The sequence below is a fragment of the Pleurodeles waltl genome, chromosome 1_2 (genome assembly GCF_031143425.1).
Source record: "Pleurodeles waltl isolate 20211129_DDA chromosome 1_2, aPleWal1.hap1.20221129, whole genome shotgun sequence".
In the NCBI taxonomy this organism is placed as follows: domain Eukaryota; kingdom Metazoa; phylum Chordata; class Amphibia; order Caudata; family Salamandridae; genus Pleurodeles; species Pleurodeles waltl.
This window is the reverse complement of record NC_090437.1, coordinates 731,622,754-731,766,932: the sequence shown is the minus strand read 5'-3', so window position 1 is coordinate 731,766,932 and position 144,179 is coordinate 731,622,754. Positions and strand designations below refer to the sequence as shown.

The 144,179-nt window shown below is 45.9% G+C and overlaps 1 protein-coding gene across 2 annotated transcripts; it reads left to right on the top strand.

Moving 5' to 3' along the window:
- The first annotated feature begins 48,020 nt into the window (after window positions 1–48,020).
- On the top strand, window positions 48,021–142,850 carry CTSO (cathepsin O). 2 transcript variants are annotated; one of them, XM_069243140.1, is made up of 8 exons: window positions 48,021–48,482; window positions 59,757–59,871; window positions 96,109–96,245; window positions 113,802–113,969; window positions 116,347–116,468; window positions 130,761–130,924; window positions 131,629–131,721; window positions 137,335–142,850. In XM_069243140.1, the coding sequence occupies exons 1-8, from the start codon at window positions 48,231–48,233 to the stop codon at window positions 137,367–137,369; spliced, it is 1,086 nt and encodes a 361-aa protein (XP_069099241.1). In that variant the 5' UTR covers window positions 48,021–48,230; the 3' UTR covers window positions 137,370–142,850. The 2 variants fall into 2 exon arrangements, with proteins under 2 accessions (XP_069099241.1, XP_069099248.1); XM_069243147.1 differs by lacking the exon at window positions 137,335–142,850 and adding an exon at window positions 133,374–133,525 and having other exon boundaries at window positions 48,084–48,482.
- Window positions 142,851–144,179: the final 1,329 nt, after the last annotated feature.

Genomic DNA, 144,179 nt, shown 5'->3' with positions numbered 1-144,179 from the left:
GCTACTCCCCAGATCCCTTTGTGTCACTGTCTAGTGTGAGGTGCAACCAGCCCAACTTTCAAACTGACCCAGACAGGGAATCCACATAGAGGCAGAGTCACAGAAATGGTATAAGCAAGAAAATGCTCACTTTCTAAAAGGGGCATTTTCAAACACACAATCTTAAAATCTACTTTACTAAAATATGTATTTTTAAATTGTGAGCTCAGAGACCCCAATCTCCACATGTCCATCCGCTCCCAAAGGGAAACTACACTTTAATCAGATTTAAAGGTAGCCCCCATGTTAACCTATGAGAGGGACAGGCCTTGCAACAGTGAAAAACAAATTTAGCAATATTTCACTGTCAGGACATATAAAACACATTACTATGGTGGTCATTCTGACCCTGGCGGTCTTTGACCGCCAGGGCGGAGGACCGCGGGAGCACCGCCGACAGGCCGGCGGTGCTCCAATGGGGATTCCGACCGCGGCGGTAAAGCCGCGGTCGGACCGGCACCACTGGCGGGGTCCCGCCAGTGTACCGCGGCCCCATTGAATCCTCCGCGGCGGCGCAGCTTGCTGCACCGCCGCGGGGATTCCGACCCCCCCTACCGCCATCCAGATCCCGGCGGTCGGACCGCCGAGATCCGGATGGCGGTAGGGGGGGTCGCGGGGCCCCTGCAGTGCCCATGCCACTGGCATGGGCATTGCAGGGGCCCCCGTAAGAGGGCCCCTACATGTATTTCACTGTCTGCTGCGCAGACAGTGAAATACGCGACGGGTGCAACTGCACCCGTCGCACAGCTTCCACTCCGCCGGCTCGATTCCGAGCCGGCTTCATCGTGGAAGCCTCTTTCCCGCTGGGCTGGCTGGCGGTCTGAAGGCGACCGCCCGCCAGCCCAGCGGGAAAGTCAGAATTACCGCCGCGGTCTTTCGACCGCGGAACGGTAACCTGACGGCGGGACTTTGGCGGGCGGCCTCCGCCGCCCGCCAAGGTCAGAATGAGGGCCTATATGTCCTACCTTAACCATACACTGCACCCTGCCCTTGGGGCTACCTAGGGCTTACCTTAGGGGTATCTGACATGTAAGAAAAGGGAAGGTTTAGGCCTGACAAGTGGGTACACTTGCCAAGTCGAATTTACACTTAAAACTGCACACACAGACACTGCAATGGCAGGTCTGAGACATGATTACAGAGCTACTTATGTGGGTGGCACAACCAGTGCTGCAGGCCCACTTGTAGCATTTGATTTACAGGCCCTGGCACCTCTAGTGCACTTTACTAGGGACTTACTAGTAAACCAAATATGCCAATCATGGATAAACCAATTACATACACATTTTGTAAAGCAGCACTTGCACTTTAGCACTGGTTAGCAGTGGTAAAGTGCCCAGAGTAACAAAAACTGAAAAATCAGAGTCCAGCACACATCAACAACCTGGGGAACAGAGGCAAAAAGTAAAGGGAGACCACGCCAAGGATGAAAAGTCTAACAGGGCCCCAGTTGCACATTTTAAAGCCAACTTGTAGCTGTGGGCCCCTGGTTTGGCTACTGTCTTCAGAAGCGCAATAAGGACTGCCCCGCCCGCTGCTTGGTCTAGGGTCACCATTGTCCCAATCTTCAAAAAAGTGACAGAAGTGATCCTCATTGTTATCCCCCTATATCGTTAATTAATGCCACCACTAAGATCTTGGGTCAAGTCCTTTTAGGCCATTTGGAGGTTTGTAAAATGATAACAGTATCTTGACAACTGCCCAATATAGTTTCAGACAGGGCCTACAAACATCTGACCAATGCCTAAACCTGCACGTCTTGTTGGATAAGTATGTGAGCGACAAGGAGAGTTGTCTCTGCTTGGCATTCCTGGACTTAAGTGCAACCTTTGACAAAGTTATCAGGAGCATGTTGTGGAGCATGCTATTAAAGAGGGGGCCAAAACCAACACTGTACATCTTCTTGCGCAACTGCATGCCGACGTAGAAGGAAGGATCAGATATGGGCCCAATGGGCAGTGTACCCCTTATAAAAAGGTAGGAAAGGAGTTAGGCAAGGGTGCGTTCTTGCACCCCTCCTATTCAGTTTCTATACTAATGGCTTGAAGGGCTTTTTGATTAAAGCTGAAGCAGATCCTCCAAGGATTGAGACACAACACCTACCTGTTCCTATGTACGTAGATGATTGCATGCTTATGGCTTTGACTGGCAGGGGCCTTCAGAAATTATAGATAACTTTGTGTACTTTATGTGTATTCTGGGCCTCACTTCTAAAAAACAAACTCTTATGACACGTGGCCGTCCAAGAAGTATGATAACTTCCTTTCACATAGGTGATACCCAACTTAAATATGTTTCAACCTTTTCTTATTTAGGGCTGCTGTTGATATCAAAGGTAGTTGGGGTCATCTTAAGACTGTTAGGGTCATGCAGTATGAGCAGGCAGTAGGATCTTTATGCAAGTTCGCCTCAAGATTAGGCTCTATGCCTTTGGCTGCAGCCATTACTATTTATAAAGCCAGGCCTATGTCAATTGCTGCCTACGGAGCTGGAGTCTGGAGGTACACTGATCCTTCATCCCTTCAGATTAGCTAGAATAAAGTCCTGAGAGGACTTCTGTCACGACCCGGAATTATTCCTGCCATAATTGCCCACAAAGAACGGAAACTGCAGTTTTGGGGCGATATAGTGAGGGTACCTCCAATACGTCTTTGACTTTCAGTGCGGTCTAGTCCAGAAGCAGTGTAAACACAGACTCTGATTTCTGACTGCTTAAGTCTTGAGGGGGCACGCAAGAGTAAGTGTCTCACATATGTTAAAAAAAACTTGGTACTATTAGCACGTCCAAGCTTTTTACTAACCTGGTGTTTATAAATACTCACTCCAGCGCATCAATTGAAGGGGAACTTATAAGCCTGATGGTTGAAGAAAGGTGGAAAATTGACCTAGCTAAAGAAGTGGAGGAAGCATATTTTCTCCTATGTACAACCCCTAACATTGAGTTGTAACTATTGAAGGTGACAAGGCACTACAGATTTTATCTGATAAGGTTTAGGCTTGGCCTTGCACACTTTTTGGAGGCCTATCCTTACAACATTTTTACTGCTAAAGAACTGGCACCATCTCCATGTGACTCCATTACACCACAATCCCATTTACAGATGAAGTTCTTTTGCGGCCTGTATTATGAGCTGAGATCCCGGACATTAATCCCTCTCCTGAAGGTTCTCAACATCAGACAGTGAAAGGAAGCCTTGCTGTACTTGCAACTGCTCCAAACTGACCAAACGTGTTACACTGTATCATTATATTTCTTCTGTTGTGAAGGCCAGGAGTACCGTGGAGAAGTTATCACCTTTTAAATGGATTTTGTGCTTACTATGCAACCAAGATAAGTGTCGCTCTAAGGCTTTTTCTTTTCTCCTCATTAAAACAAATAGTGACCTTTATAACTATGTTTGTGCATTTCAGGATTAGGGTTAACATGGAAAACATCTAGTGAATTGATGTGTGATGTAGATGGAGATAGTACCCACGTTGATATTGTAACTCAGTCAAACTTCTGCTTTTTGTAGTCAAGATGTTAGAGGTTTCTTGAATTAAGTATACCCCTTCGAGAATAATTAATTTAATGGTAGAAATACACCATGGACCCAGTTGTGAGTGCTTATTTCCTCTTTTTTTTAAGTGCTTACCCTCATGAGTTGGTTGTTTGTATTTAAGTATGTTCCAGATTCTTATTTGGAGTCATGTTACTAATTATTTATCTGTGTGCTATTTGTGGGCACCTGGGATGTATTTGCATTTATGTAATCTTTGTGTCTATAAAGTGTACTAAGAAATGATTTTATACATTTTAACTGTATGTATTTTCACATATCTTGACTTTTATGGACTTTGGCCAAAATAAAGTTTATTTGATGATGATGATGAATGTAAATAAATTTACTTGTGACTTCTAAGGCAAGATTTTCTTACATTTTGTGTTGTGGTCGCACCATATTTTTTGTTTTGGGCAGCCATGGTGCAAAATGTTAGTCAGGATTTACAAAGCCACGCAAATCTTGATTTGAACTGCTTTATGTCACATTTCCCCGAAAAGTAACAAAAGGCAGCACTGAGGAAGTATTGTATTGGTAGAGCATGGGTGTTCCCCTGCATCTATCAATGTTTTTGATGCAAACTCAGATTTGCTATGGTCAGTAAACCTGGGTATGCTCCAAAATGGTCTCCTCATAATTTCCTCTTTGCATGTTTGCTGCATGAGTTGTTTTGTGCAGGAAGGTGTCCCTTCCTGCACAAAAACAATCCTGACCACAGTGCATCCTTGGCCATGGCAAAAAGATACCTGCATTGGCGCTAGGCTGCCACAATTGCACAAGCACAGTGAGAGAGCAGAGGTACATCATATTTTAGTAAACATACCACAATTCTGCTCTCTCCCTTTCATGCAATGCAGCAAGTTCCCTTGCTGCATTGCATGAAAGTTTAGTAAATCTGGTCTCAAGGTCACTATACTTGAAAATTGACAGCCTGATGGTTTGCAAAACAATATAATAACAATACAGAATAACTTTTAATAACCACCTCTATCCATTAAATTGCTCAGTACTCATTCAACAATGGCCTCTCCCAGCACAGCCTATACCACACACATTTACTTTAGAAGGCTTGAATACACATTCTCCTACACATAACTAAACATCCAAGATCAGTTATAATAAAGCACCAAAGAAGGCTAGTTCCTAGGTATAGAAGAATGTCATCATTGACTGTGCAAAAAATGAAATAAGTTAGACATCTGTAATTTTTAATTATGAGAAAATGTCTTTGACAACTTAATTTATCCAAGGAAAAAGAAGCACAAATCATTCAAATAGCAAAAGTGTGCATTCAGATATATATGTTAAAGCCACACACCCTCAGCAGTTTGGTGGAGGTCTTCTGAAGCAGTTAACAGTTGCAGCTGATGGGGTAACAGGGAGCAGGGCGGCGCACACAGGGGGGTAATTTTATAAAATAAAAAAATAAAAATTAAAAACCCTCACCTTCGGTCCACTTCTCCCGTTCTGCCGCTCCTCAGTCTTGCAGTGCAGGCACAGGCTCCCAGCCTGCCCTGCTGCCAATCCTGATGCTGGGTGCTCCCAGGCAGTCTGGGAGGCTGTGCAGGCTCTCTCCAGCCCAGCAACACAGTGCTGGGCTGGAGAGAGCACACTGCACATGTGTGTTTGGCCGGCCCGAGACGGCTGGCCAAACACACATGCACTCTGAGGGGAGTGCACAGAGCACTCCCCTCGGTGCTCGTCACCTCATGGCCCCGCTCCTTTCACAACCAAGGGATAATAAACATAATAAACATAGTTTATTATCCATTCGTTGTGAAAGCTTTGCAGCTTCTGCTGATTGGGGGGTGGGGAGGGTGGTGGGACGCTCCTCGCCATAGCAGAGGAGCCTCTCCGTATGCTGCTAACCTATTTTATGAGGTTTCCTGTATTTTGCCTAACAATTCTTTATATAAAGTCTTGAAACGTCTGCCTGTATCTGTCATTTTTATTGAGAATGTCACAGTTCTAGTACTTACCAAGCCTTATCAAGTAGTAGTGACAGGTCCAATTGGGAAGCATCAAATTCCGTACCATCCCCAGAAGGTGGCGTGCATAAGGTAAGTCAAGAAGTATACAGATTTGTGCGTGGACACAACAGGTATGCATAAATGTATCTAGAAAATATAAATGAAGCAAATCTACGGTTGGATATCTTCAAAACCTCCTCCTTTCAATAAAAATCAGGCCCTCGATATAGCAAGCAGTGGGTTGACATTAGTAAAATTCACATTTTACTTGTATTTTGTGCACTGTATTGGGCAAACATTATTTTTCCTCATAAACCACACAGGTAGATTTTCTTAATCCATTCCTTTCAGCCCAGGAATTGCTTTCTTGTTTCAGTTTGTGAATGAATTTGGAAGCATGAATTTGACTATGGTGCTTTGCTGCATTCAAGTGGTTCTAAAAAACACTGCATCTATTGCTAACCACGAATTCTAGTCCCTCTACCGGATGAAAATGAAAGGATGTGAAACCCAAAGTGCACAGATTCAGCACAACTTGAATGACTAGTGCTCATATTTCACTAGGAAAATCAAAATAGAAAATGTTAATTACACAGTGACAGTGCTGCTGGTACCACGGAAACAGTGAAAGGACGAAGATCTTATTGTGAGGTAAAGCATCCCGAACTGCGAACTTGTTGGTTTACAATTTACCATAAGCACAAACATAGCTAATTGTATGCAGACATGTGATATCTAAATTAAATGCATTCATAAAGAGTGGAAAGGGCCACAAAAATCGCACTTTTTAAATGTTTTAATCAAGTTCCTGATTAGAACTTGCAGTGTACTTTATACCATGGAAACAGCATAAGAACGAAACAGATCATATGTTTTACCAGAGGAGGAATACATGTGCATGCATACCACCATTTTCAAAGTGGGAGATTTTGAAAAAAAAATGGGGAAATGTATTTTCTCCATTAGCTTTTATTGAGGCAGAGGCAATTTTAGGCGGGATGTAGCTAAAATGAAGCCATTTTGTGCTTCGAAAATCGGGAGCCTCCCGCATTAATCCAGTCTGTTGACAAGCTTGTGCTACGTCTAAGGGTGACCGCCCAGTTGTGAATTTCACGGACCGTCCGTTATTTATGTCTTAAGTCCGTTGTCTGTCAACATCCCTTTTACAGATGCCCTTTGTTAGTAATTCTTTAGATTGCAGTGAACAGCGGCAGACCTGGGACCAATCAGACGTTTAAACAGTCATGCAGTGCAAGGCTCATCTGCAGCTGCTGCCCTGCTAGCTAAGAGCATCCGAGCTCTGCAGCTCGCAAACAGCTTTTCCACAGTAAGAACTGTGCTCATGATTTCAATGAGCGTGTGGCTCAGTGTTGTGGCTACAAATGACTATGTATATTATTTTACCGAAATACAATACACATACCTCAAATGATCAGTATTACACCTGATAGCCTAAGGGTTGTATTTTCCCAAATTTTTACCTGCCTCTCTCTGTTCTGCTGACCCTGTTTTTGCTGGTTTTAGTACTCTGCACACTTTACCACTGCTGACTAGTGCTAAAGTGCATGTGCTCTCTCCCCTAAACATGGTAACATTGGCTCCTACCCTACTGGCCTATTTAATTTACCTGTAAGTCCCTAGTAAAGTTCACTAGAGGTGGCCAGGGCTTGTAAATGAAATGCTACTAGAGGGCACTGATTGTGCCACCCACATAAGTAGCCCCTTAACCATGTCTAAGGCCTGGGATTGCAAGGCCTGGGTGTGTAGTTTCACTGCCACTTCAACTTGGCATTTAAAACTAATTGCCAAGCCTTAAACTCCCATTTTTCTACTAATAACCCACCCTAAAGATAGGCCCTAGGTAACCCATAGGGCAGGGTGCTATGTAAGGAAAAGGCAGGACATGTACGTATGTGTTTTACATGTCCTGGTAGTGACAAACTCACAAATTTGTTTTCCACTACTGCGAGGCCTGCACCTCTCATAGGTCAGCATTAGAACTGCCTTTATATGCTTTTAAGTAATAGATTCTGATCTGAAATGAGTAGCCCTGTCATGCTTAGTATGGCCAGAATGGTAATAGAAACTCCTGCTTACTAGTGAAGTTGGATTTAATATTACTATTTTAGAAATGCCACTTTGAGAAAGTGGACATTTCTCTGCACTTACTGCCACCTGTGCCTTACAGCCTGTCTCCAATCCACATCTGATATGTGCTGGTTGACAGCTCCCCTTGTGCATTCCACCCAGACAGCCATAAACACAGGACACTTTGTCACATGTGCATTCACCTGAATACTGAATGGGTCTCCCTGGGCAGGAAGGGTGGAAGTGCTCTCTCTTACACTTTAAAGGCCAGTGGCCTGCCCTCACACCAAGGACTGATAACACCCCACAGGGATTCTGGCAGACAGGGATTGGTTGAAAGGGAAACTAGTGCACTTCAAATCCACTCTTTGAAGTTTCTCCCACTTCAAAGGCAAATTTGGATATGTATAATGGGTCTCAGACCCTGCCAAATCAAACACTTCTAGACCTGCAACTGGACTCTGTCAAAGGGACTGACTGGCTGCCCAAAGAACTCATCTGGGCTGCTTTGCTGAGAAGGACTGCTGCCGTGCTTGTTGCCCTGCTGCCTGCTGGCCCGTGACTCTGCTGGAAGGACTCTGCCTTTCCCACAAGTGCTCTCCAAGGGCTTGGATTGAACTTGCCTGCTGTTCTGAAGTTTCAGTGCCTGAAAGACTTCATCAAAGGGAAGAAAATGTCTGGTTGTCAGAAAATCAACGCAATGCCTGCCGGAATTGACACAGTGCCTGTCGCGTGGCTGAAAAATCACTTTATCGCCTACCCGATTGATGCAGCACCTGCTCCTTCTTACCAGGGCGTCAAGGATTTTCAACGCATTGTCCCTGGGCATCAAAATATCCCTGCCTCGCAGTGAGGAACTAAGGCTGCACTCCTGAAAATCGATGCATTACCTTGAAGCGTGGAAAGAAACAATGCTTCATCTGTGCCATGTCGGAAAATCCAACTCAGTGCTTTATTTTTCAATGCATCTCCTCCTCTGTAGCCCTCGTGCATTGTTATTTTTGACGCATCCCAGGCACTGTGTGTCAAATGAATACATCCACTGATAAGAATTGAGACTCATTTAAGCCTTTAAAAAGTGATATCTTGACTTGTGCATATTGGAATTTAGTCTTTTTGATATTATTTTATTCAGATAAATATTATCTATTTTCCTAATCTGGTGTGGCATACTTTTTGTTGAGTTTTCACTGTGTTATTGTATGAGTTATTGCATAAATACTTTACACATTGGCTTCTAAGTTAAGGCTTCCTGCTCTGTGCCAAAGTACCAGAGGGTGAGCACAGGATAATTTGGATTGTGTTGTTACTTACCCTGACTAGGACTGTCATCCCTACTTGGACAAGGGTGTATACCTCTGCCAAATAGAGGCCCAATTTCTAACATAACTGTACATGCAAGCTAAAATTATCTGTAGGAAATGCATTATTCAAGTAGGAAACCTCAGTTAATGCAATCACTACAGATTTTTGTGCCTATCCGGACGGTCATCGATTTGAACCCTGCTTGGTGCAGTAAGAAATAATGACATTAGTAAAGTGCTATGAAGTTGCAGCCCATGACAGAAAGCATTGTGAATATGCCAGTCAATAATTTTTAAAAAATACACACAGTATAAGATGGTCAGCTGCCGCTTAAAACCAAAAATAGCAACGCTCCGGCATTTGGGACCTATTGAAATTGCCAATTTCTTTTGGCAATGCTCTATAACATCAGGCTTTTTCCCTGACTCTGTGCAGCATTGTCATATAAATGTAAAAAGTACGTGATGAAGCAATTGCTGCTGTTAGTCACATTATTCCACTGGCAACACATGCCTGATGATATATGTGCATGCATGCGTCATAAATATTGCACGCACCAGTTGAATGACACAGGATCAACTCGCTTTAATTTTCCGATTTTCTTAGCATGAAAGTGCAAATTAAAAAACAAAAAAAGTATTGCAGTGGGTTGTGGGTTACAGAAGAGCACATGAAGCAGCAGGTGGGGGCTGAAATACGAAAAAAGAAGCATCAATAGAGGGAAGAGAAGCACATCTGGGGTGAAGACTACAGTGGAATGGAGAGAGATGAACATGAAGCATGGGAGCAGAGAGGAGCAGCATGCAGGAGAGGGAGAAGCACCCTAAAGCGAAAGCACTACGGTGAAGAAGCACACAAGTGTGAGAACAACACAGAGCATGAGGAAGGATGGGGTAGAAGTACACAAAACAAACACAGAATGCGGGGGATGTTTTAGGGGGAGCACACATGGGATAGAACAAGAGAACTGGAAAAAACATGCATTGTAATGGTGTACCAAACAAAAAGAAAAAAAAGGTCCCACGGAGTTACCACAATGAAATCGCTGGTGGAGAAGGGGGTCGTAATTCCCAGGGCAGCGCTGCTTCCATTACTGCCCTGGCAGATTAGGACCGATATGACCTTCAGATCGCCAGGACGATGATTCCTTGTATCACTGGTGGCCCAACCGTGGCCAACAGAGACGCAACCGCCACGGTCACATTGTGCCGCTTGGACCGATGCATTGGCGGCATTCTGACCGCCACCTCGTAGACTTTTATGCACTTGTATTCAATGTACAGGTTTTGGATAATACTAAAATAATTGTTTGATGTATATAAAATTTGCTGTTGAAGATTTAGACTCAGAGTAAGTATTTGGCCTCTGAAAGGATTTAGAAATTCATAGTGCAGGGGTACTCCACATCACAGCTTCACAAATCCGCAGAACCAACTCATCACTCTGGCTGTACAACACATTTTTGACGCAGATCCTCACAACACTCTTCAAACCAGGAATTAAGCTTACTTTGTTCAGGAGGCCTCACTTGGGGCCAGATGTAGGTAGCATTTTGCATGGCGCAAACTGCAAAAAATCGCAGTTTGCGCCATGCAAAACGCGCATCGCGATGCTCATTCCCATTTTGCGAGTCGGTACCAATTCTCAAAATGGGAATGCGACTCGCAAATAGGAAGGGGTGTTCCCTTCCTATTTGTGACTCGCACCGTGATGCAGAATTGCTTGGTGACCGCGAACGCGGTCGCAAAGCAATTCGCAGTTACCACCAGTGTCACACTGGTGGTAACCCATTCGCAAAAGGGAAGGGGTCCCCATGGGACCCCTTCCCCTTTGTGAATGTCGCTGGTAATGTTTTTTCAGAGCAGGCAGTGGTCCAATGGACCACTGCCTACTCTGAAAAACCGAAACCAAATGGTTTCGTTATTTTTTTGTATTGCAACTCGTTTTCCTTTAAGGAAAACGGGCTGCAATACAAAAAAAAAAACTGCTTTATTTAAAAAGCAGTCACAGACATGGAGGGCTGCTGTCTCCAGCAGGCCAACATCCCTGTGAGTGCAGGGAATCTCAAAGGGGTCGCAAAACGCGACCCACCTCATTAATATTAATGAGGTGGGTCTTTGCGACCCCATTGAGATTCGCAGACAGTGTCTGAGACACCGTTCTGCATCCGATTTTGCGAATCGGAAATTGCGAGTCGCACCGACTCGCAATTTCCGATTCGCAAAATCAGATTTTGCTACATCTGGCCCTAGGTCCCTGTAGCTGGCCTGCACTCCATTGCAGTCAGCCTGAACTTATGACTTTGTAACGGTCCACCGTGACTGGACAACCACAGTTGAAGCTTTATGGTTTTTGGAGTTATTTTTCACTACAATCCTTAAAATTATATATCTTCGGCTCTAATGATAGGAATTTTGTCATTTTGGTTTTGTTTTATTTATTAAAAACAACTCTATTTTACTAATTTGTTGTTGGAGGATTTTTCTGTGTGGTGTTTTTCGATGTATTGCTATTTGAAGTGCTGCACAATTACTTTACACCTTGTCTGCAGGTTAAGACTGACTGCTCTGTGCCAAGTTACCAGAGGGTTGAGCACAGGCTAATTTAGGGCTGGCTTGTGTTTCACCCTGACAAGAATTATGGTTGCTGCTTAACCAGGGCTTATACCCCAGTCAACCAACAACCCATTTTCTTATACTCATTATTTCCCACCTGCCAAGATGGTGAACCTCATGATTGTTTGATAAGTACTGTTGATCTCACTAAGCACAGTTTTAGCCTCACAATATTCCAACAATAAACTATGATACCCTGCCCTGCCACATTTCTCAGGTCCATGTGTGATGTGCTGCTGTAGTCCAGGACTTTTATTGTAATTCTGGGACTTGTAGTCCTGTTTATGCCATTATACAACATGACTTCAAGTCCCAGAATTCAAAGGAAAAAAACTGGACTGGACTAGCAAATCACCCATGGACCTGGGAAACTTGGCAGCTATGGATACCATGAAAATGTGAATACACTCCCACCTGAAAAGATAGAGGAATTCTGAAACCCCTGTTCACTCACAAAGCAACTATAAGCACAACTTGTAAAGTTCCTATCCTCATTCAAAAACTTTGTTTATTTGGTCATCAACCTGTTTAGCTTATATATCTCCACTCTAGGTAGTCCATCCTACCTCTGTAGATACCTGGGTACTATCTTTTGACTCTATACAGCTCTCCGGGTTAAAAATCACTGAATACTGCATATAACATTTACCTATTATCCTCTCCTAAACTTCATATCCAGGAAGTATTCTGCACTTGTGCATTTATCCCTCTATTTCCCTATGCAGTTTATGATTACCCATTATAATTTCAGAAACAGTGACTTTGCATCCTACTTCTCTTTTGAAATACTGACCAAGAGTAAAACTCTCAACACATTTTTGAATGCCTTATACTCATGTCCTGTGCAGTTTAACTCCCCCCCACCCCCGCTGAAATGGTCAGCATACTAAACTAAGTTACCCTATCTGGTGCCACATCTGACCCATTCACTTCCCAACAGATCAAACCATAGTTCTCTCTCCCAGTGTTTTGCATGTCTCTCTAGTCTCTTAAAACATTTATTAATCATTGACACCTACCTTGAATGCTTTTAAAATGCAGTAATTTTGCCTGTGTAAAAAGGAATTCCTTCACCTCCATCCAAGTATCTTTACTTCATTTGTTTTCCAAAACTCTTGAATGATTGGTATTCAGATGACTTGCTTCCTACCGTTCCTTTTTCAAATTTACCCACATTTAACTTCTGCTGACCTCATTCAACTGAGACAACACTTGTCTAGTCCCTAGACAATAAAACACCAAAATAAGGTTTCATAGTGAGTGGCATCACTTTAATGGCTGAGACAGCCTGACTACAGCTTTTGACACTGACAGCCATCCTCCTATGCTGGTAAATATTGCCCACTTGGGCATCACATTTAAGCCACTGGAATGGTTCTCCTTCATCTCCTGTTCCTCCTCCATTTTACCAGTGACCTTCACTACCAGATAGTGTCCACAAGCTCCCTTCATTTTCACTTTCTTTACACTATTGGTTTTGGTGATATTGTTTACCACTTTGGCTTCTCCTATGATATGTACAGATATGACACACATTTTTCTTGTCATTTGATTATTGCCACACATCCTAAAACATGAATTTCTGAATGTCTTACTGCCATAAACCTATATGCTTGTTGTTCACTGTACTTTGTTCATCGGATCTAACTGCGTCCCTGTAGTGGGCCAAAGTTCCATGCGGTCAGGCTGAACTTGTGATTTTGTCCCGGTCCAGTGCAACCAGCTGTCAACAGTTGGTGCTTTGTGCTTTTCAAATGCTACTTTGTGCTTTTAAAAAGCTGCTTTGTACAACACTTTTCCTAAGAGTGTTTCAAATCTTTCAATTGCATGGAATATCAAATGGATATGGCCAAACTAGTGGGCGTGTTTGTTTCGAGTGCTGTCACAAGTTTTGTTTCTCTAGGGTATGATAGTGAAATCAAATAGTGTCATTATCCATTGTAGGAAGCTGGCTCTTTATATAGTGGACCAAAAAAGGTACACTGTGCAAAGAGTCCAGACAAACCCCATAGGTATCACAGAGGCACAAATGGCATCCCAAGTGCTCTCTTTTGGGTAGTGTGGGTGAGCTGTTAGGCATATCAAAGGGTAGTGCTAAGTATGTAAGGCACACACATAGTCAGTACGTTAGACACTCAATAAAGAAATCAGACACAAATTTATGGAAGTAAAATGTATTTTTATGTCAAATTAGATACCAAGATCACCAGAATCAGGTGAGTTATGTATTTTTAAAGTTTGCAAAACTCAACACAGTGCATTTTTCTGTAGCTGCAATGTTACTCTATGGGAGAGAAAACATACACGGCAAACAGGTACTTCACAGCAACTTACAGGACCAATTTTCTGGGCTTAAGGTGTGTACAGGGCAGGGTCCTAGGCCACACCAACAGGTCACTTCGGGCAGCACTAGAGTGGCCGGGTGCAGTGGAGCAGTTCAGCATTGGGTGATCCGTGTATCTTAACGGGGATCGGTCAGGTCGAAAAAGAGGCTGCATGGGTGGACTGAAAGTACAGTCTGGGTGAAACACCAAGAAGGTTCAGTTCTCCTGATGCTCAGGGACATAGGGACACCAGTGATCCTGTAATCCTGTAAGGTCGTGGTAGATGGAGCCTGCAGACATAGAAGGGTCCTGCAGAAACAGACTGCAGACATCGAATGGGGGTCCAGTCCAACAGAAAAAACAAGTGGGCTCAGGACTCATGAGCCTGGGAGATGTAAGGACACCAGTGGTCCTCTTCTCTTCGGTCAAGGGCTTCCAGGTGCAGAGGTGTTTAGGACTGTCGGGGTCTCCGTCACTGGGGGTGGTCAAGGTGAAGGGGGGTCTGCAGAAAGAGGCAGCAGAGAGAGTTGGGTAGTCCATAGTGGGCGAACTCAAGGTGGGTTTTGTCTTTGGAGGGCCTGAGGACAGAATTGACACCATTGGCCACTTGAGCGCGGGCTAGGCCGCTCGGTGCAGTGGTAATGTCCGGCAGCTGGTTTTTTGCGGTCCCAATCCTCACAGTTCTTTCTTGAGTTGCCTGCAGATGCAGGGAAGCAGCTCCTCTGCTCCAAGGGAGTTCTTCTTAGCAATTTGGGAGCACTGGCAGCTCTCCCGGTTTCTTGGAGGCTGCAACGGCAGGACAGGTCAGTTGCTCCTCGAGGGTTGGGTGCAGCAGGCAGGTTAGCAGGGTTGCCGCTAAGTCCGTCATGCTCCTCGGTTCACAGATTCAGCAGACTTCTTGTCCATCCCTTCTTTTGTATTCAGCAAAGATCTGTTCTTCTGGTATCAGGGGTTCCCCTAAACACTCAATTTAGGGATTGTTAAGGGGAGTGAAGAGTAGTAGCTAATGGGCTGCTTACCCATGGGGTCACTACGCCCCCAGATGACCACTTCCTTTAAAGAGTGGGCATCACCCTGTCCCAGAATACCTAATTCAACCACACACAAAATGGTGGAATTCTTAAGGCTGTAATCATTTCAGGCTGGTCATCTAAGAGGTGTGTCCAGCCTGTAAATGCAACACACCCCATGCATAGTTAATTTTCCCACCTGTCCAGGTGCCAAATGGGCCCTGGGGGAAAGGGGTCAGCATCTCCTTCTGAGGAGAACCAGATCTGCATCCCAAAGGTGATGGGCTCCTTTGAAGCTTCCTGTCTTGGAATGCCGATTTGCATGTCATCCTGTTGGGAGGGATGTGTAACAACCCTGCCAGTGCAGACTTTTGTTCCTGACCTCAATAAACCAAAGGCTCTCACTCCTGAGAGTCAGAAATGTATCTTTTGGTGGCAGGCTGGCTAGAACTAGTCAGTTAGCCCACCAGCAGTTGGTGGGTTTTTAAGAGGGCACCTCTAAGGTGCCCTCTGGTTGCATGTATTAATATATCTGCTAGACTTGGCATTCTTGGCGTGGTCTCCCCTAACTTTTTGCCTCTGTTTCCCAGGTTGTTGATGTGCGCTGGACTCTGTTTTTGCTGTTTTTGTTACTCTGGGCACTTTACCACTGCTATCCAGTGCTAAAGTGCAAGTGCTCCTATGTAAAATGTATGTGTAATTGGATTTCCATGATTGGCATATTTGATTCATTGGTAAGTTCATAGTCCTGTGCACCAGGGCCTGTAAATCAAATGCTACTAGTGGGCCGGCAGCACTGGTTGTGCCACCCACATTAGTGGCCCTGTAAACATGGCTCAGATCTGCCACTGCAGTGTCTGTGTGTGCAGTTTTAAACTGCCAATTCGACTTGGCAAGTGTACCCACTTGCCAGGCCTAAACCTTCCCTTTTCCTACACGTAAGACACCCCTAAGGAAGGCCCTAGGTAGCCCCTGGGCAGGATGCAGTGTATGTTTTAAGATAGGACATATACTAATGTGCTTTATATGTCCCTACAGTGAAATACTACCAAATTCTGTTTTCACTGTGCATGGCCTATCTCTCCCACAGGTTAACACAGGGGCTACCTTTAAATGTGATGAAAGTGTAGATTCCCTTTGGGACCAAATGGGCATGTGGAGTTTGGGGTCTCTGAACTCACAATTTAGAAATACGCCTTTTAGTAAAGTTGATTTTGAGATTGTGTGTTTGAAAACGCCACTTTTAGAAAGTAGGCATTTTCTTGCTTAAACCATTCTGTGACTCTGCCTGTTTGTGGATTCCCTGTCTGGGTTAGTTTGATAGTTGGGCTTTTTGCACCTTTCTCTAGACAGAGACACAAAGGGAGCCGGGGTGTAGCCTGCATAAGCTGATGAGCCATTTGTGTTAGGAGGGAGGGGGGGAGTGGTCACTCACACCTGAAAGGGCTGTGTTTGACCTCACACAATATAGTCTCCAACCCCCTGGTGTGTGTTTGGGGCCTGGCCTGGGCAAGACAGGATCTCACAAACAAGAGACTTTCCTTTGAAGTAGGCCTACTTCAAAGGCTGAAAGGGGTATAAGAAGGGCGCCCAAACCCCTGAAAGATTAGATCACTTCTGGAACCAAGAGGAACCTCTGCCAAGGAGAGGAGCTTTAGAGCTGAGGAGAAGTGCTGCCTTGCCCGTAACTGTGCTTTGCAGAGCTATCCTGCAGTTGCTGCTTCTGCCTGTGAAAGGGGACAAAGACTGGACTTTGTTGTGCATTCCGGCTTGTGAAGAAATATCCAAGAGCTTGACCTGAGCTTGCCTCCTGATGTTGAAGTCTCAGGGCCATCATAGACTTACCCTGCCAGCACCTGGACTCTCTGCTGAGACTCCTGCCTTGCCAAGTGGTGCCCTATCCAGTTTCTTGGCCCTCAAAAGGTGAAGCTGGTAGACAAAGACTGAAAATCCACGCACAGGCCGCCGTGCAGGGAAATTTTCGATGCGGCTGTGAAACGACGTGCTGCCGGCTTCGCAGCTGAACTCAATGCTGCACCTGCATCACCGGCTGGAAGATTGAAACACGCGGCTGGAGAAACGATGCGCAACACCCGCTAATGGAGGCTGATACCGTCGCAACCCCACGCAGCATGGTTTTGGGGTACTGTGCGACCAGATTTTCAACGCAACATCGCTGGGCGTAGAAAAACAACACAACGGCTGCCTGGACCCGAGGTGCCTGTCCGGATTGACGCATCACTCTCCTGCGGAGAGGAAAAACAATGCACGCCGACCCGACCGGAGGAGGAAAGATGTACGGTCTCGCTTGCGAGTGAGAAATCGACACATCGCTGCCCTTTTCCGATGCACACTCACCCGTGCGGTGTTATTTGGATGCAACCCAGGTACTTTTTCCTGCTAGCAATGTTCTCACTGTTTTCTAAGGATTTAAGACTCTTAGGCCCTCATTATGACATTGGCGGTAAATCCCACTTACTGCCACGCTGACAGACGGCAATTTCCTGCTGCGGCGGCAGAAATCCGTTCACCATATTATGAAACACACACACAAATCCGACAGAATACAGCCACACACACATATCCGCCAGCCCAAAGGTCAGTGACAAAGTGGCAGTATCAAAACCCACACCGTTATGCCAACAGAACAACACCCTCCAAATTATGACCCACGAATCACTACAGTGGACATTCAATGGCGGTAAACTATTGGCTGTACTTACCGCTGTGCTCAAAATGGACACCCACAAACAAAATGACACAACATTGGACAATTCGAACAACACACACCTGACACTCATATACACACCACACCACTATAAAACACACACACACATTACCCACAACCCTTTACGACTACAAACCATTGCCACCAGAGAGACACCAAGATCACTGACACAACTAGAGCCACACACTACTCACACCTTTACACCACTCACGCACTCCACATCACACACCCTAACACATTAGCCAACACACCCTCACCAACACATCTCACAGAACACCCATGGCACCACAAAGACACGCCAGTTTCACAGAGGAGCAGCTAAGAGTCATGGTGGAGGAAATCATCAGGGTAGAGCCACAGCTATTTCGAGCACAGGTGTAGCAGATATCAATAGCCAGGAAGATGGAGCTATGGTGGAGAATCATGGACAGGGTCAACACAGTTGTACAGAACCCTAGAACCAGAGATGACATCAGGAAGAGGTGGAATGACCTACGGGGAAGGTACGTTCCATAGCAGCAAGACACCAGCTCGCTATCCAGAGGACTGGCGGTGGACCCCCACCTCCTACCACCACAACTCACAGCATGGGAGGAGCAAGTCTTAGCAATACTGCTTCCTGAGGGCCTGGCCGGAGTCAGAGGCGGACTGGACTCTGGTAAGTCAACTCTCTACTACTATCTCCCCCCTACCTGCATGCCATCACTCACCCTCACCCTCACTCCCATCACTCCACTACATCGCATACACCCCAGCATCACATCTCACTCATCTCAACGCCAAGCTCTGCATGCTGTACCAATGCATGGACACCCCTCACAGCCCTGCATGGACACTCATCACTAACCATAGAGGGGAAGCCACGAATGTACACTATGCCAGACACATAAACCATAACACATCATTTACATCCCCACAGGTACCCCAGCCAATGTCACCGGAGAGGAGGTGCCAGCACTATCCAGTCCCCCTCCTAAAGAGGCCCACAGTGATGACAGCAACTCTGGTTTTCAGGATCTGGATGACATACCTGGCCCATCAGGGACCACGGGACAGCCGGTTACCCAGTCCAAGTCACACAGCACCACAGATCCTCCCCCATCAGGAAACACCACCACAGCACTGACCCAGCATACCCACACCTCTGTCCCCAGGACACGTTACTCAGCAGTGTGTCCACCTCTACAGGGACCCCAGGCCACACCTCGCACACAAGACAATCAGGGACCTGGGGTCAGTGGCAGTGGGCACATGGTTCAGGGGACAGGGGGACAGGCCACCAGGGGCACTGGGAGGACTGCTGTGCATCAGGAGGAGGACAGGCCCAGGGAACCGACTCTCCAGGAGGCACTCGCCAAGATCCTGGCAGCCTATCAACATTCCCAGGACACGATGGGCCAGATCCTGGACAACATGCAGGAGATCAGGCGGCTGCAGGAGGGACAGTACCAGAGGATCAGGTAGGACTTGCAGGCCATCAACAACACCCTGATCTCCATTGCAGGGGTGCTGGCAGACATGGTCAACATTATGAGGGAGGCAACAGCTCACCAGCGGGCCCCTGTCACTATCCAGACATCTGAACAGCCTTCCACCTCCGCTGCCGTTAGTGGCCAGGAGACCCCGCCACAGGACTCACAGGCCACCAGCACCCTCCCCCCTGCAGAAGGTGAACCACCACACAAACGTTCCCTGTGATCCAGGCAGAAGCCAGAGGCACTTGCCAAGACCCCCGCCAGGAAATAAGGCTCTCCTGATTGTCACCCTTGTGTCCCACTCAGTCACCCTGAACTGCCATTGCTCTCCTTCCTATGTCCCCATGGACACTGCATCTGTGCTACAAACAGACTGGAACAATACCCTGGACTTTCCTCAATCATAACCCTATCCCATTTCAGTTTCCCCCTATATGTTAGCACTTCAATAAACATCCTTTGAAAAAAATCAATTTTGGGTATGTCATGTATTTCAAATATGTATTCATTGAAACAGGTATACACATTGCAAATTAACTGTACATAGAATGAACATAGGTTAAGGACCTGTAGCTGGCTGTAGTGTATGTGCCAGGTCACCAACATCAGCAAAATGAATTGCCAGAGGGAACAGTAAGTGGCCATAGAAGTGGTAAATATCAGCATGCCATTGCCACACAGATTACAACCAAAGTCGTTGAAATGTAAAGTTACACTGTCCTACCTGTGTGTCATTGGAAGTATTGACGGATCACAGATGTTCTGTTGTCCTCATCCTCATCCTCGGCCTCTTCATCCTGACTGTCCACAGGGTCTACTGCTGGCACAAGGGCATCGCCAGTCGCCTCCTCCTGCAGAAAAGGGACATGGCATCTGAGGGCTAGGTTATGCAACATGCAGCATGCCACTACTATCTGGCAGACTTTCTTGGGTGATTAGCACAGGGATCCACCTGTTAGATGGAGGCACCGGAACCTGGCCTTCAGGAGGCCAGAGGTCCTTTCAATGATCCTTCTGGTTCATCCATGTGCCTCATTATAACGTTCTTCTGTCCTTGTCCTGGCATTCCTCACAGAGGTCAGCAGCCATGATAGGTTTGGGTAACCAGAGTAACCTGCAAATATTGAGGGACAACATTTAGCCACACACTATCCCATATGGCCCACACCATACCCATACACCAACATATACTGGCTGGGAACCAGGGCTCACCTATTAGCCACACCCTGTGCCTCTGTAGTTAGGCCATCACATTTAGGATGCTGCTATTTCTCAGGATAAAGGCATCATGCACCGACCCTGGATGCTTAGCATTGACATGGGAGATGTACTGATCCGCCAAGCACACCATCTGAACATTCATGGTTTGGAAACTGTTACGATTCCTGAACACCTGTTCATTCTGCCTGGGGGGGTGGACAAATGCAATATGTATTCCATCAATCGCCCCAATTATGTTGGGGATAGGTCCCATTGCATACAACTGGTCCTTCACTGTGGCCAAATCCTGAACCTGGGGAAAAAACAATGTAGCTGCACATGTGTTTTATCAGGACAGACAACACTCTTGTCAGCACGTTTGAGAACATTGGCTGTGACATTCCTGCTGCGAAGCCCACTGTCACTTGGAAAGAACCAGTTGCCAGGAAATGGAGTACTGATAGCACTTGCACAAGAGGGGGGATCCCAGTGGGGTGACAGATAGCAGATATCCGGTCAAGCTCCATTTGGGCACACAGCTCTGTGATTGTAGCCCAGTCAAATCTATAGGTGAGGATAATGTGCCTTTTCTCCAGTGTTTCCAAGTCCACCAGAGGTCTGTACACAGGGCTAAGTCTCCATCTCCTATTCATCCGCAGCGGTAGGAATCTAAAGAACAAAAGAGTAAGGAGCCGGTCACAACCTGAACAATGTAGCTACAACAGTAGTTTGCATTCTGTAAACAGGTAATGGGTCAGTTTGATTTGTCCAGTATGTGCTAATATCTCTTGTAATGAAGCATTATTCCAGAAGCCTGCCCCCCCACTGAAATGGCATCTGCCTGTCCTGTGTGGAGGGACAGGTGGAAGTGAGGTAATTCCTCTGTCGTGCGGCGTTGCGGGAGGCGGCCGAGAACCGCAATGCAACTCCTCATTGGTTAACCTTGGTCCCTATGGGGTACCTTGGCCAAAGGTGATCTACACCGGCGGTGACGGTATGCACCGCCATGGACGTGACCGCCAATTCTATCATATTCCTCAGTTGCTACCTGACCTTCCATAGGAGAGGACCTACACTGCATGTGCTGCTGTGACCTGTGTCTGGAGCCCGTCTGGCTGGGGAAAGGGCCCCAGCCTTCACTTCGGAGGAGTTGGAGAGACTGGTGGATGGGGTCCTACCCCAGTACAGACTGCTGTGTGGGCCTCCAGACCAACAGGTGAGTATACTGTGGGTACAATGCATGTGGGAAGGATGCATGGAGTGGTGTGTGTGTGAAGGCTTCGTGTAAGGGGGGGTGGGTGGATGTCCTATTGGCGGCATACAGGTTGTGTGTTGGGCTATGTGTGTGCCAATGGTGATGGAAAATGGTATGGTGGGCCATATGTGTATCAGGCTGGACTCGTTGTCTAATGGTATTTCCCTGTGTGTACTGCCTCTGCAGGTCAGCGCCCATCAAAAGAAGGGTATATGGTGTGCCATCGCCAAGGAAGTGCAGACCCTGGGGGTCTATGGCAGGCGGAGCACCCACTGTCGCAAACGGTAGGAGGACCTGAGATGCTGGGCATGGAAGATGGCGGAGGCCCAGCTGGGGATGGCTTCCCAACAAGGAAGGGGTGCCCGTCGAACCCTGATCCCCCTGATGGCCCGCATACTGGCGGTGGCCTAGCCAGAGCTGGATGGGTGCTTGAGGGTATCACAGTAGCCACAAGGGGGTGAGTACAGTGCTCAGCATTACAACTTACGCATGGTAGGGTGGTATCCGGGTGGTGGATGTGTGTCAGTGGGTGCCCCTAGGCCAGTCCTGACATGGCAGCATACGTCCCCTGGTGGCTAGGGTCCTGAAGGGATAATACTGCTACCTAGCTCGTAGGCATCCACTACTGGTCAGGGATGCGTGGGTCCCAGGTGTGTTGCATTTGCCGGGGTGTGCCCCTCCCCATGCCTTGGTGGCTAGCAATGTCATAGGTAGTGCAATGCATAGTGTGTAGGCCTGTTCCCTGTGTGTGAGGGTGCTGTGTATGCCAATGGTGGTGTTGATGCAGCCATTGACCCAGTGTATCCTTTGTCTCTTTCCCCCTTTCTTGTTTTGTCATCCTGTCCTCATATGCATTAGCATCATCTGGCGGAGGAGCAAAGGCACCGGCTACGGAGGGAGCTGCATCCCACAGGACCCAGGAGGCAAATTCCACCGAAGCTGAAGGCACCAGTAGGACGGAGGGTGAGGGGAGCACCACCGCAGAGACTGGAGGGGACACTTCAGACACAAATACGTCCTCCGTTGGAAGTTCCCTGGTGGTGGCAGGCATTTCTGTGACCACCCCAACTACAGGTACAACCGCCACCCCCGCAACAGCACTGTCCTCCCAGCAGCCCCTCATCGAGTTGCCCATGCAGGCTCACCCAGGAGGGTGGCATCTCCTTCCCCCCAGGCACCTCAGGCCCTGCCGCAGTAAGCCCTGCTGCCCTGAGTGAGGAGGCTATTGACCTCCTGAGATCCACCTCTGTAGGGCAGTCAACCATTGTGAATGCCATCCAGGGGCTGGCAGTCCAGATGCAACAATCTAATGCATTCCTGGAGGGTATTCACGCTGGATTGGCGGCCCAACAGAGATCGATTCAGGCTCTGGCCTCCTCTCTGATGGCAGCCATTGTCCCAGTTTACACTGTCCCCCCTCCAACTACAACTGCCAAGTCCCATTCTCCTCAACTGGAGGAAAGTACCATCTTGACTGGCATGTTACCCCCATTTTTCCTTAAGTGTCGGTTTGTTTTTGCCTGTCTCACTGGGATCCTGCTAGCCAGGACCCCAGTGCTCATAGTTGTGGCCTGAATGTGTGTTCCCTGTGTAGTGTCTAACTGTGTCACTGAGGCTCTGCTAATCAGAACCTCAGTGCTTATGCTCTCTCTGCCTTTAAAATTGCCACTGTAGGCTAAGGACCATTTTTACCAATTCTAATTGGTACACTGGAACATCCTTATAATTCCCTAGTACATGGTACCTAGGTACCCAGGGTTTTGGGGTTCCAGGAGATTCCTATGGGCTGCAGCATTTCTTTTGCCTCCGACAGGGAGCTTAGACAATTCTTACACAGTACTGCCACTGCAGCCTGAGTGAAATAACACCCACGTTATTTCACAGCCATTTTTCACTGCACTTAAGTAACTTATAAGTCACCTATATGTCTAACCCTCACGTAGTGAAGTTTAGGTGCAAAGTTACTAAGTGTGAGGGCACCCTGGCTCTAGCCAAGGTGCCCCCACATTGTTCAGGGCAATTTCCCCGGACTTTGTAAGTGCGGGGACAGCATTACACGTGCGAACTACGTGTAGGTCAATACCTATATGTAGCGTCACAATGGTAACTCCGAACATGGCCATGTAACATGTCTAGGATCATGTAATTGTCCCCCTAATACCTTTGCTGGTATTGGGGGGACAATTCCATGCATCCCAGGAGCTCCAGCATAGAGCCCAGGTACTGCCAAACTAACTCTCTGGGGTTTTCTCTGCAGCTACCGCTGCTGCCAACCCTGAGACAGGTTTCTGCCCCCCTGGTGCCGTTCAAAGCATTTCCAGAGGCTGGGGTAGGCTACTCCTCCCCAGTCCTTAAAACCTATTTCCAAAGGGAGAGGGTGTAACACCCTCTCTCAGAGGAAATCCTTTGTTCTGCCTTCCTGGAACTTGGCTGTCCAGACCCCAGGGGGGCAGAACCCTATCCGTGAGGTGGCAGCAGCTGTAGCTGCAGTGCAACCCTCAGAGAGCTGGTTTGGCAGTACTGGGGCTCTGTGGTAGAGCCCCCAGGATGCATGGAATTGGCTCCCCAATAACAGATTTGGAATGGGTGGACAATTCCATGATCTTACACATGTTACATGGCCATATTTGGGGTTACCATTGTGAAGCTACATATGAGTATTGAACTATATGTAGTGCACACGTGTAATGGTGTCCCCGCACTCACAAAATCTGGGGAAATTGCCATTAACTATGTGGGGGCACCTTGGCTAGTGTCAGGGTGCCCTCACACTTAGTAACTTTGCACCTAACCTTCACTGAGGGTTAGACATATAGGTGACTTATAAGTTGCTTAAGTGCAGTGGTAAATGGCTGTGAAATAACGTGGACGTTATTTCACTCAGGCTGCAGTGGCAGTCCTGTGTAAGAATGGTCTGAGCTCCCTATGGGTGGCAAAAGAAATGCTGCAGCCCATAGGGATCTCCTGGAACCCCAATACCCTGGGTACCTAGGTACCATATACTAGGGAATTATAAGGGTGTTCCAGTGTGCCAATGAGAATTGGTAAAAATGGACACTAGCCTGCAGTGACAATTTTAAAGACCGAGAGAGCATAAGCACTGAGGTTCTGGTTAGCAGAGCCTCAGTGACATAGTTAGGAACCACACAGGGAACACATTCAGGCCACAAACTATGAGCACTGGTGTCCTGGCGAGCAGGATCCCAGTGAGACAGGCAAAAACTAACTGACACATAAGTAAAAATGGGGGTAACATGCCAGACAAGATGGTACTTTCCTACACCCCTTCCTTTACAGGTCCTCAGGTCCAGGAATCTGTCTTCAGTGCTCTGCAGTCTGTTGTGGTCTTTGCAGAAACTCCTATCACGACTTTAGTGTGTTTCTGGGGAAGTAGGGTAACTTTACTCCTACTTTTCAGGGTCTTGGGGTGGGGTATATTGGACACCTGTAGTGTTTTCTTACACTCCCAGCGACCCTCTACACATTACACTAGGCCTGGGGTCCCTAAGTGGTTCGCATTCCAGTTTCTTAGTATATGGTTTGTGTTGCCCCTAGGCCTATTGCATCCTATTGAATTCTACAGTGTTTGCACTACTTTTCTAACTGTTTACTTACCTGATTTTGATTTGTGTGTATATTTTGTCTATTTTACTTACCTCCTAAGGGAGTATATCCTCTGAGATAGTTTTGGCACATTGTCACTAAAATAAAAGTACCTTTATTTTTAGTAACTCTGAATATTGTGAGTCTTATGATATAGTGCTATATGATATAAGTGGTATAGTAGGAGCTTTGCATGTCTCCTAATTCAGCCTAAGCTGCTCTGCTATAGCTACCTCTATCAGCCTAAGCTGCTAGAACACTACTAATCTACTAATAAGGGATACCTAGGACCTGGCACAAGGTGTAAGTACCATCAGGTACCCCCTATAAGCCAGGCCAGCCTCCTACATTGGTGGCAGTGGTGGGATAAGTACTTGTAACTGCTTTACCACTTTGTCATTGGTGCTTTTCATAAGAAAAACATATTCCAAATACTTAAAAATATACACAGTTAACCTAAACAGTTAAACTCTTTTTCTAAAAAGTTTCTAAAAAGATTTCAAAAGTTTTGAAAAAGTTTGAAAAGTTTTTCTCTTTTCTATAAAAGTTCTAAAAACTTTTGTCTCTCTGTCCTAAACCCTTTCTTACAACTATGTCTGCAGTAGAGCTCACTCACACAGTTGTTCAGGCAACCTATGGTAGTTTAAACTTTAAAAGTTTGAGGGGTCTCTGCATAGAAAGAGGTTTAAGCATTGTTAAGAACCCTACCAAGAAAGTGACCAGAACCAGTCTGGCCCATCCCAGGATCAGGAGGTAGAGGAGGGGGTACCTAGCAAGAATCAGGGGAGGGCCCTGAGGACTCTGGGGAGGGTTCATCCAAAGACCTGTCAGCTAACAGGCCACCTAGTGACACTGGTATTGGGAGGGGGTCACACACTAGTATGGCACCTTTCACTCCAAAAGGCCAGGTAACTAGAGTCCAGCCAGATAGAGACAGGTCCACTTCTGCCAATTCCCACATTTCCTCTGTGTCTCAGAATGCCCAAGCCCCCCACCCTGAGAATGACACCTTAGATAGGGAACTCAGAAAGCTGAGGTTGGAAGAGGCCAGACTGAAGCTAAGACAGCAACAGCTGGCCTTAGAGGTTGGGGTTAGTTCCCCATGGTGGCAGCAGCAGTGTTCTTGATAGTAATCCTGCAAGAGAACAAGATTCTAGTAACCTGCATAAGATAGTCCCCCTTACTAGGAGGGGGTGACATTAACAAGTGGTTTGCTGAACTTGAGAGGGCCTGTATGGTACAGTTGGTCCCTCAAAGGCAGTGGGCTGCTATATTGTGGCTATCTTTCACTGGTAAGGGTAGGGATAGGCTCCTTACTGTCAGAGAAAGTAATGCCAATAACTACAAAGTTTTGAAGGATGCACTCTTAGATGGATTTGGCTTAACCACTGAAAAATACAGGATAAAGTTAAGAGATACCAGAAAAGAGTTCTCTCAAGACTGGACAGACTTTGTAGACTGTTCAGTGAAGGCCTTGGAGGGATGGTTACATGGCAGTAAGGTGAGTAAGTATGAAAGCCTGTATAATCTAATCCTGAGAGAGCATATTTTGAATAATTCTTTGTCTGGCTTGTTGCATCAGTACTTGGTAGACTCAGATCTGACCTCTCCCCAAGAATTGGGAAAGAAGGCAGACAAATGGGTCAGAAAAAGAGTGAACAGAAAAGTTCATACAGGTGGTGACAAGGATGGCAAGAAGAAAGATGGTAAGTCTTCTGACAAGGGTGGGGACAAAGATAAAAAACACCCTGAGTCTTCATCAGGCCCACAAAAATCCTCTGGGGGTGATGGGTCCAAATCCTCTTCCCACAATCAAAAGAAGCCATGGTGTAATTTATGTAAGATTAAAGGCCATTGGGCAAGTGATTCCACTTGTCCAAAGAAAAACACCAAGGCTCCCACTACCACAACCCCAACTGCGTCCTCTAGTACCCCTACTAATAGCAGTGGTGGTAAGAAGTCTACTAAAAATAGCCAATCAAAGGGTGTAGCTGGGCTCACCATTGGTAGTGTAGTTGGGATTGGTCTTGTTAGGGAGACCACAGAGGCTGTTTTAGTCTCTGATGGTGATATTGACTTTGCCACCTTGGTTGCTTGTCCCCTTAATATGGGTAAGTACAAGCAACTTCCCCTAATACATGGTATTGAGGTTGAGGCCTACAGGGATACAGGAGCCAGTGTCACTATGGTGATTGAGGAACTGGTTCTCCCTGATCAACAACTACTTGGCCAGCAGTACCAAGTGACTGATGCTCAAAACAACACTCTTAGCCACCCCATGGTTGTTGTGAATCTCAACTGAGGATGTAGGGGGGGTTACTAGTTCAAAGAAAGTTGTGGTAGCTACTGATTTACCTGTAGACTGCTTACTAGGCAATGATTTGGAAACATCAGCTTGGGCGGAAGGGGAGTTGGAGGCTCATGCAGCAATGCTGGGAATTCCAGGGCATATCTTTGCTTTGACAAGGGCTCAGGCCAAGAAGCAAAGAGGACAGGGAAGCTTGGATCCTGGAACAATGGACCAAGTACTCCCAAAAGCTAGGGGTAGAAGGGGTAAATCATTGCCTACTATCCCTCCCTCTCAAGAAGATTCCCCTTCTGAGGAAGAGGAATCCTCTCCCTGTGCATACCCTACACCAGATGAGCTGGCAGCAGACACTGCTGAGCTTTTGGGTGCAGGGGCGCCTGCTAGGGAAGAGCTGAGTGTGGCACAGCAGACCTGTCCAACACTAGAGGGTTTGAGACAGCAAGCTGTCAAACTGCAGAATGGGGATATCACTGATAGCCATAAGGTCTATTGGGAAAATAACCTCATTTATACTGAGTCAAGGGACCCTAAACCTGGAGCTGCCAGGAGATTGGTTATCCCTTTGCAGTATAGGGCATTTCTTCTGACCTTGGCACATGATATTCCTTTGGCTGGGCATTTGGGCCAGAGCAAAACTTGGGACAGACTTCTTCCATTGTTTCACTGGCCTCATATGTCAGAGGACACTAAGGAGTTTTGTCGCTCCTGTGTGACCTCCCAAGCCAGTGGCAAGACTGGTGGCACACCTAAGGCCCCCTTAATTTCACTCCCAGTGGTTGGGGTGCCCTTTGAAAGGGTAGGGGGTTGACATAGTTGGCCCCCATGAACCTCCAACAGCTTCAGGCAATAGGTTTATCCTTGTGGTAGTGGAACATGCCAATAGGTATCCGGAAGCCATACCCTTAAGGACCACGACAGCTCCTGCAGTGGCAAAGGCCCTCCTGGGAATGTTTTTCCTGGTGGGTTCCCCTAAGGAAGTGGTGTCAGACAGAGGTAGAAACTTCATGTCTGCATACCTCAAAGCTATGTGGAAGGAGTGTGGTGTAACTTATAAGTTCACTGCTCCTTATCATCCACAGACAAATGGTCTGGTTGAGAGGTTTAAAACAACTCTCAAAGCTATGATTATGGGACTCCCTGGAAAACTCAGAAGGAGATGGGATGTCCTGTTGCCATGCCTCCTTTTTGCTTACAGGGAACTACCCCAAAATAGAGTGGGATTTAGCACCTTTGAACTCCTCTTTGGGCACCATGTGAGAGGTCCCCTTGCACTTGTGAAGGAGGGTTGGGAACAACCTTTAAAATCTCCAAAGCAACACATTGTGGTCTATGTACTTGGCCTAAGATCCAGAATGGCTGAGTACATGAAAAAGGGCAGTAAAAACCTTCAGGCCAGCCAAGAGCTCCAAAAGCAATGGCATGACCAGAAGGCTGTCTTGACCCAGTACCACCCAGGACAGAAGGTGTGTGTATTGGAGCCTGTGGCCCAAAAGAGCACTCCAGGACAAATGGAGTGGACCCCATCTCATTGTTGAAAGGAAGGGTGAGGTCACCTATTTGGTTGACCTAGGCACTGCCAGAAGTCCCCTTAGGGTGCTCCATGTCAATCGCCTGAAACCTTACTATGACAGGGCTGACTTAACCCTGCACATGGCAACTGATGAGGGGCAGGAAGAAGAGAGTGACCCTCCCCCTGACCTCTTCTCCACCACTGAAGCTGATGGCTTAGTGGAAGAAGTGGTGTTTGCAGATTGCCTTACTGCTGAGCAGAAGGACAACTGTATAAATCTCCTAGGCCAATTCTCCAACCTCTTCTAACTGATACCTGGTACAACTACCTGGTGTGAGCATACAATCAACACTCAAGACAGTTTACTTGTCAAAAGTAAGATTTATAGGCAGTCTGACCATGTCAGGGACTGCATAAAACAAGAGGTACAGAAAATGTTGGACTTAGGAGAGATTGAGCCTTCAGAAAGCCCATGGGCTAGTCCAGTGGTGCTTGTCCCAAAACCTCACAGTAAAGATGGTAAAAGAGAAATGAGGTTTTGTGTTGACTACAGAGGTCTCAATCAAGTAACCAAAACTGATGCTCACCCTATACGCAGGGCAGACAAGCTAATAGATACACTGGCTTCTGCCAAGTATCTAAACACTTTTGATTTAACTGCAGGGTATTGGCACATTAAATTATCAGAAGATGCTAAACCTAAAACTGCATTTTCCACCATTAGAGGGCACTATGAGTTCACTGTTATGCCCTTTGGTTTGAAGAATGCACCTGCCACTTTTCAGAGGTTGGTGAACATAGTTCTGCAAGGTTTGGAAGCTTTTAGTGTAGCATATCTAGAAGATATAACTGTCTTTAGCTCCACCTGGGATGAGCAACTGGTCCACATATGGAACGTTTTGGAGGCCCTGCAAAAGGCAGGCCTCACTCTCAAGGCTTTAAAGTGCCAGATAGGGCAGGGGAAAGTGGTTTATCTGGGCTACCTTATTAAGTGGGGAACAGATTGCACCACTGCAGAGGAAGATCCACACCATTATGGAATGGGCTCCCCCTACAACTCAAACACAGGTGACAGCTTTCTTAGGCCTCACAGGGTACTATAGCAGGTTCATTAAGAACTATGGCTCCATTACAACTCCTCTTAATATCTTCACTAGTAGGAAGATGCCTAAAAAGGTATTGTGGACAGCTAGCTGTTAAAAGGCTTTTGATGAGCTAAAACAGGCCATGTGCTCTGCACCTGTTCTAAAACGCCTTTGTAACTCCAAGAAATTCATAGTCCAGACTGATGCTTCTGAATTAGGGGTAGGGACAGTTCTATCACAGCTTAACACTGAGGGCCAGGATCAACCTGTTGCTTTTATCAGCAGGAGGTTGACCCCTAGAGAAAAGTGTTGGTGTGCCACTGTAAAAGTTGAGACCATATCGGTTTGGTACTCTCGTTATTGTTCAGACAGACAACAAACCTCTATTATGGCTTAAACAAATGAAAGGTGAAAACCCTAAATTGTTGAGGTGGTCCATCTCCCTACAGGGAATAGACCTGGGCGAACCCACTCCAATGCAGATGGACTCTCAAGATATTTCCACTTAGACAATGAAGACTCATCTGGGCAAGGTTAGCCATACTGTCCCTCGTTTGGAGGTGGGGGTGTAGGAAAGTACCATTTTGCCTGGGATGTTACCCCCATTTTTACTTGTGTGCCAGGTTGTTTTTGCCTGTCTCACTGGGATCCTGCTAGTCAGGACCACAGTGCTCATAGTTGTGGCCTGAATGTGTGTTCCCTGTGGAGTGCCTAACTGTGTCACCGAGGCTCTGCTAATCAGAATCTCAGTGCTTATGCTCTCGCTGTCTTTAAAATTGTCACTGCAGGCTAGTGACCATTTTTACCAATTCTAATTGGCACACTGGAACACCCTTATAATTTCTTAGTACATGGTACCCAGGGTATTGGGGTTCCAGGAGATCTCTATGGGCTGCAGCATTTCTTTTGCCACCCATAGGGAGCTCAGACAATTCTTACACAGGACTGCCACTGCAGCCTGAGTGAAATAACGTCCACGTTATTTCACAGCCATTTTACATCGCACTTAAGTAACTTATAAGTCATCTATTTGTCTAACCCTCACTTAGTGAAGGTAAGGTGCAAAGTTGCTAAGTGTGAGAGCACCCTGTCACTAGCCAAGGTGCCCCCACATAGTTCAGGTCAATTTCCCCAGACTTTGCGAGTGCAGGGACACCATTACATGCGTGCACTACATATAGATCAATACCTATATGTAGCTTCACAAGGGTAACTTCGAAATTGGCCATGTAAGCATGTCTAAGATCATGGCATTGTCCCTCCATGCCAAATATGGTATTGGGGTGCCAATCCCATGCATATCCGGGGCTCCAGCAGGGACCCCGGGTACTGCCAAACCAGCTCTCTGGGGTTTTAACTGCAGCAACTGCTGCTGCCAACCCACAGACAGGTTTCTGCCCTCCTGGGCTCTGGGCAGCCCAGTCCCAGGAAGGCAGAACAAAGGATTTCCTCTGAGAGAGGGTGTTACACCCTCTCCCTTTGGAAATAGGTGTTAAGGGCCTGAGAGGACTACCCTCTCCTGGCCTCTGGGAATGCTCTGAAGGGCACAGATGGTGCCCTCCTTGCATAAACCAGTCCACACCGGTTCAGGGTCCCCCAGCCCCTGCTCTGGCACGAAACTGGACGAAGGAAAGGGGAGTGACCACGCCCCTGTCCATTACCACCCCAGGGGAGGTGCCCAGAGTTCCTCTAGTGTGTCCCAGACCTCTGCCATCTTGAATGCAGAGGTGTTAGTGCACAATGGATGCCTCTGAGTGGCCAGTACCAGCAGGTGACGTCAGAGACCCCTCCTGATAGGTGCTTACCTGACTAGGTGGCCAATCCTCCTCTGAGGGCTATTTAGGGTCTCTCCTGTGGGCTTCTCTTCAGATAACGAATGCAAGAGCTCACCAGAGTTCCTCTGCATCTCCCTCTTCGACTTCTGCCAAGGATCGACCGCTAACTGTTCCAGGACACCTGCAAAACTGCAACAAAGTAGCAAGAAGACTACCAGCGACATTGTAGCACCTAATCCTGCCAGCTTTCTTGACTGTTTCCTGGTGGTGCATGCTCTGGGGGTTGTCTGTCTTCACCCAGCACTGGAAGCCAAGAAGAAATCTCCTGTGGGTCGACTGAATCTTCCCCCTGCTACTGCAGGCATCAAACTTCTGCTTCACCAGTCCTCTGGGCCCCCTCTCATTGTGACAAGCGTGGTCCCTGGAACACAGGAGCTAGATCCAAGTGACCCGGGTAGTCCAGTGGTCCATCTGTCCAAATTTGGAGGAGGTAAGTCCTTGTCTCCCCACGCCAGACAGTAATCCTGTGTACTGTGTGAACTGCAGCTTCTAGGGCTTCTGTGCACTTTTGCAAGGAATCCTTCGTGCACAGCACAGCCCCGGTCCCCAGCACTCCGTTCTGCATTGCTCTATTCGCTGAGTTGACCACCAGCTTCGTAGGACCCTCCTTTGTAGTGTTGAGATGACCGCCATGCTCAGTTTTCTTGAACCCATGTTCAAGTATTTCTGTGGGTCCTGCCTGCTTCTGCATGGGCTCTCTGTGTTGCTGGTCGCCCCCTCCGTCTCCTCTTCCAAGTGGCGACCTCCTGGTCCTTCCTGGGCCCGGGCAGCACCCTTTTTCTTCAACAGCAACCTTTGCAGCTAGCAAGGCTTGTTTGCAGTCTTTCTGTGTAGAAACAACTCTGCATCCTCCTGCACGCTGTGGAACATCTTCTGTGCAAAGGAGAAGTTCCTGGCACCTTCTGTTGTTGCAGAATCTTCAGCTTTTTCTACCCGGAGGCAGCCATTTTGCACCATCATCCGGTGTTTAGTGGGCTCCTGCCCCCCCAACTTTCTTGATTTTTGGACTTGGTCCCCTTCCTTTCCAGGTCCTCAGGTCCAGGAATCCGTCTTCAGTGCTCTGCAGTCTGTTGTGGTTTTTGCAGAATCTCCTATCACGACTTTAGTGTGTTTCTGGGGAAGTAGGGTGACTTTACTCCTACTTTTCAGGGTCTTGGGTGGGGTATCTTGGACACCCTTAGTGTTTTCTTACACTCCCAGCGACCCTCTACACGCTATACTAGGCCTGGGGTCCCTAAGTGGTTTGCATTCCACTTTCTTAGTATATGGTTTGTGTTGCCCCTTGGCCTACCTCAGAACAGCATACAGCCCATGCACCTGCACCCAAATCCAGCAGACAGACACCTACAACAACCACTCCCTCATCCTCCACTTCCATTCCTTATTCCTCTTCCTGCCCCAGTGTTCCTAAAAAACTGTTCCTATCCACCATTGACCTCTTCCCTACCCCTCCCACCCCCCATCCTGAACGTATGGATAGTGTATCACAAACCCAGCCAAGCACCTCAGCCACACAGTCCATGGGCCAAGTTCCATCCGCACCCACTCGTGGTGGAAAGGAATCCAGGCCACATGTTATGAAGGGGAAGGAGCCTGCACCAGCAAGCCTAAAGGGGAAGGAGCCTGTACCAGCAGGCAAGAAGGGCAAGGAGCCTGCACCTGCCACCTGAACAGCCAAAGAGCCTGTACCAGCAGGCAGGAAGGCCAAGGAACCTGCACCAGCAGGCAAGAAGGGCAAGGAGCCTGCACCAGCAGGCAGGAAGGCCAAGGAGCCTGTACCAGTAGGCAGGAAGGGAAAGGAGCCCGGGCCAGCAGCTGTGATGGAGTCCCCACCACAAAGCAGGGTTGGGCATCCATCCAAGGGTGCAGGGGCTGTGCAGGAGCCTCCCACCAGCAGCAGCACCACCACAGTGCATCCGTCTGAGGGTGCATGGGATGTGCAGGAGCCTCCCACCACCAGCAGCACCACCCCAGTGCATCCGTCCGAGGGTGCAGGGGATGTGCCTGAGCCTCCCACCACCACTAACACAGTGCAACCATTGCGCCAGTGGACGCAATGTCATCCTGCATCCATGGGTTGCTGTGCGGCCTGGCCACTCAAGAACAAGTGGGCAAGTCACCCACTCGAGAGACTGTGGCCCATCACTCCCCAGGACCAAGCGCAGGGCATGTTGCCCCCTCCAGAACCAGTGGGCAAGACACTGCTCAAGAGGCTGTGGCCCATCACTCCCCAGGACCAAGCATAGGGCATGTTGCCCCCTCCAGAACCAGTGGGCAAGTCGCCCGCTCGAGAGACTGTGGCCCATCACTCTCCAGGACCAAGCACAGGGCATGTTGCCCCCTCCAGAACCAGTGGTCTTGTTTCAGCTCCCGGCTGAGGTGCCCCCTGAGGTGCCTCCCTATTTACCAACTAATGCCCCTGCAGTGTTCTCTCCGTGTTGATGCAGGTGACAAGTGTAGCCTTGGATTTTGGCATGTGGCCATGTCGCCCACGCAAAATGAGGTCAGGGCTGTGTCCCTTGTTCTGTACATTTGTATATATCTGTTACATTGACTAAATTATCATTCATACTGTGTTGATCTTATTGCATTAACTTTGGTCAATTATTTTTGTCCTTGCATTATTCAGCCAATTTAGGGGGATTAACTTGTTTTCTTGGGCAGCTGGTTGTGTGTATGGTGTGTGTCCGGGGTGAGTATGGTGCGTGTGTGTGTCACTGTTTTTCCCCCCCTCACTTGTGTGCTAAGCAGCTGTACTCACCGTCGTCGTCTTCACCGACGTTGATGTTCGTGGTGGAGCAGAACGTAGGATATCATCGGGAAAACATGCAGTTCGGGTTCCATAGCGGTGTGGTTTTTCCCTGTGTCTCCAAAGGTAAGTCCTTTCACTTCAGAGGTATTTTTCTGACAGCCTTTTGATGTTGTTGGTACCGCCCTGGAGAAGGTGGCGGATTGTGTTGTTGTAATATGGTGGGCGGAACTTTGACTTCCCCCTGGCTGTAGGAGGCTACCACCGTGGTGGCTGTTGTTTCCGCCCTGGCGGTCGGTGTGGTACATTGACTGTCTTTCTGAGATCTTTCCGCCATGGTCATAATTTGGCAGTAGTTACCGCCAGCCTGTTGGCGGTATTACCGCCAATTTATCACCGACCGCCAGGGTCATAATGTGGGCCTTATTCTTTAAAAATTCATAACATGACTTGTGTATGTTGGATTTTTGTTGTTTTGGTCTTGTTTGTTTAGATAAATATTACTTATTTTTCTAAACCTGTGTTGTGTCATTTTGTAGTGTTTTCACTGAGTTTCTGTGTGTGTTGGTCAAATACTTTACATCTAGACTCTGAAGTTAAGCCTGCCTGCTCGTGCCAAGCTACCAAGGGGGTGAGCAGGGGTTAGCTAAGGGTGATTCTCCTTTACCCTGACTACATTGAGAGTATTTGATTGGACAGGGGGTAACCTGACTGACAACCAAAGACCCCATTTCTAACACTGGTGATTAACGGTTGGGATTGGAATTGTATTTGTATTTGACATACAGTGATTAAGTGTACACCACTGTTTTCAATGCAGACCACTATGCCACCACATACTAATTGTCTTGTGATTTTAGGTTTTTCTCTTTTGGGACTCTTTTTGTTCTACTTCCATATTTTTCTGATCCCCTGATTGACTTTTTTTTAACTGTATTTGGGAACCTTTTTCTGGCTTTGGAACTTTTCACTTTTAACTTCTCATCATGCATCAGTCTGGAGATGCATGAACTGGACCTGCTTTTGATTTAGAGAAACTGGAGAGCTATACAGTTGCCTAGTTAAAGAAGTTCTGCAAAAACCTTGCTTGTCCCATAAAATGCTCCACCAGGAAGGAGGAACAGCAGAAGGCACTGAGGGCCTGGGTAACAGCCAAGGAAGGTGAGAGGCACACAGAGGAGGAGGGGTTGAGAAGTAGGAGATGCAATCCATTCACAATGGTATGGTGGGTGGGCCTGTTATGTCCAGGGAGAGAGTCTCCGGGGAAGCCAGCAGTGTGTCCTCCAAGGGTCTGACACCTGAAGAGTTACAGGACAGACAGGCAGAGAGGGACTACCAATTGGAGCTGGAGAAGCTTAAGCTCAAGATGGAGAGGGAGAGATAAGCGAGAAAGATGGCAATTGAGGAAAAGAAGATACTGCTGGCTCATGAGCTTAGCTTGAGGGAGCTAGATCAGGTCAGCAATATCACAGTGCAGCCTGAGAGGAGGGTGCACATTCCTAAAGGTCGTGTGAAGGATTACAAAAGGGAGGATGACATATTCTTGTGGTTCAAGGGGTATGAGTCTGCTCTCCATATGAATCTGGTCCCTGAAGCTCATTGGGGGGCGGGTCTGTAGAAGCACTTCGAGTTAGAGGGGAGGGATACTCTGACATCCTTATGGAATCCTCAGGGACTCACCTACTCTATCATAAAGGATGCCCTACTCACAGATATGGTCTCACCCATGAGGAGTATAAGGAAATGTTAAGGTCCTATAGGAGTAAGGACTCCCAAATATGGTTGGAATGTGATGATTCATTCTGCAGGTCACTGGATGGTTGGGTGAAGGGCAGTAAGGTGACAACGTATGAGGGGCTTTACAATTTAATTGCTTGGTAGCACTTGTACAGTTTATGTCTGACCCAGGGAAGGTTGCGCCGGAAGCGGACTGCTGGGACAGCACCAGGGTCCAGAACAGGTATGGGGGAGACCATGCCAAGGGTGGGCAGGATCCCTCTCAGAAGAAAGTGGGGGGTAAGGGTAAACAGGGGGAGTTCTCTAAAGGGCCCCAACCTATTTCCCAGGGTAAGGATTCCTAGCCCCCCGTGAAAAGAAACCATGGTTCTCCAAAGGGAAACCTGTGGAGGGGGGTCCCCCACGTAAGTGTTATGCATGTGACCAGGTGGGTCATGTGAGGGGGACCCCAAATGCCCCAAGACTACTCCGGAACCCACTGGTCCGCTGTCCCAGGGTTTGGCTAGTGTAGTGTAGCCAGGACATTACGATAATGATCATGCCTGTAAAGAGACAGCCAGGTGGCAACACTACCTGGTGACAACCACAGTGCCCGATGCCTCTGAAGTGGGAGGAAGTGATACTTCTATTCCAGACCAAATATAGGTTCTGATGGAATAACATAACCACCTAGGTTTCAAGTGCCAAAAAGTATTCTTTTGGAAATTGGATTACTGGCTGACTGGGGTGAGAGCCCTTGCCAAGCAGCAACCACAATCCTAGTCAGGGTAAGGCCCACGCAAACCCAAACTTAACCTGTGCTCAACCCCTTTGGAAGCTTGGCAAAGAGCATCCAGGCTTAACTTAGAGGCAATATGTAAAGTATTTGTGCAACATCTCAAATAGTAAAACAGTGAAAACACCACTCAAAATAGATCCCATACCAGGTTAGCAAAAGTGAGATTGATTCAATAAATAAAACAAGACTAAAATGACTAAAATCCAATCAGAAGAACCAGAGTTATGAATTTTTAAAGGACAAACTGCAATACGGCTCCTAAAAGCATAAAGCGCCAACCAGGGATATCTGGCCGTGTTGGAAGGGTCAAAATCAAAAGTTCAGGCTGACTGCAATGGAGCGCAGGTTGGATACAGTCCCAGATTAGTCCCAGTCACGATTTACCTTTTCAAGTTCTGTGCCAAGAGTCCCATTTGCATGGAAGAAGGTCGCCAGGGGAAAAGAGAGCACAACCAGTGGCGGTCCGCATGGCACAAAGAGCAGGCCGGCCGGGCAATGCAGGTGTGCGGGCTGGAGCTTCACAATGGTGGTCCATGCGGGCGATCAATGCTTCCTATGCGAAGAGATGGGCTTGCGGTGGATCACACTGATATTTTTGTGTGAGCAGCATGGTTCCTGTGCAAATGTTCCTGTTCGCGGTCCTGAGGAGCCCAAACGCTTGAATTAGTGGAGCTGAGACACACCAAGTGGCCAGGACCTGAAGGGCACCTCTTGGGGGGTAAGAAACACACTGAAGACAGGTCCGGGAGCTGTTGTGGAATCTTTTATGTCCCTGAGGTTCGAATCAGGAGGCCAGCAGCCTAGCCCTTTGAGTCACTCTGGGTTCTGGGTTCAAGATGGGTTGCAGGTCAAGTTCTTCTTCCCCAGGCAAGAGGAGAATAGGCAGCAGGTCAGCACAGCAAGGCAGCAACTCCTTCACAGTTGCAGAGCATCCTAGCAGAGTATCCACAGGTCCAGAATTGTAGTGAAGTAGTGGTGTCTGAGGTTGTTCTTTTATACATTTTTGCCCTAGTGCTGAAAGGTGGGAGCAGCTTCTAGATAGTGTTTTTGAAGTAAATGGAATTTCCTACCTCCTCTGCCATAGCTCCGAGCTGGCTGAACTGACAATGCAGTATCATTAAGCCCTTTGTGTGGAGCCAGGACATGGCCTGTGTAGGAGGCTGGCCTGGTTTGTAGTGGGTACCTTGGGTACTTACACCTTATACCAGGTCAGTTATCCCTTGCTAGTGAATGTAGTAGTGTTCTAGCAGCTTAGGCTGATAGAGGTAGCTGTAGCAGAGCAGCTTAGGCTGAACTAGGAGACATGCAAAGCTCATGCAATACCACTTATAGTTACACAGTACTTATACACAAGTAAAGACAATACTCAGTGTTACCAAAAATAAAGGTATTTATTTGGGTGACACAGTACCAAAAAAATCTTAGAGGCTTCTGAAGGTAAGTATTATACACAATATATATACTAGACACCAAACTTAGACAAGTAGATAGTCACAGATCAATGCGAACAGTAGGAAATCCTATAGAATGCAATGGGACAAATGTAGCTCTAGGGGCAATACAAAAAATACTAAATACTAAAAAAGTGGAATGTGAATCACAAATTCCCCCCTACACAAGTGTAGTGTGTGCAGAATCGCTGGGAGAATAAGAATACAGTAAAGGTAAGTAAATTACCCCACCCCAGAGCCCAGAAAAACAGGAGTCAAGTACTGCAGGTTTCCTTAGGACACACTACACCTCGTTTTAGGGATTTTGCAGCAGCCAACCAAGTCTGCAAAGAGCAACTGCTGGAATATTGGACCTGAAGACCTGCAAAGGAAGGGGACCAAGTCCAGAAGTCGAAAGAAGTTCCAGGAAGGACAGGAGCCCCTGCCAACCCAGAAGAGGGTGCATAAGAAGAGTCCCCAATTAGTCAAAGACTGCAAAAATGCACCCTAGGAAGATGCCAGCTGGTTCCTGCATGATGCAGAATATGTCCCACGGCGTGAAGATCGTTGCAGACGAGTTTTCATGTTGGAAGGCGCCAACAAGCCTTGGCTACGACAAAAGTGTGTTTTTTATCAATATGGTGGTAGATGGACACAGGAGGGACCTCGGGCCTTAACTCTGTGTCAGGAGGAAGAGGGGGCCTCTCAGCACTTTAGAGAGCCCTCGGGATGCCAGGCAGCACCCCCAGAAGCTGCAGGATCTGGGTTCAAAGGAGGTGCAAAATGCAGTTGATGCAGCATAACAAAAGAAGGTCCCACGCTGCCGAAGAACAACTCAGCGAGTTGAGCGTCGCAGGGTGGAGTGCTGGGGACCTGGGCCAGGATGTGCATGAAGGAATTTTGCAAAGAGTGCACACAGGCCTCAGGAGGTGTGAAGACACAATACACAGGGGGACAATCATTCTCGGGGAAGGCAAGGTCTTACCTCCTCCAAATAGCATCAGCAGGACCTCAGGACAGTCTAAGTTGATGATGTCCACCCTCTGTGTCCTTAGGAGCACACTCTTCACCGTGAGAGGAGTCCCAGGGTACTGGTCTTCGCCTTGGAAGGTGCCTGCTTGGAGCAGGGGAGTGAATCCGTCACTCCACGGGAGATTTCTTTGGTCCTTCTGGTGCAGGATGAAGACAGGGAGTCCCCAGAGCATGCACACCATGGAAACTGTTGCAGTTGCTGACTTGGAGCTGAGGTTGCTGAAGAAAAGTGTCTCTTGTAGACCCTTTGTTGCAGTTACAGCGTTTCTTGGAGCAGGCTGCGGTTGATCCGAGGTCAGAAGAGTCTGAAGTTGTTACAGAGGATTCCTGAAGGAAACCTGCAAGCAGAATCTGAAGAGAATCCACAAGAAAGACCCTAAATAGCCCTGAGAAGGTGATTGGCTACCTTATCAGGTGTGGATCTATCAGGAGGGGTCTCTGACGTCACCTGCTGGCACTGGCCACTCAGAGCCCTCCAGAGTGCCCCCACACCTTGCAAAGCAAGACGGCTGAAGTCTGGGACACACTGGAGGAGCTCTGGACACCACCCCAGGGGTGGTGATGGACAGGGTAGTGGTCACTCCCCTTTCCTTTGTCCACTTTCCCACCAGAGCAGGGGAGAAGAGGCCCCTGAACCGGTGTAGACTGATTTATGCAAAGAGGGCACCATCTGTGCCCTTTAAAGCATTTCCAGAGGCTGGGGGAGGCTACCCCTCCCCAGCCTGTAACACCTATTTCCAAAGGGAGAGGGTGTAACACCCTGCTCTCAGAGGAAATGATTTGTTCTGCCTTCCTGGGACTGGGCTGCCCAGACCCCAGGGGGGCAGAACCCTGTCTGTGAGGTGGCAGCAGCTGTAGCTGCAGTGCAAGCCTCAGAGAGCTGGTTTGGCAGTACTGGGGGTCCGTGGTGGAGCCCCCAGGATGCATAGAATTGGCTCCCCAATACCAGATATGGAATGGGGGGACAATTCCATGATCTTAGACATGTTACATGGCCATATTCAGAGTGAAGCTACATATAGGTATTGACCTATATGTAGTGCACACGTGTAATGGCGACCCCGCACTCACAAAGTCTGGGGAAATGGCCCTGAACTATGTGGGGGCACCTTTGCTAGTGCAAGGGCGCCCTCACACTTAGTAACTTTGCACCTAACCTTCAGCAAGTGAAGGTTAGACATATAGGTGACTTATAAGTTACTTAAGTGCAGTGAAAATGGCTGTGAAATAATGTGTGTGTTATTTCACGCAGGCTGTAATGGCAGACCTGTGCAAGAGTTTGTCTGATCTCCCTATGGGTGGCAAAAGAAATGCTGCAGCCCATATGTATCTCCTGGAACCCCAATGCCCTGGGTACCTAGGTACCATATTTTAGGGACTTATAAGGGGGGGTCCAGTGTCACAATTGAAACTGGTAAATGAAGTCACTGGCCTAGAGTGACAAATTTAAAAGCAGAGAGAACATAAGCACTGAGGTTCGGATTAGCAGAGCCTCAGTGACACAGTAAGGCACTACACAGGCATACCACTGAGGCCACAAACTATGAGGACTGGGGTCCTGGCTAGCAGGATTCCAGAGAGACAGGCAAAACACACTGACATATAGGTTTTTATCTATGAACACTGGGGTCCTAGCTAGCAGGATCCCAGTGACACAGTAAAAACACACTGACACACACTCACAAACAGGCCAAAAGTGGGGGTAACCATGCTAGGAAGAGGCTACTTTCCAACACCCTGTTCAAATGCAAGTGAGGCTGAGCCCAGCTCCTCCCTCCAATCCTGCCAGTGACGGCCGTTGCAGCCACACCTAAGCTCCCGTTGCCTGTGGATGTCTGGGACAAATACACACAGCCCAACTCCCAACTATACCCACTCATGTCATCAGAGACAGGCTGCAGGCACCAAATAGCTAAAGCCAGAAAAGTCCAACTTTTTAAAGTGGCATTTTCAGAATTACAATTTAAAATATGCTTCACCATAAGTACGTTTTTTAAATTGCGATTCCAGGCACCAAACCTGAAGGGATCATCTTTTCCCTTTTGGAAACTACACTTATAAAATGTAATGAGGCAATTCCAATGTTATCCTATGGACCACATAAGAATAGCAGTAGTGAAAAATTAATTTTTACTACCAGGACATGCAAAACTTAAAAGTACATGTCCTACTTTTTAAATACATTGCACTCTGCCTTCAGGCTTCCCATGTTCATTTTGCCAGGTCAAAATGGTAGTCTAAACTGCAAATACAGGTTCTACAATGGCTGGACTCAGACATATTTAAATGGCTACTTAGGTGGGTGGCACAATCAGTACTGTAAACCCACTAGTAGAATTTAAATAACAGGCCCTGTGCACATGTAGTACTACTTTACTAGGGACTTATAAGTACATTAAATATGCCAATTATGTATAAGGCAATTCTGCCATGTTTATATTAGAGAACACAGGCACTTTAGCACTGGTTAGTAGCCTAAAAGCCAACAAAAGGGAATTCAGCAAAAAGTAGGAGGAGGAAGGCAAAATGTTTTGGGGTGGCCCTGCAGAGTTGGCCATTTGTAACACAAACACCCCCTTGCCTAAAGCCAGGGTAGACTAATCAATGCCTTGATGGACTTCCCGGCTTAGGTGATAGAACTCAAACAATGGCCTTCTACTGCAGGGGCACTTGTCAGTTTTATGCCTCTCTGAACTCAGTTGGATTCCTCTGCCTATACTCTCCTGAGACACTGACCTGACCCATGGGGAACCCTTCTAGTCTATCAGTGCAGCACTTAACCTTAACTTGCTCACAGGTGAATACCAGGAAGCAGACACTACCACCGTGGCCAACAAAGTGATATGGCTCATTCCACCCCTTGAATCAGTCTTCAGTCCCCAAGCCAAGGAAAACTCTGTTCATAAGGACATCAACCATTAAAGGCTACTGACAATTATCAACATCCAGAGCCAGGCCCCAGGCCATCCAGGAAACTCTGATGTCTGAGGTTTTTCAGAGTGGGGGCGGTAGCCCGGGGTGCTTTGCAACCCGCTTCCACTCTCCATCCTTCAAGTTCAGATGTGGTAACCTGAGATTGGCCACTCAGCCCTGGGCCTGTACCCTGTAGGGGAATATGTCCCTGGTGAGCGAGGACTTCCAGAAGAGAATCAATATCCCCCTCAAGGGAGACACCCTATTTCTGTCTCATGCAAGAGACTGCATGGTGCAGGTCCCCAGCCCTTTGTCCCTGTGACAATGCATGGAAATCCCCCTCAGTCAGAAGTGGCCTTACCAGGGTCAGTCTTGAGGTGCTCTGTTCTCAGAGCTGGGAAGCCCTTATCTACTAGTTCTTCCACTGTGGACCGTTTCCACCTCCTGCCCCTCCTTCTGGGCCTCTGTACTCCCCGCTGTGGAGTTGTACCCTGAGAAAACAGAACTGGTAAGGCGCCTGTGGTGGCCGCCCAACCTAGCTCCTCTGACACTGTGGAGCTCCCACCAGTGGATGGTCTCTTGGTACAGACCAGGTCCCCTTGCTTGTGCCCCCTCTGGGAGCAACCCAGGCACTGGGGCTGGAAATGGGGCACCCAGGGCCTACGGCCACCATAACCTGCCATCCTATGGGACTCCTTCCCCCTCACCATATTGTGACCTGTCTCGTCACTGCGTACCTCCCCATCCCTTTGATGGGGTAACCTCAGCCACCCACCTTAGGATCACTCCCCAATTCCTTTTCAGACACATTGGTTCTCATCCAGAGGTCTGCCTCCTTTGCAAGCTCTCTGCGGTCAGTAAGCTTGCAATCAACCAGGTTTTGGTGTTGCTCTGGAAAACAGTGATTAAATATATGCTCTTTAGCAATCAAATTATACAGTCCCTCATAGGTGTTTACCTCACTACCCTTTACCCAAACATCCAGTGCCTTGTAAACATAACCCACAAAAACTCCCCAGGTCCTATGAGAAAGTTTTTGAACCCTCTCTTTAAAGGTCCGGCCAGACCTGTACGGAATATGACTTTTCAGTTTCTCTGCATTTCTGTCTGTTTGTTGCACTATCCTTCCTTCCTGGTGGCAAGGGGCTGTGGGTGACAGCTCAGTTAATATAAAACTTTGCAACATACCAGCAGGGACATTGGTTTTGAAACAAATCATAAACGCGAGCACGACTGTTGTGTACACAAACCTATTTTGTATGTATGGCACGCAGTAATTAATGCATATATTGCTCCTCTTCTACTAGTTTGCATGCACTGCAGGTGAATTTATTTATTGGCTGCCAACCCTGGACATAAGTTTCCTTAATCACTATGAATAGCAAGGCTTACCACTAGGCTGGTATTTTCCGACAACACCAGTAATATCTTTTTTGAAGCCAGTGCTGGTAATGATTAAATATCAGCAATGTATTCTCTGGTATTTTTTTCCCCTACACCACTGTGATTACCTTGTCTGAGATCCTTTAGTAAGCACTGCCTGACTGTAGTGATCGCCCGATCACATAAGCAAGCAACAACAGTCAATGATCGCCATGCATTTTTACATTCGGCAGCTGATCGATATCCACTTTCTAGATGATGGTTTGAAAAGTTTTACATTACAAAAAACAATCTTGTGAGATGAGTCTTCATTCCGGCAGCTAGTCCGAACTCAAGCTAAATGACTGATGAGCGGGGTGCCTTGACCATACGTGTGTCGCCCAAGTGTGTGATTCTTTCCACTGGGGAAACAGGCAGTTGTCAAAAGTTATTCTGCAGTTTATGCTGAACAGACAGTTTCAGTGTACGTGCGCGCAAGCTTTCTTTTATTGAAGACTGTTGCGATTATGATTACCAAAACTACTAAGTGGGAAAACACATTAACTCTAAAAGTTAAGTCAGCTCAATGCCACAAGGCAGTTCAGAGGCCCCAGACCAGAAACACGTTAGTAACACCAGGTGACAGATCAGAGAAGCACCACAAGCACCGAGTACCACATATGCATACACATTTCTTGAAATCAAAATGTGAACAATGGTACCAAACGTGTTCGACTGTGCAGGCTCTATGTGGCTCTTGATATATTAAGTGGCAGTACACTGCAGCCCAAAAGATCGGTATGAAATCCAACTGTAAATTAAATATTTTCATTAATGTTCCAAGTTAGGAACACTCGTAAATTGGCGGCATTCTTTTCAGATAAAGTGGCAACCCTAGAAGCAGTAGCGGAAGAGACTGTGCGCACCATTTCACACAGCGTGCACCATTTCACACCTCATGATACCAAGGGGTTAATATCTTGTTTCACAGCTAACCCTGCAGTCTTCTTCTGTTTGCTGGTCAGGCAAAAGGGGGAGGGGAAACAGTGAAAAATACAGCAAAGTATTATCAATTACTATCTTTCCTGGTATTGTCTGCTTAACATCTGGGAGCTAGTGTAGCAATTATTGTGTGAGGGGACAAAGCTCAGACGCTTTCAAAGTTGTAACAGAGCGTTGAACATAGCGGAAGATGTCTTGGAACTCAAACTTATCCAAACTCTGCAATAGTCTGAATCCCTTTCTCAGGGTTAAACCTAACTACCTAAGCTTTAAAAAAAATGCAGAAATCTAAACACAAACTGTACATGTGGGCATTTGCCGAACATTTGGTGGAGCCACCACACAGCCAGCTGATGCTCTAAGCTTTCTACAGTGCTACCAGCGGCTGTTGCGCTAGGCTTTCTGTAATATTACCAGCGCTCTGACATCAGTCGCAGCTGACTCTCTGACAGCTAGGAACTCGATCATCCACAACTCTTTTGAGACTTAGATGCACTGCCTGCTCCCGCAACCCCAGTAGACCTTCAACCAAGCTTGGAAGACCAGTTGTATAAAACTCAGCCTGGCAGGCACACTCCCCAGTTGGGAGGCACTTCTGGTAATACTATCTAGTCATGCGAGTCTCGCAATCTTTCTGCAGTGAAGGTCACACAAAGCTACAGCATGTGCATTAATCCACTAGGCTGCCCTTCCAGTTTATTGATAACCAGAAGGATGTTTTGTTTAATTCGACTGTATTTTCTGAAAGAGAAAAATACCAAGAGTTGTTACACACAGAAAGCGAATGGATGTGTTTAGTATTACGCAGACAGTGTAGTGTCCACACATCAAAAGACAAATTGCCTGGGTTGCAAAAGGCACCGAGTATAACAAGGAGCCTTGCCAAAAATGTATGCTACTAGTCTACAAAAAATGTCAATAGTCTCTAAAACCCACCTGGTATTGATGACGCTGAAATGAAGGTTTTACATTTATTAGCGCATAAACGTAGTGTAGCAATAATCAAGTGTGACTTTAATCGAACTAAATAAGATTGTACGGGGACAAATGTGCCCTCAGAGTAGTTTGCCAACATTTATAAGCGTGCTTCATATAACGTGATGTATTAGAATTGTACTAGTTTGACATAATCGTAAACGTGTGCCATGATTTGCTTGTTAGAAATGCTTTAGCTTAGCATAACTTTAGTGGAGGCTTTGGCCTAGCTGCCTTGTCTCACGGTTTAGATGCTCGTATTTTTCCAATGTGCTAGTAAACGTGTATTCTTGCTTGAAGCTGTACTTTTCCAGTGAGATCGGTTCACATGCTTATCTTTAAGGTTTCATGCCAGCCTGGCATCTTCTTCTTAGCTCCAAGGTCAATCTGCAGGTGCAGACAATGGACGCTCTGAAAGTGAGTTAATTGGTAAAATATGTTGCAACTTACGTTCCCGACTCCAAGGATAATGTATGCCTAGGTAGAAGCTTGAGAACTGTTGTTTTTGATTGGACAATTTGAAGCCAACCTATGAACCCTCCAATGGAAGACCCTACTGGATTTGAACTGTTGTCTATTTAAACCAGGTGCACAAGAAGAAAGCAGCCATTATAGCCATTATAGCCCATTACGAACTTTACCAGCCAGCCATTACCCATCGGACATTATTGCCTATCTTCTACGATGCCAATTGATGTTCGACGCCATTTTGAGAGACTTTGATGCTTTCTCTAATCGAGAGAAAGAGACTTTGAGTAGTTCTCGCCCTAGAGACTTTAACTTTGATACGTCCCTTTGCATGAAGTAATAGTTGTCCTATTTATCTTGCCGCCGTGAGGCAACTGCCCCGTCCACCCTGCCCCTTTGCCCCGTCCCATGCTGATTGGAACCGGTACCCATGCTGATCGAAACCGGTACCTGTGAGACGAAGACTTCCTTGAATGCTGATTGAATTTGGTAAATATGAAAGGAAAATTGTACAATTGCATTGTGTTTCTTTTTAGGTAACCAACTGCTGAATTTTGATAAGAGCCCTAGTTAGGAGTTTTCCAAATTAATGTTGCTAAATTGTTTTTGCATGAAGTCCCACATGCCGATGCTAATTTAAGGTTAGATGAGGATTCATTTGATGCACGATGCAATTTGAGACCTTGTTATGCTGACTAAATGTATGCAATTAGCCCATTACAGATTGTAGTTTTAGTGGTTTGTGTTGCCATTATCAAAGGCATTGTTATTCAAATGCTGCATAGATTGCATCTTTTCCGCCGTTATGGACAGCTATTAATGTTCATTTACATATATCATTTGGTGTTGAGACACATCTACATTGTGCTAGCTCTGTTAATATAGGGAAATAAATTCATTAACTTTGCATAAACTGGTGTGGTTATTCATGACCGAAAGGTCATGGTTTCGCCGAAATGTATTCTGGATTAATTGTGAAGTGTTATGTTGATCAGGGCATTGCTTATGTTCGCTATTGATTATTGATTGTTGATTTTGATTGATTACTCCCGGGTAAGGAGAGTCCCACTTGGCCAAAAGATTCATCGACCCAAGAGCGTCCAACTACAGGTAAATTATTAGGCTGGAACGCTCTATCAGTATCGACCGCATTGTACAGAACTAAAGTGATGCCTTTGCAAGATAAGCATATGCCTTTTCATGTCCCCCGTAACTTCCTAACATATTTTCTGCGTAACCAAAAAGAAACGAATACAAACAAGCCCAGAATGGCACAGGAGGAAATGAAGATTTCTGTATTGTGCAACGAGACTGCAGCTCGCGACTGAATTTACTATCAAGAAAGTCTCACTCTTAAGTGTCACACATTGGCACTTGAACGCCACTCACAGCTGGACTGAAAACATGGACATGTCACACATTAACAATCTGATAACTTGGCCGCTACGAAAAAGAAAGCGGGCAATCCGGAGGCAACAGCGAAACACACACTCTTTATAGCATCGATATATTGTGTAGACCAAACGCTACATTTGAGTGCAAGTGCACAGCAAAATAATAGATCAGAATCTTTGTCACGCCTACACACATGCACTTTTCTTTCTGGTCTTCCCACCCAAACAGAATACAAAACAAAACTGAAAGTAAAACAGGAATCCAGTTCTCGCGTTGTTAGCGAACCTGGAGAGACATGCCGCTTTGGCTGTGAAGGATCATGTGTTTTGTTCGAGGATGTCATAGGCTGTAACAATAATTAATGCTATGCCGCTGGTCCATTGCATTGATAGTTAACAGCAGGAATTGTCAGCCGCGGCGTCTCTGCTAACACTCCGCTGCACATTTCTGAGTGCATAATTACACGAAAGAAATAATTTGCTGTTTAGTAAACTGCCATGTTTCCTGCACTACTGATGCTATGCGTGCTCCCAGCCTTGGCGCAAGCCTTCTTCCCACCTCGTTCTGTGGCTCGGGCGCACGATCCAAGAGGAGGAACAGCCCCGTACAACAGCAGCGGTCGCGGCCATCCTGCACAGGAAGCGCCGGATGGGCAGAACAGTGATATCTTCCTGAACTTCCTATTTAAATACAACAAGCCTCTCCCCGCTGGCACCCACGACTACAGACACAGAGAACAGAGCTTCCTGGTATTTCAGTATTTGGTTTCTTCTTTTTTCATTTCTGAGAGAGTAACTGTGTGTGTTATTTCTGAGTGTGTTGTAGGGGAAGAGTGGGTGGGAGCTGCGCTGGAACTGCGAAGCGGAAGGTGAACATTGTACCTTGTTTTCCAGATTTCCTGGCATCCTCTAGGCGTGCATTACCATCCGAGCCATTAGATGGCAGGATGAGACCGCGAACAGAGGTCCACCTAGCATTTCGTACTGTAACCACATTTTTACGTATGTAAAAGTGAGAGTGGGTAGTATATAATACAACTGCATCCATGCCATTGTTAAAATTGTGTGCATAAATTGACACAGTATATTTATGTACTATTAATCACTCTTTTTAGCGTGAGATTGCAACCTGGCTGTGTTTCACAATTCAACGTCGGGAAATACGAATGTTATTATTTTTTTTTTTTTACGCAAACAGCTCATATTGTGTTATCTTTTAAAAAGTATTTTTAAAGCACTACATTTCCCATTATCCTACCCTCTGGGGTGAAATAAAAACAACAAGAAAATACGTACATCCAATATAAATATGGGCACACCAGCATGTCGTTCCTTCTTGCCTCTTGAGTTAAGTACATGTTCATACATGCCAACAGACCCGATTCAGGTGGGGGGAGACTAGATTTTTTTCTAAAGCCCAGAACAGCTTTATTTTGGCAGTCTCCACGTTAAAGTGCCCCTGCCAGTATCGTAACGAAACGTTATCGGACGCCCCTGCAAAGTGCAAAAGGAAAACATTTATTGCATTGCATCTCTACAATCAGACTTTTTTGAGGACACACTGCTCGCCGTTATAACCTCATATTTTGAGGGCTCAATTAATTTTTTTTCATTATGAATGAGGTTAATAACGCTGATATCAGTAGAGATTTTGAAGATGAAGCTGCATATTTATGGTTTTTGATGCAAAACTGCGCTAACGCAGTTTTGTGTCAAAACCTTAGCGCCATTCCATAGCGGCAGCCGGGCACCATATCTGTGGAATGGCATACCCAGGTGCCAAGGAAAGGCTAGTGTCTAAGAAAAAGACGTTAGCCGGGAGGATGGCGGTAGGGAAAAAGGCGCTAGTGAGGCAGAAATGACCCTAGGCTGGTAAGCAGCAATAAATAACTAGCCTAGTGTCATTTCTGATGCACTAGCACCCAAAATGAGTCCTATCATAGTAAAGACAGAACTCATGCCCACTACCCCAATGGCCAGCACAGAGGACCAGTGTCCCCTGGGCAAGGCCATATGACCCAGTGCCAGACAGGGGGCCCTATGCAAGGGGCCCTAATGGCACATTAAAAAAAATATATATTCTTACCTATACTTATCCAGGATGGGGTTCTCCATCCTATGGTGCCTCTCTGGTGTGGGTGTTGCTGGGGCTTGTGGTGGGCATCTGTGGGCCCATCCCGTGGTGTTTGGTCATGGAAATGAGTCCACAGGTACCCTAATGCCTGGTCTGACCCAGTTGTTAACTAATGGCGCTAAGCATGCTTAGCGCCATTATTTGGGTCCGCCTACTCCATGTGCCTGGTTTCTGTGCAGGAGTACAAATAAGGCGGTAGGGGGTTAGCGTCATATTGTGGACGGGAACACCTACCTTGCATCTAATTAGCGCAAGGTAGTTTGCCGCATCCACAACATGACGCTAACTCCAATGTTTTTATGCTAGATGTGTCTAGCATCAAAATATAAATATGGAGTTACCTCAGCGGCATTTTAGCATTAAAACTATTAACGCTAAAATGGCGCAAGCAAAGTATAAATATGCCCTGAAGTGTTTAAGAAAAATGTATGTATTTCTTTTTTTTTTTTTATAACTCTGGGTCTGATTCGGGTTACTCCGTCACAAAAGTGACGGATATCCCCTCTGCCGAATTATGATGTCCATAGGATATGATGACATTGTCGTAAGGTGGGTGGGATACCCGTCACATTTGGGACAGAGCAAACCCATCCGCCAACCTCTAAATCAGGCGCTCTGGTTCAAAATCAATTCAAAAGGTGGTTTCCTCCTCTTTGAAAAATGTAGCTAATGATATTGTTAATTCAATGGCAGCAGCCGTCTCCTTGTCTTTGTCTGCTCCTGCTAGTGCAAAAGATTAATGAAAAATAAACATAAACTGTTGGTTGTGGAACCTCAGGAGATTGAGCGTAATATGGATGGAGGCATTTCAATTTCCACAGTATAGAAAGGTCTTTCCCCTATGGCAGGAGCCTAATATGGGTGCTTTGGGTGGGCCATATAAAAGGATATCAACAAGTAAACAGTCAGTTTGCCAATAATTTGTATGATGATGACACTTATTACGCTGATGAAGATACTGCCATCTCGCTCCCCTAGAAAAAACTGAAAATGGCGAATAAAATACAAACAGTGGTTTTGGATGCAGCAGGAATCCCCATGTTTGACTCTGATTTGTTACAGTGCTTGAATTACATTGAGTAGTTTTCGCCACCTTTTGTGGATGATTATGTAAAATCAAGAATCAGAATTCTAGTTGACAGAGCAGCAAGATCCAAAATGAGGGCAGACTACCCCAGACCAGTCATTTCAGATAAAGCAGCTATGATCGCAGTTTGGAACAACAAAATTGTCATTTACTTAAGTAGAGTTGGTAAAGGCCCCAGAAGGGGTGTGGGTGCGTTAGAAATGGGGTCTCTGATTGGCAGTCGGTATGCATTCTGTTCATGCAGGGACCCTCACTCTAGTCAGGAAGATATACACCTAGGATAAGCCCTGCTCACCCCTTTGATAGCTAAGCACAAGCAGTCAGGCTTATCTCAGAGGCAGTGTATAAAGTATTTGTACCAAACACACAATAATGCAGTAAAAACACCACAAAAGTGACACAACACCTGTTTAGAAAAATAGCCAATATTTATCTAAATCAAACAAGACTAAAGCAACAAAAATCCAACATACACAAGCAAAGTTATGAATTTTTAAACTGAAAAGAGTCCTACTACATAGAAAACAATGGATGCTTTGCTTTTACACAAAGTACTTGTTTTGCGTCAAAAATAAAGCCTCACAGGTGAGCGTGCATCAGAAAGGTCAGCGATGCGTCGATTCCTTAGTTGCAAGTGAGGCCGCGCATCGTTTCTTCTCAGGTCAGGTTGGCGATGTGTCATTCTTCTCTCCCGCAGAAGTAGGATGCGTTGATTTCTGGACGGGCAACCTCAGATCTACGCAGTATCATGGTCATTTGGACACCCAGCGACGATGGGTGCGAAATTCTGGCACACGGTAGTGAAGAGCCACACCGCAAGGGTGATGCATCAATTATGGCAGCCAGACACGGGTGTTGCATCTACTTCCCAGCGATGATGCAGGTGGCGTGTTGATTTTTCAGCCGCGAAGCTGGTGTTGCATCAATTTGTCTCCAGTACAGCTCGTGTGCATGAATTTCAATCTTGGTTCCACCAGCTTCTCCTTTCAAGGGCCCTAGGGACTGGGGTAGGCACCACTTGGCAGGGTAGGAGTCTCAGAAAGAGTCCAGGTACTACCAGAGAAAGTCTTTGATTGCCCTGAGGCTTCAGAAAAGGGGGCAAGCTCATTCCAAGCCCTTGGAGACACTTCACAAGCAGGAAAACACAGCAAACTCCAGTCTTTTTCCTCTCACAGGCAGAAGCAGCAACTGCAGGCCAACCCAACAAAGCACACTCAAAGGCAAAGGGGCAGTAATCCTCCTCCAGCTCTTCAGCTCTTCTCCTTGACAGAGTTTCCTCTTGATCCAGAAGTAATCTAAAATTCTGGGATTTTGGGTTCACTACTTGTACTCCTTTCAGCATTTGAAGTAGGCAAACCTCAAAGGAAAGACTCTGTTGTTTACAAGATCCTGTCTTCCCCAGGCCTGGCCCCAGACACACACTAGGGTGTTGGAGACTGCATTGTGTGAGGATAGGCATAGCCCTTTCAGGTGTGAGTGTCAGCTCCTCCCTCCCTACTCTAGCCCAGGGGACTCATCAGGATATTGAGGCTACACCCCAGCTCCCTTCGCGTCACTGTCTAGAGGGAATTCACAAACAGCCCAACTGTCAGTCTTACCCATATGTGGATTCTACAAGCAGGCAGAGGCACAGAATGGTTAAGCAGGAAAATGCCAACTTTCTAAAAGTGGCATTTTCAAATGGACAATCTAAAAACCAACTTTACCGAAAGGTGTATTTTTTAAATTGTGGGTTCAAACGCTCCAAACTCCATATCTCTATCTGCTTCCAATGAGAAACTGCACTTAAGGGATATTTAAAGATAGTCCCCATGTTAACTTCTGAAAGAGATAGGCCTTGCAACAGTGAAAACCAAATTTGGCAGTATTTCACTGTCAGGACACGTACAGCACAGCAGTACTTGTCCTACCCTTAACATACACTGCACCCTGCCCATGGGGCTACGTAGGACCTATCTTAGGGGTGCCTTACATGTACCAAAAGGGAAGGTTTGGGCCTGGCAAGTGGGTACACTTGCCAGGTAGAATTGGAAGTTTAAAACGGCACACACAGACACTGCAGTGGCAGGTCTGAGCCATGTTTACATGGCTACTTATGTGGGCGGCACAATCCGTATTGCAGGCCCATTAGTAGCATTTGATTTACAGGCCCTGGGCACCTCTAGTGCACTTTACCAGGGACTTACTAGTACATCAAATATGCTAATCATGGAAAAGCCAATTACACATACAGTTTACACAGAGAGCACTTGCAGTTTAGCACAGTTCGGCAGTGGTGAAGTGCCAGAGTACCAAAAAGCAGCAAAAACAAAGTCCAGCACATAGTCACAACATAGGAAGCTGAAGCAAAAGGACAGGGGAGCCTACACCAAGGATGCCAGGTCTAACAGGATGGAACCTGGTCATCATGTCAGGATAAAATGTTAGACACCTTGGGTCTTTAGGAAAAGGTTTTTGTGCTTAGCTGAGCAAGCTAAAAATGCAAATGAGACATTGGACCTGGAATTAATATCTAGATGGGTCTAACAGGCAGTATATTTTTTGGGTAAGGCAGATGTGGGTTTGGCTTATGAGAGATGCAAAGGACTTTTGCTTAGATTTGATACAAAGTTTGGAGAATTTGCCAATTCTGAGGCAGGAATAAACAGCCAAGGGTGTTTTATTTAATAATGGTTTGGATATTCATGCATTTGGCTCTCTGAGTAAGGCTCAATCCTTACCGATGAGGCTGTTTTGTTGTGTGTCTCCCTGGGCAGGCAGATACAGGGGTCGGTTTGCTAACTGTTCATACTATTTCAGGCACTTTTCCCATTGTGGAATAGGGTAGACTTCTTTATGGTTGACTTGTTTGGAGGTACAGGGGTTATATCAGAAAGAGGCTATAGCGGCTTGTTAGTTACACAAAAGAGAGAGGGGTTGTAAATAATAAATTTGGAGTTCAGAAAGAAAACACAAATTTCAGGCCTGTAATAAATCTGAGATATCTCAGTTTGTCCTTTATCACCATTTTAAATGGAGACAGTAGTCAGTTTCAGAGATATTCTCCTTCCAGGGGACTGAATGATGCATCTAGATTTGAAGGATGCTTATTTAACAGTACCAGATGTCTCAGCTGCCTGAAGTACCTGCAGTTCCATTGGCTAGGACATGTGTTCAGGTTAAAGCCCCTTCCAATTGGTCTATTCTCTTCTACATTTACCAAGCTGATAAAACCTGTCCCCGGGGCTGAGGATGGTCATATACATTTATGATATGATATTCCTAGGTCAAGAAATTAATCTTTTGTGGAAGCAGGTACAGACAGCTGTAGAATGAATACAGCATCAAGGCTTTATCATAAATTGATAGAAATCTGATCTGGCACGCTAACAAAGGATAGAATCTGTAGGAGTCTTAGTAGACTCAGACAAAAAGATATTCTTGCACCCAGAGGTAAAGTTTAAGGTAATAAAGAAGGACGTGAGGATGACATTTGCTCAAAAGAAAGTTTTCTCCAACATTTAGCAAGGCTAGTGGACCTTCTTTCATTCTCAAGTCAGGTTAGCTATCCAGCACCCCTTCTTACAGGGCTTTGCAAAGACTAAAAATAAAACATTTATAAAGGGAACTAGACTACTCAAAGATGGTTCTGTTCATCTCGTAAGCAAAAAAAGAAATAAAGTGTTGGCTGTGGCATATAGATGGATTGAAGGGCCATCTTCCCAGCCTCCCTAGATATACTGTTATATTCAAATGCACATCTCTGGGATTGGGGTGCCAGGTGTGGCACCTTCTCGACTGGAGGAAGTTGTTCGAGGAGGAAGTTGTCAATGCACATAAGTTGTTTAGATCTTTTTTTGCAGGCTGATTTACACTTCATAGACTGATAAAGTGCAAGGTAAAGAGTTTAGGGCCAGATGAAGCAAGCTGTTTGCATGGTGCAAACTGCAAAAATCGCACTTTGCGCCATGCAAAAAGCCTTCTGCGATGCACATTCACAATTTGCGAGTCGGTACCGACTCGCAAATTGTGAATGCGACTCGCAAATAGGAAGGGGTGTTCCCTTCCTATTTGCGACTCGCATCGCAATGCAAAATTGCTTTGTGACCGCGAATGCGGTCGCAGAGCAATTCGCAGTTACCACCAGTGTCACACTTGTGGTAACTCATTCGCAAAAAGGAAGGGGTCTCCATGGGACCCCTTCCCCTTTGTGAATGTTGCCCAAAAGGTTTTTTGCAGAGCAGGCAATGGTTTCGTTATTTTTTTTATTTTGCAACTCTATTTCCTTTAAGGAAAACAGGCTGCAAAATAAAAAAAATAAAACTGCTTTATTTAAAAAGCAGTCACAGACATGGAGGTCTTCTGACTTCAGCAGGCCACCATCCCTGTGAGTGCTGGGACTCGCTATGGGGTCGCAAAATGCGACCCACCTCATTAATATTTATGAGGTGGGTCTTTGGGACCCCGCTTTGAGTCGCAGACAGTGTCTGAGACACCGTTCTGCATCCGCATTTACGATTCGGAATTTGCGAGTCGCACAGACTCGCAATTTCAGAATCGCAAATGCGGAAGTTGCTACATCTGGCCCTTAGTCCTGCATATGGACAATCTGATAGCAGTCTGGTACATCAACGGAGCAGGGGGCACAAATCAATTTGTGGGACCTCCAGCAGAGTTGGCCAGGGCACTCTAGGAGTTTTGTCTTAATCAGAAGTTACCTGTAGAAGTAGAGCATCTAACAGATCCATGCAATTTGGCGGCACACCAATATATAAGCATTCTCCATGATTCCAGTGACTGGCATCATGAATGAATAGATTTTCAAGGCTCTAAGCATGATCAATGTCTGATGTATAGAACAGGATGTGGATCCTGTTTCATCAGATGTCACAGCAATTTTAAATTTCTTGGAATCGTGTGTGGCTGGTCAGAAATCCTATGAGACTTTATTTTGGGTACAGGTGAGCAATATCAGCAGGACATCAGAAAGTTGGTGGTAAACCAGTTAGGGCACACCCTTTGACTTGCAAGTTAATAAAGGGGATTATATATGCAAACCCCTCCTAAACCCAGGTAATCTGTTTTATGGGATGTGGATTTGGCTTTGCAAATATTCCAATGATGAGAAGAAAATGATAACTCTTTTTGAAGTTTGTATCCTGCAAGTTGGTTATGTTGCTACCCCTACTATTATTTAGAAGGGGTTTCTGTTGTTGGATACATAGATGCTTCTACAATGTATTTCTCACCACTGGGGGTCCATATACCATTACAAGGTGTATATCAAATGTCTCTATGTTTATCAAATTTCCTTCATTCCCCTCACACCCATAGTTGTGGGGTGCCATGAACACTAGGTGCAGGTGACAGAGACCCTTTGAATCTATGCCCCAAAGTTATTGATTTAATTATGCAAACTGTTCTCTCTGATATTTGCAACTTCCATAAGTAGATGATTTAAATGGGTGATGGATCTTGCGGGGTTGAAAACAGGTTGTTTAGGGGTACATTGAATCCAGGGTGCTATGGTATCAAAAGCATTTTGGGCAGGAGGTAGATTAGAGGATATACTTAAATCAGCAGATTGGTTTAGAGTAACCATGTTTAAAACATGTTATTGTAAGCTTCCTCAGCATGCAGGAAGGACAGTTGTTAATATGTTTCAAACTTGCATAATTTTAGCCCCACGTCTTGTAATAAAATTGCATGTTCTCTGAGTCAGTTGGTGAAGGAGAGTCCAGATTTTATTAAAAACATAGATTAATATTAACCCATCATTACATGTATGCCCGACCTGACATTGTTGGTAATATGGTGCTTGCAGTTATTTCTAGTCCCAATCATGACCAACCCAATAATGGTCTAAGATGTCATGATGTGATGTGGGTAATGGGAGAGACACCTTTGTTGATGAAAGACCCTGTCTGTATGGAAGATCATTGAGGCAAAATGTATTAGATTGGCTACTTATGGTATTTCTGTTACTTTTAGGTTTAGGTTTTTTCACGGACTTCAAACCTCAGGCATCAAAAAAAGAGGACATACAGTTTAAACTGCCTCTATTTATTGTGGATTGATGTGTTATCTATATGTTGTTACTTCCTGCCAAGGAGGGTAGGGCCATGGCAAATGTAATGCTTTAAAGGTGCTCTTCACTAAACAACATAGAAATAAATTGCATAATATTTATCTTTTGTCTTTAATAAAATCATGACTCTCCTTCACCAACTGGCTAGGAAAATCTACAATTCACACAAGTAACAGTTGTAGCAGAAATTAAATCATCTACTTTGCCCTCAGATGTCACATACTTGTCAACATTCTCCACCCACACAAAATTGAAGATTTTCAGGTTCCATTGAAAATGACTTCAAAAGACCTTTGGCTCCACAGTGAGATCATAAAATTCAGTTTACATTCACAAACTGCCCCCAGCACATATTTTACAGGATTGCCTGTCTGATTGATTAATAGAGCCATTATCATGTTTGTAAGCTGGAGAAGAAAAGCAAAATATCCTGTTTTGCACTGACCCAAAGAGCAGTCCATCTAGTAGACAGTGAGCATCACCCAGAAAAATATCAGTTTTCATTCCCTCCTCCTTAATGCTCTGCATTGCATCTCTTAATGTATACCAAGGCGTATCATTTTAGGGCCAGTCTGACTCTGTAGGATGCTTCTGGTTACACTGCATGACTGCAGGGAATTGAGGTCCCTGATGTAACTTTCGTCTGTATATGGGCTGAATTGTTTTCTGTTCACTTGTCTCAAACTGGCCCTCACCTTTTTTAACAACATCATCACTGCAATCAGAAAAATCGGTGGAATCACAAATATTGGCATCAAGGTCCCAATTTAACCCTCCTTTAGCAATGACTAAATGAACTTTCTTTTGATTGATTCTACATTTACGGTATCTGTAGTGGGCAACACGAATGGCTGTCTTTTCTGCGATAGATTGATAAGTATCCACTTTATCCTGCAATAAGTTATTCTGACAAGACAGCATGGTTATGGTATTTTTAGCTTCAACTAGCTGCCTCTCCAGTTGCTGATTTTCTTGTTCTAACTTTGCACAATTTTCATGCATTTTTCTGTGAGTAGGTAATGGAATCCAATTCCGTCTGCCTCAAATAGATAATCATGGCCCTGTTGTGTTGGCACTTTCTGTAAACAGAGTAAAACAGTTTTTGGTTCAGCATCAATAAGACAACCATCCCAATTCTCACATAACCCTGCTCCACAAGACCATTCATTTGCAAGAACATCATAGGGTGCTTTTTCCCACCCTGGTATGTCATTTGGCTCCTGGGAAACTGCCTTTGACTTTTTGCCAAACATTTTCACTTTAAAATCATGCAGACAATGCCAAATTGTTCTGCTTAGCTTCAAACGCAGAGAGAATGAAGTCAAAGAATGCAGCACTCTTAGTGTGAGTAATGAAAATATTAAGGCACTTTCCAGATCTCAAACAAAAGCACACAAAAATAATATGAAAAGAGCATTTTACTTGAATGCAGTAAAACATGTGTAGATACCAAAATAATCACAGCAGTTAAACAATGATAGGCAGAAAAATTGCAATACAACAACAACCAACATGTATGCAGTGAAAATATATATATATACATATATATATTTGTGCACAGCAAAGCTAGATAATTAAGAATTAAAATGCATCACCATGGGGGTTGACTTCTTCATCCTTACCAACATCAAGCCGAGGAGTCCTGGACGGCTGAGGCAGTAGGAGATCCTTCCAACATGGGATATTTTACCATGAACTGTGCGTCCACATTCAGGGTACCTTCTAACTCAGTGCCAAGCCTCCCTACCTTATATCCCTTAAACAAACCCAGGAGGAAGGTTCTGTAAACCTCGTCCTCCCTTGGTGTAAGTTACGAAATTCAAGTTTAGGCTGTGCTCGGTCTGTGTCTGGGCCATGCTCCGATGCGTTCCCAGGGCTGAAGCCTTCTCTTATCATGTACCTTCCACATCCCCCATGTTTTTTTCCAACATGGTGTAACCTTGTGCTAGGAAGAAGAACATAAACATGTTCAGTGTAGAAAACAAGCTGTGCGTGGAAAAATGCCTGCGCCACCGATGTGACGACATTTGAAGCTAAGCTAAGCTCAAAATGGAGTCAGTGGTCAAGATAGAGTTGGTGGGTAAATACAGATGGCATTACACCATTCCATGTCGGTAAAAACATCACCTTGCAGTAGTTGTGCCTATATAAGCTCTGCACGTCATTTCCAGAGTGGAATAAAGTCAAGGCATAGATGTACGTCATCACCTACTGGTATGCCGATGTACTGTTGAAAGATTTCCAGATCCCCTATGACACCAGGGGTAATAATCAAACATTGAAACTGCGACAAGATAGTCTCTACCAGGAAGAATGTTACCAATGTTACGTAACTTGTTTGTCTAAGCATTTGACATAGAGACCTGTACGTATAGGAAATAAACCATTTCTATACTGTCCTTATTTTGTTGATAAACAGTATACCTACCTAAACACAAATCAAATGTGTTGTTTCTTTGACAATGTATAAACAATATTTTTGACTAGATATAGACAATAATTAGTAGGCTATTAGTAGGCTATTTTGGCTGTTTGTAATGGCTAAATACTGTTGGTAATCATTCCAATTACTGGAGAGACTTCACATATTTTGAATGTGTTTACTTATTAGTTATTGGCAGAAAGATTTTATTAAAGGGAAAACAACAACTTGAAAAGCCAAAATACCCATCTACATTGGTTGACAAATGCCTTTGGAAAGTAATAGATTGAGAATCTTAATGTTTTATTTTTCAGGCAAGTATACGAAGACAAAATTATTTGAATGCCATGTCTCAATCATCTGGTGGCAATAACACTGCAGTCTATGGAATCAACCAGTTTTCTGATTTGTTGCCGGAAGAGTTCAGAGGTATATTACATTTCTGTTCTTGCATTGCATTATTATCTGCTATTTAAAGTATCTAAATAGAGAAGATTGTAAGCGCTTTTTTCCCTTGCCCCATAGTGAGCTGTGTATCTCAAAACTTTATAAAGGCTTGATTCTGCATGCCTATTATTCTTTCGGCCATGGCTTCTTCTCTACTAAAGCCTGAGGTGGGTTTGTCCTTCACCAGACAGACCCACTCCATAAAGCAAAGCACATTACTTGAACACACTCTGTTATGTGCCATTTTCATCCTAAGCAGCATTGATGAGCATCTTTTTGACTAATATATATTTATATTTTCTAACACCTGTTCATAGAGCAGCAAATACTCGCCTCATGAGCAAGCGCCAAGCTATATGAATACAAGATCACTGTTCAATATAAAAGTGATGGATAACTGTGCAGTCAGAAAAACTCCTTTAAAAAGGTCAGTGCTTCACAAGAAGGGTAGGGGGGAGTGGAGAAATACAGGGCCAGATGTACGTACCATTTTTCCTGTTGTAAACGGCCCGATTCGCAGAATTGTACCGTTTGCGACAGGAAAAAAGTTTTTGGTATGTACAGACCCTATTTTGCGGTTCGGTAATCTATTTACCAAATCGCAAAAAGGGTGTGTGAGTCGCAATTAGGAAGGGGCATTCCCTTACTAACTGCAAGTCGCAGTCCAAGGTATGACCGCGAATGCGGTCACAAAACAATCGCAGTTAGCGCAAGTCTCAAATTGGTGCTAACCCATTCGCAAAAGGGAAGGGGTCCCCATGGGACCCCTTCTCTTTTGTGAATGCATGCAAAAACATTTTTTCAGAGTGGGAAGTGGTCCCACGGACCTCTGCCTGCTCTGAAAAAATGAAAAGAACTCTTTTCATTTTTGTTTTCGAAATGCATTCTGTTTTCCTTTAAGGAAAACGGGCTGCATAAAAATAAATAAAAAATACTGCTTTATTTCAAAGCAATCACAGACATGGTGGTCTGCTGACCCCAGCAGGCCACCATCCCTGTGAGTGCTGCCATTCCCAATGGGGTCGCAAATAGCGACCTACCTCATGAATATTCATGAGGTAGGTCGCTATTTGCGACCCCATTGCGAATCGCAAACAGTCATTGACACTGTAGTACATCTGGTTTTGCGATTTGCAGTTTGCAAGTCGCAAAACCATGTCTTCGTACATGTGGCCCACAATGTATTCTGCTTTCCCAGTCATAGATGCAGAAAAGAGTTTTCCAAGATGATTACTTATAGCACATCCTGGGAGCATGGGGCTATGATTATGTATCTTAGTTCACAAAAATAACCGGTATGGGTCCAGACAGAGGAAAGGCAACTCTTCTGTTAGCAGGGCAACAACTATTTGACAGCTTGAATGCAGCCTCTGCAGGTGGAACCTTCCAGCGATCCAAGGTACAACTGGAGTTTCACAATGCCTTGCCGTTGATGCAGTTCACTGTGTTAGTATTGTACAGAGAATCCACAGCCTGATCTCCCTGCTCTTCCTGCTCTGCACCAGTTTTGATGGACTCTGGGTCTGCCACAGCCAATTCTGGCTAATTCCATGTATTCACATACATTTCCTAACAGGGCCAAGGGTAAATAAAGGGTTTTGCTCAACCACACATTCCACGGATGCTAAACCTGTAGGTTCCAGTTAGCGAAAACTTTGACTCACTCGTTCTGACACCTAATCCAGGGTTCTATGAGGCAGTCATAGGCTGGCTCAGTTCGCCTCAAGAACCCTGACATCCCAATGAGTAGCATCCTAAAAGAGATCTATGACAGAATAAAACAAAATCAAAAAAGATTACCACCATGGAAAGCCAGACTGTTTGGTTACTGCTTGTCAAGAACCAATAAAATACAGATGCAATCTGGGTGAGGTGTTTACTTGCGGTAATAAGCCTAATTGGGGAGAATTTAACAAATACAACGGTTCACAGAGTGTCAGATGTGATGCGGAATCACTTCAGAATTGAGCTTAAACGTGAACGAGGAAGACTGATAGGATGCATAATGCATTCACTGCAGATGTTGATGAGCACACCATTGCTGACTGGAATCATGACTAGGCTTTTTTCAGGGCATCTGGCTGAAGAGACCATAGGGTCATTTCATTGAAGTCAGCTTAAATATGCTTTTTTCACTTTCTCAACGTCTATGGCAAGGATAAGGTAAACTCAACATTGTTTACCTTCAATTGAAGTACATTAAACCAGGTACATCTCACTTTTTTAACTGACATGTTAGTAGTGCAGATATGTAATCTGAAGAGGATTATCTCTCACATTTTTCTAAGGTGCCAAAATCCACATGCCCCTTAGAAACATAGGTTCAAATAGCAGTGCTAGTGATTTTAATATTGTGGTGTTCATCGCAGTATTTCAGAAAGGCAGGGCTAGTTACAGTTTTCATTGGTACTGTCTGTTCCCTGTGGACAAAACACATGAGATCTTTCTCACTGACATGGTCTGCTATGAAGGACTTAATTAAAAGAGAAAAGGCTGGCTTTGGACGAATATGTATACTGCTTACCCTACTTCAGAGCATAAGGATATTTATATATACACATGGCTGCAGAACAGAAGCCCATGTATACTGCTCCAGAACAGAATGTGCTGTATACTTCTTGTAGGAAGTTGGCTCTGTATGTGCTATTTCAAAGTAAGGAATAGCATGCACAGAGTCCAAGGGTTCCCCTTAGAGGTAAGATAGTGGCAAAAAGAGATAATACTAATGCTCTATTTTGTGGTAGTGTGGTCGAGCAGTAGGCTTATCCAAGGAGTAGTGTTAAGCATTTGTTGTACATACACATAGACAATAAATGAGGTACACACACTCAGAGACAAATCCAGCCAATAGGTTTTTATATAGAAAAATATCTTTTCTTAGTTTATTTTAAGAACCACAGGTTCAAATTCTACATGTAATATCTCATTCGAAAGGTATTGCAGGTAAGTACTTTAGGAACTTCAAATCATCAAAATTGCATGTATACTTTTCAAGTTATTCACAAATAGCTGTTTTAAAAGTGGACACAGTGCAATTTTCACAGTTCCTAGGGGAGGTAAGTATTTGTTAGGTTAACCAGGTAAGTAAGACACTTACAGGGCTCAGTTCTTGGTCCAAGGTAGCCCACCGTTGGGGGTTCAGAGCAACCCCAAAGTCACCACACCAGCAGCTCAGGGCCGGTCAGGTGCAGAGTTCAAAGTGGTGCCCAAAACACATAGGCTAGAATGGAGAGAAGGGGGTGCCCCGGTTCCGGTCTGCTTGCAGGTAAGTACCCGCGTCTTCGGAGGGCAGACCAGGGGGGTTTTGTAGGGCACCGGGGGGGGGACACAAGCCCACACAGAAATTTCACCCTCAGCGGCGCGGGGGCGGCCGGGTGCAGTGTAGAAACAAGCGTCGGGTTCGCAATGTTAGTCTATGAGAGATCTCGGGATCTCTTCAGCGCTGCAGGCAGGCAAGGGGGGGATTCCTCGGGGAAACCTCCACTTGGGCAAGGGAGAGGGACTCCTGGGGGTCACTTCTCCAGTGAAAGTCCAGTCCTTCAGGTCCTGGGGGCTGCGGGTGCAGGGTCTCTCCCAGGCGTCGGGACTTTAGGTTCAAAGAGTCGCGGTCAGGGGAAACCTCGGGATTCCCTCTGCAGGCGGCGCTGTGGGGGCTCAGGGGGGACAGGTTTTGGTACTCACAGTATCAGAGTAGTCCTGGGGTCCCTCCTGAGGTGTTGGATCGCCACCAGCCGAGTCGGGGTCGCCGGGTGCAGTGTTGCAAGTCTCACGCTTCTTGCGGGGAGCTTGCAGGGATCTTTAAAGCTGCTGGAAACAAAGTTGCAGCTTTTCTTGGAGCAGGTCCGCTGTCCTCGGGAGTTTCTTGTCTTTTCGAAGCTGGGGCAGTCCTCAGAGGATGTCGAGGTCGCTGGTCCCTTTGGAAGGCGTCGCTGGAGCAGGATCTTTGGAAGGCAGGAGACAGGCCGGTGAGTTTCTGGAGCCAAGGCAGTTGTCGTCTTCTGGTCTTCCGCTGCAGGGGTTTTCAGCTAGGCAGTCCTTCTTCTTGTAGTTGCAGGAATCTAATTTTCTATGGTTCAGGGTAGCCCTTAAATACTAAATTTAAGGGCGTGTTTAGGTCTGGGGGGTGAGTAGCCAATGGCTACTAGCCCTGAGGGTGGGTACACCCTCTTTGTGCCTCCTCCCAAGGGGAGGGGGTCACAATCCTAACCCTATTGGGGGAATCCTCCATCTGCAAGATGGAGGATTTCTAAAAGTTAGAGTCACTTCAGCTCAGGACACCTTAGGGGCTGTCCTGACTGGCCAGTGACTCCTCCTTGTTTTTCTCATTATTTTCTCCGGCCTTGCCGCCAAAAGTGGGGCCTGGCCGGAGGGGGCGGGCAACTCCACTAGCTGGAGTGTCCTGCTGGGTTGGCACAAAGGAGGTGAGCCTTTGAGGCTCACCGCCAGGTGTGACAATTCCTGCCTGGGGGAGGTGTTAGCATCTCCACCCAGTGCAGGCTTTGTTACTGGCCTCAGAGTGACAAAGGCACTCTCCCCATGGGGCCAGCAACATGTCTCGGTTTGTGGCAGGCTGCTAAAACTAGTCAGCCTACACAGATAGTCGGTTAAGTTTCAGGGGGCACCTCTAAGGTGCCCTCTGGGGTGTATTTTACAATAAAATGTACACTGGCATCAGTGTGCATTTATTGTGCTGAGAAGTTTGATACCAAACTTCCCAGTTTTCAGTGTAGCCATTATGGTGCTGTGGAGTTCGTGTTTGACAGACTCCCAGACCATATACTCTTATGGCTACCCTGCACTTACAATGTCTAAGGTTTTGTTTAGACACTGTAGGGGTACCATGCTCATGCACTGGTACCCTCACCTATGGTATAGTGCACCCTGCCTTAGGGCTGTAAGGCCTGCTAGAGGGGTGTCTTACCTATACTGCATAGGCAGTGAGAGGCTGGCATGGCACCCTGAGGGGAGTGCCATGTCGACTTACTCGTTTTGTCCTCACTAGCACACACAAGCTGGCAAGCAGAGTGTCTGTGCTGAGTGAGAGGTCTCCAGGGTGGCATAAGACATGCTGCAGCCCTTAGAGACCTTCCTTGGCATCAGGGCCCTTGGTACTAGAAGTACCAGTTACAAGGGACTTATCTGGATGCCAGGGTCTGTCAATTGTGGATACAAAAGTACAGGTTAGGGAAAGAACACTGGTGCTGGGGCCTGGTTAGCAGGCCTCAGCACACTTTCAATTGTAAACATAGCATCAGCAAAGGCAAAAAGTCAGGGGGCAACCATGCCAAGGAGGCATTTCCTTACACAACCCCCCCCCAAACGAAAGAGGATGAGACTAACCTTTCCCAAGAGAGTCTTCATTTTCTAAGTGGAAGAACCTGGAAAGGCCATCTGCATTGGCATGGGCAGTCCCAGGTCTGTGTTCCACTATAAAGTCCATTCCCTGTAGGGAGATGGACCACCTCAACAGTTTAGGATTTTCACCTTTCATTTGCATCAGCCATTTGAGAGGTCTGTGGTCAGTTTGAACTAGGAAGTGAGTCCCAAAGAGGTATGGTCTCAGCTTCTTCAGGGACCAAACCACAGCAAAGGCCTCCCTCTCAATGGCACTCCAACGCTGCTCCCTGGGGAGTAACCTCCTGCTAATGAAAGCAACAGGCTGGTCAAGGCCATCATCATTTGTTTGGAACAAAACTGCCCCTATCCCATGTTCAGAGGCATCAGTCTGCACAATGAACTGCTTAGAATAATCTGGAACTTTGAGAACTGGTGCTGAGCACATTGCTTGTTTCAGGGTGTCAAAAGCCTGTTGGCATTCCACAGTCCAGTTCACTTTCTTGGGCATTTTCTTGGAGGTGAGTTCAGTGAGGGCTGTCACAATGGATCCATATCCCTTCACAAACCTCCTGTAATACCCAGTCAAGCCAAGGAATGCCCTGACTTGAGTCTGGGTTTTTGGAGCTACCCAGTCCAGAATAATCTGGATCTTGGGTTGGAGTGGCTGAACTTGGCCTCCACCTACAAGGTGGCCCAAGTAAACCACAGTTCCCTGCCCTATCTGGCATTTGGATGCCTTGATAGAGAGGCCTGCAGATTGCAGAGCCTTCAAAACCTTCTTCAGGTGGACCAGGTGATCCTGCCAGGTGGAGCTAAAGACAGCAATATCATCAAGATAAGCTGTGCTAAAGGACTCCAAGCCAGCAAGGACTTGATTCACCAACCTTTGGAAGGTGGCAGGGGCATTCTTTAAACCAAAGGGCATAACAGTAAACTGATAATGCCCATCAGGTGTGGAGAATGCTGTCTTTTCTTTTGCTCCAGGTGCCATTTTTATTTGCCAGTACCCTGCTGTCAAGTCAAAGGTACTTAGAAATTTGGCAGCACCTAATTTATCAATGAGCTCATCAGCTCTTGGAATTGGATGGGCATCTGTTTTGGTGACAGAATTGAGCCCTCTGTAGTCCACACAAAACCTTATCTCTTTCTTTCCATCTTTGGTGTGAGGTTTGGGGACTAAGACCACTGGGCTAGCCCAGGGGCTGTCAGAGCGCTCAATTACTCCCAATTCCAGCATCTTGTGGACTTCCACCTTGATGCTTTCTTTAACATGGTCAGATTGTCTAAAGATTTTGTTCTTGACAGGTATGCTGTCTCCTGTGTCCACATCATGGGTACACAGGTGTGTCTGACCAGGGGTTAAGGAGAAGAGTTCAGGAAACTGTTGTAGGACTCTCCTACAATCAGCTTGCTGTTGGCCAGAGAGGGTGTCTGAGTAGATCACTCCATCTACTGTACCATCTTTTGGGTCTGATGACAGAAGATCAGGGAGAGGCTCACTCTCTGCCTCCTGATCCTCATCTGTTACCATCAACAGATTGACATCAGCCCTGTCGTGGAAGAGCTTAAGGCGGTTTACATGGATCACCCTCTTGGGGCTCCTGCTTGTGCCCAGGTCCACCAAGTAGGTGACCTGACTCTTCCTCTCTAGTACTGGGTAAGGGCCACTCCATTTGTCCTGGAGTGCCCTGGGAGCCACAGGCTCCAGAACCCAGACTTTCTGCCCTGGTTGGAACTCAACCAGTGCAGCCTTTTGGTCATACCAAAACTTCTGGAGCTGTTGGCTGGCCTCAAGGTTTTTGGTTGCCTTTTCCATGTACTCTGCCATTCTAGAGCGAAGGCCAAGTACATAGTCCACTATGTCCTGTTTAGGCTCATGGAGAGGTCTCTCCCAGCCTTCTTTGACAAGGGCAAGTGGTCCCCTTACAGGATGACCAAACAGAAGTTCAAAGGGTGAGAATCCTACTCCCTTCTGGGGCACCTCTCTGTAAGCGAAAAGCAGACATGGCAAGAGGACATCCCATCTCCTTTTGAGCTTTTCTGGGAGCCCCATGATCATGCCTTTTAATGTCTTGTTGAATCTCTCAACCAAGCCATTAGTTTGTGGATGGTATGGTGTAGTGAATTTATAAGTCACTCCACACTCATTCCACATGTGCTTTAGGTATGCTGACATGAAGTTGGTACCTCTGTCAGACACCACCTCCTTAGGGAAACCCACTCTGGTAAAGATACCAATGAGGGCCTTGGCTACTGCAGGGGCAGTAGTCGACCTAAGGGGAATAGCTTCAGGATACCTGGTAGCATGATCCACTACTACCAGGATATACATATTTCCTGAGGCTGTGGGAGGTTCTAGTGGACCAACTATGTCCACACCCACTCTTTCAAAGGGAACCCCCACCACTGGAAGTGGAATGAGGGGGGCCTTTGGATGCCCACCTGTCTTACCACTGGCTTGACAGGTGGGGCAGGAGAGGCAAAACTCCTTAACCATGTTGGACATATTGGGCCAGTAGAAGTGGTTGACTAACCTCTCCCACGTCTTGGTTTGTCCCAAATGTCCAGCAAGGGGAATGTCATGGGCCAATGTTAGGATGAACTTCTTGAACAGCTGAGGCACTACCACTCTCCTAGTGGCACCAGGTTTGGGGTCTCTGGCCTCAGTGTACAGGAGTCCATCTTCCCAATAGACCCTATGCGTTCCATTTTTCTTGCCTTTGGACTCTTCAGCAGCTTGCTGCCTAAGGCCTTCAAGAGAGGGACAGGTTTCTTGTCCCTTACACAGCTCCTCCCTTGAGGGTCCCCCTGGGCCTAAGAGCTCAACCTGATAAGGTTCAAGCTCCAAAGGCTCAGTTCCCTCAGAGGGCAGAACTTCTTCCTGAGAAGAGAGGTTCCCTTTCTTTGGCTGTGTTGTAGTTGGTTTCCCAACTGACTTTCCTGTTCTCTTGGTAGGCTGGGCCATTCTTCCAGACTCCAGCTCTACTTGTTCACCCTGTGCCTTGCATTGTGCTCTTGTTTTCACACACACCAGTTCAGGGATACCCAGCATTGCTGCATGGGTTTTTAGTTCTACCTCAGCCCATGCTGAGGACTCCAGGTCATTTCCAAGCAGACAGTCCACTGGGATATTTGAGGAGACCATCACCTGTTTCAGGCCCTTGACCCCTCCCCATTCTAAAGTAACCATTGCCATGGGATGTACTTTTCTCTGATTGTCTGCGTTGGTGACTGTGTAAGTTTTTCCAGTCAGGTATTGGCCAGGGGAAACCAGTTTCTCTGTCACCATGGTGACACTGGCACCTGTATCCCTCAGGCCCTCTATTCTAGTCCCATTAATTAAGAGTTGCTGTCTGTATTTTTGCATGTTAGGCGGCCAGACAGCTAGTGTGGCTAAATCCACCCCACCCTCAGAAACTAGAGTAGCTTCAGTGTGGACCCTGATTTGCTCTGGGCACACTGTTGATCCCACTTGGAGACTAGCCATACCAGTGTTACCTGGATGGGAGTTTGGAGTGGAACCTTTCTTGGGACAGGCCTTGTCTCCAGTTTGGTGTCCATGCTGTTTACAGCTATGACACCAGGCCTTTTTGGGATCAAAGTTTTTACCCTTGTACCCATTGTTTTGTGAAGAGGCTCTGGGCCCACCCTCCTGTGCAGGTTTTTGGGGGCCTGTAGAAGACTCTTTACTATTTTTAGTTTTGGTTGTCTCATCACCCTTCCCCTGGGGAGTCTTTGTGACCCCTTTCTTTTGGTCACCCCCTGTTGAAGTCTTGGACACCCTTGTCTTGACCCAATGGTCCGCCTTCTTTCCCAATTCTTGGGGAGAAATTGGTCCTAGGTCTACCAGATGCTGATGCAGTTTATCATTGAAACAATTACTTAACAGGTGTTCTTTCACAAATAAATTGTACAGCCCATCATAATTACTTACACCACTGCCTTGAATCCAACCATCTAGTGTTTTCACTGAGTAGTCAACAAAGTCAACCCAGGTCTGGCTCGAGGATTTTTGAGCCCCCCTGAACCTAATCCTGTACTCCTCAGTGGAGAATCCAAAGCCCTCAATCAGGGTACCCTTCATGAGGTCATAAGATTCTGCATCTTTTCCAGAGAGTGTGAGGAGTCTATCCCTACACTTTCCAGTGAACATTTCCCAAAGGAGAGCACCCCAGTGAGATCTGTTCACTTTTCTGGTTACACAAGCCCTCTCAAAAGCTGTGAACCACTTGGTGATGTCATCACCATCTTCAAATTTTGTCACAATCCCTTTGGGGATTTTTAACATGTCAGGAGAATCTCTGACCCTATTTATATTGCTGCCACCATTGATGGGTCCTAGGCCCATCTCTTGTCTTTCCCTTTCTATGGCTAGGAGCTGTCTCTCTAAAGCCAATCTTTTGGCCATCCTGGCTAACAGGAGGTCATCTTCACTGAGAGCATCCTCAGTGATTTCAGAAATGTGGGACCCTCCTGTGAGGGACTCACTATTTCTGACTAACACAGTTGGAGACAGGACTTGAGGGGTCCTGTTCTCCCTATTTAGGACTGGAGGAGGGACATTGGCCTCCAAGTCACTAATTTCTTCCTCTGTGATGTCATCATCAGAGGGGTTGGCTTTTTCAAACTCTGCCAACAGCTCCTGGAGCTGAATTTTGGTAGGTCTGGAGCCAATGGTTATTTTTTTGATATTACAGAGAGACCTTAGCTCCCTCATCTTAAGATGGAGGTAAGGTGTGGTGTCGAGTTCCACCACCTGCATCTCTGTATCAGACATTATTCTGCTAAGAGTTGGAATACTTTTTAAAGAATCTAAAACTGTTTCTAGAATCTAATTTCAAACTTTTAACAAACTTTTAAACTCTAAAAGACAATGCTAAACAGGGACTTAACACACAAGGCCCTAGCAGGACTTTTAAGAATTTAGAAAAATTTCAAATTGCAAAAATGAATTTCTAATGACAATTTTGGAATTTGTCGTGTGATCAGGTATTGGCTGAGTAGTCCAGCAAATGCAAAGTCTTGTACCCCACCGCTGATCCACCAATGTAGGAAGTTGGCTCTGTATGTGCTATTTCAAAGTAAGGAATAGCATGCACAGAGTCCAAGGGTTCCCCTTAGAGGTAAGATAGTGGCAAAAAGAGATAATACTAATGCTCTATTTTGTGGTAGTGTGGTCGAGCAGTAGGCTTATCCAAGGAGTAGTGTTAAGCATTTGTTGTACATACACATAGACAATAAATGAGGTACACACACTCAGAGACAAATCCAGCCAATAGGTTTTTATATAGAAAAATATCTTTTCTTAGTTTATTTTAAGAACCACAGGTTCAAATTCTACATGTAATATCTCATTCGAAAGGTATTGCAGGTAAGTACTTTAGGAACTTCAAATCATCAAAATTGCATGTATACTTTTCAAGTTATTCACAAATAGCTGTTTTAAAAGTGGACACAGTGCAATTTTCACAGTTCCTAGGGGAGGTAAGTATTTGTTAGGTTAACCAGGTAAGTAAGACACTTACAGGGCTCAGTTCTTGGTCCAAGGTAGCCCACCGTTGGGGGTTCAGAGCAACCCCAAAGTCACCACACCAGCAGCTCAGGGCCGGTCAGGTGCAGAGTTCAAAGTGGTGCCCAAAACACATAGGCTAGAATGGAGAGAAGGGGGTGCCCCGGTTCCGGTCTGCTTGCAGGTAAGTACCCGCGTCTTCGGAGGGCAGACCAGGGGGGTTTTGTAGGGCACCGGGGGGGGACACAAGCCCACACAGAAATTTCACCCTCAGCGGCGCGGGGGCGGCCGGGTGCAGTGTAGAAACAAGCGTCGGGTTCGCAATGTTAGTCTATGAGAGATCTCGGGATCTCTTCAGCGCTGCAGGCAGGCAAGGGGGGGATTCCTCGGGGAAACCTCCACTTGGGCAAGGGAGAGGGACTCCTGGGGGTCACTTCTCCAGTGAAAGTCCGGTCCTTCAGGTCCTGGGGGCTGCGGGTGCAGGGTCTCTCCCAGGCGTCGGGACTTTAGGTTCAAAGAGTCGCGGTCAGGGGAAACCTCGGGATTCCCTCTGCAGGCGGCGCTGTGGGGGCTCAGGGGGGACAGGTTTTGGTACTCACAGTATCAGAGTAGTCCTGGGGTCCCTCCTGAGGTGTTGGATCGCCACCAGCCGAGTCGGGGTCGCCGGGTGCAGTGTTGCAAGTCTCACGCTTCTTGCGGGGAGCTTGCAGGGATCTTTAAAGCTGCTGGAAACAAAGTTGCAGCTTTTCTTGGAGCAGGTCCGCTGTCCTCGGGAGTTTCTTGTCTTTTCGAAGCAGGGGCAGTCCTCAGAGGATGTCGAGGTCGCTGGTCCCTTTGGAAGGCGTCGCTGGAGCAGGATCTTTGGAAGGCAGGAGACAGGCCGGTGAGTTTCTGGAGCCAAGGCAGTTGTCGTCTTCTGGTCTTCCGCTGCAGGGGTTTTCAGCTAGGCAGTCCTTCTTCTTGTAGTTGCAGGAATCTAATTTTCTATGGTTCAGGGTAGCCCTTAAATACTAAATTTAAGGGCGTGTTTAGGTCTGGGGGGTGAGTAGCCAATGGCTACTAGCCCTGAGGGTGGGTACACCCTCTTTGTGCCTCCTCCCAAGGGGAGGGGGTCATAATCCTAACCCTATTGGGGGAATCCTCCATCTGCAAGATGGAGGATTTCTAAAAGTTAGAGTCACTTCAGCTCAGGACACCTTAGGGGCTGTCCTGACTGGCCAGTGACTCCTCCTTGTTTTTCTCATTATTTTCTCCGGCCTTGCCGCCAAAAGTGGGGCCTGGCCGGAGGGGGCGGGCAACTCCACTAGCTGGAGTGTCCTGCTGGGTTGGCACAAAGGAGGTGAGCCTTTGAGGCTCACCGCCAGGTGTGACAATTCCTGCCTGGGGGAGGTGTTAGCATCTCCACCCAGTGCAGGCTTTGTTACTGGCCTCAGAGTGACAAAGGCACTCTCCCCATGGGGCCAGCAACATGTCTCGGTTTGTGGCAGGCTGCTAAAACTAGTCAGCCTACACAGATAGTCGGTTAAGTTTCAGGGGGCACCTCTAAGGTGCCCTCTGGGGTGTATTTTACAATAAAATGTACACTGGCATCAGTGTGCATTTATTGTGCTGAGAAGTTTGATACCAAACTTCCCAGTTTTCAGTGTAGCCATTATGGTGCTGTGGAGTTCGTGTTTGACAGACTCCCAGACCATATACTCTTATGGCTACCCTGCACTTACAATGTCTAAGGTTTTGTTTAGACACTGTAGGAGTACCATGCTCATGCACTGGTACCCTCACCTATGGTATAGTGCACCCTGCCTTAGGGCTGTAAGGCCTGCTAGAGGGGTGTCTTACCTATACTGCATAGGCAGTGAGAGGCTGGCATGGCACCTTGAGGGGAGTGCCATGTCGACTTACTCGTTTTGTCCTCACTAGCACACACAAGCTGGCAAGCAGAGTGTCTGTGCTGAGTGAGAGGTCTCCAGGGTGGCATAAGACATGCTGCAGCCCTTAGAGACCTTCCTTGGCATCAGGGCCCTTGGTACTAGAAGTACCAGTTACAAGGGACTTATCTGGATGCCAGGGTCTGTCAATTGTGGATACAAAAGTACAGGTTAGGGAAAGAACACTGGTGCTGGGGCCTGGTTAGCAGGCCTCAGCACACTTTCAATTGTAAACATAGCATCAGCAAAGGCAAAAAGTCAGGGGGCAACCATGCCAAGGAGGCATTTCCTTACACTTCTCTAGAAGGATATGTAAACAGCACTAGATCATTTGCCATTTGTTTATTAGGGTAGTAAGGCTTTGTCCCAACATTTACAGCTGCCACACAATTATGAGCAAATGTACCAGTCAGTAGTTTTTATATATTAAACTAGAAAAGAGACTGGGTAACCTACAAACTCTGCTAGTTTATTCTCAATGTTCTACTTTACATGATGTAAGGTCAGAGCACTCTGATACCAGGCGGGTGTAGTTTGCATTGAACAAAACTACAAATAAATACCTGGCCCTGTGGTATTAGCTGTGTCTTTCCTTCAGCCCCAGCCTGTGTTTGTCCACTACATATGTGTGGGTTTCTGTATTGTCCCAGCCACAGTGCACAATGATTATTGTAAAAGGTTGCAGATCTTGCTAAAGAATGGTAGTGAGGTGGAGCTCTGACCATTGGGGAAATCGGAACCTTGGACCTCTAATGACTAAGGGCACATTCCAGAGCTTTCCTAAGCACAACTTATCAAAATGAGGGAACCATCAAATGAGGCTATCCCGCCTTTTCTATCACCCATGCAAATAACGGCAGGGATGAAGATGTGCTCAGCATAATGCCATGTGACGTCCAGACAATACCTGGAAAAGGCAAGGTGTACAGTACCTCTGGGATGACAAGAAGCAGACTGCGTGTGGAAATGTTTACCAGAAAGCTGCAGTAGAGTTTTTCTGAACTATCTGGTAAATTCTGGTAGACAAGCTCAGCAGAGATTTCAGTAGTATCAATTGTGTGCATCTGGAGGTAGTTATGATCGTCTTGCATAGTAGGAATTGCATATTGGGCCTCATTTTAGTGCAGCTGGATCGCTACAAAATGGACAACTTTCTTCCTGTTTATAATGTATCTTCTACAACCTTGATAGTGAATAGTCATCAGATGAAATAAAGAGGGAGTTAGGTTTAAATTGTATACTCTCCAGATCCGTCAACAACCCCAGGGTGGGGCAGCCCTTGGAGCTCGTACTCAGATCCTTAAAAGCTTTGTTTGTGCCGAACCGATTTGGAATCAGCATTGGTTAAGTACAACTGTGGAGGGTGAAGGAGTCTTTCTCGATTGATGCTTTACATTTTCAACTGTTCTAACTAGGGTTTGATGTGGTTCAAGTCCATGGTTAGTAGAATTGAAAAATGGTCTGATACAGTATCTTCTGTTATGGAGGACACCGGCATGTTATACAATGAAGCAAAAATTCAAATTAATTAATTTTATTTTAAGATTTAGATCTGCCGTGAGATCCATATAGTTAATAATATAAAGCAACATGATCAATGCAGCTTTTAAAAAATGTTAAAAAAATGAAAATAGCATTTAATTCACTGGATTAAGAGTAAAGTGCAATGCTTCATTTGCCGAACGAACCCCGTATTTCACAATAAAAAAATTCAATAGGGGCAGCGCAACAAGGGACAAACAAATAACACGTTTAACGTCTTGGGGTAAGGTCAGAGATCACATAATCTATCCATACATTGTAATCCTTTCCAAGCACCTGTAGCCATAATTAGGTAAAATTCACATCCGCCACAAAAGTAAACAACAGTGACCTGCGTGTTATAAATTCCTAGTTAGATAAGGTTGTGCTTCAGTGCAAGGAGAGACAATGATGTCCAACTTCTTTTTCCGTGAACACAACATATTACTAACCATTGTGCCACTCCTGATATTGTATTTTAGAAAGTTTCTACTTTGGAAACAGGACATTTCCTCTGCCGCGACCTTGCTCACTTTAAAGTGTATCAGCGCTTGATTAAAGTTTTCCAGAACAGTATAATTCTTCATGTTCTGGCCAAAAAGTTCTGTACATAAATGCCTCTTAAGATGTTCTCAGTGACATTTAGTAGCCAATGTCCCCAGCAGAATGTTGCGGCCAACCTCATTATTCAACTACTTGGTAAGCCCATTTCAAGACGAGTAGCTTCAATTGTGGCCAATGTATTTAAAGTACAGATTTTTCTACAATTTTGACCCTTCCTTGTGTGTACGAAAATCCAGTATTTTTTTATGAATTCTGTGTCATCTTCTATGGCATATGTTGGACTTTTTTTGCTTATGCGGGGTTGTCCCCAATCGTTTTGCCTCCTGCCTCCTATTTTTTAATGACCTGTTGCTGTTGGCTTTTGAACTCTGAGCACTTTACCACTGCTAACCAGTGCTAAAGGTCATATGCTCTCTGTGTAAATTGTTTGGTTGATTGGTTTATCCATGATTGGCATATTTCATTTATTAAAGTAAGTCCCTAGTACAGTGCACTAGAGGTGCCCAGGGCCTGTAAATCAAATGCTACTAGTGGGCCTGCAGCACTGGTTGTGCCACCCACACAAGTAGCTCTGTAATCATGTCTCAGACCTGCCATTGCAGTGTCTGTATGTGCAGTTTCAACTGTAAATTCGACTTGGCAAGTGTACCCACTTGCCAAGCCTAAACCTTCCCTTTTCTTACATGTAAGGAGCCCCTAAGGTAGTCCCTAGGTAGCCCCAAGGGCAGGGTGCAGTGCATGGTTAAGGTAGGACATATAGTAATGTGTTTTATATGTCCTGACAGTGAAATATTGCTAAATTCGTTTTTCACTGTTGCAAGGATCTGTCCCTCTCATAGGTTAACATGGGGGGCTACCTTTAAAATTTGATTAAAGTGTAGATTTCCTTTGGGAGCGGATGGACTTGTGGAGTTTGGGGTCTCCCAGCTCACAATTAAAAAATACATGTTTTAGTAAAGTTGATTTTAAGATTGTGTGTTTGAAAATGCCCCTTTTAGAATGTGAGCATTTTCTTGCTTATAACATTTCTGTGACTCTGCCTGTTTGAGGATTCCCTGTCTGGGTCAGTTTGACAGTTGGGCTAGTTGCACCTCACACTAGCCAGTGACACAATGGGAGCTGGGGTGTAGCCTGCATATCCTGATGAGCATTCTGTGTTACGAGGGAGGGGAGGAGTGGTCACTTACATCTGAAAGGGCTGTGCCTGTCCTCACACAATGCAGTCTCCAAACCCCTGGTGAGTGTCTGGGGCCTGGCCTGGGGAAGGCAGGATTTCACATTCAAAAGAGACTTTACTTTGAAGTAGGTCTACTTCAAAGGAGAAATTGGGTATAAGAAGGGCACCCAAAACCACAGAATTTAGAAACACTTCTAGAAACAAGAGGAACCTCTGCCTGGAGAAGAGCTGAAGAGCTGAGGAAGAAGAGCTGCCCTGCCTGTGACTGTGCTTTGTGGAGCTATCCTGCAGTTGCTGCTTCTGCCAGAGTAAGAGGGCAAAGACTGGACTTTGAGTGCCTTCCTTCTTGAGAAGAACTCTCCAAGGGCTTGATTTAGAGCTTGCCTCCTGTTGTTTGAAGTCTCAGGGACAGCAAAGACTTCTCGCTGCCAGCACCTGGAGTCTCTGGAGAGACTCATACTCTGCCCTGTTGTGCCCATCTAGTTCCTGGGACCCTGAAAGGAGAAGCTGGCAGCCTAAAGAAAAGGAAATCCACGCACAGAGCGCCGTGCGGGGAAAAGATAGACGCGCCACCAGCTCCGCGGCTGAAAATCAACGCTCGCTGGAAACGCGACCGAAGAATCGACGCACAGAGCAGGAGAAATGACGTGCAGCATCGCTGACGGAGGCTGGGAGATCGCAATCCACGCTGCGTGGTTTTCAGATCATCTTGCAGCTGGATTTCTCCCTCAAGTACCGTTGGGCGTGTAAAAACAACGCAAGGCCTGCCCGGACCCGAGAGTGCTGACCGGATCGATACATCGCTCTCCTGCGGAGAGAAGGAACCGACCTGACGAAAGGAGAAACAACGCAAGGCCACGCTCGTGAGTGGAATCGACGCATAGTAAGACCTTTTTAACGCACACTCGCCCAGGTGAGGTTATTTTTGGTGCACCTGAGGTACTTTTCCACACTAACAGTGTTAGTGTGTGTTTAAAACTACTTAAAGACTCTTTTTGCATTTGTATTGATAACTTGGCTTGTGTATTGTGGATTTTTGTAGTTTTGGTCTTTTTTTGTTTAGATAAATATTTCTTATTCTTCTAAACCTGTGTTGTGTCATTTTGTAGTGTTTTCATTAAGTTACTATGTGTGTTGGTACAAATACTTTACACCTAGCACTCTGAAGTTAAGCCTACTGCTCTGCCAAGCTACCAAGGGTGTTAGTACGGGCTAGCTGAGGATGATTCTCTTTTACGCTGACTAGAGTGGGGATCCTTGCTTGAACAGGGGGTAACCTAACTGTCAACCAAAGACCTCCTAAACTTCACAATCTACATAAACGCCAACAATACACTTAGAGGAACAGACCCCCCGGCCAGAGACCACAGTTCTGTGACGATATCACTGACACCATCAGCTCCCAAGTCCTCGCCTCAACAGACTACATCCTCCTAGGCGACCTGAACTTCCACCTGGAAAATAACAACGATACTAACACCACCAACCTTATCGACAACCTCGCGAACCTCAGCCTCAAGCAACTTGTCTCCTCACCGACCCACTTCACAGGCCACACTCTCGATCCTATCATCACAACCAGCAAACACGTGACCTTCAGCCACACCACCGAACTCTACTGGACAGACCACTGATGCATCCACTTTTTCTACCAAAAACCAGTCACTCACGACCACCGCACACAGCCGCCCGATGCAACTGGAGCAGAATATCCTCGGACCAACTGATCTCTGCCCTCGCCCAGACCCCCCCCCCCCCGGGACTTCAGAGACCAACACCGCCATCACCAACCTGCACCACTGGTTAGAAGACTGCGCCAACACCCTCGCACCGCTCAAAAAACACCCTAACACCCCGCACAGAATCAAGGCCAGCTGGTTGCCGCAGAACGGAAAAAAACTGGCGCCGTGACCCCACCGCCTCCAATCGCTGCACCTTCAAGGAGGCCCTACGCAGACATCACCAATTGATACGCACCACCAAAAGGACCCACTTCAAAAACTGCATCGACACCAACGCTCACAACACCAAAGAACTCTTCAGCATCATCCAAGATCTAACCACCCCGAAGGCATGCTCCAACTAACCCCCGCCATCACAGGAGCTCTGCAACTCACTCGCATCACACTTCCGTTGAAAGATAGAAGAAATCCACAACAGCTTCAACTCCAAAGCCTACCATCTAACTACGAGCACCCTCAAACCCCACGCTCCAAGAAACACCCACCTCCTCCACACCTGGACCCCGGTCAACACAGAAGGCACCGCAAACACCATGGCCACCATCCACTCTGGTTCTCCATCGGACCCCTGTCCACACCACATCTTCAACAAAGTCAACACCATCATCGCCCCCCATCTCTGCCACACCATCAACAGCTCCTTCGAATCAGCCACATTCCCAGAGAGATGGAAGCACGCAGAAATCAACGCCCTGCTAAAGAAACCTAAGGCAGACCCTGACGACCCCAAGAACTACTGACCGATCTCCCTCCTCCCCTTCCCAGCCAAGGTCATCGAAAATATCGTGAATAATCAACTATCCCGGTTCCTGGAAGACAACAAGGCACTTGACACCTCCCAATCCGGATTCTGAAAAAAATCACAGCACCGAGACCGCACTCATTGCTGCAACAGACATCATCAGGACCATGCTATACAGAGGAGAAACAGCAGCACTCATTCTCCTGGACCTCACCGCAGCTTTCGACACAGTATGCCATCACACTCTCCGCACACGCCTCCACAACGCTGGAATCCGTGACAAAGCCCTGGACTGGATCTCGTCATTTCTTAAGGACAGGACCCAAAGAGTTCGCCTCCCGCCGTTCCTATCAGAAGCCTCCAATATCACCTGTGGCGTCCCTCAAGGATCTTCACTCAGCCCCACACTTTTCAACGTATACATGGCCCCCCTTGGCAACATCGCACAAACACACCACATCAACATAGTCTCCTACGCCGACGACACTCAGCTCATCATCTCCCTCACGAATGATCCCACCACTGCAAAGGACAACCTCCACAACAGACTCCACACCATAGCCAGCTGGATGGAAGCTAGCCACCTAAGGCTAAACACTGACAAAACAGAATGAATCATCTTCGGCACCAACCCCTCAGCCTGGAACGACTCCTGGTGGCCCACCTCCCTAGGATCCGCACCCTCACCCACCATCCACGCACGCAACCTGGGCGTCATCTTCGATTCCACACTCAGCATGACTCAGCATGACTCAGCATGACTCAGCAGGTCAATGCCATCTCCTCTTCCTGCTACTACACCCTCCGCCTGCTCCGCAGAATCTTCAAGTGGATTCCCATCAAAACCAGGAAGACCGTCACCCACGCCTTGGTCAGTAGTCGATTGGATTACAGAAACGCCCTATATGCAGGAATCACAAACAAACTCCAGACAAAACTGCAAAGAATCCAGAACGCATCCGCACGTCTCATTCTGGACACGCTGCAACCACATCTCCCCCCATCTCAGAGACCTACATTGGCTACCAGTATCGAAGGGGATCACTTTCAAGATCCTCATCCACGCACACAAGGCCCTCCACAACACGGGCCCGACTTACCTCAATGACAGACTCACCATTCACACCCCGACCCGCAACCTTCGCTCTACCAACCACGCCCTCGCCTATGTTCCTCGCATCCGCCACACGACCACCGGAAGAAGATCATTCTCCTACCTCGCCGTAAAGACCTGGAACTCCCTACCACTCCACCTCCGCCTTACAGATGACCTTCTATTTTTCAGGAAACACCTTAAGACCTGGCTGTTCGACCAGTAGCTCCCCCGTGCCTTGAGGCCTTCCGGGTGAATAGTGCGCTTTACAAATCCTTGATTGATTGATTGATTGAAAGACCTCATTTCTAACATTGGTGATCAGCGGTTAGGATTTGTATTTGTATTTGTACTTGACATACAGTAATTAGGTGTACACTACTGTTTTGAGTGCAGACCACTACGTGACCACATACTACTTGTTTGGTGATCATTTGATTTTTCTCTTTTGCTTGGATTTTTCCCTACATCCATTTTTGTGGCAATCTTTGACTTCTGAACTTCATTTGGGAACTTTTGTGCATTTTTGGAACTTTGCACTTTTGTTGACTTTTCATCATGTCCCAATCTGGAGATGCATCAGTTGGAGCTGCTTTTGACCTGGAGAAATTGGATAGCTATACCAAGGCTCAGCTAAAGCAGTTCTGTAAACGTTTTGACTGTCCTATTAGGAGCTCATCCAAAAAGGAGGAGCTGCAAGAGGCGCTGAGGGCCTGGGTGACAGCCAAGAGCACTGAAGGGCACACAGAGGATGAGGAGGAGGAAGGGCAGTCCTTACACAATGGTATTGTGGGTGGGCCTGTTATGTCCAGAGAGAGGGTCTCCAGGGCAGGTAGTAGTGTCTCATCTAACGGTCTGACTCCTGAAGAATTGCAGGACAGACAGGCAGAGAGGGAGCACCAGAGGGAGTTTGAGAAAATGAGGATGGCCTTAGAGGTAAAAAAGACGATTCTGGCTTATGAGCTAAAACTGAAAGAGCTGGAAGTCATGAGGACTGAGTCCAGCTGGATTGGTGGCAGCAACAATTCTATATTGAGTGCTACTGAAGAAGTGCACATGCCCAGAGACGTGGTGCCCTACTTGAAGGAGGGAGTTGACACACATCAGGAGGTTCAGGGGTATGAGGTAGCTCCAGTGATGCACAGGGTCCCTGAGGTGGATTGGGGAACTGGAATAGGGAGTCATATTCCTACTGGTGGGAGGGACACTCTACTTTCTCTAGGTGAGAGTGACAGGGAGAGGGGTTCCCCCCAGGTAGAAGTCCTGGTTATGGAGTGTGAAGACATCCCAGCAGAGTGTGGGTTGAGTGACCGCGATAGTCAGGTACTGTCTCATCAGTCTCAGGAGGGTGATGTGGGATGCTTTTTCAAAGCTGAGGCACTGGATTTTTGGGTGAAGGGTAGTTTGGTTAATTCATGTGAAGGGCTGTGTGATGCAATTGCTGGAGAGCATATGTCTAGTCCTTATTTTCCAGAGCTACGCCAGTACCAGGTGGAGTGTGAGTTCTCTGACCCCAGGGAACTTACACTGGAGGCAGACCTCTGGGTGTGTTTCAGAGAGTCGGAAGAGGCATTTGGGGGTGCTCCTGAGGGGAGTGGTTTAAGTATTTCCCAACCAGGTGAGGTAGGGAAGGATTTCAGTGTCCCAGTTAGGACCCAGTGTAGTGGGATAGGTGAGGGACCCCATGTCCAGTCTCAGAGGAGAGGGAATGGGGATGGGCTGAGGCCCAAGGTTCCCGAAATCCGGTCCTAGGTCCTGGAGGGTTTCATGAGGGAACACCAGGAGGGGAACCTAGCCTGTACCGTAGGGCCATCTGTTGAGGGAGACCCCACAGTGTCAGGAGAGCTTGGGGGGGCGGCTGTAGCCAGCGTCACACCAGTTCTGGTGTCTGGCGGTACCACTCCTAGTGAGGAGGTGCAGAAGTCCAAACAAAGGTTTGAGAGGCGGTTGCGGACCCCAGTGGAGAATCTGGACGGTCAGGGGTCAGCTCTGAGAGCAGAGCCCCCCAGGAATGACCTTGGTGAGACCATTTCTGGGTTGGGGGAATCTAGACTCTGTCAGATGGGCAAAGGTCAGGAGACCTGTGCCAGCCAGTCTCTTGTGTGGCCCTTGGGGATGGTGTGTCCTTTCAGGGGGGTAAGCGTGCCCCCAAGGAAGTCCTGGTGCACCAGGCAGTGGTTCAACTGCAGGTTGGTGACTCTGAGTTGGATGGCCAGGTTCAGAGGGTAAACTCTGACCTGGTGGGGGTAGGTAAGCCCCCAAGGAAGTCCTGGGTTGCCAGGCGGTGGTCCAGTCTGTGGGTACAGACCCTGAACTGGAGGATCAGGTGCAGGGGGTAAACCCTGACCTGAAGGGGGAGGCGGTTTACCGAATCACCCCCCCTGGTGTGATTTCAAGGGGTACTCTCCCTGAGGGGGTGCAAAACCCTGAGAGTAGGGGCAGGGGAGAGAGAGATTCACCCGACCCCACTGCAATCTACGGGTACAGACCCTGGATTGGAAGGCCAGGTTCAGGGTGTCCCCCCCCCCTGACCTGGAGGAAGGGGCTACTGCTAACAGTGCCCCTACCATGTTGTCTTCTGGGTGGCACTCCTAGTTGGGGGGTGCAGGACCCCAGAAGGGAGGGCAAGGGGAGGTAAGCCTCACCGCTGTCCCAACCTGAAGGTCCAGACCCCAGGTTGGAGGACCAGTGGCAGGTTAACATCCCTGCACTGGTGGAAGAATTGTGCAGGCCTGCTTCTACAAGCACCCTGACAATTGTCAACTCTTGGGGTGCCACTCCTGGAGGGAGGGTACAGAGCCCTAGAGTGGAGGACCAGGGACAGGTTGTCATCCCTGACCTGGTGGAAGGGAAAGTGGTCAAAAGGTGCCAGGCACCTGGGGCCACCGCCCCCAACTTTCCACAGTCACAGTGTTTGGAGAGGCCTGAGGTCAGGCTCTCATCCCTGACCGTTGTCAGGGGTCACTGTGGCTTGCTGTCCTTGGAGAGTTCTTCTCAAGAAGGAAGGCACACAAAGTCCAGTCTTTGCCTTCTTACTCTGGCAGAAGCAGCAACTGCAGGATAGCTCCACAAAGTACAGTCACAGGCAGGGCAGCTCGTCTTCCTCAGCTCTTCAGCTCTTCTCCAGGCAGAGGCTCTTCTTGTTTCCAGAAGTGTTTCTAAAGTCTGTGGTTTTGGGTGCCCTTCTTATACCCAATTTCTCCTTTGAAGTAGGCCTACTCCAAAGTAAACTCTCTTTTGAATGTGAAATCCTGCCTTGCCCAGGCCATGCCCCAGACTACGTTTTCTAAGGATAGATCTATCCACACGGTCAAGCGCTGTATAAAAAAAATCAAAGTAGGCCACAAATGCAGGCTTATCCCTTGAAGCTGCATATTTCTCTAGACTCCTGTGTAACGCTGAGATATTATCCAGAGTTCAGCTATTTGGTTAAAACTCAGTTTGCTCTAGTGGCATTATGTTATTGTAATCCAGCCAGCTGTGCATGTGAATTAAAACGCTGTTCAACTCTTTTTTCCCAATGAAATAAAGCAACGTTCTGGTCTTGTAATTACTGGGAGGTTTGTTGCGCCTCTCTTGTGTAAAGGGACTATAATTCTACCCTTCAGGTCGGGGCTTGTCCAGGTATGGAGTGCTATTTAATGAGAGGCCTCCGGTACCTAGATCACAAGTCTTCCTCCAACTGTATAATAGTAAAGGGTAATTGCTATGGGGCCCCTGGAACCTGAAGCTCTGGCGCAATTAATAATGTCCTCGATCTATGTTGTAGATGGACTGTAGAAGTTCGCTCCCACAAATAACTGGTAACCAGTGCGTTAAATATTCACTGTACCTGGACGGTTGGCTGCATCAACACTGGAGATATATTTCAGCCAGCCCTCATTTGAAATCGAGCAGATTTTAGTGGGTCACACTACTTCTACTGGACAATGCAGTAATTCTTCAGAAACCTCTGGAGTCTCTATGAAATATAGCCTTACGAATCTTTATCTAGATCTTATCATTCTTTTGTTTAATTATAGAGGCTTTCCATCTACACAGTTTTCTTTTGAATAGTTTGATTTCCATGGAGAAGTATAAAAATGATGTCTTTGCAGTTTGTTGATTAGTTTACTTAGACTAGAGCCTTTGCAAGGGTCATTAAAATGTCCCTCTTTTTTCCTTTGGAACTCCTTGTGCCATGGATTGTTCTAGCACAAACTTTGCTATATCTTTTTCAAATTTAACTAGAGCCATCAATCCCTGCTCTGTTGTATCTTGTAGTGTATTTTTAATTCATCTTTTAGTTGTTCTTTATTAGAGGTTGTCCAGTGCACCTTCCCATTTGATATATTAAGGTGCACCTTTTCTCCCCCTGTATTCCAAGACAAACTTTCCTTTGGCACAATACTAAAAGTGATGGCTGCTCAGTGGTGGCGGTGGGTGGGCTGGCAGTGGTGGGGGGAGGCTCCAGCCCATCCCCTGCAGCCTCGGACAGCTACCCACTGGGGCTGCTGCTTCCGGTGGCAGTGCTGGTGGCAGTGCAGGCAGTGGTGGGGGGAGGCTCCAGCACTTCCCCTGCAGCCTCGGACGGCTGCCCTCTGGTGCTGCTGCTGCTGGTGGCGGTGCAGGCAGTGGTGGGGGGGGGAGGCTCCAGCACTTCCCCTGCAGCCTAGGAATGCTGCCCACTGGGGCTGCTGCTGGCGGTGCAGGCAGTGGTGGGGAGAGGCTCCAGCCCATCCCCTGCGGCCTCGGATGGCTGCCCACTTGGACTGCAGCTGCTGGTGGAGGTGCAGGCAGTGGTGGGGGAGGCTCCAGCCCATCCCTTGCAGCCTCGGATGGCTGCCCACTGGAGCTGCTGCTACTGGTGGTTGTGCAGGCAGTGGTTGGGGGAGGCTCCAGCCCATCCCCTGCAGCCTCGGACGGCTGCCCACCAGGGCTGCTGCTGGTGGCGGTGCAGGCAGTGTTGGGGGGAGGCTCCAGCCCATCCCCTGCAGCCTCGGAAGGCTACCCACTGGGGCTGCTGCTGCTGGTGGCGGGGCTGGCAGTGGTGGGGGAGGCTCCAGCCCTTCCCCTGCAGCCTCAGACAGCTGAACCACCATGGTTGTTGGTGGGGGCTCAGAATCAGTCCCAGCCCCAGGCCTCCTGTCCTTCCTGCCTGCTGGTGCAAGCCCCTTGCCCTTCCCTTTGGCAGCTGGTGGTGCCTCCTTGCCCTTTCCTTTGGCAGCTGATGGTGCCTCCCTGCCCTTCCCCTTGGCAGCTGGTGGTGCCTCCTTGCCCTTACCTTTGGCAGCTGTTGGTGCTTCCTTGCCCTTCCCTTTGGCAGCTGTCGGTGCCTCCTTGCCCTTCCCTTTGGCAGCTGGTGCAGGCACACTTTCAGTGCTGATGGCTGGTTCCCTGGAGCCTCTCCCACCTGCAGTTGCTGTCGACACTACTGTGGACGTGGACTGGGTGGCTGAGGTGCTCGCCTGGGTTCTGAACACCCTGGCCCAGCGTGAAGGACGGGTAGAGGGAGGGGTAGGGAAGAGGTCAACGGTGGAGAGGAAAAGCTTCTTATGGACATTTGGGCGGGAAGAGGGTGAAGGTTTGGGAGTGGTTGTAGGAGTTGTCTGCTGATTTTGGGTGCATGGGCTGGATGCTGTTGTGAGGTGGGTGGCTTTTGGGGGTCTGAGTGCTTGCGTTTGTGTGCTTTGGGAGGAGGGGGCACAGACACAGTGGGAGAGGACACGGGGGACGTGTGCATGGATGTGGGGGTGGTGACTGCCAGTGAGGGGTGTTTAGTGATAGGCATGATGGTGATGGAGGTAGTGGATGAGGATGTAGTGCATGTAGGTGTGAGTGGAGATGCTACTGGGAGGGATTGCAGGATGAGGAGGAGGACGGGGACACAGTGGAGACAGTAGATGTTGGTATGTCTGCATATGGATGATGTTTGTGTGATTGCCTGTGGGATGATGTGTGGTGCTTGTGTTTGCCTGTACCACTCCTGCGTGTTTTCTTGTGTGCATGCTGGCCTGCCTGTGTGCTTTGGATAGGTTGGGGTTGAGGGGAGTGGGACTGGGTAGAGGAAGTTGGAGGGGGAGGCTAGAAACAGGGACAATGGCTGCCATCAGGGAAGAGGCCAGAGCCAGGATTGATCTCTGTTGGGCCACCATGTCAGAGTGAATGCCCTCCAGGAATGCATTTGTTTGTTGCAAATGGGCTGCCAGCCCCTGGATGGCATTCACTATGGTTGACTGCCCAACAGAGATGGATCGCAGGAGGTCAATAGCCTCCTCACTCAGGGCAGAAGGGCTAACTGGGGCAGTGCCTGAGGTGCCTGGGACAAAGGAGATGCCCACCCTCCTGGGTGAGCGGGCACAGGAAACTTGCTGAGGGGAAGCTGGGAGGGGGGTGCTGGTACGGGGTGGCGGCTGTACCTGTAGTTGGGGTGGGCACAGAGGTGTCCACCACCACCAGGGAGCTTCCATTGGAGGAGGTATCACTGTCAGAACTGTCCCCTCCTATCTGCGCCATGGTGCTCCCCTCGCCCTCACCGTTGGTGGATTCGGCCTCATGGGTCCTGTGGGATACAGCTTCCTCCATCGTCGGTGCCTCTGCTCCTCCGCCAGATGATGCTAGTGCACATAAGGACAGGGTGACAAAACAAAAAGGGGGGGGGAGAGACAAAGGATACACTTGGTTAATGGCTGATCCAATACCACTGTTGGCGTACACAACACACACAGGGAACAGCCATACGCACTAGGCACTGCACTATCAGTCACAATGCTAGTCACCAGGCCATGGACAGGAATACCTAACGCCAATAGCAGCATACCTGGCACCCACAGACCCCTGCCCAGTAGTGAATGCCTACTAGCTTGGTAGAAGGTGGTGTTCATCAGCCCCTGCCCAACATGGGACCTACCCTGCAATGTCTGGCCTGGCCTAGGGGCACCCACAGGCCCATATTCCCCACCCGGCGACCACCCCACCACGTGCAAGTAGTATATAGGGAAACTGTACTCACCCCCTTGTGGCTGCTGTGATGCCCTAAAGCTCCCATCCAGCTCTGGATAGGCCACCGCCAGTATGCAGGCCATCAGGGGGGTCAGGGTTCGATGGGCACCCCTACCTCGTTGGGAGGTAATTGCCAGCTGGGCCTCCACTGTCTTCCTTGCCCAGCATCTCAGGTCCTCCCACCATTTGCGACAGTGGGTGCTCTGCCTGTCCTAGACCCCCCAGGGTCCGCACGTCCTTGGCAATGGCACCCATATACCCTTTTTCTGATTGGCGCTGACCTGCAGAAAAATAAACATAGAAAAAGGTATCAGTCAGACCATCCTACCTGTTACACTCATGGCCTACCATAGCCCACACAAACCCTTACTGACATACATTGCCCACCATACATGCATCACGCAGCCCAGAACCCTTCCACCAACCCCCCCTTACGAGGCCCTCACACACAGCACTCCATGCATTCATGCCCCTTGCATTGTGCTCACAGTGTACTCGCCTGTTGGTCTGGAGGCCCATACATCTTTCAGTATTGGGGTAGGACCCCATCCACCAGTCTCTCAAACTCCACAGCGGTGAAGGCAGGGGCCCTTTCCCCAGTGACACGAGCCATGGTTGGTTCCAGACAGAGGTCACAGCAGCACTTGCAGTGTAGGTCCTCTCCTGCTGAAGGTCAGGTAGCAAGTGAGTGAAAAAATGGTGGTCACTTCCACGGCGGTGCATACCGTCACCACCGGCGCACATCACCATTGGCCACTGTAAGCCAGAGGGCCCAATGACAACCAATGAGGAGTTTTTATGGTCGGTACTCGACCGCCTCCCGCAACGGCGCACGTCAGCTGCATTACCTCATTTCCACATGTCCATGTACACAGGACAGGCGGACGCCATTTCAGGGGGGGGCAGGCCATGGCACCTAACTGCGTCACAGTACACATAGGCACCATTTGGACCTATCCAACAAAATACTGTTACAGTCACAATATGCAATGTAGTGTATTGTTTGGAAATGTGGAATACTAACCAGCTGCTCCCTGTTTTGCCCCCTAGATTACAACCGCTGCGGATGAATAGGAGATGGAGACACACCCTGTGTACAAACTCCTGGTGGACTTGGCAACAATGGAGGACAGGCACATTATCCTCAACTATAGACTGGACAAGGCCACAATCACAGAGCTGTGTGTCCAATTGGAGCCTGACCTGATATCTGCTATCCGTCACCCCACTGGAATCCCCCCCTCTTGTGCAAGTCCTATCTGTGCTCCACTTCTTGGCAACTGGCTCCTTCCAAGTGACAGTGGGTTTGGCAGCAGGAATGTCACAGCCAATGTTCTCAATAGTGCTGACCAGAGTGTTGTCTGCCCTGATTAAACACATGTGCAGCTACATTGTTTTCCCCCAGGTGGAGGATTTGGCCACAGTGAAAGCTCACTTCAATGCAATGGGACATATCCCCAACATCATTGGGGCAATCAATGGTACACATATTGCATTTGCCCCCCCTCCACCCTGAAGAAATGAACAGGTGTTCAGAAATCGAAAGAGCTTTCACTCCATGAATGTGCAGATAATGTGCCTGGTGGAGCAGTACATCTCCCACGTCAATGCAAAGTTTCCTGAGTCTGTGCATGATGCCTGTATCCTGAGGAACAGCAGCATCTCATATGTGATGGCTCAACTCCAGAGGCCCCCTGGTGTGGTTAATAGGTGACCCCTGGCTTCCACCCAGTGGATATTGGTGTAAGGGTATGGTGTTGGGCATATGGGTTAGTGTGTGGCTAACAGGTATCCATCGATATATGCAGGTGACTCTGGTTATCCCAACCTCTCATGGCTACTGACCCCTGTGAGGAATCCCAGGACAAGGGCAGAGGAACGTTACAATGAGTCACATGGGCGAACAAGAATAATAATAGAAAGGACATTCGGGCTCCTGAAGGCCAGGTTTTGTTACCTCCATTTAACTGGTGGATGCCTGTACTACTCACCCAAGAAGGTCTGCCAGATAATCATGGCATGCTGCATTTTGCATAACCTTGCCTTGAGATGCTAGGTGCCTTTTCTGCAGGAGGATGAGGCTGGAGATGGGCGTGTAGCAGCAGTGGGCCCTGTGGATAGTGAAGATGAGGAGGAGGAGGATGAGGATGAGGACAACAGAACAGCAATTATACGACGGTACGTACAGTGACACACAGGTAAGACACTGTAACTTCACTTAACACTGACAGTTTTGTGTTTGACATTGTACATGGCAGGCAGATTCTCCCAATTCTATGGCCAATTACTGTACCCTTTGTCATCTCTATTTTCAGATATCTGTGCCCTACTCTAGCACCTGGTGTATTGACTGCAGCCTACTACAGGTCAGTGTTCTCTTGCTTCCTCCTGGATCGCAGGGACTGTTTGTGGGGTGCTTCTCCTTCTGCAGGGGGATGGGTGCTGGTGGCCTGTTGTTCCTGTGACAGGTCCTCCTGTCCACTGGTACATTGGTGTGGCTAGTGTCAGGGGCCCGCTGGTGTGCCACTGCCTCCCTCATGGTGTTGGCCATGTCTGCCAGCACCCCTGCAACAGTGACCAGGGTGTTGTGGATGTCCTTCAGGTCCTCCCTGATCCCCAGGTACTGTCCCGCCTGCAGCCACCGGGTCTCCTGCAACTTGTCCAGTATCTGGACCATTGTCTCCTTGGAATGGTGGTATGCTCCCAGGATGTTGGTGAGTGCCTCCTGGAGAGTCGGTTCCCTGGGCCTGTCCTCCCACTGTCGCACAGCAGTACTCCCAGTTTCCCTGTTGTCCTGTGCCTCTGTCCCCTGAACCGTGTGCCCACTGCCACTGACCCCAGGTCCTTGATTGTCCTGTGTTTGTGGTGTGCTCTAGGGGGTCCTTGTAGTGGTGGACACACTGCTGATTGACGTGTCCTGGGGACAGAGGTATGGGCCCGCTGGGTGGGTGTTGTGCTGGTGTTTCCTGAGGGGGGAGGGTCTGTGGTGGTATGGGACTGTGCCTGGGTAACCGACTGTCCGGAGATCCCTGATGGGCCAGGTTGATCATCCAGATCCAGGCATCCAGAGCTGCTGTCATCTCTGTGGGCCTCTTCTATGGGGTGACTGGATGTTGCTGGCACCTCCTCTTCAATGACATTGTGTTGGGGACCTGTGGTAATGTAAATGGAATGCTATTGTTTCTGTGTGTGACATCTTGTGCATGGGTGTGTTGCCCTCTATGGTTGTGATTGCCCTGTCAGCTTTGCCTTGTGTGAGTAGTGATTTTGTGGGCTAGGTTATTCTCTCTAATGTGCATGCCTTAGTGATTGGTGTTCATGCAGGGCTTGGTATTGGGATGGGTGGGTTGTGATGGTGGGGTGTATGTGAGGTGGTGGAGTAATGGGGGTGAGGGTAGGGGTGGGGTTATATGATGGCATGCAGGTAGAGGGGTGAAAGTAGTAAAGAGTTGACTTACCAGAGTCCAGTCCTCCTGCTACTCCTGCCAGGCCCTCACGATGCATGATTGCCAAGACTTGCTCCTCCCATATTGTAGGTTGTGGGGGAGGAGGTGGGGGCCCACTGCCAGTCCTTTGTACTGCTCTCTGGTGTCTTGCTGCTGTGGAACGCACTTTCCCCCGTAGGTCATTCCACCTCTTCCTGATGTCATCCCTTGTTCTTGGGTGCTGTCCCATGGAGTTGACCCTGTCCACGATCCTCTGCCATAGATCTATCTTCCTAGCAATGGATGTCTGCTGCACCTGTGATCCGAATAGCTGTGGCTCTACCCGGATGATTACCTCCACCATGACCCTTAGCTCCTCCTCAGAGAATCTGGGGTGTCTTTGTGGTGCCAAGGGTGCAGTGTGTGTGGTGTGTGTGAGGGTGTGCGGGGTGATGTGTTGGGGTATGTGTTGTAAGGTACGTGGATGGTGTATAGGTAATGGTGTTCTGTGGCTCTGGTTCTGTGGGTGCTCTTGGTGTCTCTTGCTCTCTGGTGGCAATTCTTTCTAGTCGTAAAGGGTTGTGGGTAATGTGGATGTGTGTTTTATATTGGTATGGGTGTGGGTGTGGTGTTTGTATGTGTGTCAGGTGTGTGTACTTTGAATTATCCAATGTAGTGTTGTTTTGTTAGGTTGTGTGTATTTTGAGCGCAGCGGTACGTACCACCAATGGTTTACCGCGGTTGAATGTCTGCCACGGTGATTCATGGGTCATAATGCTGTGGGCGTAGTTCTGTTGGCGTAGCGGTGTGGGTTTTGCTACCAATAGTTTATCACTGACCTTTGGTCTGGCGGACTTGTGTGTGTGGCTGTATAGTGACGGATTGCTATGTGTGTGTCATAATATGGGTAGCGGTAAACCGCCTCGCCGGCTGTATGTTGGCGGCAGTCAGCATGGCAGTAAGTGGGATTTACCGCCAATGTCATAATGAGGGCCATAGTCTTCTTATGCTCAACACTCCTTGCGTTGGTGGTAGGTTGTGGTATTCTGAAACAGATCTGACATGAGTGTCTGGTCCACTTGAATTGAAGTTAACTGCTACCAGCTCGAACTGAGCAGTATCGATTATTTACAACACTCTAAACTGAGATTTTCTGACTCACCAGTTTCAGCCTCTTAAGGAATGGTGGCAGAATGAATTGTGAACAGAGCTAATGGACGCACCTTGGCAGAGATGTCTGGGATCCATTAAATCAATTAAGAGGATGCTTGGTTCCGCTTCACGCAATTTAACCATTTACATAACACATACCTTACTACAGACAGAATTTGTAAGATGTACTTGGGTGCAAGCACACAATGTCCCAGATTCCATCAAGATAGGGCAGACTTCTTACTCATGGTGTGGGTATACCCAGTGATTACAGACTACTGGCAATCACTAACCTCATGTATCTCTGCTATCACATATTCATTTGTGCCCCTAGACCCCCCTTTGTGTATCCTCAATCCACATGTAGTAACAAAAAAGACAAAACAGGATCTGGTCTTCCAGGTTCTAGCACTTGTCCCTGCGAAACTCCAGATTGCAGTGTCCTGGAAAGCAACGTCCGCCCCATTGCTGACGATAAGGCAAAGGGTCATAGTGCGGTGGGCGTCAGCAGAACTCTCAATACTAGCTTATGAGGCAGATGTAATTTAAGGGAACAATGGGAGGCTTATTTGACCAAGTCATTTGTGCTGAATGAGGAGCAAGGGCTAGTGTTGGGCCTAATGTTTTTTAAACTGTTCCTTTACTACACATCTGCTTTTGTTTTCTTGTTCCAGCCCCCTTAGCCTCGAAAGATATATTGATACATAATATTGAACCTGTATTCATTGACAGCATTGTGTAGCACGCTTACCTTGATTTTCTATATGGCTATCTAAACTTTATAAATGAAATACCTTGACTTGTTTATGTGAAATAAAAAAGATTTACAAAAGAAAGAATGTAACCAGCTGCTTAAACATGATCAAGAAACTTTTACTACATGATCAGAGTGGTTATATTGTCAACAGACACTTAGGACTTAAGCTGAGTGGAGCTGGAGCCTGAAGACAATGGTAGAATATTAGGATTTTATTAGCGGTTAGGCAAACCCATAGGTCTGCTAATTTGCTTTCTTGATATCTGGGACTTTGTAAGTGGCGTACATAATGGGATAATTATGTGATGTCATACAGAGAGATATGATTGAAGGGCAAGAAATGGGACAAACTAGGGGATTCATCTATCAACAAGAGTGGAACCATTAGATGTCAAAGAAGAAACAGTCCCTTTCATGACACGTAATGTTACAAGCATGAGGCGAGCCGCTATGATGTGAGCATGACTGAAAGCAGCCCTTAGGATCTCAGGTGAGCTCATGCATCTTGTGAGAGTTTATATTCCAGAAGCCTCATCTTTAAGTGGAGCGTGTGATGTATTGTATTTGTATTTAGTTGCCTCTACCAGGTTGAATCTGATCTTCCTTGTTCCGGAAGCCTTTCTAGAAGCTTGTTGTTATCTGTGCAAACCAACCTCACATGATTGCTGGGAGGGGCAAGAGAAGGCCACTGGCGCCTTCATTCAAGAGCCCTCCAAACTGTCAATGAAATGCCTTAGGTTGTCAGGTTGGAGAATTTCTCTGGATGTGTAGTCCATCATAATAAGCATTGTTTTGGGTTCTATATAGCTGAATTGAAATCCCACATATCCATGGAGAAGTCTGCAGAAGCGTATATATGGCGTTTCTGCATATTGATTTTTTTTACCTGCCTCTATGATCTGCTGGGCTTGCAGGTGCCTCAGGAAGCATGCTATGAATTTTCTGGGTGACTTGTGAGTATCGGTGTTTTATTGTATGATGTAAAGAGCACTTAAAAATTCAAGTGGGAAGTAAATTCTATGTTGCACATGCAAGATAGATGTGTCAAGAAGTCTAACAATTTTGTTCCCTCTGAGAATAGAGGAGTGCCAAAAAAGTGCACATTGCCCATCCTAAAGTGATTACCCATCCTAAAGTGATTGCCCAGCTCATTGTTGCACCTATGAAGGTGCCATTGGTCTCTGTCTCAGTCATTGATCTTGTCAGGTCTGTCCTTCAAGCCAGAAATTCTTTTTTGGATGTTCCGAAATGCTTGAAAGATAGTATATCAGAGCATATTGAAATATTTTGGTATTCAGAGGTAAAAGTGTCTTCAAGAGTGACCATGGAGAATATTATGGTGGAGTTCTTGCATATGACATCTTCAAGTGTCTTTGGGCTTCCTGACTGGATTTCACGTGTGGTAAAAGTGACTTCAAGTAATATTCTCCAAACATGAGTTGTCTGGACGCTCTGGGTGCAGACATTGGTTTCCCAGAGAGTGATTCTCACAAGACTACCCTGTAAGATATATAATATGTGCTTTCTAGGCAAGGAAAGTGTCAGCCAGAAAAATGTATTAAATAGAGTCACAGCCCTCTATTATATTTAAATGAAGTCATGCTGTGCCTTATCTCCTTGCCCCTCAAGTAGTCTTTACACGTCTACACTGAATTATGTTATGGTAAATATCAGTGTTCATAGGGTGGTAGAAGTCCCAGCAGGATGTAAGAGTTACCTTCCAGCTTGTGTTTTGGCATTGGTGCTAAGTAGAATATGTGAGTTCAGTATGCCCTTGTCAGATGTAATTCAAATATAGGAATATAACTTGCTCAGTAGAATGAGAGGATATGACACAGTCAGGTTTCTGTATTAATGTCTATTGAGATCTCAGGTAGTAATCTGAAGTCATCAAGATAGTGCCTGAAGACATAGAATAAGGCATTGGGTAAGTATCATGTGTATCTGTGTGTGTAAAAATAACAGGACCGGTGATTATAATAAGTTACTGTATCTTAAAATGTCCATCAGGAGGGACATGTGTAGGTCTTTGACACTTTTGGCAGATCATAGCAGCTATGGTGTAAACAGAGCTGCTACACGCAAACATCAGGCTTGCACACACTGCACATTGACAGGCCTCTCATTAGGATCAGAGCTGCAACTTTCATGCAGGATTGTGCCCCATCCTTCATATGGGGCCCTGGGTTGGGTCTAGACTGTCGGTGTAGGGAACTTTAATTCAGAGTTAAGAGCAGACAAGGCTGACAGCGAACCCAGGTGTACATAAGGCCAATCAGAGTTGGTGTTGCACTCTAGTGCCTCCAACTGTTGTGGCAGTGTACTAGCAGGACCATCTGCTAGTGCAGCATTGTTCTCTGCATTCCCAGGTACACAGATGGCATTTGGTCCAACTCCCACATAAGGGGAGAGGTGTCTTTCAATAGACATAGAGTCTGGGTCAGAAATTAAACACAAACCTCAAACCACACCCCTGAGAGCACTATCACTGCCTCCTAATGCTCTCATTGCTGGGGGTGCAGGAACTTCCTTGGTTACTAGGTAATCCATGGTATTGGAGGACTGTATAAAACCTTCATCATTTGGGAGGGTTTCCAATCTTATTGACAGTTTTGCTCCCACTAGATAAATTATCATGATGAATATTTGCCACCATGACCCAGGTAAGGTGGTGATGATCACCTATATCCATAACTGTTGTGCACAGTACCATCAACTACCACCTGTTAGTGCTAAACTGTTCTGTGAATCCCCCTGTTCACAGCTGACAAAGGCCCTCATTACAATCCTGGCGGTCTGTGTTAAAGTGGCATTAATACCGCCAACAGGCCGGCGGTAAAACAAATTGGAATATGACCCTGGCGGTAACCGCCAGCCCAGACCTCCACTTTAACACACCAACCGCCAGGGTGGTAACGTCCGCTAGGCTGGAGCCTTTCGTCCCCAGCCCAGCGGCTGCCACAATCCCACCCTCTGAATCACGACCCGGCCGGCCGCCATGGTTTTCGTGCCAAACTTACCACCACTAAAACCATGGCAGTAGGCACTATCAGTGCCAGGGATTTCCTTCCCTGGCACTGATAGGGGTCTCCCCCGCCCACCTCCCCCTCCCCAGAGTCCTCCCCCACCCTCCACATCCTCCCCCTCCTGATCCCCCGCACATATACACACCCACATGCGCACGCATATACACACATGCACTCACGCATACCCACCACCACCCACGCATACACATATACATATCCACACACCGCAACACACACCAACATACCTTGCCCCACACATGCATTTACAACACAAAACACTCATTCATTCACGCATGCATCCAATGCGACTCACACCTGTATGCACGCTTACCAAAACATACTCACACACCCTTCACATACACACAACACCCCTCACCACCCTCTCCTGTCGGAGAACCTGACTTACCTGCTTTCAGGGGGTCCTCCGGCTGGTGACGGTCCGTGGCGCTGCTGCCAGCAGCAGTGTCCGCCAGCAAAACACAGTCAAGCCGTACCATTGGTCATGATACGGTTGGCAGTGTTTTGCTGGCGTAGCGGTGCTGCTGTGAGCAGCACCGCCGTCCGCCACCATGACCATCGGCAGTGTTCTTCCAGCATTCTGGCGGTATACCGTTGGCAGTCATGATACGTGTATGTTGGCGCCGGCGCTGTGGCGGTATGCAATAGTTACCGCCAATGTTGTGATGAGGGCCATTGTGTCCAACTTCCACATAGGGGTGAGTACCTTTGGAAGGACTCAAAGGCTGAGTTAAAGAGCAAATATGAACCCCTAGTTACACTTCAGAGTGTCATCGCTATCTCCGTTGATGCTGTCAAAGTTTGGGGTGTAGGGACTGCCAGGGTCACCTGTTTGTCCTCAAGAACAGTGGGTTTTATCAAGCCTCATTCAGCAGAGGTCATCTTCCCAACAAGTAAGATATTTCTTAGTAGACATTCATGTTGAATTATTAACACAATGAACATCATGTTGTGAGTTCTTACTTTTATGGGATGCAAAATATTCTTTTATTTAACTGCAGAACCATGCTGCAGTGTGGTTAACATTGAGCACTTATATATTTGCTCCTCCTTTAGGTTCAAGTTGTGCTTATGAATATATTAAATATGTTTTGCTTATCTGAAATACCTATTTACTGAAAATATTGTAGAACTGCTGTCTGCCAACGTAAGTAAAGATTTACATTTGCAATGTTTTGTTACCAGCATTTATCGTTCATCTTAGAAACACTTGGGTACAGTTTTTCTTGTTTTTAAATTATCTTTAGCTCGCTTCTTAAGAAGTTTCTCCACCAAAATATCGTTGTCATCTCATGCAAAAAAGAATTTGAAACAAACACTCTTATCTAAAAGATTTGACTGGAGAGATGCAAATGTTGTAACAGGAGTTAAAGATCAGCAGTCGGTAAGTTCTTACTTTTATGCACTGTTTATATTATTAATTACCTAGTGGCAGCTACAGTTAGGTCTGCGTTTCAATAGTAATTTTTTTTTTTTTTAGCTAATAACCTTTACTTCATTTGAAGAATTTGTGGCATGAAGCTCAACAACATAGTGTCGCACTGTTATCCACATGATATGGGGCTCACAGTACAGGCACCAAGCACACCAGCTATTATATGTAAGTTATTGTGTCCAAGGTCCGAGTCATTCATAAAAAAGGACATATTCACAGCCATTAAATATCACTTTTGGGCAGGTCATTGACACTGCACAGCCACTCTCCACAAAAACACGTCTGCCCATCTCCGGGACAGTGAAGTGTACAGATCATTGTGTCACACAATAGCAACCCCCACAGCAACATCACACATAATTCAAATGACACCCACACATTGATTGAATGCCATGGAGTGTGAAGACACATGTCTATGGGTGTGTCATTTAATCCAGCTACCCATCCCATGAAACAGGCCTGCAATGGACCCACACATTACCCACATTGCAACACGATGGAAGGACAATAGGATGCACAAAAGTTAGAGAGACAAATATCCAAAACTCACAATGCAAACAATACCTGCACAATAGGGATGGAGGGCATCAGGAATACTCATGGAAGGATGCTGCCCTTGGACACATTACACTTCGCACGTGCCCCTAAACAACATTTGCACAGGAACTGGCCCTTTATATTTCCTAGGGACAAACAATAGTAGAGCCAAGTAACATGCCTATCTGTATAATGTGTAAGTGCAATTTAAGAAAAGCACATGCAACTGCAACAGAAGGGGCCATACATCTAGATGAAGTAGCTGCAAGGTACACACAGCCAAATGGACGCATGCTCAGTCTAATGTAAAGGAAGCTAGCACAGTTGAATACCCTTCATGTGTGGGTGAACAAAACTCGAGCTTTCACACATGAGACAAATGTACAATCCATATCAAGAAACAAGTCTAACACTATACATGCTGACATTGAATAACACAAGATGGAATATTTACTGTACCAAACATAAAACAATGCAATGACTGCCCAATTGGATTAACACCCACACATCCATACAGTCAACATCTACCCTTGTTTTGGGTGACACCAGTACTGCCCACAAAGTCAGATATTGCAAACAACAGCAAATGAATCCGCAATAAGGGTGAAACACACACAACTTTATGCATACAACACAAGTTACTCAGGAACAGCATAAAGGTAGAAAAGTAATTGCAGAACAAATGTGTACCCAAAAAACAATTTGGTTTATTTAATTGAATTAAGGGGATCAAAGGCCATGGCCAGTCCATAGTGTCACTGCAAATTACTGTGCCCACACTTGAGGGAACCTCCACAAGAAGGGGCATTAAGTGGGCAGGCGAGCACCTAAGAGATCATCCTTGGGTGGGGTGGGGGTCGAATTTGGTATGGGTGAGTTTGGGTTTGGGATTGGGAGGGGTGTCTTTTTCTTATGAGGGGTGGGCTTCTTCATGGGGGAAGGAGCATGGGTGCTTGCTGGGGGAACAGGTGTGACAAGATGGGACTTGGATGTGGAAGGGATGGGTTGGGATGTGGGTGGGGGACTGTTGGGTTTGGGAGGGGGCTTGGAGGTAACAGGGGACAGGGCAAGGTCGAAAAGGAAACTGGGAAAACGGGTAGGGTCTTCAGAAGGGGTTGGGGATTTGGAGGTTGAGGGAGTGGTCGTCTTGTGTGTGGGTGTAGATGCCTTTGGTGTGTCCGTGTGTGAGGTACGCTTCTGTTTGTGTGGTTCTGTTTTGTGTGTGAGTGTGGGTGTTTGTGAGTGGTGTATGTGTGTGTGTCTGTTGGGGTGGTGTCTGTCGGTATGCTGGATAACGTGGATGTGTCTGGTTGTGTTGGGGTGGTGTATGCGGGTATGGCTGATATGGTGGATGTGTCTGTGAGTGTTGTGCTGGTGTCTAGGGCCATAGTGTCTGAGGTGTGGAGGGCTGTGGGTTGTGAGCTCTTGTCTGGGTATATGGTGGTGTGGTGGAATTGACACTGGTGGTGTCTGAAAGTATGCGCGATGCGGTGTGTGCTGCAATTGTGGTTATGGAGGTGTCTGGTGAAGTAGTGTCTGATGTGGTGTTTGTGGGTGAATGTTGAGTGCTTGCATGCCGGTGTGTCTGGTGGTGTTTGCATTGATGTGTACTGCTTGTGTTTGTTGAGATGGGTGCATGCAGATGTGTCTGTGTGCTTGGGACAGGTAGGGGAAAAGGATATTTGGATAGAGCAGAGGGAGGTGGAGGGGGAGGAATGTGGGTGTGACTGGCTGCCCTCAGTGAGGAGGCTAGAGCCTGAAAATATTTCTGTAGGCCAGACATGGCACTTTGAATGCCTTCAAGGAAAGCATTGGTCTGTTGAAGTTGGCAGGCCAGTCCCTGGATGGCATTCACAGTGGCTGTCTGCCCCACATAGATACTCCTCAAGAGGTCAATAGCATCCTCACTCAGGACAGCTGGGGTAACAGTGCTGGGGCTGAGATGCCTGCGGCAAAGGAGATGCCTACCCTCTTGGGTGAATGGGCATGGCCAACTGGGTAGGGAGCAAAAGGGAAGGGTGATGATAGAAATGGGGGGAGTGGACAAAGATGGTACAGGAGTAGGTCCTGATGGGTCCACTACCACAAGAGAGTGACCACTGGAGGCATAGTCCGATGTTGACGATGTTGATCCTGTCTCCTCCGTGGCACTCCCCTCACTCTCCAGGCCACAGGGTCCCTCCGTGTCAGTGGTGTCATGACTGGAGATACCGTGGCCAGATGCTTCCCCACTTGGTTGTGCCCTGTCTCACTCACTTGCTTGGGATGATGCTGCAAATGCAAAAAAGAAAAGGGTTACTATATGTTTCTGATCACACTTGAACAACAGCTGTGATTAGCAAACATTACCATGACGTCAAGTAGACCCCAGCAACATACTGCATTAAAGTGCCTCTTACATATGCCATACCATATGCATGCATGCCACCTGAACTATCAACAGCTGCTCACAGGAAAATTAGGATCTCAGACAACTACAATTGCATGGCTGAAATTGTGCAATCACAGTAACCATTGAAAAAGTAGGAGGCCACGTCATCTTCAATGCTTTGCCTCATGGACCATACCTCAGTTACCTGTTGTCATACAATAGTAGGCCAATGCCAAGTTCATTCCCACAGATCCCACACAAGGTCATGCAGACATCTATTTGTCACATACACAATGACACAACAATAAGAAATGATGCTCCAAAAACCTGACATGTTGCTGACAACATTACAGTAGCCTGGAGACGGTGACATGGTAATACTCATGTCACACTATCAACATATCATATCAACAATGCACACCTCACAATGTGTAATTTATCCTAATGGAGTCATGGAGGTAGTACTAATGTTGCTCAGATATGCTACACATTGGCATGTAAATGTACACTTTAGGCCAAATGTGCAAATTGTCAGGGAGATATGTCTCTAAAATCCACAACACAATGAATCAGCAAGTACCAGGGAAATCACCACTAATTTCTGGCACCCCTTACAATGGCATACTCTGATTGCCTCAGTAGACGCCATTAGTCCTTTGTATGCTGGAGAGGCCCAGATATTTGCAACTACTTGTAGAAGGCCCTCAACATGTTGCACAATGGGAAGCTACATCACTGTCTCCATTTTGATCCTGCAAACGCAGATGTCCGTGGATGAATGGTTCTACCCATCCATATGTGATTCCAACATAACTGCAATTCACTCCATGATGCATGCCAACAGTTAGGTAACGGCCCTTCCACATTACACATGTGCAGTTCACTTTGCCACATGATGCCATATAAATGGCATGAAAATGCACATTGTGTGTAAAAACTCTAGTCCTGTCCATCATGTTCCTCATTGCTACTTAAGTTGTACATGCCAATTGACATGTTATGATGGGGGGTATGTGTGAGCCAACAATCAATGGTGACACAGTCCTGCCTGTGGTATCACATGAAATGTAGCCCCATTGCAAATATCCTTTTCCAAACACATGTTGGCATGCACATATATGTGAGGGAATGCAGAATTCATCCCATGAACACAGGTAGACCATGCATGAAACAGCAGTGTACACATTTTGTTGAAAAAGAAAGGGACACATGCTAACATGTAGACACAACAAATGTCGCAACATAAATCATGATAATAGACATTCCCCACTTACCAAGGGAAAGTTTTGATCTGGTGCTGCACCCAAAGAACAATGTATGCACTGTCACATGTGTGATGGCCACCTACACATGCCAGACAGTAGTGAGGCATCAGCACTCATCACACAATGTAAAGACAAGTGTCCTCTGGGGGGCAATGTACTCATTTGATCAGACACATGGCTGAGGACAGTGATCCATCACTTCTTTTTCTTTGGTCTGTAACACTGAGGAGTAGTGGTCTGTAGTGTAGAGTTTACACCCATTACAACAACACACATTACTTGATTGATCAGAGTACACAGCCTTGTGTTGTCCCTGGACAGCAAATTGTTTGTGGATGTACCCAGTAGTGTCATAAGTCCCTGGGCTAATAGACAAGGCACATCAGTATGCAACATATTTCATATCTACGTAAACAGTTACTCAAATACTATGTCACACATGGCCCATCCCAATTCATCGGGGGATGTCACAACCTAACACATCAACTTGCAAAGTGACAGACAGGAATATACCCTGTATTCACCCACTTGTGGCTGCTGTGCTCCCCTCAAAAACCCATCAAGGTCCTGGTACGCCACCGCCAGGATGCGCGACATAAGGGGGGTCATGGTCCAAAATGCGCCCCACCCATGTTGGGAGGACAGCCCCAGCTGGACCTCTGCAATCTTCTCCTTCCAGCAGCTCAGGTCCTCTCCCCTCTTGCGACAGTGAGCACTCTGCCGGCTGTGAACCCCCAGGGTCCGTACCTTCCATTTGTTAGCTTCCCAAATCTCCTTCTTTTGGACACTTACCAGTATGGATGCAAGAAACAAATCAAGTGAACACAAACACACGTTTTGCCTAAAAGGTTTTGTCATACACATGTCGGAAACACCAAACACAAAATGGGCAATTTGCCAAAATACCACTAGTGTAAAGCACATATGCCCATAAGTACAAGAATGTGACTACACACTTTTTGATTCATCTGCAGACTAACTCACTGCCCTGCTCATGGTCCACAATGGCAACATGTACTGTGATGTGGGCCTGAAGGATAAACTCCCTAGGCCTGACTGGACAAACACATTTACAATCTGACATATTGACTACATGCATGCACCTCCGACAGGCAAGTACAATAGTACAGACTTCACCCATATACTTGAGTGACAATGAAAGGGCTGGCATGGTGGGTGCAGAAGGTATCCTCCCTATGCATGTGTGGACATGTGGCCTACCAAATGCACACTTTTGCCACTTCAGGGGGGTGTCTGTGGTATCCACAGAACACTCCTTTGGACATGTGTTTCTAAGCAACAGATACTATTGCATCCAAGATACAAAGGTATGCATTGTCAATGTTGGCTATGTAACAAAGCTACTGAGTCACGTGTCATGGCCTCCCATAAATCAACACACTGTCTGCATTGTGGGTCTGTCATTTATACAATATGCCTGTACAGGGCAAATATGAATTTTGTGAAGGTGACAACAAAGCTGTGTGAGTAAGGGACCTGCCATGAGTCAGTGACACACATTGAAAATGATGCAAAATTCACATATGGACTAGTTCTGGGATTTACCTCTGTACCTGTTCCTTATTTAGTCAATGGACCCAGGCATTCCGGGCAAGTGTTGCAACTAGAGCTTCATATTGGCCATGTGACAGGATCTACTGGTGTACAGGGAATGGGCACAGTGAAAGATCTGTGGCACAAGGCACATTGCTTCCAAGATTCTCAAATAACTTAGACAAGATCCATGCACAGCTCATGATGTCTTGCACATACATGTTGACTAACATTTACAACCATCATAATCAAAGAAATGTAATTGGATGGTAGTAAAGTCTCCTTGCCCAGTTGTGTGCATCCAACACAAGGTTGATCTAGGACAGGAAGAAACATCACACAACACATAATGAATGAACACAACATAGAGTACTGGTCACCAATACCTGCATCATATACATCCCATTGATACCACACAGACTGCAACAACAGGCACACAAGCAGTCTGACTGGCACACAGTGGTCTTTGTAGCATATGAGAAGGGAAAGGATGGGGTTGAAAGTCAGTTGTACAAATGAGGTACTTACCTGCTCCTCTGGTGAACCAGAGATCTATCCATACAGGGGAAGAACCTAATTCACAAGCATCTTCAGCTCTTCTGGACACAAGACAGGGGGCCCTTTCACCTGATGGACATGGCATGATAACTCCTAGGACACAGCAGCTGAAGTGGTGTAGGTGTTGCTGGCAGCACTCTCAGGAGTGAAGTGACTGATTTTGCCCAACGTGGAGTACAGGTATGCACTCATTACCTCAGATGTTGCCATCTGATGAGATTGCCCAGGTGGGCCAGAACTGTCCTTCACATCCAGATGTTCAGGAGTGTTGTAGTCACTGAGTGCTTCATCCAGGGAGGTCCATGGCCTCTGTGTGCCCAGCAGCAGATGGACTTGTTGATGTGAAATGTACATTGTTACTGGTTGTATTGTGACATCTACCTCCAAAGGTTTATTGTTAAAGTAAGCAGAAATCTTGTACAAAGTTAAGTTGTAGTTAATCCAATTGTACCAAATAGCCATGGTATTGAGTGATTTGACATGGCGTGTGAACCATGTCAACCCAATTTGATTAAAGCAGCTGATGAAATGTGCATTACAGTTTGGAGGATGGCCTGAAAATGACATTTTACCACCAGTGCAGCCAACACAGTGGAGAGGTAAGATATGGCTTTGACCATTTTGAGGCCTAGTTGAGTGGGATGCAGGCAGACCCAAGACTTTGTTATATATGTGACTGAAATTATCATATGCATAGTGCTGTGTCAGTGTGTCTGTTGCTGTTACCAATCTGGTGATGCATCTGGAGGCCTTAGGAATACTTGTGCACACTGGGTAAGGTGTTGTTCCGGTCCTCAATAGTTTCATCTTGGGTTAGCAGGTCAAGATGGAGCTAGATAGACAGACACATCTCTGATTTGAGCATGATCTGTGCTTGATCACTTCCAGGTGAGTAAACTTCATTTGGGCGTTGACAAACTGGTCTTTGGACAAGAGAACACTGGGCTGGTGTTTGGAGTTCCAGAAACGGGGCCTGCTGGAAGTTGCAGTCAGGTCACTCTCTCCACTCCCCAACACTTGACAAATGGTATCCCCCACAGGTGAGTACACTTCAATTGAGAGTTCACAAACGGGTATTTGGGCAAGTGACTGCTGGGCTGATGTTTTGAGGTACTGAAACAGGGCCTGCTGGGAGTTGCAGTCAGGTCACTCCTTCTAGTTCACACACTAGACAAATGGTATTCTCCCAGGTGAGTACACCTCAATTGAGAGTTAAGACACAGGGGTAATTGTGCAAGTGAATACTGGGCTTGTGGTTGGATTTAGAGAAATAGGGCCTCTTGGGCTTTGCAGTGAGGTCACTCCCTTTACGTCCCAACACTTGACAAATGGTGTACTCCCAGGTGAGTAAACTTCATTTGAGAGTTCACTAACAGATGTATTGGGCCAAGTGACCACTGGGCTGGTGGTTGCAGTTACTGGAACAGGGCCTATTGTGCTTTACATTCAGATCATTCTCTCTACTACACACACTATACAAATGGTATCTTCCCAGTTGAGTAAACGTCATTTGAGAGTTCACTATCAGATGTATTGGGGCAAGTGAACATTGGGCTAGTGGTTGGAGTCACTGAAATAGTGACTCCTGTGAGTAGCAGTCAGGTCACTCTCTCTGCTTCCCAATACTTGACAAATGTTATCCCCCCAGATGAGTAAACTTTATTTGGGAGTTGACAAACCGGGGTCTTTGGGCAAGAGAACACTGGGCTGGTGGTTGGAGTTACTGAAACAGGGCCTGCTAAGAGTTGCCGTCAGGTCACTCTCTCTACTCCTCAACACTTGACAACTGTTGTGTATTACATATCTGTATCCAGGCTCCATTTAGGTTTGAAAATACATTTACATTTTGGGATATCCCGTGGATCATGGAATCTGTTTTTGTTATTGTGAGATTTCCAAGCACCATTTGGGCATATGGCATATGATGGGCCTGGGTGACTGTGATGTTAGGTCCAACAACTCAGATTGACAGTGTTAAAACTCATATACCCTGGGTAGTTAATGTTGGTGAGGTACATAAACAAGACAGTGGAAAAGTTGAGCTTTGAGCATGCATGACATTGAAGTTTTGTGTCGGCTTTTGTGTGTTAACTTACCAGACTCCACTCCCCCAACTATTCCTGTCAAGCCCTCAGGATGCAGAATGGCAAAGACATTTTCCTCCCAAGGAAAGAGGTGTAATGGGGTACTGGGAGGGCCACTGCCAGTCTTCTTGGCTTGCAGCTGGTGCCTGGAGACCAGGGAACGAACTATGCCCCTGAGGTCATTCCACCTCTTTCTAATGTCCTCCTATGTGCGCAGGGTGGGGCCTTCATCATTCACTCTGTCGACAATCCTATTCCACATTTCCATTTCCTAATGAGAGTAGTATGCTGGACTTGTGTGTCAAACATTTGTGGCTCTACTTCTATGATTTCATCTTCAGGGAAACAGGGATTTTTTACACATGAGATGGTGGGCAAAAAAAGAGGATGACCAGGGCTTACTAAACAGGGGAAGTTCAGTAGGGTGTGAATGGACAAGGGTGTGTGCAGGGTATTACATGGGATGGTGGTGTAGGAAAGTACCCTCTTTTTGGCATGTTACCACCAATTTCTGCCTGATGTCAGTGTGACTTTGTCTCTGGGATCCTGCTAACCATGACCCTAGTGCTTATTCTCTCTCTTCTCTCAGTTTTGTCACTGCATACTGGTAACCCAGTCTTTTATCCCAAATTGGCATACTGGTCACCCCTTATAAGTCCCTAGTATATGGTTCTTAGGTACCCAGGGCATTGAGATTCCAGGGGATCCCTATGGGCTGCAGCATTACTTTTGCCACCCATAGGGACACCCATACAAAGGCTTCAACAGGACTGGCATTGCAGCCTGTGTGAAATGGTGCATGCACCCTTTCACTGCCACTTACACTGCACCAGGTCACTTATAAATCACCTGTATGTCAGGCCTTCCAACCCTGAAGGTTAGGTGCAAAGTACCTGTGTGTGAGGGCACCCCTGCACTAGCAGAGGTGCCCCCCGTCGTCCAGGACCATTTCCCGGGGTTTTGTGACTGTGGGGACGCCATTTTAAGTGTGCACTGAACAAAGGTCTGCTTAATGGTAACTCCGAATATGGTTGTGTACATTGGCTAACATCTTGATACTATACCCCAATACTGATTCTATAATTGGTTGTATAATTCCACGCATTCTGGTGGCTCCACAGTGGACCACCAGTACTGCCATACCAGCCTTCTGAGGTTTTCCAGGCAGCCCCGGCTGCTGCCTCCACACAAACAGGTTTCTGCCCTCCTGTTGCTCAAGCAGCTCGAGCCCAGGAAGGCAGAACAAAGCATTTCCTTTGGGAGAGAGGAGTTACACCCTCACCCTTTGGAAATAGGTGTTACAGGCATGGGAGAGGTAGCCTCCCAGAGCCTCTGGAAATGCTTTGAAGGGCACAGATGATGCACTCCTTGCATAATCCAGTCTACACCAGTTCAGAGACCCCCAGTCCCTGCTCTGGCGTGAAACTGGACAAAGGAAAGGGGAGTGGCCACTCCCCTGTCCATCACCATCCCAGGGGTGGTGCCCAGAGCTCCTCCAAAGGGTCCCTGGGTTTTACCATCTTGGATTCAAAGGTGGTGGGGCACTCTGAGAGCATCTAAGAGGCCAGTGCCAGCAGGTGATGTCAGAGCCCTCCCCTGGTAGGTGCTTACCTGTGTAGCTGACCAATCATCCTTTCAGGACTATTTAGGGTCTCCCCTCTGGGTGTTTCCTCAGATTCGGATTGCAAGACTCCAGCAGGAATTCTCTGCATCCTTTACTTCACCTTCAACAGACAAAACTGCATCTGGACCCTCCAGGAACTCTACAAATTGCAACAAAGACGCAAAGATGACTTCTGCAACATTGTATCTTCAGCTCCTGCAAGCAATTGCAACCGTTTTCCAGGTCGTGCATCCTCAGAGTACAGCCAGTCTTCAGCCTGCACCAGAAGAATTAAGGGATCTACCTTGAAGTAAAGGAGTCACCCCTGCTTCAGCAGGCACCCCTCTGCAGCGATGACCGATGGCTTGAATCCCCTCTCCTGAAGAAGTGTGTGGATCCAGCCACACGGGTGGGTGACTGAAGTAGTCCTGAAAGTCCTGAAGTCCAGCTGTCCAACTTTGGTGGAGGTAAGAGATTGTCTCCCACACAAGACAGTACCCCCTCGCACCTCATGTTTTGCAGTTGCCAAGGCTTGTTGGCATTCTTCCATGAAGTTCTTCATGCACCGTGCAGCTCTGGCCCGCAGCACTCTATTCTGCAACGCACAGCTTCCTGAGTGGTTCGCCGGCGGCATGGGATCCCTTCCTGTAGTGCTGCATGGGCCTCCTTTTGCACCTTCTTTGTTCTCGTGCTGTGGGACTCCTGTGCGCACAGCCTGGTCTTCTGCGGGCACTCTGAGTTGCTGAGAACCCCCTCTGCCACCTACTCTTGGGTAGAGGCCACCAGATCCCTCCTGGTCCCAGGCAGCACCATTTTCCGCTAACTGCGTGCTTTGTGTGTGCCAAGCAGGAACCCAAATCCATCTTTTTGGGTGCAGTACTGACTGTTCTTCACCTGTGGTTCTTCTTTTGCACCTTCATCTGGGTTAGCAGGGGCTTCTGTTCTCCCTGGACCCTTCAGTGCTTCTTGGACTTGGTCCCCTTCTTCCACAGGTCTTCGGGTCCAGGAATCCATCATTGGTGTCTTGCAGTCCTTTCTGGTTCTGGCAAAATCTTCTATCATGTGTTCTTGTGTGTTCTAGGAAACCTAATGTGATTTACTCCTGCTTTCCTGGGCTCTGGGGCGGGTTCTATTACTTACCTTTGGTGTTTTCTTACACTCCCAGCACCCCTCCACACACTACACTTGCCTAGGTGGGAAACCAACTTTTGCATTCCACTATTTTAGTATATGGTTTGTGTCCCCCCTAGGCCCATTTCTAACTATTGTGATTTTCACTATTTGCACAGTTTTCTAACTGTTTTAACAGCTATTTCTGCATTCTAGTGTATATACTGTGTGTATTACTTACCTCCTAGGGGGGATAGTCTCTAAAGCATTTTTGGCATTTGTGTCACCAAAATAAAGTACCTTTATTTTTGTAACACTGAGTATTTTCCTTCATGTGTGTAAGTACTGTGCGACCGCAGTGGTATTGCATGAGCTTTACATGACTCCTAGTTAGGCCTTGGCTGCTCGCCGACACTACCCCTAGAGAGCCTGGCTTCTAGACATTGACTACATTTCAATAATAAGGGATAACTGGATGTTGTATAAGGTGTAAGAACCTTTGGTACCCACTACAAATCAGGCCAGCCTCCTACAGGTGGAAAAAGGGGTGCCTCATCTATGTAAAAATCAATATGTGCTAGTCGTGTTTCTTTGGCTTCATGGTGAAATGCAAAGGATTGTGTTCTGTGAAGGGGCATGCTTTATAGTGTGCTTAGCAGGTATGTCCACTGCGGTGGTCGACCGCCACAGCAAATGTGTGATTGTGATATGCTCGGTGGTTGGGTGCGGCGGTGACGGTGCTGGAGGACAGACTGCCTATATCCAAGCTGCTGCGCCGCTGGTGGTCTGCTTTTTTTGCTTGGCAGCAAGCGGTCCTGCCTGAATAACTTGTAATACCACCGTTTGGTGGACCACCAACATGGTGGTCTTTTCAGGACTGCCAACATGGCGGTCTGCTAGTCTGACCACAAAACCCGTAATCAGGCCCTACATCCAAAAGTAGAAATCTTCATTGGGTAAAGGCAAGAAAAGTATCAGGTGGGGAGGGACCTTCTCAGGTCTCAAAATTCAAAATTTCTCCATCTCTTCTGAGTTTTCCTGCCAACAGTCAGAGGCTTCACTGAGCCCTTGTCCAGTGTCTGTCCGACAACAAGAAGCCCTCTTTGGCTATACCCTGCGGCCTTGCCCCGGTGATGTTTTTTTTTACTTCCATTCCAGAGCCAAATCCTGAAGGTAAAACTTTCCATCAAGACAAACCTGGCCCCTGAATCCAAACCGTGCTCTGTCTCAGTCAGTCATAAACCCACCCTTGTCCCAGGCGAGAGCAACTAAATTACCGCAGTTTGCACTTAACACTTGTAGGTGCTATTTATAACCTCAAACGTGAAAAAATCATAACTCCGGTTCTTCTCACTGGATTTTTGTAAATTGGGTGTCCTTTTACTTATTAAAATATTCTGTTTTACTAAATCGGTATTGAATTTGTCTTTTGCTGTGTTTTGTCCTTATCACTGTTTAAGTACTGCATAAATACTTTACACATTGCCTCTAAAGTTAAACCTGGCTCAGTGCCATAGCTGCCAGAGGGTTGAGATCAGGTTTATTTAGTGACTTTTGTGGTTCACCCTGACATGGATTGTGAATATTATTTGAATTAGGCTCACAACCACTCTCATCTAATAACCCAAATTCTTACAGTTGGCTATTATAATGTAATTATTAGAAGTATTTCTATAGCACATACTGAAGCTCAGTAGCAGGACAGCATTTATCAAATAACATGGTAACAGAAACAGTGCAACAGATAATCAGTGGTGGTGTGTGGCCTGGCCGCCATGATGTAAAGGCGCGCTTTGTGACAGCTCCCCGGCCCTGGCTTTATATCCTATTACCATCCGTATCCCAGCTGAAACATCCCACCCACAATGTTCCCATCCTTGCTTTGGGGATCACCTGCAGTGAACAGTGGCTCATAGATTAGCTCCCATCTGCTACTGGTGGGGAGACCATGCCTTACCATTGGCCAAGCACATTTGAGGCCTACCTGCCCATGGCCTGTGCTGGAGTGTGTCTGGAAGGTTTGTGGCGATGGAGGGGCTGGGAGCCCCCTAATGCTGTGTCTCCGGCCTGCTCCTGCAGGGCTGAGGAGCGGAGCCTGGGGTCAGCCTGGAGAGTCCAATGGCGCCCATGTTATGTGATGTGTGTGCAACCCAGGGGTGGTTCTTACTAGAGCTGCCTCATGATTGCAGAGTGGAGAGGCTGCCACTGACCCAAATAAGAGCCTTGTCCTACTGACGGGACTGCACATCATGTGGGTCCTGGACTGGCAACATCCACTCGCCAGAGAGATCGTGCCTGCCTGCTGAAGGAGTGCCCTTAGGGCCTACGTTGCTGCAGCCGGTTTTGGTGCAGCTGTGAGCGGGTTTTGAGGATGGATGGGCTGGGGTCGCTTACTGCTGTAAGCCACTGAAATGTTCCTGCAGCCTGCATAGGTGGCCAGGGATCGTCGCAATTGGCGAGGATTGTGGCGCAGTCTGGGAAGCAGCCGGACAGAGCATGCTGGGCCCCGTATTGTATGGTGCAGCCAGGTCCGGGAACTGAGCCTGCTGGGACTAGCCTTCTGCTGCCATGGGTGAGAACCCCTGGCCTGCTGCACAGATCCTGTGGTGCTCTTCGTGGTGTGGGCCCTGGTGGAGAGTAATCTTAATGGTGGCCTAGACTGACACTGACCTGATGCCGTGGTGTAGTGCAGCTGGCTGGAGGCTGTTCAGGCACTGGAGTGTAAGTCACTGTGCCTCTGACCTGCCTGCAGAGAAGCCCAGTGCGATTTTACCCTGGGAGAGATTTGCATATCAGGTATGCCGCTACTGCAGACATGGTTAAGAGGGCAACAGGACTTATGGTGCAGGCATGCATTGATAAATACACCAGGTTGCTATCACACGAGGGATGCAAGGCAGAAACAGAGCACAGTGCTGACTGCCCCCGCTTATCTGACATGCTTAAAGCAATCCAGGAAACAGGGACATTCTTGGAATATTAAATAGATGCAGTGATAATTGACTTAAATCTGATGTGAACTGACCTGCTGGGTGTCTCTGACCGAGTGACACAAAAGGAGCGACAAGCTGCAGTCCTCATAGGCAATCTCAATGGCATCTCCAAAGTAATTAATAACCTTTCACACAAGATGAAGCTCCTGGCCTCCCATGTAAAATATGTGGAGGGTAGATCACGCAGGAACAATGTACACCTGGCGGGACTCCCAGAACGCAAAGAAGACAACAGTCTCAAACTCTACCTGAAGAAATAGATCTAGGGAGTCTGGTAGCCAAAGGGACTGTCGCACTTCTCAACTGAGAGAGTTCATAGAATGACAGCAAGTCCCCCTCCGGGGCTCCCCCACGGACCATCATTTTCCGTCTGCTGAACTACAGGGACTGTGATGCGCTACTGCAGGCAGCTAGGAAAACCAGTGACCTGTGTGTTAATGGTACAAATGTCAGACTGTTCCCGCACTATACACAGCAGGTGCAAAAACTTAGATGATCGTTTGAGACAGTGAAACAACACTGCAGAGACTGAGCATTGAAATACATGATATCTGATGGGGCATGGCGGCATGCAAGGAATGACAAAGGAAGCAGACCATGGCTACCTGGGGAGAGGCGGGGCACCAAACGGATGTTATCAAATCACCTCCCACCAAGCGAGGTGGGACTGATGGTGCAAGCCTTGAAACACAGGGCACAATCACCATAGGATGAGACTTTGTTATTAGCTAGGACATGTTTGGGGGCATATGGACTGTCTCTACCATTCCCCACCCCTGCACAATTGGAACCTGTGACCAAGCCTTGTGTGGAGTTCCCGGGCACACTACATGGTCAGTTAAGCATATGCATGACGTTTTCTTTTTTGTTGCATATGGTTGCTGTTCACTTGTGAACATAAATTTGTATTCAGTTCATTTTCTTAGTTTACACTATTTTCAATATACACACATTCCTGATCGTATCCAGCTTCTGACCCTGACCCTTTCATCAGGCTTACACTACTCAACTGGCGAGCGGCAGGTTGGACGCCCTTATGGGCTCTAGTATGTAGCACTTTACTTGGGTTGGTACACATGGATGGTGACGTGACACTAAGGGCTCGACACACACAGGAACCATTGCACATAGGTCATATGTACTGATACACTACTAATGGCTGAGATTACACTCTTAACATGGAACGTTAAGGGCCTTAATCAGTAACCCAAGAGGCTGCAGGTAGGATCATATTTGCACAGACAGGATGTACAGGCCAAAGGCTTACAGGAGACACATCTACTGCCAGTGGAATCATGCAAACTGGAATGGAAGGGGCATTTCTTTCCCATGAGTTATACCACTCATACGAGAGGGGTGGGCTTTGTGGCTTTTGGTGACTCTCCCATTTACACATAACATGATACATGTTGATGAAGAGGGTTGCTATATTCTAGTGCACACAACGGTGACAGCCGCAAATCTCAAATGGAGGGGCAGGCGGAGAGGGTGACAATATATAACAATAAAAAATGAATAATAATAAAAAAAATCGTACCTGTCCTGATGCTGCCTTTCCTTTTTTGATGAGAGCCTGAAGGTCATCTCATGCAGATTTCTGTTTGTGGGCTAGCTTCTCATCCATATCTCCAATCTCCTTATCCAGAGCCTTAATCAGTGAGGTGACTGAGGAAGTAGCAAAGTAGTGCACTACACCTTTAAGGGCATACCATTCCACCATCCTGGTGCTGGCTGCATGTGCATTAAAAGTAAAGTATTCCAAAATAATCTTGCACATAGTGTGCCATAACAATGTTGTGGGCAGTGCAGATCCTCCCCTGAAGCCCCCAGTACTTATTCTCCACCAGCCTTATCATGTCGGTTGAACCTCCATGAAAAGGCTGACGGAGAACATGGTCGTAATCAGATGGGTGGCGCTGACCTCGGCGCTGCCCTGGCTGATCACAACCAAGACCGCCATCAGCCCATTGGGATCAGAGATCCTGGCGAAGTTGGCAATCTGACTGCCAGACTTGTAATGTGGTGGTCAGAGCGCCACATCCACAGCGGTCCGATGGCCACTGCGAGCCTGACCGTCTTGAGACATACTTGGCCCTTAGTTTGCAAATATGATCATTTAGATTGAGGTTATGATGGATAACAAAACATATCGAATTCAAGTGACCAGGCATGTAAATGTACATGAGGGTGTAGTGTGGAGTCATTTTTAGACTTGAGTGTTTAGTGGCTGGAGAATAGGTGTAGTAATTTGTCATATTTATTTTCAAAAGGAGTGACGATATCCAATTGGTCAGCTAATGAAGATGTTTTTAAATTTGTGTACATCTAGGAGTTTCAGCACAGCATCTTTAGTATCTGAATTGTGGTAACGTCTGCTATATTTTTGGAACGAAAACTGGATTGAAATACATGTCGGAGATCGTTGAATATGTTTTTAGGAATTGTATTGAAATTAAACGTCTCAGTTTACCTTGCAATGTTTTGGAACAAATGGCCTAAATCAGTACAGTATAATTGCTTTGGTATGAGTCAAAGAGGGCAGTCTTTTCACTAGCGGTGATGAAAGGTACTGTGAAGATCCATTTAATCAAACCACAAACGTGATCATAAATACAGCAGTTAAGTATGTCTTGCCTCATGTTTAGAAGAGCAGTCTTGGTGAACAAATCAGGTCTGAAATCCGATTAGAAGTCACTCAAGGCCATTTGATTACTGGTGCGTCCATTGTGAGTAAGAAAGCGTGCTTGACGTACCTTCACCATACAAGGCAGGCCTGTTGGTTCTGTGGTTGGAAAGATTATCAGCATCTCTTTTTGGCTTCTCTACTCACATGTATCCTACACTCATCTCTTCAACACTCATTATTTAACTAAATGTTATAGTTGCAGTAGAGAAACTGGTAATATCTGCGTACCAGTAGGATTTGTGTGCATACTGGCTTGCTCGTACCATGTTAATTTGGCATTGTTGTTTGCCTCTGTGTGTTTCTTTCTCTTCATAAGCCATGATTAGTTACCTTCAGCCAACAACGAATGCTGCCAATCGTTCTGATTTATGGTTCCATTGAGGATGCGCAGCCTAGTCACAGTTAGATGTAGTGTTGATGAGTCTCTTGATGACTCAAAGCGAATGGTCATTGATGGATGGTTTCAGAGTGAATGGTGTGCACAGCCAAACCACAATGGGGAACCGGGGCGACCATGGTCATATTGTGAGTCATAAGACACCTTTGTTAATTTTCATATGCGGGTTCTAAAGCCAGATATTAATCTCAGCTCTCGCCTGAGAGTGTTGTTGTCCTTTCATAAATGTGTCAGAATGCTGGTCAAAATAAAGTGACATAGTATTGAAATAGTGGTCATTTTTATGTTACAGCTGTTGGATAGTGGCACTGTAGAAAGTTAACTTGAATACACTTTTTGTCTTTCAGTGCGGGGGCTGCTGGGCCTTCAGTGTAGTGGAGGCAATAGAAACAGTTCATGCAATCAGAAGCCATTCACTGGAAGAGCTCAGTGTACAAGAGGTCATCGACTGTTCAGAAAAGAACTTTGGTTGCAACGGAGGATCTCCTACCACTGCTCTCAGATGGCTAAATGAGGTTGTTAAATTTTAAGCAAAATGTGTTTACCTGATGAAGAGTACTATGAAACAGCAGAATATTTGAAAGTTAGCATTGTAGATAGCTTCCAATCAAATTAAAGCAAATAATAATTCCTTAAAATATAGGTGTCCTTTGCACTTAATACTTTCAACAATGTATTTTTGAATGGCATGAAAACTTTGGGAATGGTGACTTATTCATATATATGTATTCACTGAAGAAACAAAGGTGCATATTGAGACTTGTTTCCTGCTCACATGAGGAAAACCACTGAAATTTACAAGTTATGGCATGCAGCACATGCAATACACACCAAAACTGACAACACCTGCCTTGTTTCACTCTTGCTTGACTACCTGTTTTCCAGGGCCATTTGCAAATGAGTGTTTTATGCATGATGAGTGTAATAAGTTATGGTGAATCGCATTCCCTAACTAGCAAATTTCAGTGTGTTTCTGCACTTCAGCAGTGTTCATTACTTAGGGCCTGATTAGATCCTGGTGGAGGGGATTACTCCATCACAAATATGAGAGATATCCCGTCTGCCATATTACGATCCCATAATATCCTATGGAGATCGTACTACGGCGGTTGGGATATCCGTCACATTTGTGACGGAGTAATCCCCTCCGTCAGCATCTAAATCAGGCCCTTAGTTTTTAACTTTTTTCCAGCTAATTTCGATACTTTTTTTTTATATTGCACATATGTATCAACTCCCGCAACACACAGCCTTTGACCATGTGCAGCAAGGGTATGATGCAGGGCCTGACTGGGGAATGCTCCCTATTCCGTAACTACTGTTAGTAGCCACCCTATAGTGCAAATGCTGTAGCTTGTCCATACAGGCTTGATCCCAATGTCTGCCCTTCAACCAGGCCCTGCACCCAACCACCTGCGGCCCTTCAAACCTCTCTACCTGCAGTACTCAGTCATGCACAGTGGATGTTGGATGCAGGCCATGCACCCAACATACTGCTGTCAGTAAACCCATGCTGCACATGGCTTTGGCCCTACACAGCAAGTGTAGAGTACATGCCCTGGCATTTGGCTGGAATTAGGAGCTTGTCTTTAAGCTTTTATAAAATGCTAACTAATTTGGATGTTTATAAAGTGAAGCACTTTTAATGGAAGTCATTGTTTGTGTATTTACCTAAAGTATGTGTGCAGAGGAGGTTGGTCACTTGCAGAGAGATGGTCACTGAACATCATTGAACAACAGCCCTTTGGTCAGCCTTTTGCTGAAGAGGGCAGAAGGCAGAGCAAGTAGGGTGGTATTGGATGTGTGCGGTCTTAAGTCCTCAGAAACCTCCAAAGCAAAGAAGCCTATTAAGAAGTGTATGTGCTGCATTGTATGCAAAAACAGAACACTGTTTTGCACCCCAACAGTTACAGGTCTTGGAAAATACTCTATACAGCACTGCGGTAGTTCCAGCAAGTAGAGTGACACATCACCCAATTTCTCAATTTTTGTATGATGCCTCATCACCAAAAAGCAATAGCATACTCTTAAAAAGACTTTGGTGGCACATTATTATTTATGTTCTCAATTGCTACTAAGGCATATATTATTCAGTTTTCATATCTCCTTTAGCAACACGATTCCCGATCAGCATTCTGTCCCAGGATTCTCTTGTGCCTGAAATAATACCAACATTATTCACGGAACACCTCTCCTACCAACATGTCCATGTGTGCAGAGGACCTTTGGTCCAGACTCTTCACTCCACCCTATCCCTCTGGCTACTGCTAAGGAAGTCCATGTTTTGCTATTGGAAATGCACCACCACTCTTATTGCACACTGTACGCAGACTCCCACAAAGGTTCCTCAGGCCTGTAGTTCCTCTCTTAAGTAAGATAATGCAGTTTCTTAAAACTGTAATTTAGTCCAGGGAATGTTCATGTTCTTTGTCGGTGTCTCAAACATTCTATATTTGGGCTTTTACTGAGATTGGCAATATCAGTTTCATGTACTCTGTTTTGGTGAAGTCTTCCGTGGAAAATGATTTTAACAGTAGATGGTGGAATTAATGGTAATTCTCAATATAAGTAGACTTTTGAAGGCAGTGCTGCCCCGCTGTTTTTCAGCTCTGGGTTCTGAGTGACATCATAGACAACTCGACCTTTGCTCTCGTTGTCTATTATCACTCATAGTCACGTGGTGAAAAACATTGCCATATTTCGCTGCGATCTTTGTATAGTTCTATATGTTGTTTTTTAAACCAACTTATAGTTATTTTCTATAGGAAAACAAAAGGGTTGGATCAATTGTTTATAATGTGTGTTTTTATTTGCTGCGCTTTTGCTCAAATAAGTAAGGTTAATGTGACTACTGGAGTTGATAAACATATATGTATATCACTTATTTTCCAGACACAGCTGAAATTGGTGAGAGATTCAGAATACAGATACAAAGCACAAACTGGAATATGTCATTATTTTCCCCGTTCACTTTTTGGAATCTCAATCAAAGGTTTTGAAGCTTATAATCTCAGGTAACTAATCATTTTGTTATTATTCCAGTGTGATAGAAATTGGGTAGCACACTTCTTAAGGTCGAAATAAAAATAATGATGAACCGTTTCAATGACTATTAATAGTGAGTTGGCCTAAAACTAGTCCTATGTCATTTCAACCAGCAGCTCATGATGTTAGCAATGAAGTCTGGAAACATATTTTTATAAAGACCATGGACAATGGACCATGCTGGGCGTTCCAGTGAATCGTTTTGAGAGGGCTTGAGGTCAGGATGTGGGACTGTTAGGCGCTCATAGTTTCCCCTCAAATTCAGAGATTGACCCCCAGCCTATTCAAAAGTGTTAGTAACAGGGAGAAGGGAAGCTGTGCTTTCTCTGAAGTTTAAGTACAAAATTCACAGCTGTGTTGTTGATGACCAGTTTACAACCCCAACATTTAATCTCAACATACTTTGGAGACTATTAAAGTAACAAATCAGTCTGACAGTTTACTGTTCAAGTTAAACCCTCCCTTGGCAGAATTCTCATTTGATCATTACCTCAGCTTACCATCTCACACCTATAGCTTTTTACTGATAACCTTCATCAGTTTTAGCCCTTCTAGAAAGTGGATGAATTGCTCATTATAGGCCTGGCAGAGGACTAACTGGCTAAATATTAAGTCAAAAACTGGGCATGAGCATTTGTCATGGGAGGATTCTAGTCTTTCACGCACAGCTCCAACACGAAATGGCTCTTTTGTCTCACTAATTTACTAACAACCCATGTATGTGGCATAAGCAACAATCATGTGGGTTAGAACTTAAATACAATAAAGCACTGGATTCAAGAGATTGTAAAGCTCGCTTTTCTGCATTTAATTTAAATTATGGGGAATGTTTTTCAAAACCTTGACAGTGTTCTAGCCCCTACCTAATTGTCTGTTATTTCCTGTGGCACAGCTGAATCTTGTTAAAGTTTCTGAAGGGCAGACTCCACCAGGAAGGCTGGCTTTTCATTTGTTGATTTTCGTCTCTCCTTTGCCCACTGCTATAGGGTGAAGGTTGCAGACAGTCATATGCCCACCTCCTCCTAAGAGTACATGTATTCAAAATAGACTGAATTAAGGCATTATTCCAAAGACTGATAAATGCACACTATCAAGGTAAATACCAACAATGCCACCGGCTCCAGAATTCCATTTTACAGACAGATTTTAGCTGTGAGTTGTTGAAAAGAGCTATTGGGAATAAAACAGATACTTACAGTGGGCTACGTACAGGCCTCTTTCTTACCTTAGGCTTTCTTGACTGTCTCTTTGCTTGTTTCTTATTCATTGGTTGTCTTTGTTTTCCTATATTTGGCTCTCTAATGAAGGATAGCTTCTTTAGCATTCTTTCAATTGGATGACTTGTACCCTTAGACTGCTCACGTTCATGGAACTACTTTTGTTCTTTCTCTTTTACCACGCCATGGGAGTTCAGGGAATTTTTTTGCACTTTCCCTAGTGGTGTTTCCTACCCTCCACCAAGTACCCGCACTCCCCACCTGTTTCCCGCCTAAATACCGACACCTGCCCCATGCACACCATGTTGTTCCCTTCTCGCCCTCTCGTCCATTGCTTTCCCTGCCTCTTATGGTTTTCTTTTTTCATTTACAGTTTCCTCCTCCCACCTCAAGCTCCTATATTCTCACCTGACCTCCACTTGAGCCCTCCGGTAGCATTCACAAACATAAGGGGCGGGAGCGTATTGGTTTAAAAAAATGTAGGGCCATGTAAATGCAATTTGTTATTGGCCCTTCTGTTTTAATACGTTCTGTCAAATACATTTATCTTTTTTTAATTTATTACTCCAATATTTAAGTTCTCCATCTTGGAATGGTAAATAAAAGAAGAAAAAACAAAATGGCCGACACATAATGCACTCATTTCTGGTGATGCATGCACATGTATGCCATCGGGTTGGAACTAAATTGCAGCACATGCACTTGCATACTTCTTTGCACCATTATTCTTTTCTTTTTTATGTGCTGATGTTGCATGGTGTGCCAAGGTGGATCCTCTCTCAAGACAAAGAAAAGAACAGGAATAACTGATGCCTACTCCAAATATCCTATCAGCCATGCCCGAAGAACCTAATATAATCAACAAATGTTCAAGTCCATTATAAGTCAAACAGGAAAATCTAAATCGAGAATAATGGTTCCAAAATAATTTAGGGGATCTGAAAAGAGTGAAATCTCTGTTGAATTAGAAAGATGCAACAGGAAATCGTGCAGTACTGCCATGATTCACCTATTTTGCCATCCAAAGCTAAAAAGATGAAAGATTTGTTGCAAAGACATTTTCGATGACCTCTTAGGTCAAAATGTAGTCAACAATATATCGGTCAATGCTGTGTGTGTTTTCAGGCTAAGACAGAGAAAGCCGGATCCCTAAGATTATTATAACATTTTCCATGCTCTCACGACCTTGATCAATAATTTCTATGGAGTTTATTGTTGGGTTCACCATGTCACTGGATTGAACACATTGTTAGTAGTGGTGGATTATATTACAAAAACGGAACATTTTATACATTTCAAAGCTTTTCCAGCTGTTGTAGAACTGACAGCCATTTCTCTTAATCACATCCTTAAATTCCATAGATTACCCAACATCATTATTTTAGAACAAGGGGTAGAGTACATGACACATTTCTGAAAGATCTAACAAAATCCACAAAAATCTAATATTTTTCATATATATGCTATCATCCACAGACAGTCTGAAAGACTGAACCAAGCGATAGAATAGTATCTTCACTGTTTTCTTAATGGAGCATCTGAGTGAATGGAGTCATTGGATGTGCCGGGCAGAGTTCGCGTTCAGCAACTTTACATTCTTCCATGGGAGTCTCTCCTTTCTGTTGCTCTTCTGGTTTTCATCTTCAAATCTTTTCTGTGTCTGTCTCCAAACCCTGTTCCATTCTGAATACATCTTCCTTGACTAATGAAGAAAGTTAGGAGAGATGTAGGAAACCTGCCTTTTCTGCGTGGTTACCCACAGAAATTCACCTTTTGCTGGGCCCTGTATTTTTGCCAGCTTTAGATGAATATAGCACAGAGCTTTTAATTTTATGCGCTGTGCCATGGGAAGCCAGTGAAGAGAGGAGATAGCCTCTTTAACAGACATGTGTCTAGGTATGTCTAGAAGTAGCCGAGCAGAGGCATTCTGAACCACCTGCAATTTCCTACTTACATAGTTTGGAGAACTGAGATACAGTGCTTAGTCAAACCGGGAAATAATAAGGAGGAGCAATGTCGAACCCCTACTTAGTAAGATTAAAGCACTCCTGAGTTCTTGGTGTGCCCACGCCATGACCTGTCTGGTAAGAGTTACTGCACTCGTAATGTTTGTGCGGCCTAAAATCGTCTATACGTTTCAGGCTCTACAGCTTCCGATTTCTAGAGGGGAGTTTAATCAGCTACAGGAGACATGCACCACTTGTGACTGTAGAACGAAGAGACCCCTATGCATAAGTGCTAGTGTACACTACATTCTACTAGGGTTAGTCTGCTGCATAGAGTGATCGAACATTTTAGTTGGGAAACTGAGGTGAAATGAATTCACTAAAACACATTAGACTTGTATTAGTAATTACTATTTGCCATGTTTAAAATGTAGAATAAAATACCTTCTAAGGAACAAGGAAAATGCAGTGACTGAATGTTGTACGACTTTCCTGTAAGACTAGCATAAGCAAATATTTGCTCTGTCTTCGGGCGGTGGACTTTGTTTGGATTATTTCAGACTAGGAGACAGTGTTCTGCTTGGAAGATCAATGATTAATTATGTTGTGTTGAAGCCACAAAATACTCGTTTTGGAATTAATCCTGTTACAGTCCGGCCCCTCATAACCGCTATTGTTACGCAATACAATTTGATCACAAGCTGTATAATTTCAGTCATTTCAGTTCTCCTTATTTAATTTCCTTTCTTCTCTCATTTATATTTATAATTCTTGGAAATTGTCTATTTGTTGTTAGACTCTGTCTTCTTCAATTCACTGACTTCTATTCACCAAGTACAAAAAATCGTACTTCAAATAAATATTTTTATAATTACTCCATGTGTTGTTTTGGTTGTTCATCATGTTTAGAATCAGCCTACTGCATTTTGCCGATATCGGACTTCACTAACAGTTTTTTTGAATGGTAACTGGAACATAAAATATTCCACCTCAGCTATTGAGCATCGGGCCTCTGCCTCGATCTAAGCACACTAATGGGCATTATGCTGTGAACAGCGCAGTCAGCCTCCTTCCTTACACTTCCGGTTTCACACCTTTCCTCGGATTAGCCTGCAAACACATCTAGTGTACCAGCTGTCTACAGAGGAAGAAGGGAGCAGGCCCTTGGTGCATTGTAATGGCCATCACTATCCTGGTTCTACTCCCGCCACTGTTTCCCCAGGCTTCCATGACGTGCTGGGGGCTGCTGGTGTCACAGTGTCACCTCCTTTTTTCCTGCAAATGTGGAGAAACAAAATAAAGAGGTATGAGGTATAATTCAAATTTCCGCAAGGGTCATGCACTTAGACTTTAATGTAGAATAAAGTACATTAGATCCACATTTTCCAGTGTCTATGTTGTGGACTGTTACGGAGCAGTTTATGCTTCTCTTATGTCAACGTCTACAATCCCATATAAAGACAACAAAAACTTGTTTCGATATAGTGCTTCATGCGGCACTTTTGCCTTTTCTAAGCTCTTTATGTAACAGGCATCATTACACACATGCAAGGAGGCATGGCATACACAAACACACTGAGTCCCTGTTGGAAATTAGCTTTTTCTGCAGGGTCACCATGAATGTTTTGCCTTTTTTGTGAACCCGATCTTTGCTAGTTGTAGAACTCTGTTAACTGTTGGCATTCCCCTAATTGGCATATTTACCTTCCATTTAAGCCCCTAGTGTATAATACTAACAGATTGTTCTAAGAGCCTGTAATTTAAATGTCGGAAAGGGACTGCAGAACCCGTTGTGCCATCCGCTACAGTGACAGTCTAAACATGATTACAGGCCTACCCTCTGTGGATGTGCAGTTTCAAAACTGCAAGTTGGACATGTAAAAATAACGCCTTTTGGCAGTCCATGACTTTCCTTTCTAGTATTTGTGAATATTTGTAAATCACCCCTAAGTAGGCCTTGTTGCTGATAATACAGGTAGTGTGGAATTTAAAAGTAGAAGAAAGTTTAATGTTGTACATGTCCATGGATTGGAAAGGCCCAAAAATACTTTCACTGTAGCAGGGTTAGCTGTTTCTTGGGAAAGAATTAGGTTACAATATTAAATGTAATAATGTTGTCTCAGATGAAGGAACCGCCACAAATGTCATTTGTGACTTTTAAAAATATTCATTACAATCCCAATCCACTGGTAAAATTGCATTTACAATTAATATTTTGTAAAAGACACTTTTAGAAAGTTACCTTTTCCCTGCCCACAGCCTCGGGAAGTCCATTTGCAGGAGCTTCATCTGTCACCTGGCAGCTGAATAGCCCCCTTGAAGAGGTTTGAAAACGTTTCTCAGAGCACGTCATAGACTTGAGTGTCGCAAGGTTGTGTTCTTTGCATGTATGACTCTAGACACACATGCTATGCATACTTCTGACATCTAGGGCCTCATTATGAGCTTGGCGGGCGGCGGATTCCGCCAGCCAAACTCTTTGGGTCGGAAGACCTCAATTCTCAGCTCACCAGCTCAGCCTTGAATACATCCACTCCAACGCCTCAGAGTCCAGCGAAGAGTTCCTCCAGGCAGAGGAAGAAGATGCCTCCGAGGACACTCCGTCTACCTTGGTTTGTGCCGGTCCCCACGTCAAGACAACACCATGCTTGGGTAATGTTGATCCCTCTGTGCCAGTCACTTCTCATGTGTTAGACCTGACATCCCTAGGGTGGTCACCCCTAACTTTTTACCTACCTCCCTCCACTTCTTAGATACTGTTTTTGCTGGTTTTAAGACTCTGCGCACTTTACCACTGCTAACCAGTGCTAAAAGGCATATGCTCTCTCCCTTTAAATGTGGTAACATTGGATCATACCAAATTGGACTATTTAATTTACTTATAAGTCCCTAGTAGAGTGCACTGTATGTGCCTAGGGCCTGTAGATAAAATGCTACTAGTGGGCCAGCAGCACTGATTGTGCCACCCACTTAAGTAGCCCCTAAACCTTGTCTCAGGCCTGCCATTGCAAGGCCTGTGTGTTCAGTTTCACTGCCAATTAGACTTGGCTTTTAAAAGTACTTGCCAAGCCTAAAACCCCCCTTTTTCTACACATAAGACACCCCTAAGGTATGCCCTAGGTAACCCATAGGGCAAGGTGCTGTGTAGGCAAAAGGCAGGATACGTACCTGTGTAGTTTACCTGTCCTGTAAAACCCCTAAATTCGTTTTTACACTGCTGTGAGGCATGCTCCCTTCATAGGCTAACATAGGGGCTGCCCTCATACATTGTTTGAGTGGTAGCTGCTGATTTGAAAGGAGTAGGAAGGTCATATTTAGTATGGCCAGAATGGTGATACAAAATCCTGCTGAATGGTGAAGTTGGATTTAATATTACTAATTTAGAAATTGCACTTTTAGAAAGTGAGCATTTCTCTGCACTTAAATTTTACTGTGCCTTACAATCCACGTCTGGCTGGGTTTATTTGACAGCTCCCTTTTGCATTCACTCAGACACACCCCAAACACCGGATACTCAGCCTCACTTACATACACCTGCATTTTGAATGGGTCTTCCTGGGCTGGGAGGGTGGAGTACCTGACACTTGCATGTCAAAGGACAGTAGCCTGCCCGCACACAAAGAACTGCCACACCCCCTACTGGGACCCGGGCAGACAGGATTGAACTGAAAGGGAACCTTGTGCACTTCTAAGCCACTTTTTGAAGTCTCCCCCACTTCAAAGGCACATTTGGGTATTTAAACAGGGCCTCTGCCCCTACCCACTCTGACACTTCCTGGAAAAGAAACTGCAGAACTGCCTGGCTGCCCAGAGGACTCACCTGTCTGCTTTCTGTGAAGGACTGTTGCCTTGCTGTTGCCCTGCTGCCTTGGTGCTCTCTGGCTGTGCTGAAAACTGCTCTCCAAGGGCTTGGATAGAGCATGCCTCCTGTTCCCTGAAGTCTCAGGACCAAAAAGACTTCATCTCTACAAAAGGGACTCCTTGTGCGGCGAAATTCGATGCACAGGCTGCCAGAAATGATGCACAGCCTGCACTGCGGTGAAAATTTCACTGCACTCCGAACCAGAACGACGCAGCTGACTTCGCAACAAGAAGATCGACACAGCACTAGCATAGCGACCGGAAATAGTAGAAAATTTGACGCAATGCCCACCGAATCGACGCAGCTCCTGTGACTTCATCCTGCCAGTGCAGGAAATCCAGGCACCGTCCCGGGGGCGTGTGAAAACCCCAGCAACCCGAAGAGGATCCACGACCGAGCGCCGGAAATTGATGCACAGCCGTCCCTGTGTGAAAACTAAATGACGCATCGCCATGTGCAGTCCGAGAAATCGACACACACCCCCTTTGTTTCCTCACATCTTCTTCTCTGTGGTTCTTTGCGGAGATTTTTCACGCAAACCAGGTACTTTGTGCTTGAAAGAGACTTTGCATGCTTCAAAAGACTTAAGACACTTTATATCACTTTTTAGTAATATTTCTACATTTACTTATTGCATCTTTGATCGTTCTGACCTGCATTTATCAAGATAAATATTATGGCCCTCATTACAACCCTGGCGGTCGATGTTAAAGCGGCAGTAATACCGGCAACAGGCCGGCCGAAAAGAAAATGGAATCACGACCATGGTGGAAACCGCCAGCACAGACAGCCACTTTAACACTCCGACTGCCACAGTGGTAAAAACAAACACCGCGGTGGTACCCGCCAACAGACAGGTGGAAGACAATGTACCGCCCACTGTATTACAACAGGCCTATCCGCCACCTTTTCCAGGGCGGTACGAATGCCATCAAAAGCAAGGGGGAAACAGTCTTTGGAACGGAAACCACTCACCTCTCGACACCCAACGAGGAACCAGGACACCATGGAGCCCGAACTTCAGGTGCTACCAATGTTGGTTTACCTCCTCTTCAACCAGGAGCAGCAAAGACGGCGGCAACAACCACGGTGAGTACTGCACCTAGCACACAGTCGAGGGGGGAGGAAAGAGAGAGTGACACACACGCACCCAACACACAACACCCCCATCCCTACCCTCACCCATGACACCATACACAAAAATACATGCATCAGCATTACCTATACACCCGGTCAGCCCCTGGAAGAACGCAAGGACATAATGAAAGGATTGTAACAAGTATAATCATTGAAAATTCAGATATGGAAACAGCTCTGTAACAGATCATTATATACAAATATGTACAGCAACTACACAAGTCCGGATAGTGTTCCAGTCATTGTCCGTGGACCAGTCGTCCCATAATGCATGGGCGAAGCCCACACATGATACCTGCGTCTAAACGGAAAGAACACTGCTGGGGCATCAGGTCGAAACAAAAACAGACACCTCGGGGGAAAGAAGATGGGGGAACCTCAGCCGGTTGAAGGGATGACGCCACTGCTCCACGAGGGGGCTCCATGACCACTGACTAGTCCTGGGGAGTGCAAAGCCACAGTCTCTCAAGTCTCAAGTGGGTGGTTTGCCCACTGATTGGTCCTGGGGAGTGCAAGGCCACAGTCTCTCAAGTCTCTCAAGTGGGTGCTTTGCCCACTGATTGGTCCTGGGGAGTGCAAAGCCACAGTCTCTCAAGTTGGTGCTTTGCCCACTGATTGGTCCTGGGGAGTGCAAAGCCACAGTCTCTCAAGTATCTCAAGTGGGTGGTTTGCCCACTGATTGGTCCTGGGGAGTGCAAAGCCACAGTCTCTCAAGTCGGTGACATGTTCCACTGGTTCTGGAGGGGGCTTTGTGCCCAGAGTGCTTCATCCTGCCAAGGACTTTGGTAGTGGATGCTTTTCTCCACTGGTTCTGGAGGGGGCTTTGTCCCAGAGTGCTTCATCCTGCCAAGGACTGGGGTAGTGGATGCTTTTCTCCACTGGTTCTGGAGGGGGCTTAGTGCCCAGAGTGCTTCATCCTGCCAAGGACTGGGGTAGTGGATGCTTTTCTCCACTGGTTCTGGAGGTTGCTTGATGCCCAGAGTGCTTCATCCTGCCAAAGACTGGGGTAGTGGATGCCTTTCTCCACTGGTTCTGGAGGGGGCTTGGTGCCCAGAGTGCTTCATCCTGCCAAGGACTGGGGTAGTGGATGCTTTTCTCCACTGGTTCTGGAGGTTGCTTGATGCCCAGAGTGCTTCATCCTGCCAAAGACTGGGGTAGTGGATGCCTTTCTCCACTGGTTCTGGAGGGGGCTTGGTGCCCAGAGTGCGTCATCCTGCCAAGGACTGGGGTAGTGGATGCTTTTCTCCACTGGTTATGGAAGGGGCTTGGTGCCCAGAGTTCTTCATCCTGCCAAGGACTGGGGTAGTGGATGCTTTTCTCCACTGGTTCTGGAGGTTGCTTGATGCCCAGAGTGCTTCATCCTGCCAAGGACTGGGGTAGTGGATGCTTTTCTCCACTGGTTCTGGAGGTTGCTTGATGCCCAGAGTGCTTCATCCTGCCAAAGACTGGGGTAGTGGATGCCTTTCTCCACTGGTTCTGGAGGGGGCTTGGTGCCCAGAGTGCTTCATCCTGCCAAGGACTGGGGTAGTGGATGCCTTTCTCCACTGGTCCTGGAGGGGGCTTGGTGCCCAGAGTGCTTCATCCTGCCAAGGACTGGGGTAGTGGGTGCCTTTCTCCAATGGTTCTGGAGGGGGCTTGGTGCCCAGAGTGCTTCATCCTGCCAAGGACTGGGGTAGTGGATGGTTTTCTCCACTGGTTCTGGCGGGGGTTTGGTGCCCAGAGTGCTGCACATGCAGTGTGGCAGGTCCCATTTTCTCACCTGGGTGTGTGTGCCACAAGATTGCCTGGGAACAGGTAGCATGATACTCCATGGAGTCAGAGACACACTCCACCCTGCTGCAACTTTGCCTGCCACATGCTGGTACTAACAGTGCTTGGTGTGGTGCCTCAGGTACTCTGTGCAGGGTCCAGGACTTCTCCTGCAGCCTCAGATGGCTGTCCCCTGGGAATGTTTGTTGTATCAGCTGTGGTGGCACTGTCTGTGCATGTCGCGGGGCTGGTGGCGGTGGTTGCGGCGGTATCTGTGGCAGAGATACTGCCGGTGGTGCATGTGTCCGCACCTGTGGAGGGAGACAGCAGGACGTCTTCTGCAGCCTCGGTCGGCTACCCACTGGGGATGATGCTGGGGACTGTTGCTGAGGCAGCAGACGTGCAGGTGGCGGTGTCCACCACCGTACAGGTTGCTGTTCTGTTTGCCAGAAGGGTTGACACGAGTCTCTCAGCCGGAGGCTCTGTGCCCTGTGCTGACTTCCGCTTAGCCTTGTGTCCCTTCCCCACCATGGATGTCGCTGCTGGGCCCTTGTCACTGTCCCATTTTGGCTTGGAGGAGGCCTTGCTGGGTGGATGGTGCGGCTTTTTCATACGGCATGTGGGCCCTCTTCTTCGCCTTGGCAGGTGGTGGAATGGGCTGATCCTTGGCCGCATTTCACTGCCCGTAATTCCAACAGTGAAATGCATGATGGGGCTGTGCATGGGGGCCCCTGCACTGCCCATGCCAAATGCATAGGCAGTGCAGGGGCCCACAGGGGGGCCTGAGTCACCCATTCTGCCAGCCAAAAGGCTGGCGGAAGGGGACTCCTAATCTTCAGGGCAGCACTGCTTGCAGTGCTACCCTGTTGGTTCTGAAACGCTGCCACCGCAAGGCTGCATGGTGGCGGAAGCCTGGTGGTGGCAGCGTTTCCACCATGGCGTTTTCACCACAGTCATAATAGGGTGGGCGGACCATCACTACCATGGCAGTCCACCTGCCACCGTGAGTCTGCCAGTCCATGGACCGCCAGATTCATAATGAGGTCCTTAATTTTAAGAAATGCCTCATTGGTCTTATAAGACCATTCAAAGATGTGTCCTTTTTAATAATTATCTCAATGGTTGTACTACCAGAACACACCCATGTATGAAACATGAATAGTGTTCACATAAGCCCAACAAAGAGTTTACGGTGTCTTTGTTGTGTGGTGGAGTGGTATTTGGAATGCATCTACAATGACATTTTAAGTTTAATGCCTTGATCAGACATGTTGTGACCTATATAGTTCAATTGATTGACAATTAATTTACATTTGTCTTTCTCAAGGTGATACCTACGTCTTCAAATGCGTGTAACACCTTTTCTAAAATCAAATTGTGTTCTCTGACAGACTTAGCAAAAACGTATGTCGCCTTGAAATGCTTGCACCCCTGAATATCCCTCAGAACAGTATCCATAAAAAGAAATACACTTGCTGCAGAGGCCAGTCCAAATGGCGTGTGCATATATTTTATGCTCCAAAGGGAGTGCTGAAGGTGGTATGGTCTTGGCTCTCTGCAGCAAGTGGTATTTGATGATATGCCGATCTGAGGTCAAGTAGGGACAAACATTTGGACTCCCCCAAGTTGGCCAACGATTCTTGAACTTTGGGTAATGGGTAACAATCGATTATGATGTTCTTATTGAGGGTGCATAAATCAACACATATCACCTGCTGTTTTTTAACTACTCCTGGACTGACCCATTCAGAGGAGTCCGTTTCTTGGATCACCCTTTCTTCATACAATTTGTCTAGTAAATTCTTGAGATTAAATCTGAAACTTACCAGCACAGATCTGACCTTGTGTACAACGGGACAAGCACCCTCTTCAAGTTTGATCAAATGCTCAGATCTCTTAATGTTTCCTATATTGTCACTGAAAATGCTATGAAACTTATTAACAACATTTCTAGGTTGATATCCTCCACAGTGTAAATTAATGAGATAGAACTGTCAGACAACAAAATGGGATTCTCATGCCCAGGTATTACCATAATCCTAAATCTGACCTCGTCCTGCCATCCTATATTATTCCTTCCTTTGATGGCAACATACATTTTAATATTAATTTGCCTTCCCAAACAGCAAAGTGTACCAATAAAGTACCCTAGCATGTATCTTGTTCCCCAAAAGCTTTAGAATGTTTATCTGTTTTTGTTAACGGGGTTGTATTCCATTTTTCTTTGAAGAGAGTCTGATATAATGGTAATGGGTGCACCAGAGTCCACCATCATGTTGCTAGATACTTACCCAGTGAGTGCTTTGCACCAAGGACCTTTTATCATTTTAGACAATTTGTGATCAGTGGATACAGTAAGAACCACCTTGGACTGGTCCTCTGAGCACTGATCAGAATCTACATCAACTGTATTGATTCTAACTGGGGTTTTGGCGCCCCTGCAAACATACTGTAAATGTCCACTTTTTCCACATTTGTTGCAATGTTCGTTATCAGCAGGACAATTTGGGTTATTTCCAAAATTAGACCTGGAACCACATTTGTAATGTGTTGGTGTTCTTCTTGACTGGAAATTACTTTATCCTTAATGGCAATCGCTCCTATTGTTTTGTGTTCACCAATTGCATTTATTTCTAATCTCTCTGTTATTGTTGCCTCTGATTACATCATTTTAGTTGAAATAATCAACCTTTCTATGCTTTTGGCATTTTCAATAACCTCTGATAGAGTGGGGTCTCTGCAACTCGGCAATCTCTCTTTGATTTTATAGAGGCACAACTGTACATGAATTGGTCTCTGATGTATGTATTGAGATAATTGCCAAAGTTGCATGAAGAAACCAGTAACCTTAGAGCTGAAATATGTTCTTCAACTGACTCCTCAATATTCTGTTTCCTATTAAAGAAATTAAAGTGTTCTAGCAACACACTTGGTTCTTCAGAAAATGTTTTTGTGAGACTTGTGGCAGCTTCCATATGAACATTCCAAGGCTCCACCCATTCTGCAAGCATATCTAACTGAGCAAGGGTATCAATGACTTGCTGACCTTTAAGACCAAGGTATCCAAATATTAAAGCAAGTTTCCTTTTTGGTTCAAGTATTGTGAATCAGTTGCAACTAAATCATTCTCAAAGGACCTGAACCAATGTTTTCAAAGTATAATAGGTGTGCCAGGTTTTTGAAGACAGGGACTAATTTTGTGTTATTGATTATTAGCAGCTATGATGTGATATAGTAACCAAAATGATGTTTAAAAAAAACAAATGTAAATATTAAGAATTGTTGCCGGCAAATTTGCAACTTAAATAAGAACCAACTAAAGTAAATTCTGAAAAACCTCAGTTCAGGTGTGCCTGTTACTGATGATTACGGTGTGAGATTAGGCACTGAAACCTGTACAGCGAAGTGCCTGTCATAGATTTCACAGTTAGTGTAATTATGTCCCACTGAATTGAGTGTGAACATGATCCTGGTCAAAGATGGCTGCCACCATCGTGCAGCGTGATGAGGTGACGACATAGGTGAGAGAAGAACTTGAGAAGCTGAGCACTGCATTAGCTGCATGTGCAGACGCAAGTGTGATCTTTGCAACGGCAGAAGTTTGGGCTCAAGAGCTGCATCGCTGGTACCCCACTTGACCAAAATTGTAATCCTACCTGTAGAGCTGCACTCCACAGTGTCAGAAACCAGGCTGACGTCTGCAACAAACGGTGAGTTGAATGCTGGCGCTGTGAAGGAAGCAGGAGCAGAGCTGGCTCCTCTTTAAAGAAAGTTGAATTTCTTGAGGTTGGTGGGCTCCTGTAAGGTACTCACTTGTCATCAATTTGTAGAATATCGAAGTTAAATTCTCTAAGTCTTACGAATGGTTAAAGCAGTTTATTACAGAAGATCAGTAAAGAGTGCAGAAGCCCACAACCATGTCTCTCACATCCCCAGTGCTCTGAGGAAAAGGAAAGTTATTCCACAGAACGCCCAGGACAGAGCAAGAATAGCATGAGTGACACATTAAAAATAAATATTCTTATCCTCATGGACAACAAAGAACAATAAAAATAAAAGCGAAATAAACTGTGTATGCAACAGGATTTTAACCATTTGTATCACCCTGTTCATGTTTCCCTTCAGCACCAAAGATGTTCACCAAATTTTATTAGGGAGTCTCAATCTTATATCATGTCTCCTCCATGGTGCTGTTTGGTGCAAGTGCATCAGATGTAGGAGGATTCATTTGGATTCAGTGCTAACTTAGAAATTTACTTGCTTCTTCTGGCTTGTAAAAAAAAAACAAATAGGGTACCTTAGACTGTGTGCCTGTGACAGCACTTTCATTGTATGTTTACTTCTTTACAGAGGCCATGAGGAGGAAATGAGAAGAATGCTTGTTCAATTGGGCCCGTTGATTGTCCTAGTGGATGCCATTAGCTGGCAGGACTACCTGGGAGGCATCATACAACATCACTGCTCCGCTGGAGAATCAAATCATGCTGTTCTGATCACTGGTTTTGACACGTCAGGTACAGACCTCTGATTCATTTCTAGCCGTATGTTTTATACATTGTTTTAGTTCATATCAAAAGAGTGCTGACTGAATCAAGAAGGATTACTATCAAGCATATTGTGAGTTCGCAAATATACTTCAAACATTCAAATCGTTGTAATGCATGGAGTAGAATTAAGTAGCATTTACTGTACTGTAAGGGATGGAATTATGTGACCTTTTTTAGTTAATTTTTAAATCGCTTAAACCTCTTTCCACCCCTTACTGCAGCTGCAGTCTTGGCTACAGCTTGCCCACCCTGCCTTGTTCCATATTCATGTGAGAAAAAGTCTGCAAAGGAACTTGTGCAACAAATGACTAAAGTAGTGGGCTTGACTAGTGAAAACAGCTGTTAGCTAGGGACTGTGTAACTATTTGTAAATGCATCCCTTTACTTACGTTCAGTTATTTTCTACATATATTAATGGTCCCTGTGCTCAACCCATGAAGGGGCTAAGCAATCTAGAAAGACAAAAATGTTATATCATAGCTCGTAATTTGTCATAAATCTTTTGACTTCATGACTAACTGCTTCAAGTCTGCCAGAATTGGCATTCTAATGCCAGTGAAGCCTTACGCAGGACTAATGAAGGATATAACATTCTGTGATTTGAGATAAAATTCCAATAAGTATGCATGTAATATCCAAATGCAAAATATTCCTCTTTATTTTAATTTCAGGCGAAGTACCCTACTGGATTGTTAGGAACTCATGGGGTGCTTCTTGGGGAATAGCTGGTTATGTACATATTAAGATCGGAGACAATGTCTGTGGTAAGTAATAATATTTTTTCTTTGCTGCTTTTGTGCTGCTGTTTCTAGTCGACTGTCTGTGATCCTAACTCACTATAGGTTGCCTATAGTGATTAGTTACTGCCAAGCATTTTCTTGTGTTCCCCCTTAAACATGTTGTACATGAATATAAGGTCAGGGAGCCACGGGGGGCTGTCAGTCTTCCAAAAGCTTATCTTCTTAGCAGCATGTACACTGTGTGTAACGTAGGTCTAGATTTGTCTCTTATCTGCCTCTATAAACCTGGATAGGTTGACGCATAAATAGAGTGGATGAATAATTGGATTGAAGCTTAGGTCTGTGAGGATTGGTTTTTTCCATCTTTATTGAGATTTTGTGCTTTACGGTACAACAGATGCAATCATCAATCAGTCATACCATCTATAGTAGTATTATCTGCATGTTGTAAGGTGGCTATATGCACACAAACATGCAGTCGGAATGTAATAGCAGTACGGATTGTGAGGTATGTATCACAGTGGTGCCTTGTGTGACTTTTGGGACTATTGATTTATTGGCAAATTAAGAATGCTGGATTCTGAAAAATATGTTTTTTCATTAATATAAAAGTGCAATGTTTACTGTAAAATTAAAACTAACATATGTATCCAAAACCTGCAGCTCCTAAATTCAGCAAATTGTGTTGCATAGACGAGAAGTAAATATTAACCCTACAAAAAATGGGATCTCCTATTACATAGTTGTTGATATTGAATTTGTAGTTATGTTTTGGTCAGAGTTTCCACTGAAAAGTCATTTCTTTATTTTGCTAATAACTTTGGCACCACCAGGCAAATTTGCAGGACATTTTCCAAAAAAGTTCACTTGGTTTTGTTGTGGGTTACCCTTAGTACCTAGGTTTGACATCCTTATTTTAGCTTTAGGCCGATTTTAATCAGCTGTCTTTTCTGAGAAGACATAGCTATTTGTGTTGTACATTTTATCAGCACTTCTTACTCAATGCTGTCATGGTTGGTACATGATATTGGAATGATGATTGCCACTCCAGGAGTTAGGAGGCAACCCTCAAACACAGACATATTAACATGTCAGCCTGTCATAGAACACTATTCTATTGGTTATATAAACAACATGTAGGCCTGAGGAGGGCAGAGGGCATTCCAGCCATGGCTGTCCTGGAATGTGCACCATTCCATTGACAGCGCCTCTGATCCTGACATTGACTCTTCAGCCAATCTGGAGAATTGCCAGCAGACAACAAGCAGACCCTTGCCCATCTTTAAGGTATGGGGTCAGGGCTCCATTCATAGACGCGATAGGCAGAGGGGCTAACACCACTATGATGTCAAGTTTTAACATTAGTGCTTTGGGTAGGAATCATTATATTTAATAATCATAACAGAATGCTGGGATTGTTTATTTACTTTCCCCTACTGGTAACCATAATCCCTGTATTATGCTTCATCTGCTTATTTATCTCAGCCCATTTGTTTTTATAATTGAATGCAAATGCTTCAATAAATATATTGAAACCTATTTTGCATCTCCTTGATTGCCTTAACGTGTGTTTGTCTTTGTGTAACTGAGAGAAAGAGTATGATCTATTCACCAGGACTTCCCTGAGGAGTCAGTGTCATGTTTTAAGGCTGCCACAAATCACCTTTACTTTCTAGGTTTGGGTGAGGTGCTGCGAGATTGCCGATGAAGTAGGCCAACAGCTTCCATATGGTGCAGGACCAACTCAGAAGTCTGCATCTGTGGGCTGTAGAAGTCGCTCACCTAGGTCTGTTCCTCTTATGCTCCTGGGCTCTTGGCTGCTGCTTCTTCTCTCTCCAACACCAAAATGGCAATTGCTTTTCTCAGGGTTTGCCGCTGTGTTTTGAGGTAACTTCACAGCTAATCCACTTAAGGTTCTTTTTTTCTCTCCAGCTGACAAATGACAATTGCTTGCCTGATGGGTTGGCCGCTGTATTTTAAGGCAGCTTCACAGATAGTCCACTTAAGGTTGTCTGTCTCTTTTATTTTCCATTTCCATCATGACTGTTCATCCCTTGGTTTCCTAATCCATTAAGTCTTCTGCTGTCTTTTCTGCTACATTTTCTTTTACTGTTGTTTTATGATTTAACGTCTTCAAACTCGGAGGGTACATCCAAACAAAGCTGTGTTTCTTCACTTGTCTCCCTTCTTTGCTGATCCTGACTGTTCGATCTTCAGGATTCCTCACTCCTGGTTTTCTCAACCCTTCATCAGCAGGGAGGTCTTTTGCACCCTCAGCATTTTCCTCCTGAGAGGATGGCAGCTTCTCGAGGATGCTTACCTGCCACATATTTGAGTGTGTGGTGAAATCACGTCTTCAGGAAACAGTTGCCTGACTGTCAAGCCCTGACTAAGTTGCAATACCAAAAACATCTGACTGTTTTCAGAAGGGATCCTTGTGTTGACCTTTCTACTGTCCTCCAGCAACAAACCCTGGAGTCGGACCAATTGAGAGCAGAAAATGTTGGACTTTTATCAAATTATCCACTCCCGGTCTGTCAGTCTGCATGCAATCAACCTTTAGTAGGTTGAAAAAGGTTTTTGACACCCTGTTTTTTATTTTTTATTTTTTATTTTTTACTTTGACAGTATTCTTTTGATTGATCGATATTGGGCATTTGATTGGTTCCTTGAGTGGTGCAGCTCTGGCCTGGGCAACTCCTCTACGTATCGCTGAAGATCCCTGTGTGAATAATTATGCTGATTTTTTGTGTTGGCAAAGGTCAATAAGATGTTTTAAAGACCAGAGTATGAAGCTAAGTTTTCCTAGCTTAATTCTAAGATCACCTGGGAGGAACACACTCAGATGACTTTATTACCGAGAGGGTTACGGAAGGCGTTAAAAGATGAGCTGGCAAGCATCACAAGCTTCCTTGTTTTCTGAACACCTGGACCAGGTTCCCCTGATTGAACAATGACTTAAGTAAAGGAGAAGAGAAAGATGCACAAGCCAGAGGTTCACTTCTACTACTCTTTCCTAGATTTTTAAGCATACTGTGCTAGTTACTGATCCAGTTGTTACTTCTCTTGAGGTGCCTGATGAGTCAATGTAGCTTCGATCCTCAACTTGTAGTTCCTTTGGTAGATCCCATTCATGCTTCTTTCTGTTCAAGACGATTGTGGCCAGCTGTTCCTGCTTTGTTAGATCCCGGTGCCTCCTGCATGTATGTGTACTTGTGTAGTACCAAGAGACTGCAAATTCTGATTAGAAAGTAGTCCTGTCTGGATCAGGTACAAAAAAGCCTCCTGTGGCCCTGCCAGATCCCCAGCCAGCTCCTGGGTGCCGGTGGAAGTCTGCGACATTGAATGTGCACCCTTTGGGGCCTAATGCACTGCTTATTACCTCCTATATTGCATCACGTATGACTTTTCTGTGGCATCATTGATGTCATCAGTGATTACATTTGATATGTTTTAGTTATATTAATAATGTGCATTGCATGAGCGCAAGTTATTATTACTTTAGGATACGAAACAGTTTGTTTTAACTTACATTTTGACTTAACTCTGAAGTCCTTTTAATATTTTTAATATTTGCTTATATTTATATATCTATATATATATATATAGATGCTGTCATACTATATATATAGATATAGATACAGATATAGATATAGATATAAATATAGATATATAAAGGACCCTGACGGTAATGGTGTGTGGCACACTCCAAGGCCACAAAAACACCATTCAGGTATAAAGTCTGTTTATTTACTTGGCAAAACACATGCACAAAGCAAAACACAACGCATTTCGATCTAGGGTGAGTAGCAAAATTTCCCAACACCACATTTAAGAGACCCGATTGAAAGTGAACATACACCAAGGGTACATTGATTCTCACCTCCCACTCATTGTACATGAAACATGTTGGCCATATTGGAATGGTGGGAAACGGCTGTGTATACTCCGTTTGTGCAATACATAAACAAAATTAATATAAACATTGTTGCTCAATTGTTGCATCAAAGTCAAAATGATTGAAAATCCTATAGAATAGAAATTAGTTCATGTTATGTCCTTAAACATAAAAATAATAGAGACATCCACATAAGGAGTCTCCACCATCATCCTAACATGTAGTCAAAGTCCAAATGGATATGCATCAAATGCAAAATAAACAAAACAATTGCAGTTTTCTTGCCTCTTGCCCTAAGGTAACTATAATTCGTGCCCTCACCATGCACCAGCACTCATGACGTCTTTGATAACATCATTGATAGTCATTGATTGTAACATCTGCAGTAAAATTATTAATCAGATAACTGTGCTTGGTGAGGCCGTGAGTTATAGTTACCTTAGGGCACGAGTTATAGTTACTTGAAATAACTATAACTACTGAATTTCTCTGGTTTTGTGCAAGTAAATTCAGAACAAAACTGTAATGTCCCTGTAAGCTTTTGGCCAATAATCATGATTTATTAAATTCTTGTCATAGCTTTGAACCAAAAGACCTTCTTTTTCCAGAAAACCAACATATGTTTCAAGGTGCAAACCTCTTTTTCAAGTCAGGGTGTTTTCTAATCAGGAATGTATCCACATGTATTTCACTGAACTTTCATATTTTCTTTCCCATTTTTGATGTCAGGAGTTTCCTCTGATATTCATAGAAGTTGGGTCACCTCAGCACATGCTTGCCATGTTCAAATTGAAGAATTTTTGTTTTAAGGAATGACAACCTACTTTAAAAAAGAAGCTTAAATGGCATTGTTGATGACATGACTGAGTAGATTTAAAGAACACCACTTTTATTGCTCAAATCACTAATGGGTGCCACTGTAATGAAGTTAATATGTAAGGTGCTAAGGAGTGCATTATAGTGCGCTAGTTATATTTCACTGACTAAACAATAACTGGTGTATATCAGTGGTTTGTGATGTAAGTTCCTGTCTTATTTTAACACTTGACTATAAACTTTGATGTCTTTAGTACACACACACACTTTCTCTCTCTTTTTTAAATTAAAGGCAGTCCAAACCAGTTGTATCAACTGTTGGGAGCAGTTATTTTGCACATTGTTATCTTTTGAATGCCACCATTGAAAGTTCACGTGGGAAGGTTTATTTATCCCATGTTGCATTTGTTGGTTCATGTTTGAAATTTGTTTTATACATGAGAGAAGACCACATATTAACTTTGCTTCTTAAATAACTGTATAGAAATTATTTTATCAATATTTGTAAGAAAACAAAAGCAAAAACAATGTACAGTGTCAAACAGTGTCTTACACTTTATCTGTTATCACAGAAATGCTATAACAAGATTAATCATTATCACACAGTGTGCAAGTAACCTATTCCATGTCTACATTACAAATATCTGCAAATCCCATCCTACTCGTATTGTTACTTATGTCATTGTACCCATTCTATAGGTGTTTATTGGGTATGCCTTAGCCACCCTTTGTCATAATTCCATGATAGGAATTTTGGTATGCAATACGAGAATAGAAGTCGTGTCACAATCTTAAAAACAAGAAGAGTGAAGACTGATTCATTTGGATTTCTACATCTTAAAAGTTGTCACAGTACAAAAGTTGCCACAGTGATGAGATGAATGTGAGTTATGTTAACACATTTTCTTCTTGTTTATTTTAAGGTATAGCGGATACAGTTGCTGTTACATTTGTTTAATGGATCTGTTTAAGGTGGCTACTACATGGTTGGTTTTGAGCAAGGAAAGTCTCGACCGGGAAGAAAACTGACAAAGAAGTTTAGCCATTTCAGAAGATGGGTCATGTGGATGAACTTTTAATTTGGAATGGGGAAGCTTGCACCACTGCTGACTTTACCTTAATATCTTGGTTGCAAGTCTTTCTGTTTAAAAAGTGTCCACTCAGCACAGATTTCAAGAGCAAGTTTGGCCACTACATCTTGCAGTCTTTCACCATATGAGCATGGTTGTTAGACAGCACTGTTGATATGTGACTGATATTTTTATTAACTGTATGTAAATAGGACTTCCTTTCATGGTTTGTAAAATATATTTACTTGAGCAAAGCTGCTACAAAGTAAGCCATTGGTTGTTTTACGAATTATGAGTCATGTGCACTAAAACGTGGTCTAAAAAAACTGGATGGAATTTGCCACCAGCATGTTTGCCATCAGGTAAATGTTTTTATATACTGACCTATGTACTAATAGGTTGATTCATTAAATTCTGAATAGGAGGGGGTGGCAGTCTGAACATTCACATGGATATTCATGAGGAAAGCCACTTAGAGTATTGGCCATCACAATATTGGTGGCCTGGGGAGTCAACGGACCTCCCTGTCTGTGATCGCCTTTTAATAAAGTAAATTATTTTTTTAATGTAGTCCATTTTCCTTCAAGGAAATAATGTTTTGTTTGAAAAAATAAAAAGCTGTCTTTAAAAAAAATATTTGTTGAGAGCTGGCAGTGTTCCACTTGACCACTGCCTACTCCCCAACAAGCCTTTTTTCTGCATTCAGAAAGGGAAAGTGATCACATGGGTATACCTTACCTTTTAAGAATTCCTCACCACCCTATCTTGGGAGTAATATTTCAGTGTTTTCCAACCAGGTTGAAATTACACAACATTGATAAAGGTCGAAATGCCATATTGAAGTGACACCTACAGCACACCTCTACCAAGTAGCGTTTCAACTTGGAGTCACAATGCCATTTTAAGAGTCACTTAAAGTTTACTGACACCTAAAATGGCTTTAGTTCATTGCAAAAAATGTGTTTGTTGTTGCAAACAGCGATTTGGACAATGTGCGAATGTAAAAATATTCAGCCAGCACATGTGGCTATATAATTATTCTTTTAGTAAGTAGCCATCCTTTTTTATATAACTTTAATCTTGTGTGTTATCTTCACACTTTAGCTCTCCAGTGATGTTTTAAACAAATATATTTTATAACATGTGTTTCACTAGATGTGTAAATGAGTGGGTTTAGAGAGTTAAATTCAAAGAAACCTTAAAGAAAGTCTATGGCATATTTTGTCTGTGTTAATTAATTATTTTTTCTTTCAACATATATGCACCATATTTTGCACAATACTTTGTAATCAATGAGATCATAGTACAATTTAATTTTTCTGAACATTATTCACTCATTAATGATTTGTCCATTTTGGGCAATATGTTGTATTATACATTGTGCATATTCAATAATAACTTATAACTTGCTGGTGAGGATTATTTTAATGCTGTAGAGTTACGGCCCTTGTGGGCATAATAAGGTGTCTCAGGAACACCTGTTTGGGCATTTTTCACTCTAACCAGAATAGGAGTAGACACCATAAATGATCTAAGCCTTAGAACATGTTACTGAGGTGACAGGCTATCCTAGACAACATGCTTGACCTGCTGAAAAATTAGGCCCTGAAAGCTTTTGCTTCAATACATCCAGAGAACTTACAGCTGATAGCCTGTGATGGGATCTCAGCCACATCTGTATGCTAGACTGCAACCTTTCCTGTGGGCAAGACTGTTTTGGCCATGGACTCATTGTCCCTAATGTGCACTTTTATATTTTATATTATGTATATTTGTGCAGCACTCTAATCACCAGTGAAGGTATCCAGAAGATTGAGCATGGTGCCTAGACCCCACATTGCTAATTGAAGAGCCAGGTCTTCAGCAATTCAAGAAGCGAGAAGGAGGCTCTGATGCATTGAGGGAGGTTGTTCCATATTTTGGGTGACATGTAGGAAAATGGGTGACTTCCAGTTCTACTTTTGTGGACACGGTGTGTGTGCGCGAGTGAGAGTGTGGCTGATCAAAGTTGTCTGGTCGGCTAGTGAAAATGCATGTAGTTGCTTAGGTATGCTGGTCCAATGTTGTTCAGTGCTTTGTATGTGTCTATGAAGAGTTTGAATTTGCTATGGTTTTGTATATGGAGCCAGTGGAGCTCTCTGAGGTGTGGTGAGATGTGGGTGCTACATAGGAGGTTGAGGATATGTCTTGCTGCTGCGTTCTGGATTATTTCCTATAGCATAAATAAAAATATTGAACTGGACGCCAAGTCCTGTGCCAATTCCCAGTGTGCCTAGTGATCTCTGGACACAGCCTAATGCTGTTTATTGTGTGATGTTAGTGCAAGGCTTGTCCTGAATCAAGTTCACATCCCACCAGAACCCACGTGGCATTGTGTATTGCTTTGTCCAACAGTGTGAGAAAGTGAATTATCAATTGAGGTGGATGGTTGTCCTCTTCAACTAATAATGCACTAGTTATGACTAGGTCCAGTTAGGTCTCAAAATCTTAAAACTTGGTAAAACCCTTGGTAGCTGTGTCTCAGAGCAGACCGGCTTAGTATAGGAAGAATGTGTAAAACATTTATCAGTACTGAAACTGTTAAAAGAAGCAAACACAACACAGTAAAATTCTAATCCAATTTATAAAAATAAAGAAAACATTAATGAGCAAATAGACATCAAAGGAAGACAAATCAGATGTAGGGAACCGGAGAAATGATTTTTTCAAAGTTTTAGATGTGTCTAGCGCTAAAAACTGCAAAGTGCCTACTGCAGGTATCTGATCAGGCTAGATAGGGTCAAAGTCAAAAGTCAAGACTGACTAATGGAGTGCAAGTCTTATACAGAGACCAAGTTCGGTCCATTGAAAACATTTACTTGGTGACTCAGAAATGTTTTTCAAAGTCCAAATTCCTCCACAAGGTATCAGGCTGCACATGAGATGCATTCCACGAGGTTGGATAGCCATTGGACAAAGCCGCAGTGAAGCGATTGACTTTTGGATTGAAACTCAGAGCAGTAGGATTTCAAAATTGCACCAGAGAAAGTCCCTCGCCAGCTGAATATTTTCAGTGACTTTGAAACGTTTTTGAAATTCAAATGACTATAAGCAGTGTAGACCAACACCCTGAATTATACCGGCAAAGCAATGTCGGCAGCCAAGGTCCAATGGCAGCCTCTGGTTGTTTCAGAAAAAAGTTTCAGTGTCCAGTTTTGCAGAGAAAGAATCCACCCTTCAACTGCCAACAAACCAAGCCCTTTTTTCCACCATTTGGGGGATAGCACTTAATCTCTCAGAAGTCACCTGCATGGGCCAGGGCATATCCAGATACAACTAGTCAGCTGGGCTCAGCAGAGTCTTGGGCTTTTTGAAGCTTTCGTGTCTCTGGAGCTTAACAGAAGGTTATCCAACTAGCCATTGGAGACCTGTTTTCAGTCTTGAGTAGAAGTGGGAGCAGGTTCAGCTCTCTTCACTGGTTCAAGTAGGTGCAGTCCTATTTCTGTAATCCATGGTTCATCAGTTGCAGTTGTCCTACTGTCATCCACATGTCCAGAGGTATTCTGAAGAAGGTACCCCGTGATGCCACTTTCATGTCTAGAACTAGCTTGTAACCAATAGGGAAATGTTCCCATGGGCAACCCTACCCCCTTTCACATCACTTCCTGGGGTTTCATTCTAAACAATCCCACAGTGTCCGGCTCTGGCAAAATCCTACATGGAAGGATCTCTCTGACAATTGGGGAATAGCTCAGAAAGTGTTGCTAGAACCTTTTAGACAGGACAATGCAAACTTTCTAAAAGTGACACTTTCAGAACAGTTATTCAAAATGTGACCTTACTTTATAAGGTGTTAGTGCTTTTCTGTGGGAAAGCCAACATTGCCACAGTGAAAAACAACTTTTGACATTTTTCACTGCTAGCACATGTAAAACTTAAGAACACATGTCCCACTTTTTAATATCGGTAACCATGTAGTCTAGGCATTTAGGTTCTACTCTAGGGGTGACTTTTAATTACTAAAAAGGAAGGTTTAGACCTGGCAAAGGGTTTATTTTGCCAGGGCAAATTTGCAGTTTTAAAAGTGCATACTCTGCAGTGTGTAGGGGCAGGTCTGAAAACATGTTTTGCATCGCCACTTTAGTGGTGACACACTAGTTGCTGCAGTCCATTAGTGACATTTAACCTGTAGGCTGTGTACCATATACTGCAGACTTATAGATTGGCTAAATATGATAATCAGAGATCAACCAGTTCCATATGTCTTTAGGGGCCAGAACACATCCACAGGGTGCTGGAGGGCAGCGCCCCAGTGTTTAAAAGTCCATGCAACTCCAGCTTCAGTCCAAAACGTGAATGGTAAACATTTGAAAAAATGACCTTTCTTTACAAACAGGTTGTAGGAGCAGGATTCTGATAAATTATAACAATCATCATGTGACTTTTGACCATTCTGTGCAAACAATCCCACTGGTACCCAAGCATTGGTTTTAGCATGAACTATACATAATCCCTACCATGCAGCTAAATGGAATCGTGTTTAGACAAAATATTGGAGAAATAATATTGTATGGAGAAAATATTATGTTAAGAATATCGAGGACTAAAATATTGTGAAGGTAAGCTTCTTTAGGTAAGCAAAGTTTTACTAATCTAACTCCACATATATGTACATCGACTATATATATATATGTATATCTTCAGGTTACGTGAATGTGGAGTTAAGATTAGTATATATATATTTACCTATTTGCACATACCGTCTCAATATTTTGGTCCTCAATATTTTTGACACAATATTCTGTCCACACAATATTTCTATTTCCGATATTCTGTCAGTGATCCAAGTAGAGTGTAATTCACAGTGCATTTGTTCAATCACAGTCAGTTTCCTTGCCATCTCTTGTTTGTATTTTTCTTTCCCCCTGCAGTACATTCATAACTGTTTTATCACCCTTGTGGGAGAAATTGTATATTTGTGTAGCAGTTCTTAGATTAGAATGTGTTTTCAAATCGTATTGAATTTCGTGAATACAGAACCAGATTTGTGAACCAGGTTATTTTTCCAAAACTGGTTTATGAATCGCATATCATGATAAAAAATGCTTTAATGTAAAAGTTGAATTATCATTCCTTCAAGGATGTGCCCTTGTCTTACCCTGTTGTTAGACCAATCTCTTTTTGACACAGCATTTTCTTTTAATACAATTAATTTAATAGATTAGCATATCATATTTACAAACAAGAGAATGACCACTGGAGTAGAGCCATAGCATAGAATATTTCTTTGGAGAACAACATTGGTGAACTGGGAGAGCTAATGTATCAACATCTAACTGTTAAGTTTTAAGGTTAAAATCACCCAAAAAGATTAAAAGTAAGTGGCAATCAAATGTAATGTTTATGTTTGACTTGTTCCTTGTTCTAGACCTCCAACAGCCAAAAGTATTGTTAATTGCCAGTTTTTGAAGATTCTGGAAAAGTCACTCCTTGTCCCTCTGACAGCTCTAAAGCTTCTACAGTTGGCTACTAATAGGAGCCACTAGATTTGCTCCCAGAGTCCAATACAGACCCCTCTGAATGGGGCAACTGGTTTTCTATCGCAGGATGGGACCCTTCAGTCTTTTTTGTCATTGAGAAAGTATGTAGGCAGTCAGTTGACCTTTACAGAGTATTTCCAGTTCCTAGGTTCCGTTGGCATGTAGGGGACACCCCTGGCTCATTCACATGCAGGTCTGACAGGATTTATTTTTCTCCCGATGAAGCTTCAAGATTCAGGAGTGATCTGATGAGCTGACAGGAGGGGGTGCTGCTTTCATCCAGGGCCTTTTTCAGTGAATAATGACGTTTTATGGCTCAGTCTCTACAGAATTTCTACCAGCAGTCCTCCACATTTGCAGCTCTTCTATCTTGTGTAATGGCAGGCCATTCCGGAAGGCCAGAATCAATTAGCCAGAAATAGCAGGAGACATGCTTCGTTCTTCCGAATATGGTACCATTCCATGCCCTTCCCTACGGAAACGAACAACAGCCTCCACTTCCTTATCTGGAAGTAGGCTTCTTCCCTAATAGCAAGAGAAACTAATGTCTTACAGAACTCACTGGATGAACAACTTCTCGTACCCACCCACGCCCCCACCTCTCCCCTGGTTATGACCATATCAAGTGTCAGCCTTCAACATGGGCCCTTCATTTGATCACCTGTTTCTCTCCACGTTCAAGTGAGACGGTACCAGATAATTGACTAGCGATCAACCCTACCCTTCCTCTCTGTTCTCAGAAACAGGCCTATTATTTAATTGGCAGAAATGGTTTTTACATCTCATCAAGGTATAATCACTGTCAGGAGGGAAGTCCAACAGAACTAAAGTAATCACTACTGAAGCCTTCATGCAGCAACAGTATGTGTTTTCGAATTAGCAGAATAGTTGCCAAACAATTACCTTCAGAATCCATCAAGATTATTGATAAATATGGAAAAGGAAGTTTGAGGCAAGTTATTAGCATTTTCCTAGCCAACACTGTAAAATATTTTAATTGTGACTTACCTGCTCCATAGGAAAGTTTGAGTTTACCTATTTAGTCAAAACAGCATTTTGTAGTTGTTCACTGTAGGGAATACTGTATTTCCTATTTAGAAAGTCAGCCTTTATATAGTAACCACCCAATCAGATCTACTACAGGGCGTACTTTGGACTGTCTGATCTAATGCATACATA

Excerpts from the sequence above, each read along its gene's own strand:
- CTSO (XM_069243140.1), top strand. The coding sequence starts at position 48,231 with ATGTTTCCTGCACTACTGATGCTATGCGTGCTCCCAGCCTTGGCGCAA. Across the intron at positions 48,483-59,756 it reads ACAGAGAACAGAGCTTCCTG|GCAAGTATACGAAGACAAAA; the intron begins GTATTTCAGTAT and ends TTTATTTTTCAG. Across the intron at positions 131,722-137,334 it reads GATCGGAGACAATGTCTGTG|GTATAGCGGATACAGTTGCT; the intron begins GTAAGTAATAAT and ends GTTTATTTTAAG.